The sequence below is a fragment of the Eubalaena glacialis genome, chromosome 19 (assembly GCF_028564815.1).
Source record: "Eubalaena glacialis isolate mEubGla1 chromosome 19, mEubGla1.1.hap2.+ XY, whole genome shotgun sequence".
NCBI classification, from domain to species: Eukaryota; Metazoa; Chordata; class Mammalia; order Artiodactyla; family Balaenidae; genus Eubalaena; species Eubalaena glacialis.
In genome coordinates, this window is record NC_083734.1 from 57,283,674 (window position 1) to 57,405,268 (window position 121,595).

Here is a 121,595-nt window from a genome sequence, read left to right on the forward strand (position 1 = left end):
TCTCCCTCCCCAGAGGGTTGAGTGCCCCTGGTCTTGGCGCCTGGCCCCCTGGCCCCCGTGGAGCAGGCGTAGTCCCTCGCTGAGCTGAGGGTGGGGCTCTTGGCCCCCTGACAGGTAGGCGCCTGGAATCTTGCACTAGGCAGCTGGGTGCCCCCAAACCAGCTGGTAAACAGATTTTGCATTTGACCTCTCCTTGCTCCCGGGCTCCGCATTAACTGGCTACTGCCCAGGCTGCGGTGTCTGGCTAAGTTTCCTCTTCTCTTCAGCTCCTAGGACTGCCTGCTTGGAGCAGCCTGGTACCAGCTGGCATTTTGAGAGGACCCAGGTACCAAGGTGGCCCCTTAAGAAGCAGGAAGCCAGGGGCCAGGGAGCAGGCGAGATAAACACCTATTCACCACAACCCGCTGCCCATGGATGATCCCTCTGGGAGGGTACCCGGAAGCGGGCCTAGGGCAGAACCTGCTGGAATGTCACCTGACGCTGGGCCCGTCCATGGCGGCCACAAAATCTGCCTCTCCCTCTCCCACCTTCCCTGCCCATGGCTCAGTGGCCACTAATCAACTCCCTGTGGAAGGAGAGAGCTGCATTTTCTGAGCTGCCCAGGTCTGGAGAACCTCCGTCAATAGACTGAGTGAATCTAGGAACCAGGGTCAAGGCCAAGGGTCCAGGGATTCAGGCCCCTCAACCCGCCCCTTCCAAAAACAGAAAAGAAATGTGTACACAGCAGTGTTTAGTCCCCCTTCCCTTCCTTGAGGAAGAGTCTCCCCTCACACCCCCCCGCGCCCCCCTTGTGAGAACATTTCAGGGCAAGCGCACCCTCCCACTGGGGTTACACACACCCAACCTAATCACCCTGCCTGCGGTCTTCCTTCCGTTCCCTGACACCTCCAGTCACCTGCAAACCCCCTCTGCTGTGGGGCATTCACTGACCTCCCCTTGGCATTCTCGGCTCCTAAGACCTTCAGTGGTTCCCACTGCCTCTAAGTAAAAGATCTAACTCCCTTGCCCAGCATTTGAGGCCCCTGCAGGCTGCATTCAACCTGGACTGGCCATCTCCTCTCCCTCCTCTTCCCCACAGGAAACGGCCACTCCAGCCTGAGAGGTCGGCTCTGGGTCTGGCCACCGGACTGACGGTCACTTCCTGTGGTTTCACTCACAAAGTCCCCCACTCTCAATCCAGGACGCCCCTTCCCGGCCTCTCTGAACCGTTCCCCCTTTAAAGACTTCTGCTTCTCCCAGAAGCTTTTGCTGGTGACCCCGCCCCATAGACCTCCTCCCTCTGTTCTCCCAAAGCTTCCCCTCTAGCATGAATTTGCCAATCTTGCGCTGCTTTGCACGGTTAATTATATTTTATACATAGATATCTGGCCTCCGTAATTCCATGATAGGCTCAGTGGGGAACAGATTTCACGCCTAGCCTTCCCTGCAGCCCCCAGGATAGTGATCTGTATGTATAATAAAATGGGTGGAATGATGGGCCAGACCTGAGGGATGCCGTCAGCCTTTTCTCGGGGGAAGGGGTGGGCTCCGGGTCTAGGCTTGGCCTTGCTGCTGTCCTGAGCTCCACACTCAGATCCCTGGCTCCCAGAATCCCAGGCCGAGAAGCTCAGAGAAACACAAACACTGGCTGATCTAATAATGCAACAACACCCATAATAGTTTACCTCTGTGTAGCACTGTACAATTTTCCGTGTCTTTTATATATATTTGATCTTGACAACCCTAGGAGTTCAATTTAAAACTGAGGTTCCTAAAGGCTAAGGGACTAGCCCTGGATTAGAACCCATTGGTTTTAACTCTGCAGGACTGGTTTTAACTTCGCTGTTCTATGTCCCAAAGCGCTTTCGTATCTCTTATGTAGCTCATTTTCTGCTCTACGAATGTTTGTTTATGTACGTGTCTTGTCTTCAACCAGGGTGTAAGCTCTTCGAGGGAAAGATGTGTGCCCGATCCATCCTTGCCTGTGGCAGGGGCTCGATCAGTTGCCGGGGGACTTCCTTGGTGGTCCGCACTTCCACTGCAGGGGTCACAGTTTCGATCCCTGGTCAGGGAAGATCCCGCATGGAGTGCAGTGCAGCCAAAAAAAAAATTTGCGAGGGAATAAATAGATGAAAGATCTACGTGGGTCAGTACAGGAGAAGGACACTGGAAACAGAGCTGACCAGCTGTCTAGTCTGCAGCCTTCCTTCTCAGCCACTCTCCCTTCTCCCAACAATCCCATCACCTTCAGAAGCCAGCCTCACGACAGCGCTGCACTGGGCAACTGCCTGGCCTGTGGCAGGGCTGTGTGTCTCCCTCTCTGCCCTTTCTCCCTTCTTCAACCCTGTTCTCCTGGTGGCCACCAGCCCGCTGTGGTCATGTCCTCTCTGTGCACACCGCAGCCTGCCCACCTTCAGGAACTCTCAGCCCTTCATCAGCCTCGCCAGCCACCAGCCTAGATCACCCAAAGCCTTCAAAAGACCTGGCCTCTGCCCCCACCCCTTCGCCTGGGATTTGAGGGCACCCTGAGGGTCCTTCCTCTCAAACTCAGCCAGGACCCCAAGGGGACGGGGGGAGAGTCAGGGTGCCACAGGAGAGCCAGACTTGCCTGCACTCACCAGAGATGGCACCTCCAGCAGGGCAGGGCCAGCCAGCTGGCATCTGGGTGGAGTTCAGTCCCAGCTGTTCCGGCCGCTGCTTGAGGCTTGACTCCAGCTCCGTTGCCGGAAGCCCAGCTGCGGTGCAGCCCGAGGCTGCTGGGAACCGAGCTGCGCTATTCTGGGACTGTGATGGAGCTCCGGGACGCCTGGCAGCAGCTGAAATTTCAGCCCCTTTGGTAGACGTGCTGTTTGCCTTCCCTCTGATGATAAGGCAGAGTTCAAATCATCATCCAAAGTTCAGAACCACTGATGGTGCATTTGAGTGTCTTAATAGCACTTGTGGTTTTGCTAAAGTGGGGACTGGCCATAAACAATCTATACTTCAGCCCTTGGATACAAGAGCCTTTATTCTTGCTGTCACTCACATCACACAACCTGTAGTCATTTTCCTTTAGTTTTAGAGTTTGTCCTCATACCCACTCTGCCACATTAACCCATCCACTGGCATTCTGGTGCAGTCCCTCAAATTTAAATCCAATGATGGATTTCCTCTGAGAGCCTTCTCCCTCCCTCCCTCCCTCCCTCCCTCCCTCCCTTCCTTCCTTCCTAAATTGAGACTGGAAGATTTGATTCTGCAGTGCAAACAATCAAGTATGAAGACTGAGTTTGGGTGACAAAAGATTAGGGTCATAGTCAAACCCAATTTACAACAAAGTTAAACCCCCGTGATTAACCTGTTTTTGGAGAGCCCTCAGAGAAGCCCCCTGAGATCATGCCTGGTTTTATTATCCTCATGTGGGAACTGGAGGCCAAGTTGGGAAGAGAGCCTACCTAAGGTCACAAGTGATGGACGTAAAGCTTAAACCTGGTGTTTTGATCTCCTGCCATGAAATCATCGAGTTTTAGAGCTGGAAAGGGCAACAGAGTTGTCCAAAGAGCACAGAACTTGCTCCTCTGTAAAATGAGGTGATAATCCCTGCCCCTCTTCCCCTGCTGATTGCTGTAGAGATTACGTGAAACCACAGATCTGAGAACCCTTGGCCGGAGTGACCAGTGATTTGGGACCTTCCGGTCCCAGGCTTGTCTTCCTCCACTGCCGGTCTGTGTAGGGAGAAAGCAACTCACAAAAATGGAAACAAGCTGGTCCTTAGGCTTTCCCAAACTTCAGCGCACAGCTTCAGGGTCAGTTGTTGTGTTTGTTTAAAAAGCAGATTTCTCAGTTCCATTCTGGACTATGGAATTTGAGTCTCTAGCCAAGAAGAAGCCTAAGTGCCTGTTTTTAAAAATCCCCTCTCCCCACTGCCAAATATGATTAATTATGCACACTGCCCTTGAGAACCAAGGTTAAACCAAGAATTGTTCAAGTCACCTATGAGGAGAGGAAAGTGGAATAGAGGCAAAACACAACTGGCACGGATGGCCTGTGAAGGATTCTGTGTCGTCGCAGCCAGGCGGGCAGGTTCCCTGCTTTTTGGGGAATGAGGGCCATCGGAGGATGAACGCGTTAGGGGAACCACTGGCCGAAGCCACCTGCCCTGACCAGGCAAGATAGTAATCACTTGCATGAGTTCTCTTAACAGGAGGTCCTAGTAAGGAACGTGGAACTAACAAGCTACCACCAACCGGAAGGATTTGGGAAAGGTCAAAAGGAGAGAGGAGACACCAGTCCATATGTCCTACCAACCTCCCAGAATCCTTCTTGCCATAATTCATCTTGGCTGAGCCATGCGCAAGCCACCAGGAAGGATCCTGCGTCAGAGTGATTGGCCAGAGCCAACCCGGAAACGAACCCCATCACCATAAAACCCGAGACCGCGAGCCATGTGGCAGAGAAGTTCTCCCGGGTTCCCTTACCCCACTGGCTCTCCACCCGGGTGCCCCTTCCCATTAAAGTCTCTTGATTTGGGCTTCCCTGATGGCACAGTGGTTAAGAATCTGCCTGCCAGTGTAGGGGACATGGGTTCGATCCCTGGTCCGGGAAGATCCCACATGCCATGGAGCAACTAAGCCCGTGCACCACAACTACTGAGCCTGCGCTCTAGAGCCCGCGAGCCACAACTACTGAGCCCGCATGCCACAACTACTGAAGCCCGCACGCCTAGAGCCCGTGCTCCGCAGCAAGAGAAGCCACCGCAATGAGAAGCCCACACACTGCAACGAAGAGTAGCCCCCGCTCGCCGCAACTAAAGAAAGCCCGCTCGCAGCAATGAAGACCCAACACAGCCAAAAATAAATAAATAAAATAAATAAATTTATTAAAAAAAAATAGGTTTAAAAAAAAAAAGTCTCTTGCTTTGTCAGCATGTGTGTCTCCTCAGACAAATCATTTCCAAGTGTTAGACAAGAGCCCACTCTTGGGCCCTGGAAGGGGTCCCCCTTCTTGCAACATAAGGGTGGAGCCAGGGTGGGAAGCACAGAACAGATCCACAAGGGATGCGTTCCAGGAAATGAGAGCCTTGCAGTTTTCTGTTCCTTCGCACATCCACTCTTTGGCCCTCCGGTGTTGAAGGCACGACTAAGGATCAGGAAGTCACTATTAGGCTTCTCTTCCTTTGTCTTGTGCTCCTGTCTCAAATCTTTTCCAGTCTGGTCTGAAATCATCCCAGTTAGGGCATGGTTCCTCAGAGTTCAAGTCTCATCATAACCTAGAGCTTATTATCAAGACTATAGATTTTCTGTAGCACAGGGAACTCTGCTCAATATTCTGTAATAACCTAAATGGGAAAAGAATTTGAAAAAGAATAGATACATGTATATGTATAACTGAATCACTTTGCTGTACACCTGAAACTAACACAAGATTGTTAATCAACTATATTCCAATATAAAATAAAAATTAATGGACTTCCCTGGTGGTCCAGTGGTTAAGAATCTGCCTTCCAATGAAGGGGACACAAGTTCAATCGCTGGTCAGGGAACTAAGATCCCACATGCCACGGGGCAACTAAACCTGCGCTGCAACTACTGAGCCCGCACGTCCTGGAGCCCCTGTGCCGCAACTGAGACCCAAGGCAGCCAAATAAATAAATAAATAAATAAAATTAAAATGTAAAAAAGACTATAGATTTTCTGAATCCACCCCAGATTCTGTATTTTACCAAGTTCTCCAAGCGATGCTTGTGTCTAATAGAATTTGAGAGTCACCGAAATACAAATCTATCTTGAAGACAAGCAGACGCTTCCCAGGAACGTAAAGTGATGAACAGAACTGGGGCTGAGGAGCGGCAGCCAGCTGGAGGGTGAGTGGTTGGAAAGAAGCATGATTAAATGAACACACTCCTGGGAGCGGGGTTTTCATGGAGAGAGAAGTAACGAGAGTGCATTAGAGTGTGGAGTCCTTAGGGGGGGCAATGCTGCAGTGAGAGGCATTGGCCAGACCCATAATCTGAAGCCCCCAGACTCTTGTCTGTTGGAAGATGAGGATCCCAGAGGTGGGAGGGGGACCAGAGAGCAAGAAGAAAGTGTGAGCCAGCCCCCAAAGACCAGCCCTCAGAAACATTTTTCAGGAGCTGACCCCTTGTAGGTTTCCTCTCCCTGGAGGTCAGAGGCAGTTATCTTGAATTATTTTCTGTTGATGTCTGTTCTTGCCCCTTCTCACCCAGACTCCTCTTTGTGGACACGGTAGAGCTCCAGAGAAAATGCAAGTCAGATGAAGTGAGGGCCTTGGATGCTGTTATGGGCCATTTTAGGTCTTGGTGATGTAGAGCAGGGAAGAGTAATTTTCCCTCTACTCTTCTAAGTTCTCTGCTGGGAACTCTGTAGCAGAAGACACATTAACAAGAGAAAAACAAACAGATGTTTATTAACATGTTTACCTCATGTATACCTGGGGAATAACCAGGGGAAAAGTGAGTAACTCAAAGAGGTGGCTTAGAATTCAGACTTAGATACCATCTTCAGCTTAAGACAAAAGAGAGGTGTGGGGACTTCCCCAGTGGTCCAGTGGTTAAGACTCCACGCTGCCAATGCAGGGGTCACGGGTTCAGGGGTGCGGGTTCAGTCCCTGATCAGAGAACTAAGATCCCACTTGCCACGTGCCATGGCCAAAAGATTTAAAAAAAAAAAAAAAAAAAGGAGAAAGGAAAAGCATCGTGGTAAACAAGAGTAAGGTTATGCAGATTTCTGTCAACACCTTCTCCATTGATAAGATTGTCAGGATTTAGAGCCACCCTTCTTTTCCTGGCACAGAGAGGGAGACACCACTACAAATGGAGATTTCCTCTATAAATGTAAATTTCTCTTGCCAAAGGGTAATTGTGGCTCTGCTTCTAGAGTTTCTCCTCTGTGTGCTGTTTCTCAAAATAATCCTTGTGCCTAAGAGGCATATTTTGGGGTGGCATATTCTAACACTCTTCAGTGACAGTTTTGGAAAAACCACACCCAGTAACCTCACTTGATGTTTTCCAAAAGGCTACGCTTGCCACGAGGAGTCTTTGGAAAGCTACAAGCACACCTGGAAATTCTTTGCATCCAATTTTCATAGGTGACACTGCTCATTCAAAGGTAAATTTCAAATGCCACTGCTTTTTCTTATTTCTGATTTTTTTCCCCATTGCCTCATTTACTACAGGCATTCACTGTTTCCTATTATCAGATGTGGGGCAGGAGCCACAGACTTAAGAGGAAAAAAGGGGAGTGGGTACTTCTTCTAGGGGGAGCCTTTGGCTCCTTGGCCTCTGCTTGTCTGAGGTCATTTTGATCTGCTTAAACGAAAGCAGCCGTGCAGAGAGATTTACTCCTGACAACACTTTCGCCCTAATAACCGTGCAGAGAGATTTACTCCTGACAACACTTTCGCCCTAATAACCGTATTGCATTTCAAAACGGTTGTCCCACTCTCCTGGCCATTCCTAACCAAGGCTCATTCCTGTTCTTGGACCCACCCTGGCAACGAAATGTGATCCAGAGCAGCCCCCTCAGATGCTACCCAGCCTGCTGCTGCCTGCTCTTGCATGCCTTTCTTTCTTTAAAATTAATTAATTAATTATTTTTGCCGCGCAGCACATGGGATCTTAGTTTCCCGACCAGGGATTGAACCCGTGCCCCCTGCACTGGAAGCGTGGAGTCTTAACCACTGGACCACCAGGGATGCCTCTTGCATGCCTTTTTAACACTACTCCTGCAAAGGCTGAGAAGTTCTCCCCGGGGCTGGACCACAGTCTGACCCCTACTGGCTGTCTCCCCACGACCAGCACAATGTGTGCAGTCAGCTGTTGACAGGGCTTTGCAACTAAAACAGCCAACTGCAGTGGGAGAGAATGATAGAAATCATAGACTCACGGGGCACCTATCCCCAGACATTCAATTAAACTATGAGCACTGGGCAGGAAGTCAGGAGACCTGGGTCCAGGACTCAGCCCAACCGCTGAGCAGCTCTTTTCTCACCCATATAATAACAATAGCTAACGTTTACTATGTGCCAGGGACTGTTATAAGTTATGTATTAACTCCTTTGTTCCTCCCAACAGTCTCTAAAGTGGATACAATTGTTCTACATGCTTATAAAATGAGGAAACTCAAAGAAGCCAAAGTAACTTGTTCAGAGTCAGTAACTAGTGAGTGATAGTTGACTCCAGAACTTGTACTCTTAACTACCATGCACACTGCCTTGGTTGAGATAGGAAAACACATATTTGCTACCTAGTGCTACAAATTACCGTGAAATTTAGTGGCACAAAAGCAATAAGCATTTATTATGACACAGTTTCCGGGAGTCAGGAATCAGGGAGTGGATTATCTGGGAGGTCCGGTTTGAAGTGTCTCATGAGGCTGCAGCCAAGATGTCTGCTGGGAGACTTCCCTGGCGGTCCAGTGGTTAAGAATCCGCCTTCCGAGGCGGGAACCCAGGTCCAGTGGTTAAGAATCCGCCTTCCGAGGGAACCCAGGTTTGATCCCTGGCTGGGGTACTAAGCCCATGCGCCACAGCTAGAGAAGCCCATGCGCCTCAACAAAAGATCCCGAGTGCTAAGAGCCAAAGCAGCCAAATGAATAAATAACTGGACTGGGGCTGGGGGATTTGCTTCCAAGATGGCGCCCTCACATGGAGCTGGTTGTTGGCTGGAGGCCTCAGTTCCTCATCACAAGAACTCTCCACCGACTGTTTGAGTGGCCTCAGGCTGTGGGCTTTTCCCAGTGCAAGTGTTCCGAGAGAGGGCAAGGCAGAAACTGAACACAGTGACTGAATCATGGAAGGCACACACTGTTATTTGCACGAGATCTTATTGGTTATGTTACCCCAAAACTGGGTTCGCCTCTTGGTGGATGTTCAAGCCGAAAGACGCAACCAAGCCAAAGATCAGGAGAAGAAAGGATTTATTACCTGCAGCAAGTAAAGAGAACACCAAGGATCTTTCCCAAAGCAGTGTCTCTCCGAACAGCAAAATTGCGGAAGGTTTAAGCTAAGGGTACGTGCATTTTCATGAAGGGCTTGGGCAGCGGACAGAGTCCAAGCTTTAGTGGACTGAAGTCACAAAAGGTCATCGTCACCCCTCAGGCTAATCTTTACCATTGAAACAGAACTGGCCGTCTTTACAACTGATATATTATCTTTACTATTGTTACTTCTCTTGCCCGATAACAGTCCTTTGTCTCTGCATTCTTTTGTTCCCTTAAGACCATTAATTACTGTGACCTGTTCAAGGGCAAGCACTGTGGCCAGGCTTAGATCACGAAATGGCTTTGACCAAAAATGGCTTCTCGGACTTCCCTGGTGGTGCAGTGGTTAGGAATCTGCCTACCAATGCAGGAGACACGGGTTCGAGCCCTGGTCTGGGAAGATCCCACATGCTGCAGAGCAGCTAAGCCCGTGTGCCACAACTACTGAGCCCGTGTGCCACAACTACTGAAGCCCGCGTGCCTAGAGCCCGTGCTCCGCAAGAAGAGAAGCCACCGCAGTGAGAAGCCTGCGCACCGCAATGAAGAGTAGCCCCCGCTCACCGCAACTAGAGAAAGCCCGCGCAGCAACGAAGATCCAACGCAGCCAAAAATAAAAATAAATTAATTAAAAAAATTTTTTTTAAAATAGCTTCTCTTCTGTCAAGAAAGCCATGCCTGGTTCTCTTTCTCCAGGGACCCCCTACCCTATCTGCTTATAGTGACACAGGTCAGCCCTATTCAGTGTGGAAAAGAACTACACAGAGAAGTGAATGCCAGGAGGTGGGACCGCTGGGGCCATCATGGAAGCTGACTATCACAGATAGTAACATGCAGTTGGGAGGATCAAATCAAAGAATAGATGTAAACATGCTGTATGAGTTTGCCAGGGCAGCCGTACCACGAAGTGGGTGGCTTCAAACAACAGAAATGTATCCTCTCACAGTTCTGGAGGCTAGAGGTCCAAAACCAAGTTGTCAGCCAGGTCATGTGCCCTCTGAAGGCTGTAGGGAAGAAGGCTTCCTTGTCTCTTCCAGCATCTGGTGGCTGCTGGCAATCTTTGGCATTTTTTGTTTTTTTGTTTTTTTTGGCTTGCAGCTGCATCACCCCAACGTCTGCTTTGTATCACATGGTCTTCTTATAAGGACACCAGTCATACTGGATTGAGGGCCCACCCTAATCCAGTATGACCTCATTTAACTTGATAACATCTACAGAGCCCTGTTTCCAAATAAGGCTACGCTCACAGGTACCGGGGGTTAGGACCTCAGTGTACCTTTTCCGGGGAGTGGGGGACTTAATTCAACCCACAGCACGTGCTATGTAATGTATAAAACCCTGTGTACATATGAGTTGGTATCGTCTTTGATTACAGTCCTATAGCAATAATGGGTGTCGATGGTTAGAATGGCCAGCCTAGTCGATGGCATTGTCATTGTGATGGCAGCACAGGGAGACAGTTCTTTAGGTCACTTTATTTATTTATTATTATTTTTTTTAATTTATTTTTTTGGCCTTGCCGCCCAGCATGTGGGATCTTAGTTCCCTGACCAGGGATCGAAACTGCATCCCCTGCATTGGAAGTGCAGTCTTAACCACTGGACCGCCAGGGAAGTCCCAAGGTCACTTTAAAAGTCCTTGATGTCTCAGTCATTTTCCCAAGCCCTCTCATTGGAACTTTCTCATGGGTTCCAGTGGGTTCTAGATTCTGGTCACAAAATTTGTCTATCAAATTCTTCCTTGGCTGTGCCAGGGGCATGGGGTACAAAGGAAACTGAGTCAGTCTCTGCCTCCAGACATGTGTAATCTAATCAGCAAGGTCAATATCAACCAGTCGCTGAGATACGGGGTGATATCAGTCACAGACGTACATTAAGTCCACGGGAATGAAGATGGGGGACTCCATGGACGCCAGGAATGAGGGTGGGAGAATAAGAAAAGAGGTGAGATTTGAGCTGGGCCAGGAACTCTGAGAGGAATTCAAAGGCGGGAGGGAAAGGAATTCTAAGCAGAGAGAACGGCATGAAAGGAGACTTGCAGGCCATGGGGTCCTGGTGGGTTCAGAAAGCAATGAGTAACCCAATGTGGCTCATGAAAGGGACCGTGGGACTTCCCTGGTGGTCCGGTGGTTAGGACTCCCGTGCTTCCACTGCAGGGGAACTAAGAGCCTTGGTCGGGGAACTAAGATCCCACATGCCAAGCAGTGCAGCCAAAAAAGAAAAGAAAAGGGACCATGGAGGGAGAGAGGAGGACTGAAGGCTGGTGATGAGGTTGGGGCAAGACCACCGAGGCCTGACCTGGCCCCCAAAGGGGTGCCTCTTGGGATCCAGGGTTGGTGGTCCAGGTGGGAGAGGATGGGGAGCTGACGGCACTGGTGGTGGAGAGGAGATGTCAGAAGCACGCCCTGTTCCGTGGTGGGGTCAGAACTTCCAGAACTGATGACTGAACCACTGTGAGGAGGGTGAGGAGACTTGCAAGGCATCTATGGTGCCAGACTGGGTTAGATGGTCACAGATGCAGATGTCACAAACAGCAGCTCTCAGGCCCAATCCAGTCTACAGACACGGTTCATTTTTTAAATTATTATTATTATTAATATTTATTTATTTAGGCCATGCTGCGGGGCTTGTGGGATCTTAGTTCCCTGAGCAGGGATTGAACCTGGACCCTTGGCAGTGAAAGCACGGAGTCCTAACCACTGGACCACCAGGGAATTGCCAGACACATTTCATTTTATCCACCCAATGTTTAAAATTTGCACTGATCACTAGAACTTAAAAATCAGATTTTATATGGAAATCTAGATTTCCAGCTTCTCTTAGAAAACTGGAAGATGTGGCGGCTCTGCGTCCACGTTCCCACACAAGAGGCATCAGCTGGAGCCCTTCCGTTTGCCCCACTCTTCACCCCTCCCTATTGCCTCCCACACTCAGCCTTCTCTCATTTATGCTACCTGCCTGGCCCTGTCGGCACTGAAGTTTGCAGCCCCTTTTTCAAAACCCGTTGCCACTGCACATGTCCGTGCTTCTGTGAAGCATCGTATTTTAGTTACACCAACTCCAGCTGCATGACGATTTCATTCCAAATCCGCACAAGATTTTTTGGGGGAAGGATTTTTGGCCACCCTCTGTCAAAAAGTTGAATTATGAGGGTTAGAGGGAGGTAACCTGAACTCTAGGGTCAAGAGATTGAGACCCCCGCCACACACACACAGGTCATTCATACTTTTGCTTATTTTTGTTTTAGGTGAACTTTTCTGTAAGGAACTACGACAGATGGACAGCTTCTCTCTGCCTCCTGCCCTGATCTTTTGTCTGCTCTGGGTCTGGCCGTGACAAACAGGCATCATGCATCATCCAAGAGGTCCTGACCACACAGCTTCTGTCCTCTTGTTCCCACGAGCAGCAGAGGAGCACTTCTGTGTGTCAGTTCTGCGTCTGATTCAGGAGTCATAAAATACAGTTACTGTCATGATAACAGCAGGTCCTGAACTGCCTCTCACCTCTGTGTTAGTTTCCTAGGGCTGCCATGACAAACTACAACAAACTTCGTGGCTTAAAATGACAGAAATTTACTTTCTCACAGTTCAGGAGGCTAGAAGTCCAAATTCAAGGTGTCAGCAAGGCCATGCTCCCTTTGAAGGCTCTAGGGAGAGGATCCTTCCTTGCCTTTTTTAAAATTTATTTTTCTTTCTTTCCTTGCCTTTTATAGCTCTGGTGACTCCAGGCATTCCTTGGCTGGTGGCAGCCTCATTCCAATCTCTGCCTCTGGCTTCACAGCACCTGTGTCTCTGTGTCTTCTTTTCTGTCTCTCATAAGGACACCTGTCACTGGATGTAGGGCCCATCCCAATCCAGGATGATCTCATTTCAAGATCTTTGTCTTTTTTTTTGGCTGTGCCATGGGGCTTGCGGGATCTCAGTTCCCCAACCAGCGACTGAACCCAGGCCATGGCAGTGAAAGTGTTGAATCCTAACCAGTAGACCACCAGGGAACTCCCTCAAGATCTTTATCTTAATTATATCTGCAAAGACCCTTATTCCAAATAGGGTCACATTCTGAGGTTCCAGGGGAATGTATCTTTTCTTGTTTGTTTGTTTGTTTGTTTTTTGGCTGGGGAGAAGGGGAGGTAGAGACACCATTCAACCCACTAACCGCCCCCTGCCAACCCAGTCTCTTCCAGTTATCTATTGCTGTGCAGCAAATAACCCCCAAACTTAGTGACTTCAAGCAACAGCCGCCATCTTCTTATCTTTCATGGTTTCTTTGGATTAGGAATTCGGGAAAGGCTTGGCTGGGCGGTTCTCCCCATGTGGGCTGATTTGGGCTTCCTCACAGCATGGCTGCCAGGGGAGGTCACGCTACTCATGCAGAGCAAGGCGGAGAACTTGCATTTGGTGACCTAGCTTCCAGAATCCCCGAGGGCCACTTCCACGTGCTCTGTCCTTGGAGACAGTCGCAAGAGCCCGCCCTCCCCCTGGGTTCACAGCAGCTCTCTGCAGAAGTGCATCTCCCTTTACAGGGGCAGAGACAGGCTCAGCAAGGTAAATAACTGCCAAGTTATTACAACTAAGGGCAGAACTCAGGAAAGTAAATTTATGGCCCATAATTATAACACATATGTTGCACCTGTGGTAACTTTCTCTTCCCCAGCTTTCTGTTCCTTTGACCTGGGAAAATGGACCTGACCGAGACCCAAACTGCTATCTGGATGGTTTGGGGACAATCAGGGTACAGCGCAAAGGAGGGCTGCGGACAGGTAGCCAGATGACTTGGCTCTCAGCCCTGGCTCTGCTGCTTCTATTTGTGTGGTCTTGTGTACTTTCCTGTTCAGGAACAAAAGGAATGATGCCTGCCTTGCTCTTTCATGGTTGTCACGGGTAAAATGATGTTCAATAAGTTAGCATGCTTGCTAAGCTATTTAATGCTCTTCAAACAAAAAGTGTTGTATGTCTCTTTGAGCTCCTCAGAGTGCCACAGACCTCCTAGCTGCTTTACAAATATTTGTTGATTTTAATGTAAAGATTTCCTACCAATCCTAGGAGGAGCAGCACCACCCAACAACTCAGCCTCGTAACCAGGGCCGGTTACCAGGGAGACCACTGGGCCAAATCATCAATGAGGGATCATGGACTTGGAGTATGGGGTGGGGGGGTTCAGTTGCCCCAAAGTAGCCAGTGAATAAGACTGGGGTTACTCTTTCAGAGTATTCCCACCACTGAGAGCTGCGCAAACAAACTACCGCCAAATGTAGAGGCTTAAAACAATATTTTTATCTCTCATGGTTGTGTGGGTTGATGGGGTTCAATTGGCCCATTCTTCCTCGGCCATGGGAGTGGGGCCTCTGTGCAGCTGTATCAGAGAGCACCTGGGGCTGTGGTCATCTGAAGGCCCAACTGAGCTGGATGTCCGAGGTGGAAGCTCAGGGCTCCCCCACGTGGCCTCTCTGTCCAGCGGTATGTCCCTGGCTTCCTTTTTTTTTTTTTAATTAATTAATTAATTTATTTTTGGCTGTGTTGGGTCTTCATTGCTGCGAGTGGGCTTTCTCTAGTTGAGGCGAGCAGGGGCTACACTTCGATGTGGGGTACGGGCTTCTCATTGCGATGGCTTCTCTTGTTGTGGAATGCGGGCTCTAGGTGTGCGGTCTTCAGTAGTTTTGGCACACGGGCTTAGTTGCTCCGTGGCATGTGGGATCTTCCCGGACCAGGAATCGAACCCGTGTCCCCTGCATTGGCAGGCAGATTCTTAACGTCCCTGGCTTCTTTTTCTTTTTCTTTTTCAATTTTTGAATTTTATTTTATTTATTTTTTATATAGCAGGTTCTTATTAGTTATCCATTTTACACATATTAGTGTATATATGTCAATCCCAATCTCCCAATTCATCCCACCACCACCCCCACCACCACTTTCCCCCCTTGGTGTACATGCATTTGTCCTCTACGTCTGTGTCTCTATTTCTGCCTTGCAAACTGGTTCATCTGAACCAGTTTTCTAGGTTCCACACATACGCGTTAATATACGATATTTGTTTTTCTCTTTCTGACTTACTTCACTCTGTATGACAGTCTCTAGATCCATCCACGTCTCTACAAATGACCCAATTTCATTCCTTTTTATGGCTGAGTAATATTCCTTTGTATATATGTACCACATCTTCTTTATCCATTCATCTGTCAATGGGCATTTGGGTTGCTTCCATGACCTGGCTATTGTAAGTAGTGCTGCAATGAACATTGGGGTGCATGTGTCTTTTTGAATTATGGTTTTCTCTGGGTATATGTCCAGTAGTGGGATTGCTGGGTCATTCTATTTTTAGTTTTTTAATGAACCTCCATACTGTTCTCCATAGTGGCTGTATCAGTTTACATTCCCACCAACAGTGCAAGAGGGTTCCCTTTTCTCCACACCCTCTCCAGCATTTGTTGTTTGTAGATTTTCTGATTATGCCCATTCTAAGTGGTGTGAGGTGATACCTCATTGTAGTTTTGATTTGCATTTCTTTAATAGTTAGTGATGTTGAGCAGCTTTTCATGTGCTTCTCGGCCATCTGTATGTCCTCTTTGAAGAAATGTCTATTTAGGTCTTCTGCCTAAAAGCTTTGCAAAAGCTTTTAAGTTTCATTAGGTCCCATTTGTTTATTTTTGTTTTTATTTCCATTACTCTAGGAGGTGGATCAAAAAAGATCTTGCTGTGGTTTATGTCAAAGAGTGTTCTTCATATGTTTTCCTCTAAGAGTTTTATAGTGTCTGGACTTACATTTAGGTCTCTAATCCATTTTGAGTTTATTTTTGTGTATGGTGTTAGGGAGCGTTCTAATTTCATTCTTTTACATGTAGCTGGCCAGTTTTCCCAGCACCACTTACTGAAGAGACTGTCTTTTCTCCATTGTATATCCTTGCCTCCTTTGTCATAGATGAGTTGACCACAGGTGCGTGGGTTTACCTCTGGGCTTTCTATCTTGTTCCATTGATCTATAGTTCTGTTTTTGTGCCAGTACCATATTGTCTTGATTACTGTAGCTTTGTAGTATAGTCTGAAGTCAGGGAGTATGATTCCTCCAGCTCCATTTTTCCCCCTCAATACTGCTTTGGCTATTCGGGGTCTTTTGTGTCTCCATACAAATTTTAAGATTTTTTGTTCTACCTCTGTAAAAAATGCCATTGGTAATTTGATAGGGATTGCATTGAATCTGTAGATTGCTTTGGGTAGTATAGTCATTTTCACAATATTGATTCTTCCAATCCAAGAACATGGTATATCTTTCCATCTGTTTGTATCATCTTTAATTTCGTTCAACAGTGTCTTATAGTTTACGGCATACAGGTCTTTTGTCTCCCTAGGTAGATTTATTCCTAGGCATTTTATTCTTTCTGTTGCAATGGTAAATGAGAGTGTTTCCTTAATTTCTCTTTCAGATTTTTCATCATTAGTGTATAGGAATGCAAGAGATTTCTGTGCATTAATTTTGTATCCTGCAACTTTACCAAATTCATTGATTAGCTCTAGTAGTTTTCTGGTGGCATCTTTAGGATTCTCTATGTATAGTATCATGTCATCTGCAAACAGTGACAGTTTTACTTCTTCTTTTCCAGTCTGTATTCCTTTTATTTCTTTTTCTTCTCTGATTGCCATGGCTAGGACTTCCAAAACTATGTTGAATAATAGTGGCGAGAGTGGACATCCTTGTCTTCTTCCTGATCTCAGAAGAAATGCTTTCAGTTTTTTGCCATTAAGAATGATGTTTCCTGTGGGTTTGTCATGTATGGCCTTTATTATGTTGAGGTAGGTTCCCTCTATGCCCACTTTCTGGAGAGTTTTTATCATAAATGGGTGTTGAATTTTGTCAAAAGCTTTTTCTGCATCTACTGAGATGATCATATGGTTTTTATTCTTCAGTTTGTTAATATGGTGTATCACATTGATTGATTTGTGTATATTGAAGAATCCTTGCATGCCTGGGATAAATCCCACTTGATCATGGTGTATGATCTCTTTAGTGTGTTGTTGGATTCTGTTTGCTAGTATTTTGATGAGGATTTTTGCATCTATATTCATCAATGATATTGGTCTGTAATTTTCTTTTTTTTGTAGTATCTTTGTCTGGTTTTGGTATCAGGGTGATGGTTGCCTCATAGAATGAGTTTGGGAGTGTTCCTTCCTCTGCAATTTTTTGGAAGAGTTTGAAAAGGATGGGTGTTAGTTCTTCTCTAAATGTTTGATAGAATTCACCTGTGAAGCCATCTGGTCCTGGACTTTTGTTTGTTGGAAGATTTTTAATCACAGTTTCAATTTCATTACTTGTGATTGGTCTGTTCATATTTTCTATTTCTTCCTGGTTCAGTCTTGGAGTTATACCTTTCTAAGAATTTGTCCATTTTTTCCAGGTTGTCCGTTTTATTGGCATAGAGTTTCTTGTAGTAGTCTCTTAGGATGCTTTGTATTTCTGCGGTGTCTGTTGTAACTTCTCCTTTTTCATTTCTAATTTTATTGATTTCAGTCCTCTCCCTCTTTTTCTTCCTTCCTTCCTTTCTTTCCTTTTTCTTTCTTTCTTTCATTTATTTATTTTTGGCTGTGTTGGGTCTTCGTTGCTGCGTGAGGGCTTTCTCTAGTTGCGGCGAGTGGGAGCTACTCTTCGTTGCGGTGCGCAGGCTTCTCATTGCGGTGGCTTCTCTCGTTATGGATCACGGGCTCTAGGCACGCGGGCTTCAGTAGTTGCAGCACGCGGGCTCAGTAGTTGTGGCTCATGGGCTCTAGAGCACAGGCTCAGTACTTGTGGCGCACGGACTTAGTTGCTCCGCGGCATGTGGGATCTTCCCGGACCAGGGCTCAAACCTGTGTCCCCCGAATTGGCAGGCGGATTCTTAACCACTGAGCCACCAGGGAAGTCCTCCCTCTTTTTCTTGATGAGTCTGGCTAATGGTTTATCAATCTTTTTTATCTTCTCAAAGAACCAGATTTAGTTTTATTGATCTTTGCTATTGTTTTCTTTGTTTCTATTTCATTAACTTCTGCTCTGATCTTTATGATTTCTTTTCTTCTACTAACTTTGGGTTTTGTTTGTTCTTCTTTCTCTAGTTCCTTTAGGTGTAAGGTTAGATTGTTTATTTGAGATTTTTCTGGTTTCTTGAGGTAGGCTTGTATAGCTATAAACTTCCTGCTTAGAACTGCTTTTGCTGCACCCCATAGGTTTTGGATCGTAGTGTTTTCATTATCATTTGTCTCTAGGTATTTTTTTATTTCCTCTTTGATTTCTTCAGTGACCTCTTGGTTATTTAGTAAAGTATTGTTTAACCTCCATGTGTTTGTGTTTTTTACTTTTTTCCCCCTGTAATTGATTTCTAATCTCATAGCGTTGTGGTCAGAAAAGATGCTTGATATGATTTCACTTTTCTTAAATTTACTGAGGCTTGATTTGTGACCCAAGATGTGTTGTATCCTGGAGAATGTTCTGTGTGCACTTGAGAAGAAAGTGTTATCTGTTGTTTTTGGATGGAATGTCCTATAAATATCAATTAAATCTATCTGGTCTCTTGTGTCATTTAAAGCTTGTGTTTCCTTATTAATTTTTTGTTTGGATGATCTGTCCATTGGTGTAAGTGAGGTGTTAAAGTTGCCCACTATTTTTTTTTTAATTAAATTTTTATTTATTTATTTATTCATTTTGGGCTGCATTGGGTCTTTTTTCTTTTTATCTTATTTTATTTTATTTTTAAGTTCCCCACTATTATTGTGTTACTGTCAGTTTCCTCTTTTATAGCTGTTAGCAGTTGCCTTATGTAATGAGGTGCTCCTCTGTTGGGTGCATATATATTTATAATTGTTATATCTTCTTGGATTGATCCCTTGATCATTATGTAGTGTCCTTCCTTGTCTCTTGTAACATTCTTTATTTTAAAGTCTATTTTATCTGATATGAGTATTGCTACTCCAGCCTTCTTTCGATTTCCATTTGCATGGAATATCTTTTTCCATCCCCTCACTTTCAGTCTGAATGTGTCCCTAGGTCTGAAATGGGTCTCTTGTAGACAGCATATATATGGGTCTTATTTTTGTATCCATTCAGCAAGCCTGTGTCTTTTGGTTGGAGCATTTAATCCATTCATGTTTAAGGTAATTATCGATATGTACCTATTACCATTTTCTTAATTGTTATGGGTTTGTTTTTGTAGGTCCTTTTCTTCTCTTGTGTTTCCCACTTAGAGAAGTTCCTTTAGCATTTGTTGTAGAGCTTTTTTGGTGGTGCTGAATTCTCTTAGCTTTTGCCTGTCTGTAAAGCTTTTGATTTCTCCGTCGTATCTGAATGAGATCCTTGCTGGGTAGAATAATCTTGGTTGTAGATTCTTCCCTGTCATCACTTTAAGTATATCATGCCACTCCCTTCTGGCTTGTAGAGTTTCTGCTGAGAAATCAGCTGTTAACTTTATGGGAGTTCCTGTGTATGATATTTGTCATTTTTCCCTTGCTGCTTTCAATAATTTTTCTTTGTCTTTAATTTTTGCCAGTTTGATTACTATGTGTCTCGGCGTGTTTCTCCTTAGGTTTATCCTCTATGGGACTCTCTGCACTTCCTGGACTTGGGTGGCTATTTCCTTTCCCATGTTAGGGAAGTTTTCGACTATAATCTCTTCAAATATTTTCTCGGGTCCTTTCTCTCTCTCCTCCTTCTGGGACCCTTATAATGCGAATGTTGTTGCGTTTAATGTTGTCCCAGAGGTCTCTTAGGCTGTCTTCATTTTTTTTCATTCTTTTTTCTTTATTCTGTTCCAAAGCAGTGAATTTCACCATTCTGTCTTCCAGGTCACTTATCCGTTCTTCTGCCTCAGTTATTCTGCTATTGATTCCTTCTAGTGTAGTTTTCATTTCAGTTATTGTGTTGTTCATCTCTGTTTGTTTGTTCTTTAATTCTTCTAGGTCTTTGTTAAACATTTCTTGCATCTTCTCGATCTTTGCCTCCATTCTTTTTCCGAGGTCCTGGATCATCTTCACTATCATTATTCTGAGTTCTTTTTCTGGAAGGTTGCCTATCTCCAATTCATTTAGTTGTTTTTATGGGGTTTTATCTTGTTCCTTCATCTGGTACAAAGTCCTCTGCCTTTTCATTTTGTCTATCTTTCTGTGAATATGGTCTTCCCTCCACAGGCTGCAGAATTGTAGTTCTTCTTGCTTCTGCTGTCTGCCCTCTGGTGGATGAGGCTATCTAAGAGGGCTGTGCAAGCTTCCTGATGGTGGGTAGAGCTGGGTGTTGCTCTGTTGGGCAGAGCTCAGTAAAACTTTAATCCACTTGTCTGCTGATGGGTGGGGCTGGGTTCCCTCCCTGTTGGTTGTTTGGCCTGAGGCGACCCTGCAATGGAGTCTACCTGGCTCTTTGGTGGGGCTAATGGCGGACTCTGGGAGGGCTCACGCCAAGGAGTACTTCCCAGAACTTCTGTTGCCAGTGTCCTTGTCCTCATGGTGAGACACAGCCACCACCTGCCTCTACAGGAGACCCTCCAACACTAGCAGGTCGGTCTGGTTCAGTGTCCTATGGGGTCACTGCTCCTTCCCCTGGGTCCCGATACACACACTACTTTGTGTGTGCCCTCCAAGAGTGGAGTCTCTGTTCCCCCAGTCCTGTCGAAGTCCTGCAATCAAATCCTGCTAGCCTTCAAAGTCTGATTCTCTAGGAATTCCTCTTCCCGTTGCCAGACCCCCAGGTTGGGAAACCTGATGTGGGGCTCCTTCACTCCAGTGGGTGGACTTCTGTGGTATAAGTGTTCTCCAGTTTGTGAGTCACCCATCCAGCTGTTATGGGATTTGATTTTATTGTGATTGTGCCCCTCCTACCATCTCATTGTGGCTTCTCCTTTGTCTTTGGATGTGGGGTATCTTTTTTGGTGAGTTTCAGTGTCTTCCTGTCAATGATTATTCAGCAGTTAGTTGTGATTCCGGTGCTCTCTCAAGAGGGAGTGAGTGCACGTCCTTCTACTCCTACATCTTGAACTAATCTCCTGTCCCTGGCTTCTTAAGTGGCAGCTCACAACTCCAAGAGCAGGTAGAAATGGCCACTCCTCTCAAGAGTTGGGTGTGGATATGGCTCAGCATCCCTTCTGCCATATTCTCTTGGTCAAAGCAGCCACAGGGCAGTGTGGCTACAAGGGAGTGGAGAAATGAACTCTACCTCCCAATGGGGCAGTGGTATGAACATAGGAGGGCAGGAATTGATGGCCACCATCTTTTTTTTTTTAGTTAATTAATTAATTTATTTTTGGCTACACTCGGTCTTTGTTGCTGCACGCGGGCTTCCTCTAGTTACATCTAGCGGGGGCTACTCTTTGTTGTGGTGCGTGGGCTTCTCAATGCGGTAGCTTCTCTTGCTGTGGAGCATGGGCTCTCGGCTCGTGGGCTTCAATAGTTGTGGCACGCGGGCTCAGTAGTTGTGGCTTGAGGTCTCTAGAGTGCAGGCTCAGTAGTTGTGGCACATGGGCTCAGTTGCCCTGTGGCATGTGGGATCTTCCTGGACCAGGGCTCGAACCTGTGTCCCCTGCATTGACAGGCGGATTCTTAACCACTGTGCCACCAGGGAAGTCCCTGGTCACCATCTTTGAGACAAGCTACCACTCAGATTAAGGGACAGTCCCACTACTCAGGCTCCTGAGCTCTCCAGCTTAGAAGGGCTGTTGCTATGACAACAGCCTTTGGTGAAGTGTGGGGACAGGAAGAAACCTCTCAATCGAAAAGCTACTGGGAAACCTTAGTCCCCTCCCTTGTCACCCAGGTGCTGCTGGTTTGCCCCGGACAACGGGAATCCTGGTAGAGCACAGACCCTGGGACACCAAGATCAGAGCCACAACATAGAGGCCTATACATGGCCACCATCTAGCCTGGTTTTACTCCCACATCCTGACCACAGCTCTGACCTAGAAGTTGAATGGCTTCGTGGGAGTGGTTTCAGATTGTCTGCTGGACAGCTGTGCAGGCACAGGTCCTGATGTGGGGGTGGTGAGGGCAGCTTGAAGTGGAAGAGGGAAGCCGACCAAACAATGCATTCATTGAATGCGCCATCTTTCTTTAATAAAGAACTTGTCACCAGCCCCGTTTATTTGCAGTTCTCAGGCAGAGAGGAGATGGATCCTTGCTTGGCCAGCCTCACCTCCCATTTATTTCCTGACTTCACCCCTATTCCTGGCTCCTAGCAGTGGCTTCCCTTAAACTTGCATTACACTCCCTGGCTTTCCAAACCCACGCTGGCCCACCGGTGGATTTCTCCTTTCTTGTGTCCTTTCCCTGTCCCTTCTCCTATCCTACTAACATCATTGTGGACCTCAGAGTGTGCCGGGCACCTGGACACCAGGAACCACCCTCAAAAGTTCACACATGGTGTGTTAATTTCCTGCAGCTGCTGTAACAAATTATCACAAACTGGGAGCCTTCAAAGAACAGAAATTTAATCTCTCACAGTTCTGGAGGCCAGAAGTCTGAAATCCAGGTGTCGTCAGAGCCACACTCTTTCTGAAGACTCTAGAGAAGGATCCTCCCAGCCTCTCCCAGCTTCTGGAGGCTGCCGGCAATCCTTGGCTTGTAGGCGCATCACTCCAGTCTCTGCCTCCATCTCCACATCACCATTGTTCCTAAGTCGCCTGCCATGTTTCCTTTTCTGGTTCTTACAAGGACACTCTCATTTGATTTAGGGCCCATCTTAATCCAGTCTGATCCCATGTCAATCCTGACTGTGATTTTGTCTGTGAAGACCTTATTTCCAAATAAGGTCATGACCTGGGTTTCCAGGTGAGTGGATGTGAATTTTTGAGAGATACCATCCAACCCAGTACACGGGGGCACTGAGATATACACCCAACAACCCCCAAAGAATCTGTCCTTTCCTGGGAAAGACTGGCAGGTGTACAAGAGACAGGCTCAGAGGCAACTCCCTCTTCCTCCCCAGAAAGTGAAAACGCAGTTATTCCAATGGAGCTGCTTCCCTGCCCACTGCCTGCAGACGTTCCGCAGCTCCCTTGCCCACTCCCATCCTTTTCTTCTTGTACATTTCTTCTTGTATATCATGCTTCCCTTTTAAAAAAAACCTTTATTTGTTTTTATTGAACTATAGTTGATTTACAGTGTTGTGTTAGTTTCAGGTATACAGCAAAGTGATTCAGTTATACATACATATATAGCTATTTTTTTTTCAGATTCTTCTTTCACACTTCCCTTTTGACTATAACTAACTCTGTGTGCCCTGGGGCAAATTATTACTTCTCTGAGACTCAGTTTCCTTACCTGTAACATGGAGATAATAAGAGCTACCTCATAGGGTTGCTATGAGCATTAAATAAGATTTAACCTAGCAGTTCCTAGCACAGGTCTGACACATGGAAGATGCCCATTGCGTAAGTTAACAGCCATAGCTGCAGGTACGGCCCTGCCCCCAAAATGTTAGTTGTTAAATGCTTTGCATGTATTATCTGATCTAAACCTCAGGGCTCCAGGAACCAAGGATTGTTTTTATCTCCATTTTATAAATCAAGGAAAGTATAAAGCTTAGAGAGATTAAGTAACTTGCCCAAGGTCATTTGGTTAGTAAGTGAAAGCAGCTCTGAGACTTGAACCCATTTTTTCCCACAGCAGCCTGATTCTAAGCCCCATGGTCCCTCCTCAGGCTTCCAGCTTTTTCTCTAGACTCACATACCCCCTGCAGAAGGGTCACTCCTTGTTCATCTCTGTAAGTAAGGGGCCTACCTTGGTGATTTATGGAGCCACAAACACTTGTGCACTGGGGAGGTATCTGATCAGGTTTAATTAAATTGGGCAAAGGTGAAGTGATTTCCGGGGTCGGGGTGGAGGGCTCTCAGTCCAGCAAACATCTGCTTCCTCTCCCCCCATACAAACTCTCCTCTCTGCAGTGATGGACATCCGAGCTCTTGGGGAATACTGAAGGTCCAGAGTTCAGGGAGGATGGCCAGTCTTAAAGGCTGCTCAGACCTGCCCGAGCAGGGGTCTGGTGAATTACAGCAGGGGTCAGCAAACTATACTCCACAGACCAAATCCGGCCCTTGGCCCATTTTTATAAATAAAGTTTTATTGGAACACAGCCACAGCCATTTGTTGATGTATCGTCTGTCTGTGTTCATGCCGCAATGGCAGAGTTGAGTAGCTGTGATGGAGACCACGTGGCCACAAAGTCAAAAATCTTTGCTCTCTGGTCCTTTACAAAAACTGTTGGCTGGCTTCCCTGGTGGCGCAGTGGTTAGGAATCCGCCTGCCAATGCAGGGGACACGGGTTTGAGCCCTGGTCGGGGAAGATCCCACATGCTGCGGAGCAACAAAGCCCAAGTGCCACAACTATTGAGCCTGCACTCTAGAGCCCGCGAGCCACAACTACTGAGCCCGCGTGCCACAACTACTGAAGCCTGTGCGCCTAGAGCCCGTGCTCCGCAACAAGAGAAGCCACTGCAATGAGAAGCCTGCACACCACAACGAAGAGTGGCCCCTGCCCTCTGCAACCAGAGCAAAGCCCACGTGCAGCAACGAAGACCCAATGCAGCCAAAAAAAATAAAATAAAATAAATAAATTTATAAAAAACAAACTGTTGGCTCCTGAATTAGGGAAGCCCTCAAGCTGCCCTCTGCATGATGATTTCTGTTTGGGCTGATAGAGCAGATTTGCGTTTTGAGTAAGCGACAGTCTGTTGAAGGAGATGTTTGGGTGTCTCTCCCAAGCTGATGGGCTGGACTTGTTCAGAATGAGGGCGGGTTGAGGTCTTAAGTGGTGCTGACTCAGGACCTGAGTTGTTTCTTACTCCTGCCCCGAGCCATTGGTCACCGGGCAGCTGCAGTCCCCAGCAGAGAACCACCGGTTCCCTCTGTCCAGCAGGTCCTGGGCAGCCCAGGAGGAATGGATAGAACTTGTTCCCAGCGCATGAAGAATTTCCGGCCCCCATGCCCCCAAATGACTGCAGAGCCTGAGGGACAGGAGGTAAATTCCGGAGGGGTGAGAGCCACTGTTACTTGAGCTCAGCGTGACGTGGTGTACTCAGCTCGCTGGAGGGCCCTGGGCTCCCTGCCATCCCTGCCTCTCTCCCACTTCTTCGGAGTCATCCTGGGGACCTGCCCTCCTATCATGGGCAGAGTGACAGTGGGTGGGGACCGCCCCTGTTAGGAACAACAGTAGTCTCCTTATCAGGTCCCTTTTCTTGCTCCTGTGGTCTCCTGGGTTCTCCATGGACCGTGCCCCCAGCCACTTTCCCAGACCTGGGAGGGGCTGTGAGCAAGCAAGTGCTTGTCCTGGGTGGACTCCAGCCACATGGGGAAATTCGCACCCACACCCGCGTGCGAGGAGCTTCAAACAGCAAATAAACAAGTACAAATGCACACGGCTCCATTCCTCCTCACTTCCTGGTGAAGGTGTGCCAGCCCCCGGCTGTGCCCTTGGGCACTGAATACAGTTGGCCAAGGCTGGCCCCAGTGTCTGCTGAGCCATCAGTATGCCCAGAACCCGCAGCTGCAAGCTGGCTTCTTGGGACGATGGCCTTGGCGCCCAGCTCCCTTACTCTGGTGGGCTGCTGTCTCGGCGATTGATTTTTTTAAAATGTGTTCTGTGCTGACTCCATTCTGTTCTGTAGCATCCTTCTCTCTGGCGCCACAGCTCCTGCCTGCAAGCTGGTCTGGCCAGACAGCCAGGGGGAAGCACATGTCCCATACCTGGGAGCTCAGAGGGAGGAAGGAGGAGCCATCCTCACAGCCACATGGAACACACCTCTAGCCCCCACCTCGCCTGGAACCCAGGTTCCACCCCAGCTGATCTCATTGGCATCCGCCGCTGGGCCAACCGACCCACACACAGGCATAGAAGAGCAGCTGGCAGCTTAACAAGGCTGGAAACTTTTTGAAGACCACAAAATACGTTACTACAGTAGCATATTTAGTCACTGTAAACATTTCTAAACTCTTTTTTTAATCACAGAAGGAATTCATAATTGTTAAAAGAAATTTGAAACAAGATCAGAGTCGTTTGAAGATGAGGCATGTCCCTGATCTCTCTTCTCCACTTCCCCCTTCCATTCCCTACAGGAGCCAGTTTGGGCTGTAGCTTTCCAGATGTTTTCTGTGCTTGATCATTTGAACCTCACCACAATTCCACGAGACGGGCAGGGCCGATAGCAAAGTGGACAGGTTACAGGGGAGCAACATGGGCCCCAGGTCTAGCGGCAAGAGCAGAGGTCTTGGGAGTGGAGGGGCTGAGGGACAGCGAGGGCTCCAGTCCCAGGAAGGAGGCCATGGGGAGAGGGTGGTCCCGACGCCGGGCTCCAGAGGGACCAGTGGAGCAGGCGGGACCTACTCCCGCTTCAACTCCGCCCTCAGCTTCCGTGTTGAGCTGCAGCCTTGTCTATTCTAGAAACCAGAGAATTGGAACCTACTCCCACTTCAGCTCTGCTCTTAGCTTCCGTGTTGAGCTGCAGCCTTGTCTATTCTAGAAATCAGAGGATTGGAGGGCAGTATATTCAGACCTGACAATCACAGAAGAAGACCACACAGATTCCCTCTCCACCTTAGTTCTTTGACCTTGATGAAAAACATGTTTCCAATGGATAAGTAATATCTTGCAGGTTAAGTCAGAAGTGTTGTGATCATTTTGCTGTCAAAGAGTAAATAGACTTGGCCTTGCAGCCTAGAGGGGAGCATTCAGCAGTCTGTGAATCTTTTTGTAACCACTTACCAACTCAATGAGTAAAAGAAAGCAAATTTGCATTCTTTGTGTTCCTCAGGTAAAATATAATCTGTTCTCCCAGGAAGCAGGTGAATGTCCAGTTTTGAGTTTTTCTATAAATTTCGCATTTCTCCCACCCTTAGAACCCCCTCAAAGTCTGATCTGAGTGTCAAAGTCCTACCTAGAACAAAGGGAGTTGGGGTATCACAAGTCTATACCTGGTGGTATAATAAGAAATATATTTGGTCTTTGTCTTCTGTTCTAGACACAGAGCTCCTGAAACACTTTTAATTTCCTAAGTGATAGGAGTATCTTTTGTGATTCATAACAAGCCCTTTGGAACACAACTGAGTTGGTGCTGATGAGGTGACCTAGGGTGGGATCCCTACATAGCCTCTGGATGGGGCTGGTCACCAGGAAGACCGAATAGAATAGAAGGTTGCAGCTTTCAGCTCCATCTATCACTGGGGAGCAGAGCTGGAGATAAGCTGCAGAAAAACTCTTGAACAATAAACTTGATGAGCTTCTGGAGTGGTGCCTTCACGTGCCAGGAGGATGGTGCACCCCAGGTCCACAGGGACAGAAGCTCCTGAGCTTGGCGCCCTTCGGGACTTCACCTTATGTACTTCTTCACCTAGTGGTTCATTTGTATCCTTTGTAATGTCTTTTGTAATAAACCAGTATTCTACTAAGTAAACTGTTTTCCTGAGCTCTGTGAAGTGCTTTAGCCAAACCCAAAAAGGGAGTCATGGGAACCTCGGATGCATAGCTGGATGGTCGGAAGTACATGTAATAACATGGACTTGCAATTGGTGTCTAAAGGGGGGGTGGGGATGGCGGGGTGGGAGTTGGGTGGGACTGAACCCTTACACTGTGGGATCTGATGCTATCTTCCGGTGGATAATGTCAGAACTGAGTTAAAGTTGTAGGACACTCTGTTGGTGTCCTCTGGGGACTGGAGAATTGCTTGGTGTGTTGGAAACACTCTAGATCTATAAAAACAAGGAAAGATTGTATAGAGACAAGATGTTTGTAAAATTTATATGGACAGGCAAAGGAATCGGAATAGCCAAAACAATTTTGAAAAAGAAGAATAAAGTGGTAGGACTTAAAATCATTCTACCCAACTTTATTTTTTTTTAAAATAGATTATTCAGTTTTTAAAAAATCTATTTATTTATTTGGCTGTGGTGGATCTTCGTTGCTGCGCGCGGGCTTTCTCTAGTTGCAGCGAGCGGGGGCTACTCTTCGTTGCGGTGCGCAGGCTTCTCATTGCGGTGGCTTCTTGTTGCAGAGCACGGGCTCTAGGCGCGCGGGCTTCAGTAGTTGTGGCTCGCAGGCTCTAGAGCGCAGGCTCAGTAGTTGTGGCGCATGGGCTTAGTTGCTCCGCGGCATGTGGGATCTTCCCCGCCCACGGCTCGAACCCGTGTCCCCTGCATTAGCAGGCGGATTCTTAAACACTGCACCACCAGGGAAGTCCCTACCCAAATTTAAGACATTATAAAACCACAGTTATGAAGAAAATGTGGTGTAAGCGAACAGGCAGACATCATCAGTCAATGAGACAGAACAGAGAACCCAGAAACAGACAAAAACCCAAGGGGCAAAAGTAATATCTTGGAAGAGGATGGTCTTTTCAACACTTGGTGCTGGAATAATTGGACATTTGTAGGCAAAAAAAGGGGGGACCTAAAATTCACACCTTGTGCACAAATTAACTCAAAATGGATCATAGATCTAAATGTAAAACTATAAAATTTTAGAAGAAAACAGGAGAAAATCTTCATGACCTGGAGTTAGGCAAAAGAGTTCTCACACATGGCGCCAATTGCACAATACAGAGAAAGAAAAACATCACAAATTAGACTTCATCAAAATTAGAATATAACACACCATGTGAATATAAGACAGAATGACCTCCACCACCTCATGCTGTCCTGGAACTAGTAGCTGCCTCTCAAGTACTGGAGTTATTCCTTTCCATTATGGAGGTGGGGAGCACACACTTTAAACTGTATTTTCTTTTTCAATAGGTCATATATTCACACAGTTCAAAAGTTTAAAGTTACAAAGAGGTATATAATGAAAATGTTTGCTTCTAGAAAACTGATGAAACCAGTTTCTTGGGTATCCATCCAGAGAGATTCTTCGGTACATACAACCAGACAAGCATATATACTGTTTTTCTTACCCTTTTTTACCCAAATTGTAGCATGCCATTTCATTCACTCATCGAGAATTGAAACCAGATAGCCTCATAACCTGTTTTTCTCCTGCTTTGCTTTTCTTGCATTTTCCCACATTACAATGCATCTGGGTGTGTTTCCATATCCATACATCCATGGTTCTAATTCTTTGTTCTGGCTGCTGTATTCCATCACCTGGGCATACCATGAGTGTGGACCTATGGAGGATACCTCCAATCTCTTGTCATTCTTACAAAAATTGCCACTTGTCATTTCACCAATGCACAGGCACAGCTAGATGCCACATTTCTAGAAGTGGAATTGCTGGGTCAAAGAATTTGTGCATTACATAAAGATTGCCAAATTACCCTCCATGGAGGTTGTATGGTTTTCCAATCCCGCTAGCAAAGCATGAGAAATCCTTTCTCCACCCTTGCCAACTCAGTGCGTGATCAAACCTTTGATGTTTGCCAATCTGCTTTGTGGAAAACTGGACCTGGGTATAGTTTTCATTTGACTGCTCTTAATCTAAGTGAGATTGAGCATCTTTTCAGCATCCAGCTCTGCCGCTAGCCTCAGTACCTCTCCCTACATAGCCTAAGGCCATGGCCTTGCCTGCTACCCCTTCTGCAAGATCCAGGACTAGATTTGTTTTCGTCTGCCAGCTTCTTGCTGAGTCACTCACAAGAAGGAAAGGGCAGCCGGCTCAGGTTATTCTGCCCCGGGAGCCATCTGAGCTGTCAGTCCTGGGAAGACCTTGGTCTCTGGCATTCCCTGTGGGCACCCAGCACCCGTGCACTGGATCATTGCACCTGTCAAACCCCGGCCCCCTGGTACCTTTGGGAGAGATGGGGCTTGCAGGTTAGGATCAGGTCAGACATGTTTGCAAACTAGGCATGGAAAGGACCCAGCTAGATTCGGAGACGGGACATTTGGAAGGAACTAATGAGAGCAGAGTCCAAAGTTATAAGTGACAGAATGAGGGGAACCAAGCTGGGTGTAGAGAAGGCAGGATTTAAATTGTTGGAAAGGACTTTGGGCAGAAAGGGTGGTGAGCCACGATGAAGGAATCAGGGGAAGTTGGGAAAAGATTCTCACTTGAAATCTCTAAATGGGGACTTCCCTGGTAGTCCAGGGGTTAAGACTGCATGCTTCCATGGCAGGGGGTGCGGGTTCGATCCCTGGTCAGGGAACTAAGAGCCTGCATGCCGCGCAGTGCAGCCAAAAAAAAAAAAAAAAAAAAAAATCTCTAAATGTATCTCGCATGAGGTGCGCCCAGCCCTGTTTCCTCAGTTCATCGCCACTTCAGGGTTAGTGCCAAGAGTTGCCTGGGATGGGAAGCAGGGGCGCCCCTTTGGCTGCACATGGAGGATTCAGGGCTCTTGTGTGACCACCTAGAGGTATGGGGAGGCCAAGGGACCCTCGCTGACCCTCTCTGAGTGGGTTCTGGGTATCTGTGGGGCAGCCCAGGTTGGGTTGTTGTCATTAACCTCTGTGCCAGGCTATGCATCTGGTTGCATCTTGCTCACGGACTGGAAAAGCCAGGAGGAGCCAGTGGCTAGATTCCCGCGCCCCGGGGATTCTGCCATTGTTATTTCCAGACTCAAGTCAAAAGCAAATTTGCCCTGGATATTGCTGAGGCAGTCATCCTGGAGTCCTTTGAAGCATGGGCTGCTGTGTAAGTTTATGACCTCCAGGGCATCTAGATCCCATACGGGAGCTGGGCTGTGGCATCCATGAGCTACCACAGAGCCCCACTCCTGTTGGACCTGTTCTAGGCTGCGTGACTGTTCACGGTCAAGCCTGTCCTCTCTACTGGGGCTGGGGATCCAGAACTGTACTCAAGGTATGGACAGTGGGGTGGCGCCCTCTTGCATCTCGGTCCCCACTGCAGTCCCTTCCAGGGCTCCCCGCGCTGCTGCTTCAGGCAGAGGATGGGATCTTTATACCGGAGACCCGCGGCTGGTGGGGGAGCGGGCATCCCCAGGCAGAGGGCAGGGTGGGGCTGCCTTTCTGCGGAGAGCTTCTCGGAGTCTTCTCAATGCCACATCACAAAGCAGAGTTTTCAAGAGCTGCAGCTACAGAGGCTCTCCTCCCCCACGCCTCCGCCTCCCAGGGGGAAAAGTACAAAAAGTTGAGGTTGTCCCTGAGGCTACCGAGAAATGCTTAATTGCTTTCTGAGAGAGTAGTCACCTCATTCTGGTTTCCTCCCTCCCTCCATTACCCTGGTCCACCTCTTCTCCAAGCGCTGGCACCTTTCGCTTAGAGAGCTGGGTCTGAAGATGTCTGCTCCCTGGCTGCATCCCAAAGTACCAGGGGCCCGGGTGCTGAATAGTAGCTCGCTTCTCCAAATATATTGCTACACCACCTTTGCTGAAAAAGGAACCCTGTTTTGGGGGAATAAATGTGCATTTTTCTGTGAGCCAGGCACTCACCGACAGCAGATGGATGGTGGCCCAGGCCAGCTGAGTCAGCCAGACTTTGGAGCAGACAGTGTGAACCAGGACGGGGATGGGAGCCAGCCAAAGGCAGTGAAATACAGGGATATTTGGAGGTTTTCATCCCAGGAGTTTAGTCAGCACCTTGTGCACTTTGATTCAGGTCGCGGGCCTAGTAGAGGGGTGTGTATCGTAAAGGTAGGCTAAAAAGCAGTAATAAATAGATCCCCAAATGTATAATGGTCTAAATATCTTAGAAATTTATTTCTTACTCATATATCTCATATAACACACCGAGGCAGGCATTCCTTTTTTTTTTTAAATTAATTATTTATTTATTTTAGGCTGCGTTGTGTCTTCGTTGCTGCACGCGGGCTTTCTCTAGTTGTGGCGAGCGGGGGCTACTCTTTGTTGCGGCGCGCAGGCTTCAGTAGTTGTGGCACGTGGGCTTAGTTGCTCCGTGGCATGTGAGACCTTTCCGGACCAGGGCTGGAGCCCGTGTCCCCTGCATTGGCAGGTGGATTCTTAACCACTGCGCCACCAGGGAAGTCGGAGGCAGGCATTATTTATTGGCCAGTGGCTTTCCTCCACATGGTGATCCAGGGACTCAGGCTCTCTCCATCTCGGGGCTCTGCCATTCTCCAGGGTCTCATTGTCATCTACATCCAGCTGGCAGAAGAGGAAGGGGTGTACGGGGGAGGCACACCTGCTTCTTACCCTGCTTCTTACGGGGTTGGCATACATTTCTTCTGCTCACATTCTATTGGTGGGAACCAGTCACATGACCACCCCTAGTTGCAAGGGCAGCTGGGAAATGTAGTCTCAGCTCCTTAGTGAAAACTCTATACTATGGAAGGGGAGCAGAGATTTGGATGGACAGCTAACCATCTTTGCCACAGGATGAATCAAGTCATTTAGGTCATGGGACCAAGAGAGAGACAACAATTCATTCTGAGTTTTAAGGGACTCTCTGGAAGAATAGTCTGGGTCCTGACAGGGAGTCCTAGATAACTTGCTGGAAGGGATTTTGCTTTTGTCAAGGACTGAGAGATCCAACAGTTTCAGAAATGGGCAGAAATATAGGAAAAGTTAGCAGAGAAGCAAACGTATAAGAAACATGGATAATTAGGCCTAAGAAGCTGTGCCCTTCACCTGTAATTGGTCTATTGATAAATAGTTTGTTCCCAAACTTCCTAGCCCAGTGATTGGAGCTTGGGCCTCTGGCAGAGGCTACATGGACAAAGATTTCGATGCCTCTGTGTGGAGGAGGGGCACAGCCGGAGTGCAGGAGGAGTCTGCAACCCCAAGGTTGTGGGTGAAATCAGAATCATGCCTTTTCCTTCTCACTTGGGTCAACATGCATGACCTGGAACCTTCACCATGTAGGCACTTATATTGCCAAGTAACAAGTCACCACAAGCTTAGAGGCTTAACAAGCCCCATTTGTTAGCTCCCAGTTTTGTAAGTCAGAGGTCTGGGGTGGGCTTGACTGGGTCTCTGCTTAAGACTGAAGGCCAAAATCAAGGAGTTGGCCAGGCTGAGCTCTTACTGGAGGTTCTGGGAAAGAATTCACTCCCAAGTTTATTTAGGTTATTGGCAGGACCAGTTCCCTGTGGTTGTAGGACTGAGGTCCCTGTGCTTTTGCTGGCTGAGACAGAGTCTCAGTTTCTAGAGTCGGCTCTCAAGTCCTTTCCTTGCAGCCCTCCATCTTCAAAGCCACTGACTGTGCATCAAATCCTTCTTTTGCTTAGAGTCTCTGACTCTCCCTTTGCCATCAGACAAACTCTACTTTTTTTTTTTTTTGGCCGCACTTCGCGGCATGAGGAACTTCCCTGACTAGGGATTGAACCTGCGCCCCCTGCAGTGGAAGAGTAGAGTCTTAACCACTGCACCACCAGGGAAGTCCCAAAACTCTCTGCTTTTAAAGGGCTCTTTCCCTGGTGGCGCAGTGGTTAAGAATCCGCCTGCCAATGCAGGGGACACAGGTTCGATCCCTGGTCCGGAAAGATCCCACATGTCACAGAGCAACTAAGCCCGTGCGCCACAACTACTGAGCCTGCGCTCTAGAGCCCCCGAGCGAGCCACAACTACTGAAGCCCACTCCCCTAGAGCCCGTGCTCCACAACAAGAGAAGCCACAGCAATGAGAAGCCTGTGCACCGAAGAGTAGCCCCCACTCCCTGCAACTAGAGAAAGCCCGCGCACAGCAACGAAGACCCAACACAGGCAAAAAAAAAAAAAAAAAAAAAAATATATATATATATATATATATATATGTATGTATGTATGTATGTATGTATAAAGGACTCTTTCAATTTAGGTCAGACCCACCCGGGTAACCACTCTATTTGAAGGTCAACTGATTAGTAATCTTAATTCCACTGAAAATCCCTTTTGCCATTTAATGAAAAATAATCTCAAGGGCAACACCCAGGGGACATCTTAGAATTCTGCCTTCCACAATGCCTGTTGCTTTGGGTCTGGGATCCAGAGTGGTGTCCTTTGGAGCTAAAGAGACTCTCATCTCTTAAGCAAAGAGCTGCGGCACTTGGTTCCACCCAGCCATGGTCGGGCGACCAACGTGCCTGGCCCCAGCTCTTTCCAGATACACTCTGGAATCTAGGAATAGAGAGGAAAGGCACTCCTCTCCCTCTGCTGCAAATTCCTTTCTCTGAAAGCCTCGTGGAGACGGGACCGCCCCCCACCCCCCAAGCAGAAGCTCAACGTTGCACATAGCTCTCTGCCCCCCAAGAGAAAGCTGGGCCCTGTCTGTCGGCTCCAGGCTTCCTTGAAGGTCTGCCCTTAACTTGCTCCCATTTCTAGCTCCTTTCAATGCCTGTTCCTTGTAGCAAGGCCAGGTGAGGTGCCTCTCCCTGCCCCCAACTGGGGCCTGCTCCCCTTTAGCTATTCAGGAATGTAGGTGCCTGCAGCAAAAACCACTAAAAATGTTTTCTTAGCTGCAGGCCTCCCCGCTGGGGCCCCTCGTTGCAGAAGGACGCTTTGTGCAGATTTCTCCTCCTTCCCGCCCAGGAGCTGGCATCTCAGACCCATCTCAGATTCGACCTTGCTCTCTACTCCTGTTGGTGAGTTTCAGGGCCTGGAGGACTCAAAGGGGCCCCTGTCCAGGTAGTCAAACAATGTAATCCAGAGCTCCCATCAAAAGCCATCTGTTGGGCCTGCAGCCCTTCCTTTCCTCTGGGACCCCATGGAGGGCAGCCAGTGACAGACAGGCAGCAAGGGATGGGGTGGTTGAGGCCCAGGCGGCCGCCCAGTTCCCTGGGGCCCAGACAGTCTCTGCAGCGTCACTGGACAGAGTAACACAGCAAAGGCACTCGGGCTGGTGTGCATGCAGGTGCCGCCTGCCCTGCCCGGAATTCCAAAATGAAAAGGAAACTCTCCAATTGGCCGGATTTCCTGTTATCATTTGTGCACTTGGTACGAATTTAATGGATAGTAACATCCATTTGTCAGGCACTGAAGAGGTGTTGGGAATCTGACAGCTTGGCTGGAGTGTGGTTGGGAGGGAGTATGCGGGGAGAGATGGGCTGAGAGGCTGGGTGCCAGGCCCCGGAAAGGGCAGGACTTCACCCGAGGCAATAGGAAGCCAGCAGAGGGCTTTGTGCAGTGACTATATGCAGGGTCAGGACTGCGTCGAGAAAGATGCCTCTGGTGGGACTTCCCTGGCGGTCCAGTGGTTAGGACTCCACGCTTCCACTGCAGGAGGCACGGGTTCGATCCCTGGTCGGGGAACTAAGATCCCACAAGCTGTGCAGCGTGGCCAAAAAATTTTTTAAAAAATAAATAAATAAAATAAAATAAATAGGTGACTCTGGCTGCAGAGAGAGGAGGGGACAAGCCTGGAGGAGAGAGGTCAGGGGACCCACTGCTGGAAGCCTGGAGAGGTGACAGAGGACTGTGGACCACGGCTCCCTTCTCTCCATCAGCACCAGTAATCCACAACTGAGTCTGTAATGAAAACTACGTGCCCTTTGCCAGATCTGATGTGGCACCAAGCAGCTCCTCTGCCGAAGGAGAGGTTTGTCTCCCAAGTCCAGTTTCTTTTTGCATCTTCTCATCCTGTCTCCTCTTAGCCTCTCTGGCTGCTAAACGGGTTACGACTTCCTTTTCTCCCCGAACTCCACCCTCTGCATCCTCAGCTTGTTTTCTGTGTCTCTCCTCCATCTGCCCAGCCTACATGACGCTTTTTCTTTTTCTTTTCCAAAAAGAAAAATTTCTTTTATTGAAGTATAGTTGATTTACAATGTTGTGTTGATTTCTGCTATACAGCAAAGTGACTCACTTATACATATACGTACATTCTTTCTTATATTCTTTTCCGTTATGGTTTCTCCCAGGATGTTGAATATACTTCCCTACGCTATACAGTAGGACCTTGTTGTTTATCCATTCTATATGTAATAGTTTGCGTCTACTAACCCCAACCTCCCAATCCTTCCCTCCCTCCCCCTTCCCCCCCTTGGCAACCACAAGTCTGTTCTCTATGTCTGTTTCATAGATACTTTCATTTGTGTCATGTTTTAGATTCCACATATAAGCGATATCACATGGTATTGGTTTTTCTCTTTCTGACTTACTTCACCTAGTATGATCATCTCTAGCTGCATGCTTTTTTCTTTCCTTAGCTTTTCAGGGACCAAGCCCTCTGTGGGATGCCTTTCTGGAGACAAGAAAGAAGAGAGAAAGCTGAAGGTGGCAGAGCCACTGAGATGTCTAAAGGCGGCTGCTTGGAGGGCCCCGCCCACTCGCTTTCTCCTGCAGCGAGTTGTGTCCACCCTGAAGTCAGAAGGGCCGTGATTTGGGGTCACGAGGGGTCAGTCACCTCCCCGGCCTGGGCTCAGACTCCCCATACACAACCTTGTGTGCAGTGAGCCAGGTTCCTGGATGCTCCCCAGGCTGTGGGATTCAGAAGGTCTTTATCAGGGCACCTCCCTGATGGTCCAGTGGTTAAGACTCCGCGCTGCCAACGCAGGGTAAACGGGTTCTATCCCTGGTCAGAGAACTAAGATCCCCCATGCCGAAAGGCGTGGCCAAAAAAAAAAGTCTTTATCAATTGTGACCACACCCCTCCTCCTGTAGGGCCCAGGAAGAAAGCAGAGCCAAGCCCTGGGAAATATCAATGGCCACACATCTTTTTGCTTCCTAGGTGTGGCCCTTCTACCCTGAGGCTGTAGAGGAACTGAGGCTGCGGAGGGCGGGGTGGGGGGCTGGGGTGAGGGGGTGAGGGGCCCTGAGGGAATCACACGGGCCTGCGGACACCACACCCACATCCGGAAATGATTTCTTCTGCTTGTCTCTTTCCCGGGGACCAAGGAGCCACCTACACCCACCTGACCAGCGTAATGCAGGGGAGCTGGCCTTAATCCTGGCCTCAAGGGAAACTGGATCATAATTGGTAGGGTTAGATTACTCAGGCCAACGCCTCCCTTCACAGATACAGAAACCAGGGCTCGTGGAGTCTCAGGGCAAGTACAGAACCCACTGGCAGCCAGGTCACCTGACCCCCCCCATGTGTCTGAGCACCCCCATCACCTGACCCATCAGGCCACCTGCCCTCAGGCCACTGCCCTTGCCCTGCGGTGTGGTTCTCTCCACACTAGGAATCTCTCTGACTGTGTAACATGATATAATTATGGAATAACTCTTGAGGCCACCTTAGAATTCTGCCTCCAGCGGGGCCCCAGGCTCCCATCCGCACCACCTGGCCATGCCCCCAGGCCAGCTCCTGGGAGGAAGTGTCCTTCTCAGCTCTTGGCTGTCCCTTTCACTCAGCGAGGTTGGACCAGACCCCACAGTACGCTGATAATAACAGAGGGGTGGACAGGCCCGTGGGCAGACAGCGCTTGTCTCCCAGAGGCCGGTTCCCTCCCAGTCCAACTGGCCCAGACTCGCAAGTCTCAGCCTGTGGTTTCAGCTTCCAAGCCGGGAGTGCAGAGATGCTTGCGGGATGCCAGAGGGGAAGGTGGCCAAGAGCTCGGCAGTTCTAACTGCAGGTGCCTCGTCAGCCAGGATCCCCCACTCTTTACTGTTTTATTGTATTATTTTATTTATTTTTTTGGCCATGCCACATGGCTTGCGGAATCTCAGTTCCCCAACCAGGGATTGAACCCGGGCCATGAGAGTTAAAGCCTGGAATCCTAACCACTGGACCGCCAGGGAACTCCCCGCCCCCGACTCTCTCTTTGCATTTCTACTTGGTTGCCTCAAACATTAGTATGAGTTCCTTTAATAAATATTTATTGCTCAAAGTACTGGCATAGGAGCTGGAGGCTAGGGGGCAGGACCCTTGCCTTCAGAAGACTGAAGGGGAAAAACATCAGCACAAAACCAGTGGGCTCCTGTCCAAGTTCTGAAACTTACTGGCTCTGGGACTTCGGCAGGTCAGTTAGCCTTTTCGATTCCTAGTTTGTTTGCCTGAAAAACCAGAGTGATATTCACGGGTTGTTGTTGAGAGACTGACTATGCAGATGGATAATGGCCAGAGCATCTATAAAAATAGAACTCTGACCCACAATTTGCAGCAACCAAGCCAGGAAGCCGGCCTGCTAGCTGTAAGTCGGACTTGCAGGAAATCAGACCGCCATCTCGAACAACCGGTCCAGGAAGCTAAACAATAACCCCGGTAGCAATCGCCCCAAATGGCCAGAACTGATTAATGATTGACAGCTTCCCTAACTCTCATCCCTGCTTCCAACTTAGGACCAACCAGAGAAAACCAGGTATGCACCTCTACCCAGTCACATAGGACACCCCGTTTCTATTATTCTTATTCTTATTCTTTTCGCCCGGCCGTGCAACTTGCAGGATCTTAGTTCCCTGACCAGGGATTGAACCTGAGTCCCAGCAGTGAAAGCGCCAGGTCCTAACCACTGGACCTCCAGGGAAGTCCCAAGGACACCCCACTTCTAGTGAGCCCCCCTAAGCTTCCCTGTGCCCATAGCCTCCAATCAGGGCACACCTGACACCTTCCCTTTGCCCCACTAGGACACCTTTCCCCTCCCTGTCCCGTGCAGGTGATGGTGGCTGACTTCTTGTGTAGCACCCTCTGGATAAATAGCCTCTGCTTGCTCTCATTTGAGTGGCCTTCGTTTTTTCCCATATTGGGGTCAAAGGAGCTAGGGAATGCGGCTGAGCTGGGGAATTCTGGGCTTCTGAAGAGCCCAGAATTCTAGGCACGTAAGGTAGGAAGATTCAAGGTGGAGAGGGTCATGGCTAGGAGAGGTGCTCAGAGAAGGGAAGAGCCTCCAGCCTCTTGATCTCAGCGGCCGGCCCTGCTCTGGGCCACTGTTCTGAGCTCCGAAGGGGGCCGTGTTTGGGTCAGCCTCCCCCAGGCCTGTGGCTCCTTACGTGTAGCCATCACATGAGCCCTATAAGGACAGGCCCCAGCGCCCCTGGCACTAGAAATGCCAGCTGTGGCAAAGTGAGCAAAGGGAGGTGAGTGGGGGGAGGCCAGGCCACCAGGGCTGCCGGGGGGGTGGATCTCTGCTCACCCCTAACCATACCTTCCCTTCAGATCACCTCTAGGTACCTGTTCAGAGTCTGGAGGGACACCTCTGAATGCCTGGACTCAGGGCTAAGCCCTGACAGGCACAGGCTGATCAGTGGGGCGGGGAGAGAGCTGAACCCCCCAACTTATGTAGTGGTGGAAACCCAGGGTGTAATATAGGGACCGTCTCATGGGGGATTATGTCACAACACAGGCAAAATATCCTCCTCTGTCTCCATGTCCAGCCTCTTCCACAACCTTCCTTCTCCCCAGAAGTGTTCCAGGGGCCACAGAGGGGGTGAGCTTTCCCTCCCTCTGTCCCTGGGTCTCCTCCAAACTCAGAATACGCTGCAGGAGCATCTGGGCCTCTGTCCTGGACTCACACGTTCTAGCCTGGACCATCCCAGTGGTCTCCTAAGGGGCATCCAGCCTCCTAACTCATCGATCCCTTGTCTAGAATGCCGTCGGTGGGATCTTTCTAGAACTTGATCCTAAGAACCTTCAGAAGCTCAGCCTGCATACAAAGAGCGGCCTCCATGCCGGCACCAACCCACCTTTCCAGCTTCATCTCCCACTGCCGACAGCCCCCTTCCCCCACACCAGTCTCCGGCTGCACCAAACTATTAATACTCCCTGTTCTTACCTGACTCCAAGAGTGAGAGTAAAGAGATGTGTGCTCGTGTGTGTCTGGACGTGCAGACTATGCGCTGTACCTCCCTTCTGGACCTGGGCTCCATGCTAACTCAAGTGTCTCCCTGAGCCTTGCACAATGGTTAGATGCACAGAACGCAGAGGTAAACGGGCCTTGATCCGAGTCCTGCCTCCCCCACTAACCAGGTATGTTCTTTAGGCCAGTTGCTTTAACTCTTTGACCCTCAGTATGTCCACCTAGAAAATGGATGCAATAATTCCTGCCTCTGAAACAGGAGGGAAGGGGGCAGGGTATAACCTTTGAAAGAATGACAGAGTCTGAGGACACGACATAAACTGATTAGAACCAAATAGGTCCAAGATGGCAGAGGAGTCGTCTTCCACTAGACCTTGAGCCTCAGTATACACTCATTGTAACACTTCAGCTAAATGACACACCCGTAGGTGCCATGACAGTTCCAAGGCCAACCATCAAGGTCAAAAAGTGAGTGGTGGCCCAATTCCTGGAAATCCCACCCCTTCCCCAAAATAGCTGGAATATTCCTTCCACTCATTAGCCTATGAAATTACCCACCCCTAAAAAAACTGACAACCCCATACCCTGGGGCCGCTCTCACCTTCTGAGATGGCCCACACTGTCTGTGGAATGTGTATCTTTCTAAATAAATCTACATCTTACCTATCACTTTGTCTCTCACTGAATTCTTTCTGCGGTGAGACATCAAGAACCTGAGCTTCATTAAATCCTGAGACCAGGTGTGCGATCTCAGTTAAAAGAACACGGGTTCAAGTCCTAATCTGAGTTACACGGTTTCACCTCCTGCAGGTTATTGTGAGTAGTCTATGAGATGGTGCAAATAAAATGTTAAGTCTAGTGCCTGGTCCATGGAAGATGCTCAGAAGATGCTGCCTATTCTGTGAGATGCCTCCCATCCAGCAGGCTCTTCTACTCTGAACTAAGGTTCATGGAAGACTCAGGAGTTTGCCAATGGACTTGACCGTTGGTCTCATCTGGTCCAACCTCCACATTTTACAGACAAAGTAACTGAGACCCCCGGGATTGGAAATGACTTTCCCAAAGTCACACAGTGCGTTGGTGTCAGAGAAGGGCCTGGAACCCAGGTGCCCCGGTGCCAGCCCAGTGGCTTCCCCACCGTGTCCCACCGCAACACTTGTGTGCTCTTTGCATCAAACAGCAGACCAGCTCACTTGCATCCATCTCCCTACTTTTACAGTCTCCCCCAGAAAGAATTATCAGGTCAAACTGCGTCCTCATAGTTTGTAGAGAGGGCACTCTGGGGAAGGGGTTTGGGTTAGTTACCTCCACGAGGGTTCATGACACAGAAAGTTCTAGAAGGGTGGTGACCCCTGGTCAGGGGAATGCAAACAGACTAAGACCTGTAACCACTGGCATGTCTTGATGGCAGGCGACCCCTGGATCTTTTCTGGAAGGGCCCATTTCTCTGCTGGCTGAGGGGGCCCCACCTGGAGATGCGCATACCCCAGGCCTCAGTGGGTGTCAGTGGGTCAGGGAACTGAGTTCTAGGACAAGTGGGAGGCTCTCTGGGATCTGGCTGGACTGCTCCATTGACCCGGGGAAGAAAGGATGGCCCCTGGTGACAAGCCCTGGGGGTGAGAGGTAAAGATCTGCAGAATTCTCCCTGGGTCTCTGGGAAGGGTACAGACACTCCAATTAAAAAAAAACAAACATGCAAACAAAGCATAGTCCCCAAGAACAGAACGTCCCAGAGGTTCTTGGAGGAATTGGATTACTTGCTTCACAGTTTCCACCCTCTCAAAGTCAAAATACTCTTCAATCAGCCCACCTCCAGTTATTTCTCAACATCACGCTCTCCAGGGCAGGGCCCTTGGAAGTGCTCTCCGTGGAGAACTTAGAAAAACTCTTCTGCTCTAGCCCCACCCCATGCAATGTCTGGTGGCAATGTCCGCTATCCCAAAGGGGACAGGCAGCTCCCGGCACAGTGCTCCCCAGCCATCTCACCTCTCGCCACATCCAGCCAGCCGGGTGGGTGCCTGGACCAGAAGGGGCACCCTGCCAGAGACCCTCAGTTCCCACGGCCCCCTGGCCGGGGCCAGCACTGGGGCTCAGTAGGCGGAAGGAACTCTCCCAGCGAGCCCTGCCCCAGTGCCCCTCCACAGTGAGCGCTCTGATTCCAGCCCTCTTTTCCACAATCCTCCCGTGTCCCTGGGAGACCTGGTCACTCAGTCCTTCTCCCTGGAAAAAGAGCAATGTCCTGCCCTCTCCTACTGGGGCCTCGAAGTCCTCTCTGAGACCACAGCCTTCCATTTAAAGCCAACTCACACATCCCTGCCCCCTTCCCCTCCATCGCCCCTCCTCCCCCCCCAGGAGTGGTGTGGCAGATCAGGGGCTACAGTGCCAGGGCATCTGGGCATTCTTCTCCCTGGGCCTTGCCCTGTCTGCTAAATATACATCCAGGAGGAGCCCGGGAAGGAAATGCCACAGACCTCATTGACTCTTTCACCTCCAGCAGCTGTGGAGGGGGCGGGGGACTGGCAATCCGGTGGGAGGGGCGCCCAAGGCCAGACTGGGGCGGGGGGAGGACCCAGCCCCTCACACCCAGCCATGGGGATGGGGACCTGGGCTCAGAGGTCAGGGGTGACCTGTGGGAAGGAGACCAACTGTGTCCTCACCACCTCCTCCCCACTTCTGCCCAGAGGAAGAAACGGAGGTAAAGGAGGGCAGGTGGGGGGGGACTCTGGGCAGCCCTGAGGCTGAGTCAGGCCCTCAGCCATTTTCTCCAGGAGGACCTGGAGGATGGCCTGAGCTCTCCTTTCAAGGAGAAGGTGAGGGAGTGCCAGGTGGGCAGGCCCCCTTCTCCCCAGGGTGGGTCCCCTTTCCAGGCTCCTTGAGTAGAGGTGTGAAGGCCTCAGACGGGAGGATGCTCTGGATTCGCCCCCCCACCTTCCCTTCTTCCCTTCCGCTCAGCGTGGCGCCCCTCAGCCCAGGCCTGGCTTCCTGCCCCCAAAGGTGCTCCCAGAGCCTCCCCAGGTCCTCCTGGCTAGAGGACAGGAGCCCCACCCTGGTTCCCTCCGCCCTGGGTCCCAGCTCTGCTCATGACTCACTGTGGGGTTTGGCAGGCTCCCTCCCTCCTCACCTTCCCAGCCCCTTTCCCTCCATCCTTGTCGTGTTCGGCTGGTGGCAAGACTCAAACTCCCTTAGGGGGCAGGATGCCCAAGTGGTTGCCATGGTCAGGAATCGCTGGTGGAACTTGGGACCCCGGAGGACTGACTGGAGCCCTGGGCTCTGAACCCAGGCGGGCTGAGCTCTGCACAGTGGGGAAGGCAGGCAGCTGAATCTGAGAGCGGGGGGAGGGGCTGGCCGGACCCTGCCCCTGGAGAGGGGAGGGACAAGGGTGATGAAAGGGCCCTTCATAGAGTGCCTCGCGCAGGAAGCCTTTCCAACCACCAGAAGGATCTGAGAAAACTGCAGTGACCTGCCGCCCGCCTCCACCCCCAACCCCAGCTGGAGGAAGCACGTGGCTTCGTGGCTTCAGGGTGGAGGGGTGTGACCAGGGGAACAGCGGAGTCCTCCCACCCAACTGCGCCCCGCTGGCTGCGGCTCGCGGGGCTGACACAGTTTCTTTGCAATAACTCGGATCTGCCTAGAAATCTGGCTTAAAGCCCCGCCCCCAGGCTCCCAGGCCAGTCTGTCCGTCCCTCCAGTCCTGCAGCGCCCTCTGCTGTCTGAGCCCATAGCGACAGGCCAAAGGGGGAAGTTGGGCCGTAAGACCCTCTAAGGAGCCCAAGCTTCCCCACTGACAAAGGTGCCAGGGCTTTGGGGCTGGGGGAGCCAAGATCCCCAAGACACCCCCATGTCAAAGACTGTCCCATTGTCCCTGCCGGCACATCTATAACCTGGCCGACCAAGACGCTCAACGTTTAATTCAGTGGAAAAGTATAGTTTTGCTCTCTGAGGGGGGGGGGGACCCCCTCCCCTGGGCCAGGTTGCTGAAAACAGCAGATACTCCAGAAGCCTGGCGATTGGTCCCCTCCCACCTTTCCCCATCCCAGGAGGACGTGGACAGCTGTGGGGCGCTTTACCCAACTAGCCCGAAGCGGGCTGGACGGGAATGTAAATGGGGCGGGGTGGGGGTGGCGCTGGGGGAGTGAGATTGCGCCCCAGAAGCCCCTGGGAGCACTGGTATCACGTGAGGAAGCAGAGGAAGGAAGCGCAGGTAACAGGGAACCTTTGGCGATGCCCGCAGGTCGTGCAAACTTGAAGCTGAACGCAGAATGGAAAAAACGCTATTGGAGGTGAGAGCACTAAAGGGAACCCAGGAAATGTGGCAAACGATGCATTTATTCTTCTGCCTGGGGACAAATAAAAGCGGTAGAGGGAAAAGGGGGCCAGCAACCCAATCACGATGAAGAAAATTCTTCTGGACGGAAAGATACCCTCAGTGTGGAATTTAAAAGCTCTGTAGCAGACTCCGGGAAAGCTTCTTGAAGGAAGACACTTGTGCTCAGATACATCTTCATTACGGTTTAATCAAGATCTTCCAAGAATCCAGGGAGAAAGGAGAGGTCGTGTTGAAAGGTACAAGACTGAGGCTGAATCCTGCTACACCAACCAGAAGGAAAAGTGGAGGGACATTTCCTATAAAGCTAAGAGAAAAATTCCTTTCATCAAGAGCTGGGTATGCAACCAAACTAACATTTTTCTTTAAATTAACCATAGTGGTGAGTTCCCTGGTGGCCTAGCAGTTAGGATTCAGAGGTTTCACTGTGGAGGCCCAGGTTCAATCCCTGGTCCGGGAACTGAGATCCCACAAACTCTGTGACAGGGACCAAAAACAAACAACAACAACAACAACAACAAAAACAGAAGAAGAAGAAGAAGAAAAGAGAAGAAAAATAACCTTAGTGTATGGGCCGGATTGTGTCTCCCTAAATTCACAGATTGAAGCCCTAACCCCCCTGTACCACAGAATGTGAATTTAAAGAGATGATTAAGTTAAAATGAGGCTATTAGGGTGGCCACTCATCCAATATGACTGGTGTCCTTAAAAGAAGAGGAGTGACACCAGGAATGTGCCCGCAAGGAGGAAAGAGCTTTTTAAGACACAGATAGGAGGCAGCTATCTGCCAGCCAAGGGAAAAGGTTTCAGAAGACACCAAACCTGCCGACACCTTGATCTTGGACTTCCAGCATCCAGAACCTTAAGAAAATGAATTTCTGTTGTTTAAGCCACTCAGGCTATGGCTTTTTTTGTTATGGCAGCCCTAGAAAACAAATACACATGGATGTAGAGACCAGAAAACAGCAAAAATCATATATAGACTTGGAAAGATGTGAAAGACGCTAGAAAAATAATTGTCTTTAAATATTAACAAAGGGTTAAAAATAGAACATAAGATCAACTGACAAATTGTGTGTGGGGCGGGGCTTGGGGGGGGACCTGTAAGGAAAAAACTTAGAATTCCAAAAAGAATTTCCGTTAGCCAAGCTATTTCAGCAGATGGGATGGAGGCGAGAAGGGTAACCCACACCCCTGCTGTCTTGTTCTCCAGAAGCCACTGAGAGTTTAACAATAGAAATGCATAAAGGAAACATGAGCAGTCTTTTTTTTTTTAAAGATTTATTGATTGATTGATTGACTAATTGATTGCTATGTTGGGTCTTCGTTTCTGTGCTAGGGCTTTCTCTAGTAGTGGCAAGCGGGGGCAACTCTTCATCGCGGTGCGCGGGCCTCTCACTATCGTGGCCTCTCTTGTTGCGGAGCATGGGCTCCAGACGCGCAGGCTCAGTAGTTGTGGCTCACGGGCCCAGTTGCTCCGCGGCATGTGGGATCTTCCCAGACCAGGGCTCGAACCCGTGTCCCCTGCATTGGCAGGCAGATTCTCAACCACTGCGCCACCAGGGAAGCCCATGAGCAGTCTTAAGAATACTTTTCATTCCCATTTCAGTGACATGCTTATCACAGTGATGATCTCGTCCTTTTATTAAAAGTTACAAAATATTAAAAAGGAACTGCTACCTAATGCATCTTATTAGAGAAATATGATAATGGTTCCTGAATCTGTTAAGTCCAGAACCAAAAAGTTATAAGTGATGCAAACAGCCCTGAAGCTGCCCTTCCTCTAATCTTCTGCACCTGAGACCACCTGCAAGGTGATGGGTGGACTGAGAACGAAACAGTAGACATGAATTTGAGTCTCACTGTTGCTCTTGACCAGCTTAGGGCCACGTGCATATCATTGAACCTCTCTGTGCCTCCGTTTCCTCTGTCTGTAAAATGGTTGCAATACTCAGGATACTGGATTATTTGAAAACACTGATGTCGCTCCAGCCTGTGGGTACAAGTGAGGTCACATTAATAGGGACACCCACATTCCCGTGGCTTGAATCCCCCACCAGTGCAAAATGCTACCCGCCTCAATAGAGCCTCCTCACCTGTTTCTGGAGCTACCTGGTTTCCCTGGTGTTTGGGGACAGGTGAGTGAATCTTTCTGTCTCCTTGAAGGCAGCCCACCAACCAGTTGAAAGAGGCTTCCCATCTTCATTTTTTTTTCTTGGCTGCGCTACATAGCATGCGGAATCCTAGTTCCCTGACCAGGGATTGAACCCATGCCCCCCACAGTGGCAGCACGCAGTCCCAACCACTGGACCACCAGGAAAGTCCCAGGCTTCCAGTCTTGCCCCACCGCAGTTGCCTTCCATGCCAAGGGTCTCCCCTGGTACTGGGCAGCTCTCCTGCAGGGCCCCACAGGTTTCATATAGAGGGGGAGGGGGGTCTCTCCCTCAAGACATTCCATTTGATTCTGCATCAAAAGCACCTTTCCTCTGTAGGGTGGATTTGGCCCCTGGGGCTGGGCTGGGGAAGGCATCATCTCATCTTCTTGTGCCCCTTCTTGGGGTACCTGGACTCGCACCCCCTCCCCCTTAAGCAAGGAACGAAGCTCTGGTGCATCAGCTCTACCCATGGACACGTCTGTTTGCACATAGTGTTACCGAACCAAACTTGATTCCACTTGCCTGCTCACAGTAAAGCCAATCTACTGACACTGGTTGTGGTGAAGGAAAGTGCAACGTTTATTGCAGGGCACCAAGCAAGGAGTCCAGGCAGCTAGGGCTTAAAAGGCCTGAACTCCTTATTTGGTATGTTAAATTACATGGAAATACATTTGTTGGAAAAAAGGAAAACAGTCAAACAAGACAAAATGATAACAGTTTAGTCGTTAAACAAAGTCAAGGACCTTTAGTTCCTCCTCAAGGGCTATAGATAATATTCTGTGCCAAGTCCTTTAAGCTGTTTTGCAGATACTGAAACCCCTACCAGGTGGAAGAAATTGTATGCTGCCCACAAGCATGTAGACTCCAGACCAATTGGAAACAGAAGGTTGATGATGTTGACTTCTGATTACCTCACAACCCACCAATCAGAAGAGTGTCCACGAGCTGATCACTCACCCTGCAACCCTCTCCCTCACCCTGTCTAAAAACCGTTCCCTAAAAGCCATTGGGGAGTTGCAGCCTTTTGAGCATTAGCTGCCTGAACTCCTTGCTTGGCGCCCTGTGATCAATGTTGCCCTTTCCGTCACCACAACTGGGTGTCAGTAGATTGGCTTTACTGTGAGCAGGCAAGCGGACCTAAGTTTGGTTCGGTAACAATGGGGGAATCTGCCATGCCCCAGACCCACTCAGGGCCAGCTGAGACCTTGCTGTGGCAAAAGTGATGGGATTTACAGGTCCTCAATCCTCTCTCTGAACTCTTGGGACCAGAGGTGTCTCAGAATTCAGAATTTTTAGGAATAGAGGAAGGTAATGTGTGGTTTAGATAAAGTAACAGATCTCTATTCTGGCAGGGTGTAGGGAGTTGTTGCAAAATCACACCCACTGAGAGTCTGCAGCGGAACCTATGCAGCGGGACGGCACCAAGACATACGTGGTCTTGTATCTATTCTGGTGTGTTTGTGGCAAACTCAGGAAAACTGTCTTGGTTTTCAGAGTTTTTGGAGTTTAGAATTGTGGATAAAGGATTGGGGACCTGCCTTTTTCTCCTTCTGGGTGTGGCCAAAAATCCCTTGCTGGACATTCCTGCTGTGGGGAGAAGTAGAGAGGAAAGGGGGAAAGCCAAGTGCCTTTATTTTGCACCGACTGTTTGCCTGGCACACAACTGGCTCTTTCCTTTCTGTGATCCCATTAAGGGGTTGGGTGCCGGTGGGGGCCCGCCTGGACCTCACATTCAGGGGAAAGGTCATCTCAGTCTGATCTAAAAGCAGAAAGCAGACTGCTAATGTGTTTACCCAGTGCCTGGAGCAGGTGGGAGGTTTGTCTGTTAATCTCTCCTAGCTGCCTCTCCCAGCTGGCATGGCTGAAAGGAGAGAGGCTGGGAGGGGCCGAGCAGAGCCCCTCATAGTCTCAGATCGGCTGAGACATCTCCCTTCCTCCCTTTGGTGGAGAAAGAGGCTTCTTCTCCAAGAGGAGTGAACTCAGGGGTGTGGCCGGGATCCCCCTTCCCGCTCTCCTGGCCCCTGAGCTAAGAAGCCATTTTCTTTCTTAGTCCTGGCCCTCAGCAACCATGAAAAGTGCAGCCCCAGGGCTGTTCTGGGCCCCTGAACCTGTTCTGGTTCCAGGGCAGGGATTTAATCAGTCCAGGATGCTAGAGACCCCAGAGGTTATGTCGCCCCAGGGCTGGGGCATTGAATCTGCTTAAGACCACTCCCTTTCAAAAAAAAAAAAAAAAGACCACTCCCTTTCCCAGGCAGCCCCTCTCCCATTGTTCAGCCCCCTGCATTTGGTTCCCGCAGCCCAGGAAAGGCCTGGAATCCTGCGGACATCTCCCTTTCTCCCTGGCATTGCCACTAGAAGCCAGAGAAGTAATCAACTCAGGGAATGAGAGGTGGGCTCCAGGAAGGGGTGGCCTGGAAACAACTCATATTCATCCATCCATCTATTCATTCACTCATTCATTCATTCATTCATTCAACCAACATTAATTTAGCTTCCTGGGAAGCCACCCCTGAAGGAAGGAGCCTCTCCTTCCATCCCCAGATTGCAAAGTAGGGTGTTGATAAAATTTTGTGGGAGCAACCACAAAGACCCCAGTAATCTGGCTGTGAGCCACCCCAAGCTCCCTGCATGGGCTCCTCCTCTACACTTCTGCCCCTCTGGGGAGTCCTGCAGGCTTCAGCACAGGTTCCGCCACCATGCCCGCTGGCTGTGACCCCAGGGTGCAGGGCAGGCGGGCGTCATGGATGACCTCTTGGACAGTAGCCCGGAAAGTCTTGCTCACAAAGGAGTAGAGCCCAAAGTTGACTGCTGTGTTGAGCATGGCCGCCATGTTGGCCACATCCAAGGCCAGGTGGATCTTCCAGTCCCTGTAGACGGGGGCCACGTACAGGTGGTAGAGCATGACAAAGATCCGGGGTGCCCAAAGGAGGGCGAAGAGCGTGGTGACACCCAGGAGGATGGCGGTGCTCTTGCCCACCCGGGGCCGAGGCCCACTCTGGCCCCTTCTCTGTAGCTGGCAGACAATGGCCGAGTTGGCGACCAGGAAAACGCCACAAGGGATGAAATAGACGATGAGGCAGTGAGCCCACTTGAGGACCTCGTCCAGTGTGCTGGGGGGGTCCTCGTCCCTCCACACGTCCGTCCACCAGTAGAAGGGGATGCCAGTCAGCAGGGCAGCACCAAGGACAGCAGCGATGGCCCGACAGGTCCGGCCTGGGGACGACGTGGCCCGATGGTGCAGGGGGTGGCACAGGGCGCCGTACCGGTCGACTGTGAGCAGGACGGCGATCCAGACTGAGGCGTGGTTGGCAGCAAACTCCAGGATGTTAGCCGCGCGCACCACAGCCTGGGGCACCTTTCGGGCCAGCACGGCTCCCTGCAGGAGGAAGCCCACGAACACGATGACTACCTGGGTGATGATATCCGAGGCCGTGAGCGCCAGAAGGTAGTAGTAGGAGGGCTTCCTGGTCCTGGCGGCGAGGCGGGCCAGGGCCACTGTGGTCAGGAGGTTGACTGATGGCAACCGAGGTCAGGGAGGGGAGAGGTCAGAGGCGTTAGAAGGGCTCCTTGGATTTGCTTTCTCATCGTCCCTCCCCACCTGCTGGTTCTGGCTTCTCTTTTCCTCTTTGCAGACCCTTCTTAAACCTCGCTTTGTCTGGAAGGTGAACCAGATCAGCCCTGCCTTGTCCAGTCATTCACCGTAGGCCACTGCCTTACACACCAGCTTCCCTGGCAACGGGCAGGGATGGGCAATTCCCTAATTCCACCCGTCCTTTCCTGCCTCCACACCCCACCCGACCCCCAGCTCTGCTCTCTGAACGCAGTGGATGGTACAGGAAGCTTTTGATGGAGCTGGGGGCGGTCCTGCACGAGCTTAGTCATCCTAGGAGGTGCCCATTCCTGGGGGTAGACGGGGACTGTCTGCGGTGGTGAAAACTTGGGTTTAGCTATAGAGCACCCCAGCTCCTGGCCCCTCACTTTTACTCCCCACTATGCTTGGCTTTCCAGTGACCCAGATCACCCCCCCAAAGGCAAGGAGAGCCCTGGGGTCTATGATCCTGGGTTTCAGGGGTCAGCCCAGAGGATTGGCACCCATTGAAGGAGGACCCCAATTTCTGGGCAAACCCAGGACCCCAGACCCAGCTCCCCACTCACCAGGCAGCCCCAGGCCCAGCAGGACGCTGTAGTAGATGACAGGGATGACCCCGGCCACACATGGGGACCTCTCTGGGATCTCCGGCCAATCGCCTTCAAACTCCTGGCTCAGCCCACTGCCATTGGGTGTGAACAGCAGAGTCACCTGTAGCTGGCCAGCTAGGAAGCGCAGAGGGTGGGTTGGAGCATTTGGTTCCTTTCCAGCCTGGCCGGGCAGCAGCCCTACCCTGACCCTGACCCTGAGGGCTTTACTCACCCCCACTCTGTGCAGACCCTCTGGTCAGGCCCAGCCAAACGGTAATCCCTCTTGCCAAGCCCACTCCAGCCCAGCCCACCCCCGTAGTGGCCCGGCTCCCCCACTGATGGGAAGAAGCGCTCGGTGGCGTTTCTTGCTGACACAGAGATTATTTCTCGATCTTATTGCTCCTGGAGGATCTTCAGCCTGGAAAGCAGGGCCCTAAACAGGCTGCTAGGCACAGTCAGGAGGGGGTTTGGGGGTGGGGCGCTTGTGAAATACCGGGGCCCTGGGCCTTGCTCCAGGCAGCCTGAGCCAGAGGGTCTGCACCGGCGCTTGGGCAGCTGTGTTTTTAAAGCATCCCGGGTGATCCTGACCCACAGTAACTCACGGCAGCTGCACTGCTCTACCCAACAGCCACCCCCCTCTTTAAGGAGAGATGTTACTAAGCTCCGCTCCTTTCTACGCTAGAGAGCACCCTCTTCCAGTGCTATTGGAGCTGGAATGGACCCGGTTTTCAGATGGGGAAACTGAGTCCAGAGGGGGTAAGGTGACCTGCCTGCCATCACACACAGCCAGCAGGTGGCCGGTCCGGGATGAGGACCAACCTCACGCTCTGGCCCCTGCCCCTCTTAGCCCACACTTTAGGATTTTAGGTTTCACCTTCCAGCTTTTGATGTTTCCATATCTGCTTCAAGCTCCCCACTCCCGGACTCCAGATTCCTTACTGGCCCTGCCACCTTACTCCCCCCGCCCACCCTGGCCCCAGGCGCTTTACCTGTCTCTTGTCCTGCAAGCCTCATGCTCCTGGGTCCTGAGTCCTGGGTCACCCTGTGGCTTTTTCTGGTGGTCCCAGCAGCTCCCTCTCATCATCGCCAGCTCTCCGAGCGGTTGTTTGCCCCAGGATTATTCCAGCGGTCCTGAGCCTGCCGTGCAGAGCGGTGGGGTGGAGGGAGGAGGGAGGAGGAGGAAGGGGAGGGCGGGGCAGAGGCTGAGGGGAATGAGTCTGTAAAGTAGTCGCTGCCTGGAGCAAAGCAGGATTGGGAGGGTGCACAGGCAGGGGAGGGGCGAGGCTGGGAGGGAGACCTTGGGGAGGGGGTAGCATCAGGGCTCTGGTTGGGCTGCCTCGTGCTCCAGGGCACTCTGGGAACCGGCCTGGGCTCAGTCTGGCGGTCAAACCCTGGGCGTGAGGCCTTTGGGGAAAGGCAGACAGATTCCAGGAGCTGACTCAGAGGGGGCTGTGGGGAGGGAACCAGTGCTGGGGAGGGAGAGCTGAGGCTGCCCTGGGCAGGACCCAGATCTGGTTAGAAGCCTCACGGGCCAGGTTTGAAAGATTCAGTGCCGCAGTGGCTGTGGGTGGTAGGACGAGAAGGAGACTACCCAGGGGGGCCGATGGCCTGGAAGGATGGCAGGAAGCCATGCCCAGTGCCGGCCGTGATGGCCAGGCCAGCAGAAGCCTGACCAGGCTGCCAGCAGCGCTGGGAAACCCAGACCCAGCGGCTCCTCGCAAGCTGTTGTTTTCCTGGCCCTGGTGAAATGGACCATCCTTTAAGGAAAATTAGTCACTGGCAAATCAACACCATCCGGCGTGGCTTGCACTCTGGAGAGGCTGGAACCTGCGCCCGGCCAGCTCCCCAACCCCATGCGGGGAAGAGCGACCGGTGCAGCCCACAGTGGGCACCCAGGACAACGTGTGGAGTGACTCGGAGGAGAGCTGAGGCCCAGCCAGCACTCCCTTCCCACGCTCACCCTCTGGGAATGTCCCGGAGCTGGTTTCCCTAAGTTAGATCCCAATTCTGGGGCTGGAGCTACCTGGACGCCCACCCCCAGCCTCACCTCCACGCACAGCCCTGGAACTCACAGAGGCCTTGCTGCCCCCTGGTGGCTGGGGCCTGACCCTGCAGTCCTCCGAGAGTCCTCTGGCTTTGGCCAGGTCCCCTGGGTGGCACAGTGGGACCAGAGTAGGCACTACCCACTCAGGTCCCCAGGCAGAGTGTCCAGGACTCCAGCCCCAGAGGGTGCAAGTAGCACAGATAATTCCTCAGGCCACCACCTCCCTGCGCCAGGAGGCTGTGGATGAGCAGGGGGCCGTTTACAGCCGGGTGTGAGGGTCTCTGCTGACATTTCCTGAGGACCTACCCTGTCCTACACGTGTCACCCTCCCGGCAGCCCCTCAAGCTAACTCAGGTTACCTCCGTTTCACACAAGAGGGGACCGAGGCTCAGAGAAGTCCAGCAACTATGCTAAGGCCACAGAGCTAGTAAGTGGAGGTTGGAAATTGAAGTGGGTTTGTCCCTCCCCCAGAGCTGTTCGCTGGTCACTCCCTCCCACCACCTTCTCCGGAAGAGGAGGGGCTCAGGCAGCATGAGGCCACTGTGAGCTCGGGCTTTACGGGGAGGGGAAGTGGGCCAGGCGGACAGCACTCGGATGTGGAAGGCCCTCCAGTCGGGGGACAGCAGGATGGAGGCAGGAAGGCAGGTGTGCAACCGTGGGACAGCCCGGCTTCAGGGGAAGCTTTCAATGTCATGTCAGTTACTTCAGGGAGCAATTCCTTCTTGTTTAGCAATGCTCTGCCCCCCTGAATCCATGTGGCCTGGAACCTAAGCTCAGGATTCCCTCTTCCCCAATCTAAGCGTTTTGGGGCACCCTAGCTCAGGAAGGGAGACGTCACAGGTGCAAGGGAGGCTTCAGCTGGGGTGGGGCTGGGCCTGGGAGCCCACCCCTCCGCCGTCCCGTGTCTGATCACTCACGCCACAGATCCAGAAACTCTACATCCTGCCCCAAGCTTGCTTTTCCAGCACTAGAGATTCCTTGCCCCACGGGGATCGTCTATGGCTGCTGAAACATTGGGTTGGCCAAAAAGTTCGTTCAGGTTTTTCCGTAAGATGTTACCCAAAGGGCCGAATGAACTTTTTGGCCAACACAGTAGCTTCCCAGAAAAGACAGTATGGGGCTGTGGAAAGAAAGGTCATCAGCAAAGCAGCACTTGAATCCTGGCTCTGCCCACTCTGAGCCGTGAAACCTCAGACAAGTCACTTGAGTTATAGATACCCTCGCCTCGGGTGGGAAGTAACACCTCTCTGTTCTAGCTCAGACTTGCTCTCAAGGAATTATGGAGCTGCCAGATCGACAGGGCAAAATAAAACAGATTGTCTCAGATCTTCCATCTCCAAGATTGGGCAGGGCGAACGCCCTCCTTCTTCTCTCCAGCTCCAAGACTCTCACGCACGCCACACACACAAACACATGCATGCAGGGAATTCCCTGGCGGTCCAGTGGTTAGGACTCCGCGCTTCCACTATAGGGGGCACGGGTTCGATCCCTGGTCAGGGAACTAAGATTCTGTATGCTGTGCGGTGTGGCCAAAACAAAACAAAACACGTACATGCACACCTACACACCACACATACATACACATGTGTGCTCACATACATAGCACTCACACACACACACACACACTCCAGAAAAGCTCAGACTAAGAAAATGAGAACAGAGAATGCGTATTCCTGGAAAGCCAGTTTCTAAATCAGTAGAGGGGTTTCAGGGATAACAGAAGTTAGAGCTAGTCAGAGGTGGAGCCTCTCAGAGATGGGGAGTCAGAGGTGACCCTCCTGAGTCTTCTTGGTAACCTGGGGCCTCCCCGATCCCTGCACACTTGAAATGCCATCCATGTAATTCTAGCAGGTAGACCTTAGCTTGGGGTGTACATGACGATCGCCGAGATGCTGAGAAGACACAGGTGCCCTGGCTCCTAGGTGGAGTGTGGGAGAGTCCAGTGCAGGCAGCCACACCTCTAGGGGCTGATGCAGAGCCTCAGGAGGCTGGAGTTAAGACCATTTTCTGAGTAGTGGGTTCTCTTAGCGTCATCTTTTTACCATCAACATTCCTATCGGAAAGCATTGCACATGGAAGCCGGGATGCCCTCAGAGGCCCAGACCCCCGTCACACTGAGGCTCTGTTTTGCTGAGCGGGGCCAGGGAGGTGGTGCAGCCCACGGGAAGGGCAGGCGGGCAGCCAGTGGGCAAGGGATGGTGGATCTGGACAAGGGGAACCAGGCGTGAAGGTCAGGACAGCCGGGAGGGGTTTCCGCTGGGCTGGACAGCTACAGCTCTGCCAACCCGGACGAGGCAGGTGCCAGACCCAATTCCTGCTCTCTCTGTGGCTCCAGAGATGGGGGTGGAGCTGTTGGGTCCCTCCGTGCCAGCCTGGGGCAGAAATCAATGCATGGAGCTGGTCCCTGGCATCCAGAGAGCAAGGGAGGGCGGGCTCCCACCCATCCCCAGTTAAAGACCCAGCCTCGGGAGAAACTCTGAGCTGGATCTCTCAGGAGCACACCCCACCTCCACCATTTCAATTCATCAACTTGGAAGGACTCCCTCCCATGAAGATCGGGGCCAGGCCCTACTTGCTTCTGGAAAAGGTGAGGCCTCCCCAGCACCTGCCCACCCATAACACACACCCCTTGGGCTCTAGACGCCACCCTCCTCTCTCTGTTCCTTTGTCCTTAGAAGAGCTCTCCTCTGTACTAACCCAGCTGAAACGGCCACCTAGCTCTCTGCCTGTTTCTCCAGCTGTCAGGGTGGGGTACTGTGTCTGCTGTGTGTCTCCTTGGAACTCTGAGATGTGAAAAATTACACTAGGACGTTGGACAGAAGCTGGTAAAAGAAGCCTTCCGACAAGGTGAACCATTCACCTCTTGGGAAGGTGAATTAAAGGAAGGAAGTGACCAGGCATCTCCAGTCCCCATGCCTGGATTTGGGCTGCTTGGGCAGGGGGGTGGGATGCCTGCCGAGGACCAGCCTCCAGCGAGGCGGCCAGCTCTGTTCTGGGCAGGGGTGCTCCGTCCAGGGGTGCACAGGGTCGGGTGCAGCTCCTCTGCACCCAGCCCTGCCATCTTAGCTCACCTTGACCCTGGGTGAGGGGAGTGATGGTCACAGTCCCCATCTCCCTAAAGGCCCATCACCCTCCCAGGAACATTCTTCAACGAAGAACATGAAAATGATATCAGTTACCCCGTGGGCCCCTATTTGAGACCCTTGCCCTCCTTTCTGGAGAGCTATCCCACCCCAAAATGGGAGAGGGGGAGGGGTGGGAGCCTGAGCTGCCGCCGTGTTCCTCTTCCAGGCCCTTCCTTTGCAGCCGGCTCACCATGGCTCCCCAGCCCTGACGCTGGCAAGCTCGTGCTCTGTGCCAGAGTGGAGGCTGCGCCTGGGATCTGGCGACCCTCTGGGCTGGTGGCGGCCACTGGTTTTGGAGACCTCTGCCTGCCCTTTGGAGAGCCTTAAACTTCCCAGGAGAGGAATGACTAGCTGTGCCAGGTGGTAGGAGCTATGGGGGAGGGTGCCGGATCTGTCCCCCTCAGGGGCCCACGGGCAGCACAATAGCCCCTGGGGCTGCTGCTCTCTGGCTTAACTCGTTGCCTGGGCAACAGCTGGGGCCCGTTTCCACCAATCCACGGCAGAGGCTGGGCGGTGGGAGGGAAGCCAGCCGGGGAAGGGAGGGCACCATCCCCTTGGGCGGGACCCTATATAAGGAGGAGGAATGTGAGTGGAGAGGTCTGGGCTCCGCTCTTCCTCCAGTTGGCTTGGGGGCCGGGCACAAAGATGCTTAGGCTGGGCTACACCAAACCTGGGTCCTGGGCCAGCTTCTGGGCCATCCTGACCTTAGTGGGCCTGGTCACTCGTGCAGGTGAGTGGGCAGGGGGCAGGGAGAAGGGGCAGGACCTTCCGGCTTTAGTCACACACGGCCAGGAGGGGGCGGTGTCCAGCCAGCCAGGACGGGCGCAGAGTGGATTTGATCACACAGCTCCGTGGAGGAGGGCAGCCTGCCTCCGAGGGGCCGAGGGCTGGGCAGGCAGGCAGGGGTCTCAACGACAAGAAGACCCTTCCACTGTCCATTGTCCCAGGCAGCTGGGCCCAGGTAGAGGGGAGTGGGGTGCCATCAGCATTCAGGGCCTTCAGTGTGACAGCTTGGAGAGGCGGGGCTGGGAAATAACCTCGGGCGCCTCTCTCACCCTTTCTTCCTCCCTCTGTCTCCCTCTTGCTTACACAAAGATGCTCTGCTCTCCTGTGAGTCTCCTCTCCAAGAGCGCACGTGGGCCTCGGGACTGTGAGTGAGTGTGTGTGTGTGTGTGTGTGAGTGTGTGCGTGTGTGTGCGCTCTGGGGGGTGGGTGCGCCCATCTGCTGCTGTCAGCTCCTCACGCTGTGCTCCGCTAGGAGAAGCTGCCGGCAGTGTTCTCTGTCACTGAGTTTTCTGTCACCGAGGGCATGTCCCCAGCTGACCCTCACGGTATCCCTGGAAACATGAGAGAAGGGCCCAGCGCGCCCAGCCTGGAAGGGGGGAACACCAGCCTCAAGGCACAGGTACCCCGAGAGTCCTGTCCAGGGCAAGCTGGCCCTCTGTGCTTTCTCTGGTCTCCCGCAGGCCAGTGTAGACGGGACCCAGGAGGGCTGCTGGGCCTGGAGACAGCTTCCCCTCCAGGCTGCAGCCTCCTCTCCCACTCAGCCCCTCCCCGCCCACCCAGGGCTAGGGCAGGTCCTCGCTCCCCTCCCAGCCTGCCGAGCCCATCCTCTTCCAGGGCCTCTGGCTGGCTCCTTCTCATCACTTCCTCAGGGAGCCTGTCTCTGATTCCTGCACCTAAAGCAGCTGCCACCCCACTTCTATCACCTCCCTTATTTATCACAATCTAAAACTAGAGTGCTTATTTGTGTATTTATCGCCTGTCTAAGGAGCTAACTTGTGCTTTTATGAGTGTAAGGACCCGGCTTGTTTGTTCACTGTGCTGTTCTGAGCGCCCAGGAGCGTGTCTGGCTTGTAGTAAGTGCTCAGCGTGTGAGTCACTGCTCTCCTTTGGACAACTCTTCCGAGGGGTGAGGCGCACAGTTCTTCAGGAGGCGAGAAGGGCGGGAACCAAGAGGTTCCTCGACCCTCGCCTAGGGGTCTGGCATCATGGAGACCAGCTCTGGACATTTTGTCCCATGCTGGGTCACGAGCTCTCCCCGCCAGGAATCTGCCCACCTTCCAACAGCATCCATCCTCTCAGGCTCTGCTCAGGGTCAGCCTTACAAGCTTCCCCACCCAGGATGTGCCTGTGTGCACACACATGCATCCACGCACTTCACGGGCACAAACAGGTGAGCATACAGCCGCCCCAGGCTCATCTGCTCTCTGCCCACATCCAACCACATGCATCTCCAGCTGGTCCCTCTGCAACCCCAGCATGCTGCCGGGGGCCCTTCTCAGGCTGTGCCGTGTTCCTTCCTGCTGCAGCCCAGAAAACCGATGTCGGCGGGGAGTCAACGGGCACCTCCATCAACCACTCCCAGACGCTGCTCCAACGCCTGCAGGAGCTGCTGCGGCAGGGCAATGCCAGCGACGTGGTGCTGCGGGTCCAGGCTGCGGGCACCGACGAGGTCCGGGTCTTCCACGCCCACCGGCTGCTGCTGGGACTGCACAGCGAGCTGTTCCGGGAGCTGTTGAGTAACCAGAGCGAGGTGGTGCTGCAGGAGCCCCGGGACGGCGCTGCGGTCTTTGACAAGTTCATCAGGTGGGGAAAGACTTCAGGACTTTCCAGGTCCCTGGCTTCTCCACTCACAGGGCGATGGAAGCCCTGGCTCCTAGCAGACATCATGCCCATTCCCTGGATGTCATTAGGATGACCGTGCGACCACCTCCTTCTTCCCTCCTTCCACTGCACTCCTGCAAAGTGCAGCGTGACTCCCCCGCCCTTGCCTGGAAGCTCTGTGTGGTTTCATGTCACTTACCAGTTACCCTCAGAGCTGTTTCCAAATCTGGCCATGAGAGCTTTAAAAAACTGTAGATTCCCGGGCCCCACCCTGGATCCTGGGCTTCCCGTCTAGGGTTGGGCCAAGCAGTCGTTTCTTTCCTTTTTTAAAAAATATTTATTTGGCTGCGCCGGGTCTTAGTTGTGGCACGTGGGATCTTTAGCTGCGGCATGCGGGATCCAGCTCCCTGACCAGGGATCGAACCCACCCCCCGCATCGGGAGCGCAGAGTCTTAGCCACTGGACCACCAGAGAAGTCCCCCAAGCAGTCGTTTCTTATTTTAATGTCTCCGGGTGGCTTTGGTGTCTGGCCACGTTTTGAACCAGAGGGCTAGGGAGCTAAAAAGGTTAGCCATCTCTCTGCCCCATCTCCTGCCTCCTGCTAGTGGGGCACCATTCACACTCTAGTCTGAGAAAGTGACCCTGATTTAACGGCTTAGACAAGATGGCTGCAGAATTCGGGTCATTGCTTCCAACTTCCAGGCAACGGGAAGAGGGATAACACAGAAGGGCCAAAGGGTCTGCCCGCCACCCCAGTCAGTTCTATTTAACCAGCCTTCCCCCGATCCCACTCTGTGCCTCTGCGGACATCTCATTGGCTAGAATTTAGTCACATGACCGCACTCGCTCTAAGGGAGCCTGGGAAACATCTTTTAGTCCCAGAGGCAAAGAGCGAAGTTAAATGGCTTGCCCACTCTCATAGCAAGCAGCTGGCGGCACATGAGTCCAGACAGTAAACCCCGCAATGGCAGGAGCTACGTCTGTCTTGTTCTAGCACAGAGCTCGGCACCTAGTAGGTGCTCAGTACATGCATGCTATTTCCATGTCCCCACGAGAAACGGAAAGAAGAGGCGGTGAGGTCGGATGGGCGTGGGAGGGCCCTTCTGTTGGCGCCCTTGGCCATGATGCTCTCTGACCAAGGCCGGGGCCCTCTGGACCCAGAAAGCGGCTCGGGGTGGGGTCGGGGTGGGGTCGGGGTGGGGTCGGGGTGAGCCCGCCCGCCCTGACCGCGCCCCATCTCTGCGCCTCTCCGGCAGGTACCTCTACTGCGGCGAACTGATCGTGCTGCTGGCGCAGGCCATCCCGCTGCACAGGCTGGCCGCCAAGTACGGCGTGTCCTCCCTGCAGCGGGGCGTGGCCGACTACATGCGCGCGCACCTGGCGGGCGGCGCGGGCCCGGCGGTGGGCTGGTACCACTACGCCGTGAGCACCGGGGACGAGGCCCTGCGCCAGAGCTGCCTGCAGTTCCTGGCCTGGAACCTGTCGGCCGTGGCGGGGAGCGCCGAGTGGGGCGCCGTGAGCCCCGAGCTGCTGGCGCAGCTGCTGCCGCGCTCGGACCTGGTGCTGCAGGACGAGCTGGAGCTGTTCCACGCGCTGGAGGCGTGGCTGGGCCGCGCGCGGCCGCCCCCGGCCGTGGCCGAGCGGGCGCTGCGCTCCATCCGCTACCCCATGATCCCGCCGGCGCAGCTCTTCCAGCTGCAGGCGCGCTCGGCGGCCCTGGCGCGCCACGGCCCGGCGGTGGCCGACCTCCTGCTGCAGGCCTACCAGTTCCACGCCGCCTCGCCGCTGCACTACGCCAAGTTCTTCGACGTCAACGGCAGCTCCTTCCTGCCCCGCAACTACCTCGCGCCCGCGTGGGGCGCCCCGTGGGTCATCAACAACCCGGCCCGCGACGATCGCAGCACCAGCTTCCAGACGCAGCTGGGCCCCAGCGGCCACGACTCGGGCCGCCGGGTCACGTGGAACGTGCTCTTCTCGCCGCGCTGGCTGCCCGTCAGCCTGCGGCCCGTCTACGCGGATGCCGCGGGCACCGCGCTGCCCCTCGCGCGCCCCGAGGACGGCCGGCCGCGGCTCGTGGTCACGCCGGCCAGCAGCGGCGGCGACGCGGCGGGCGTGAGCTTCCAGAAGACCGTGCTGGTGGGGACGCGCCAGCACGGCCGCCTGCTGGTCCGCCACGCCTACAGCTTTCACCAGAGCAGCGAGGAGGCCGGCGACTTCCTGGCGCACGCCGACCTGCAGCGGCGCAACTCCGAGTACCTGGTGGAGAACGCCCTGCACCTGCACCTCATCGTGAAGCCCGTCTACCACCCCCTCATCCGGATCCCCAAGTAGCCAAGCGGGGCCCGGGGCGGGAAGCTCGGCGTCCCTGAGGCCTCTGGATCGGGAAATACAGGCCCGGCAGAGATGGGCCAGAGGGACTAGGAGTGGCATGGCCAGCGGAGGTGCCTACCGTGGCCCCCTGGGTGGCCAGGCGCTGGCGGCCTTGGAGCTGGGTGGAATCCAGGCGAGGGGTGGTAGACCAGATGCCTGGTTTCAGGAGCTGATTTCACGCTGACTTGAAGGTAACGCTCTTGGTAGAATAAACCGATGCTCAGAGAGGCGAGGGGATGATTAAACCACGCAGTTCATGGGTAAAAACAGTCCAAGGAGGGCTGCACAGGTCAGGGGCTCCCCATCTTTCTTTAGCTTTTCCCTGAGGGCCCCACCTCCACAGGGAACAGGGCAGGTAAAAGCATCCAGATGGTCAAGGCACTAGGTACCCCTGTGGGAGCTTTCTCACCTTGAAGCTGGGGGGCTTAGCTGAGCAACTTCTGAGTCCCGACTTGCAGGGGGTAACCACCTCATTTGGGTTGTGGACCACCCCAAGTCTCTGACCTCTCCTGGGCGGGGGTCTGGGCAGGTGGGAAGGCTGGTGGGAGGGGACGTGAATGGGCCTTATAGCCCCACCCTTCCTGGGGAAAGACCTCAGGGTCTAGAGAAAAACTGCTTTCCCCCAGGTGTTTGTAGGTTGGTGCTGTACAACCTGCCAGAGGGCACTGGGGTGGGGGTGGGGGGGCGTGGTGGTGGTGGGGAGTTGGGTTGAATCTTAATCAGTCATGGCCACCCCACATTTCAGACAAGGTCTAGTTTCCAACACAACCATCAAAACTCAAATGGGATTTTATTGTTAAAAAGGGGGCTTGGCGGGGGCGGAAGCCACTGCTAAGTAACAAAACCAGATTCCCTCCCCGACCCCAACCACAGTATGTGAATGCTCCTGCCCCAGATGTGGGCCCAGGAGCCCTGTCCCATTAACAGTTCCCTCCCCCCCATTTCTGAGGCCAAGTCGGGCCACAGGTCTCAGAACAGGGTTTTGGCAGCAGGGTTTTCTGTCCAGGGCTGGGAGGCCAGGGAGCCCTGCCATCCCGGCCATGCCTCCTGGGCTCACCTCCCTTTCCCAGTGGCACCGAAAGCACGGAAGTGCTGGGCAGGCACCCTCACAGTTCCTGGGTCTCAGGAGCCCCAGCCTTCTGAGATGCTGAGCTCCTGCTCCCAGGTCACCCCCATCTGCCCAGCCTCCATCTCCCATTTCCTGCTACACCCCATTCAGTCTTGCGGGCAGCAGGGCCGGTTCCAGGCAGGGCCCCTCAGTTATGTCGGAAGCGTCCATCTTTGCCATGGGTGCTTGTGCCATGGGGTGGGCGGGGCTCCCGGGTAGCCCGTTGGGAAACACCAGCTGGGTTGGAGGGGACAGTGAGGGGTGAGGAGTCCCCAGGGCCTGCAACAGGGGAAGGGCCACGAGCAGTGCTTTAGGAATGCCTCTCCATCCCCTCTGATCACCCAGTGGCTTTGAACTCCCTAGGGGCACAACGCCAAGGTACCAGTCCCACAGATATTCTTCAAGAACCCTGTTTCCAGCAGGCGGCAGCCATAGGGCAGGGAGTCAACATGCTTCCTCCCTGGGCTGCCCAAGCGCTCCCCTCCCATTCCCTCCTTTGCTGGTACTGACCTGTGTTCTGGCTTGGAGGGAGTTTGACCTTGGCCACAGGCAGGGTGACCTTTCCCACATGCCGGGTACCGGGGGCTGGGTGCCCGCACACTCTCACCCTGTGGTCCGAGATGCTCTGCACGGGACGGGGCCCCAGGAGGTGTGTCTTGGGGCGGGAGAGCTGTGTTGGTTGGAGAGCAGTGAGGTGAGGTGAGGTGGGAGCTGCGTGGGGATCTGATACAGGGGTCTGCCCCAGCTGCTATGCCAGCTTGGGGGATACGGCATGGAGGGTGGTGCACAGCTAGGGGTAAGGTACCCTGGGGCCGCTGGAGCAATCCAGCCCTCAGAGCCCCACCAGCAAGGCGGGGGCCCAGACCCCCCAGTCCTTGCCCCTGGACTCACCCCTTGCCCTGTGACCTCAAAGGACTGGGACCTCCGCTTCCTCCTTTTTGCCTCCAGCAACTCCTCCCGTTTCTTGCCCTGGCTTTTCTTCTGGCCACGCAGCCAGGGCCCAGGGCCATCGCCACGATGCTCGACTGCCCGGGATGGGGCCTCACCCGTGCTGCTGGACAGGTTGTCCTCACTGGCAGCGTGCTGCAGCATGGGGCTGGGTGGCCGCTTGCAGGCCAGCAGGCCGGGTGGCCGCACATCATCAGCCTCGCTCAGCGAGTGCAGGGACAGGCTGCTGCGCTCCATGCTGGGTGCCAGCAGGTGGCGCCCCTCGGCGCCCAGGGCCCGAGAGCGCCGCCGGGCAGCCTTCACCGAGATGCACTTGGTGCCCGTCAGGATCTCCTTCCTCTCTGCGGCGGGACAAAGGAGCACCCAACCCGGGATCAAGGCCACATATTCCTCCCCCTCCTGCACCTCCAACACCCCTTCTCTGCCAAAGCATCCCCCCTTGCTTGCTGTTCAAGAAACTTTGGGCAAGTTTCTGAGCCTTACTTTCATCTGTAAACTGGGGGTGGTAAAACTAACCCCATTGGGTTGTGAGGATTTTTTTTTTTTTTGGCCGAGCCTTAGTTCCCCGACCAGGGATCGAACCCATGCCCCCTGCAGTGGAAGCACAGAGTCTTAACCACTAGACCGCCAGGGAGGTCCCAGGTTATGAGGAGTAACTGAGATAATGGGCATAGCCTATGGCCAGGGGGTAGGGATTCGGTCTATATTTGCTATTACAATTATTTCTGAGTGGGAAAGTGGGGCATGATCCTAAGTGCCATGTGTTCCCCATTCTGGTTTCTGATTGTGCCCCCAGCTTTGTGTGGACAGAGCAGGTCGTTAATCCTCTCTGGGACTGGTGCCTCTCTTTCTAGAATGGTCAGCACCCGACGCATGGGTGTATTTAGCAGTGCAGAGGGAAGGAAGGGGCTCTGGGCTGGGTGATCTGAGCAGTTTAGACGATGCCAGGCTCAGGCTGACAGGGTGAGCAGGGGGCACACCTTTGCAGGACAAAGGGATCTCTGACAGGTTCTCACTGCTGTCAGGGGAGGAGTTGATCCGGCCGCTCAGGCTGCCCAGGCTGTCCTGAGTGGGGGCCTGTGAGACGAATTGGTTGGGAAGAGAAGCCACTGGACACAGCAGGGACCCTATGTCCCCAGGGGGCTGTTTTGGAAAGGCTCCATCCCAACCACTGGGTGTCCACCCTGGTACTCCCACCTGCAGCAGAGGAGCCCATCGGGCCAGCGGTGCCCAGTGCTCACCTCCTGCGTCACCAGGCTGCCAATCGGGATGGGGGGTGGGGTGGGCACAGAGGAGCTCTTCACCTGCCAGGCCCCAGAACTGGCCTTGAGCACGTGGTTGGCTTCACTGAGGTTGGCGGAGGAGGATGGGCATCTGTTCACCAGGCTGGTCCCACTGCGGTGCCACCCCCACCCTAGGGGGGAGCTGTTATGTAAAGGGCGAGAGGACCCAAAGGTCCTGGCTCCAGACCTGTGCCACCTCCCCCCTGTCGTTCCCGCTCCATCCTCCCCAGGAAGCCCTAATCTGGGCTGGCATCTCTGGGACACAGCCTGTGGTGGCTCAGGCAGGAAGGACTGGCAGGAAGTGGTCCCTGGTCTCACCTCTCTGTGCTGATCGGAGGCAGGAAGCTGCTCTGCAGGAGCTGGGCTTCGGAGCTCAGCGTCTTCGCGCTCTCTGGGTCAGACTCCGGGGTCAGCACGGTTCCTGCTCTGCGAATTTTGGGCAAGGAGCTGTCCTGGGGAGGGGGAGGGGAGGGGAGAAGGGGCAGTCAGAAGGCTTGGTCCTGGGCCAGGTAACAGCACAGGGTGACAAAGGCACACAGGGTGTCTGGGGCTGCAATATGGGCTGGGAGCCCCAGAGGGCAGTGGGCTTGTTCTGGGTCCCGAGGGACAAGCTGTGGTATGCTAGGCATCCCCCGTGGCACTGCCTGGTGGCCTGGTCTCCTGGGAGGGCGTCTGGGGCCGTTTGTCATATCTCAGATAGCCAAACCTGACCCTCAGACCCTGGGCGGGGACAAGTGCCAGAGAAGAATACGCCGAGAAAGGAAGCTTATACTCAGGCTTGGCAAACCTTTGGGTGGGATAAGAAGGAAGGAGTCAACTGCCTGGGGAGCAGCCAGCCTGGTCCCACCGCCATGCCGACGACCTGCACGCCCTGCCCTGGGCATCGGCCCCTCCCTTAGCACATGTGCGCATGCTCAGGCCCGAGGCGCCCACCTGCAGGGCCCTAGAGGCCACGCGGTCCATGATGGTGGCCCGCTCCAGGCTGCCCTCCTCCTGCTCGCGCAGGTACACTTCGTACAGCTCCTCCAGGTGCTGCGGGACGGCCAAGTTGTAGTCTGCCGGGGGAGGGGCAGGGCTCAGCGCGTGCCCTCGGGCCCTCCGCGGGTCGATGGGGCCCGTGGGTGGCTCGGACGCGCGGGCCGCGGGCCCTACCGTCGATGATCTGCCGCTGGCCCTGGATGATCTCGTCGCAGAGGCTGCGGTGCTGCTCCAGGCGGCGCAGGGCCTCGCGGCGGTGGCGGAGCGCGCCGTCGCGGAGCAGCGCGTGCGACTGCATCTCGGTGTTCTCCACCTCGAGCTCGTGCACGCGGCACAGCAGGCTGAGCACCTCGCGCTGCTCCTCGGAGCCGATGCGCCGCGGCAGCGTCTCCTCTAGGCGCCGGCCGCGCGCGCGCAGCTCTCCGCAGCGCTGCTCTAGCGTCAGCTGGGGACCAGGCGGGGTCAGCGCCAGGCGGGCTCTCGCCCGCCGCTGAGCCTGTCCCCGCCCCTCCAGCCCCCGGACTCTGGGCTCCCGGCCGAAGCCCCATTCCGAGGCCCACCCTCGAAGCTGCATCTCGGGCCTTGCAACCAGGGGCTGCTCCTGAGTGGCCCCTCTGCGCCTACCTTCTTGCCGTCCTGACCACAACCCATCCCGGGAACCAGCTCCGTGGATCTGCTGAGCCCCAGCCCAGCTGATGCCCTCAGGGCTCATGGTACCCTGAAACCCCCTGGCGAGGATATGCTCCAGAACAGAGGGCAGAGATCTGGAAAATCCTAATTATGATATTGGCTACCATTTTTTGAGTCCTTGGCATGTGAAAGGCATTTGTTTAATCTTCCCAACGACCCTACTAGGGCTGACTACTCCCATTTTACAGATGGGTAAGAGAGGCACAAAGAGGTGAAGGAGTTTAGTAAGGTCACAGGGGATTTGTGGCCTGAGCTCCCAGCTCTCACTCCTCCCACAAGCCTCCCCCAGCCCCTTCCTGCTGGGGCCTCTCAAACCCACTCCCCCAGACCCCCAGACCCCCAGACCCCCAGACCCCAGACACCTTCTGCTCTCGCAGCTTCTTCTGCTCTCCCATCAGGGCAGCGATGCTCTCCCGGGCGGAGGCCACCTCGGGGGGCTCCAGGATGTCTGGCTGGTCATCACCTGTGTCCGAGTCCTTCTCACTGTCGTCCTTGGTGTAGGACTCCTTGCGCCGCTCCTCCCTCCACTTGAGTGCCCTGCGCGACTTCTCGTGCTCCCAGCTGCCGCAGCCCCACCCCCGAGGGAGACCCGGGATTCAGGCCACGGTGGGAGGCACAGCATGCATCTCCAGCTCCCAGCCCCTGTCCCAGGCCGGGGGGGGGTGCTTACCCTGCAATGGTGAGCAGGTGGCGGGAGGTGTCGATCTGCACCTCCATGGCGTGGTTCTCCAGCTCCAGCAGGTGTCTCCGCACGTCCATCTGCGCCTGGAAGGCGCTGATAAGCTGCTCCCGCAGCTGTCCCATCTCAGCCTGCTCACCCTTCTCGCTGTGCAGTTGGACCTTGGCTGGCCGTTGAACGGCAGGTGGGGGAGGTCAGTGGAGGAGGAAGGGTCAGGCCAGGAAAGTCTGGGCTACCCGGGGCCCTCCCCTCTCTTTCTTCCCAAATGACTTCCTGTGCAAGCACCTCCTCCAGAAAGACCTCCTAGATTACCACACCCCTCCCACATCCCACTTCCGCACTGAGTCTTCAGGCTATGACCCAAAGGTGATTCCCAGCTTCTCTGTATGAACTGGGCTTCCGCCGCCAGCCTTTAGAGCACCGTTCCGTCAACTAATAAAAGGTGCCCTTTAGACACTTTACTGCCATCTGTTGGAAAATCATCATAGCAAATACAGAAAATGTATGAGCACCGTATCCCTTCTGGTGATGCCAGGCACGGTCTCGGAGCCCTGCACTGCGGCCCCGAGAGTGACGCCCCACACAGCTAACTGCCCACGTGCCACTCACTCGTGTGATACCACCTAATCCTCAGGTCGAGTCTCTGAAGCAGAGATCATGATTCCATTTGACAATTGAAGGACTGAAGGCTCAGAGTGGTTGATGACTAGCCCAAGGCTACTCAGCCAGAAAGAATCTGCGTCTAGCTTTGAACCCAGCCCTGCCTGACCCCTGAGCAATTTGAGACGGCCTGGACGGGCTTCGGGAGACGGGCTCCCACTAACACAGACCCCCACACACACCTTGGATGTGACAGATGTCGCCCCGCTCCAGCCGGCCGTGGGCCTGGCCCCGCCCACCCTGCTCGTCGATCTTGCACTTGAGCCTCTGGATCTCGCCCCGCAGGTCGGCAATGATGCTGGTGTACTGCGCAATGTGGTAGGAGACGTTGAGCAGGTTCTGCTTCACCTGTGGGGATGCGAGGGGAGCAGGTACAGTCACCTGGACGCCGGGGCCTGCCTGCGGGTTCCTCTTTTCTCTTTCTTACCCCTAATCTTTGACAGTAATGGCCTCCTGGCCTCTGACCCTACAACCTCGCAACAGTACGTGCCTCCGCCAGAGGCATACTCCTAAAATGCTGCCTTCCCTGCTCAACCTTCAGTGGCTCCCTACTGCTTGGGGGAATGCCCTGATTCCCCCACCACTCTCTAGATTTTCTTGTGACTCACTGCTCCATCAGGAACTTTCTGCTCCAGCCGAGGAACCATCCTACTTGCCCCGCTCCCACCACCGACACCATCTCCTTCCTGCCTTTGGAACCTCTACCCTAACTGCTCCCTCTCTTCCTCAATTTCCTCCCCATCCTTGTTTCCCTCTCACAGTCTCCAAAGAGCTACATGGGATCCCACCAGCACCCGCATCCCCGATCGCTGGCATCATTTCCTGCTGTTAATAATATTCTGAACTATCAATTCAGAGTATTATTATTACCTGTCTCCTCCCATCATTAAGTTCCTTGAGGGTTGGGATAAAACATAAAGTGCCTGGAACAATGGCTGGCGAATTGTAGTGTTGGGAGAACGTTCATGAAATTCTGTCTTAGAATTCCCACCCCTCGACCCACACGGGTGGAAACAAACGTCCTAACAGATAGCGAGGATTCTCACACGTTCACCAGAGAGGGTGAGAACGTGGGCTTGGAAAACAGGCAGACACTGCTCTAGTCTCAGCGTCACCACTGCCCTGGGACTGGGAGGTCACTTAACTCCCTTCAGCCTCATTTTCCTCAGCTGTGAAATGGGGACAGAAATAATGCCTGCCTCATTGGAGGATCAGATGAGTTGATTTGATAAAGGGCCCAACATAAGTGTGTAGTAACGGTCACCTCTATTATGACTATTCTGATTAGGGGCTTTGGAAAGGTAAACATCTGAATGAGTATCTGAAGATGAAAACGGGAAGATGGAAGGGGATGACGGGGCTGGGGGAGCACAGACCTTGAACAAGAAGAAGGGGACTCTCAGGGGCTGTGGGCTTCCCGGCAGGCAACAGGGGAGGGCACAGGGGTGACATTGGACTGAGGAATGGGGCCGGCGCAATGGTGGCTGGTTCCAGAGAATGTGGGGTGGGGTGGCAGGGCCTGGAATCAGTCCAGGGGCTCGAATCTTGGCCCAGGAAGGCGGGCCCTGGGGGACAGACCAGGGGTCCCTCACCCTGGTCTTGATGTTCTTGGCCCGGCCAGCGTAGGTCAGGGTGTTCCGGGATTCCTCAAAGGCACTGCTCGCTGGGCTGATGTGGGCGATCATCACCGTGCGGCTGTTTCCCCCCAGGGAATCCTGGATGGGGACGAGGGCGGGCTGCGGTCAGCAGGGCCCTGCCTTCCTGCACGCTGCTCCTGCCAGGCTGTTCGTGATGCCCTCGTGGTGTGTGTGTGTGTGTGTGTGTATGTGTTTCCCTCTCTCTATCTCTCTCACACTCACACACACACACACACACACACACACACACACACACACTCTCACAGGTGCTGGTGCCGAGCATCACAGGACTCTCCCCTCCTCCTCTGCCGTCCCCCCTTCTTCCCTCTTCCAGCTTCTTCGCCAAAGTTCATATTTGAAAATTTCGAGTATCCAGGTCAGGGTCTCCCGGCTTCCCTTCTCCTCCCCTCATACGTGAGAACGAGGAAAGGCAGCGGCCCTGGTTGACTGGGAACCAGAGGGGGAAGAGCCCTGTGGGGCCCTGAGCCCCTCCCCCATCCCCTCTGGCTTCCCAGGTCCCCCTTTATCCGACTGCTGGTGGCACTGTTGTCTTGGCTGGAGTGAGGGGGGTGATGGGGACCTCTGTATGAAGGTTGAATTTGGCCTGTGGCTACCACCTCCCTTGCCCTGGGCTTGCCATGCCCTCCTGGACAGAGAGAGAGTGCACAGCGGGGCTGCGGGCTTGGGGGGAGACAAAGCCCTTGGTTGCAGCAGTTACCAGCTGGGCGACTTCAAGCAAGCTCCATCACCTCTCTAATCCTCGGCTTCCTTGGGTTTCGAGGGTGGCAGTAATTAACTGTCCTACCTCCCAGGCTGTAAGTGCTGTGATGCTGGCAGGCCGATGGCCAGCGAGCATTAAGTCACCTGCAGCTCTGCTATCAGCCCAGACAGACCTCTGCTGGGACCCTACGTCTAGCACTTACTAGTGTGAGGCCTTGGGAAGGTTACTTAGCTTCTTAGTGCCTCGGTTTCCTCATCTGCAAATGGAAATAGTAATCCCCTAACTCAGACTCGCTGACAAGATGAAAGGAACTGGGAAGGGGGTGCTGAGGCACCGAACACAGAGCCCAGCCAGGAGCGGGGCCTCCCAACAGCAGCCTCTGGGAGCCATGATGCTGACTGACCACCTGAACCCCCAAATCCAGACGACCCCCAGTTCCCCTAGACCCACAGCCCTGGGGTGGGGGGTCAGATGCAGCCCTTTTCCCTCCCTGCTGCCCAGTCTTTGGTGAGAGTCACCAGATAACATACAAGACACCCAGTGAAATCTGAATTTTGGATAAATAACAAGTGAGTTTTTGTTTTTTGTTTTTTTAGTATAAGTATGTCCCAAAGATGGCATGGGACATACTTATACCCAAACAGGTTTTGTTTATTTGAAATTCACATGCAGCTGGGCGTCCTGTATCTTTCTTTGTGACACTGGCAGCCCCACCCTGGGTGCCCAGGCACTGGGCCCACGGCAGTTGGTACCTTCAGGAGCCGGGTGAGCTTGCTGTCACGATAGTTGATGTACTTGTTGCTGTTCTTGTCGCTCAGCGCGTTGATGCAGTTGCCCAGGGCCAGCAGCGAGCGATTGATGTGGGCCCCCTCTTTCATGCGCTGCCCACGGTTCTGTGTCTGGGGGGCGAGCAGTGGGCGTGACTCCCTGCCCCGGGCCATCCTGAGTTGTAAACCCCTCCCTCTCCCCCGGGGCCCTGCAAGGGAGAGATGCTGGGGCCTGGTCCCACCCTCTGTCCGGGGGTCACGGAGGGCATTCGAGAAGGTCAGAGAACCGGAAGACCTCTGAACAAGAGTGGGGGACAAGAGGCTTCTGAGGAGGGCTGAGACCCTGGCACTTCGTCCCCCCCGGGGCTAGCCCCGCGGCACAGCTAAGGCAGCGCCGAGAATGCGATGGAGGTGGGTCGTGGCTTCCCAGGCAGCTCAGCTGAGAGCCGGCCCGGCCACGGGCATGGCAACAGGCGTGGCCACGGGCACACGGCTCTAGAGGGTGCGCCAGACTTCAGGGAGGGAAGAGGGAAGTTTGTGTGTGTGTGGAGGGGGGGAGTGAGTGTGTGTGAATTGCATGTGTATATGTGACAGCATGTATATGTGTATAAGAAAGTCTGTGAGTGAGGAAATGGGTTGAGGTGTATGTGAGTGGGTGTGAGAGCAGGACAGTGTCAAGTCCCAGGAGGCTCTGCCTACAGCCGCCCTCGGGAGACGTCTTTGCCCAGCCTGGTGAAGCTGGGAGCCACTTACTCCAGTGGACGCGGGGCACACCCTCTCCCCCCACAGGGGGCTGGCTGCTCCCCTGTACTCCTCCTCCAGGAAGCCCTCAGGCCTTTACTGGAAGAGAGGGGTGTGTTTCTCCAACCCCACCCCATTTAAACCAACCCCACACGTTCCAACACGAAGCCCTGTTACATCTCCCTGGCACTGTCCTGTCCCTTGCATTTGCTTCAGTGCTAACGGTGACATCACCCAGCCCCAGCACTCACGTGACCGTGAAACCTCCAAGTTTGCCTGCAGGAGGGGGCCCGGGCCCAGGCACAGGGCCAGGCGGACAGGGCTTAGTGATGGGGGACAAATGCTGAGAAATGGGTGATGGACCTTTTTCTCTCCCTGATGTGGTTGGCAAGGGCCCCTCCCAGGCTCTGCCCACGATGCCCCCAGTCGGGGACGTTGTTTCCCCCCTGCCCCAGCTCCTCATTGGGCCCATTCATTCTCTTGCCTGTTCCCCCTCCTCCTCCGGGGCAGCCACTGTCTCCTTCCCTGGAGAAATCCCCACACTCCCAGGCCCCTTCCCACAAACAGTGCTTCCCCACGGTCCCCCCCCCACCTCATCCTTCTTGCTCATCGGAGACATTCCTCAGTCCCTTCCCCTCGGGATCCCTCTCATCCCCGCCCTCCCTGGGACAGTCCCCACCCCCACCCCTTGGGGAGCTGGGAGGCCAGCATCCCTGCCCTGCCCCCCAAGCTTTCTCCCCAGCCCCACGGGGAGCTAACCTCACCTGGGAGGCCCGCTCAGAGCCAGCCAGGTCAATCATGAACAGGCGGCCCTGCCGCACCTCCTGCAGGATGCTCTTGACCCGGCTGCGCTGGCGCACGGCCACCTGGAGCACGGCGTGGGAGCGGGAGGACGTCTGGTTGGCGGCCGTGGGCTCCTGGGTCCTCTGCCGGTTCCCCTTCATCAGCAGCTGCATGATCTGGGTGGGTGGGACGGGGGAGGGAGGCCACTCCTGGGGACCCGTGGGGATGCTCCCACGTCCTGCATCTGAGAGGTTGGGAAGGGGCCCAGGCAGGGGTGGGTCGGCCCCCTGTGTGCTGCGGGGCCTGGGAGGTCAGGGTCTGTCTGTAAACTGGGAGGCTGGTTGCCTGGTCAGCCCCCAGGGTCTGCGTGGCCGGGGGCGTGTCATCCAGGATTCTCTGTGTCTGCCCCAGCCCCAGCCCAGCTGAGTGGGCAGCTGCTCCCTGGCTGCAGGGCCCAGCCCCCTCCTGCCCAGCCCCCCAGGAGGTTAGTGGCCCTCCCTACTGCCCAGCTGGCTACACACGACTCGCCTCTTTGGCATTGACGGTGGAGACCTCGGTGATCCCGGCCACCTGGATCACCCCTTTGGAGTCCTCCCTCAGCTCCAGGTACCCCAGGGCAGGGTTCAGCAGGTCCCGGATCATCTCATTGTAGATCTGATGGGCCAGGTTGGGAAGGGCAGGGGACAGATGTTAATGGGAGACCAAGGGCAGGAGGTTCAGGCAATGGCCAGGTTCTCTGTCCCTCCCCGAGAGCTCCAGGCTCCTCTCAGGGAAACCCTGGCTAAGGAGAAAGATCCCTTCCTTTCTATGGGGTGGGCATAGGGGGCTTCAGCATCCAGAGGGAAACATCGGGCTGCCAGAGCCAAGGGTACAGAAGGCATCAGAACCAAGTGGAACTCCCTCTGCAGGCTGGCCAGGCACGGGACAGGGGATGGGACCTGACCCATGGCCGAGCCCTGTTTGTTGCTAGGCAACCCATACTCTACCTTCACCTGCTCCCACCTCGCAGGCCCCCAAAGTGCATCTTGCTGGCTGAGTCAACACCACGCTGGCTGGAGCAGCTGCTGGCAGCAATGTCTCGCTGCCCTTCCTGAGCTGTCACCCAGGAGATTATCAGCTCCCGGAGGGAGCCGGAGAGGCCAGGAGCCAGATGGCGTCTAGCCCACTGGCTCTCCTGCCTCTTCTGGCCTCTGTGTGCCTCCCCTGGCCCCCCCCCAACCACTGACCCATAATTGCCTGGTGGTAGCACTCATACAGGTGGGCCTCAGAGGCTGTGGCAAGATAGCGAAGGCTGGCAGGTCCCAGCCTGTCCATGTACGTGCAGTTCCCACCTGTACCTATATACACCGAGTGCCTGCACGTAGCCTGGCAGGGCAGACAGGGTTGGCCTTCAGGAGTGTGCCCAGGAGGATGGCGTCTGGGAGGATGGCTGAGGTCTGTGCTCAGAGACAAGGCTACTTTGGAGTGTGGCACAATGGGCACGGCTCGGCTTTAAAGCCCTGGGGTCCTGAGTTTGAATCCCTGCTCCCTCACTTACTGTGTGACCTCGATCTAGTTGCCTAACCTCTCTGAGCCTCAGTTTTTATAAAGTGAGGCCAACCATATGCACATGGGAGAGCAGCAGTGATGAGCACCCCAGGAAACTGCCCCGTGACCTGGCCCCAGGGAGGTGGGCCAGCCCGGTCCTATGGACCTCTTGTCCTAGCCCACGCGACAGGGTGGAGGGAGCACCCACCTCCAGGTAGGACATGGACACCTCATATTCCATGTCGTTGCTGGTCTCCTCAATGGCACAGAAGAGGTCATTGAGGGTCCGAACGTAGATGCCGGGCTCATGGTCTGTGCCCAGCATGGTGTAGGTTTTCCCGCAGCCTGGGGCAGAGCAGTGGGGCGGGTGAGCAGGGCAGCGGCCGGGAGCGCAGGGGCTCCTGGCAAACCTGGGTCTGTCCTCAAGGCTGGACCCTCCCAGATGGCCAGGGAGGTGGGGGGAAGGGGAGAAGATGGCATCCTTGGCTGGGGATGGGGCTCTGGGTCCAAAGGGCCCTGGGGGAGGGTGGTTTTAATCAGCCACATCCTCGGATCCTGCTCCAGTTGGGGCCAGACTAGCTCGGCGGTGGAGGGCAAGGGGGCTTGATTCTCAGAGGGGACAACCAGGGCATACAGTCCTCTCCGTGGGCTGGGCTCCCCCTCACCTGTGGGCCCATAGGCAAAGACAGTGGCATTGTAGCCTGAGATGACGCCTTCAATGAGGCTCTTGGTGGTGGCCTGATACACCATCTCCTGCAGGAAAGAGGAGACCCATCAGGGGCCCGGGCACAGGCAGGGCAGAGCACACAGGCCCAAGGGCACATCCTGGCTCCCAACAGAAGCAGCTTCTGTCCCTGGAGCCCTCGGCCCCAGAGAAGTGGGGGTGGGAAGTGGGGGGTGGATGTCTCTGCTTTCACCCCATGGGGGGATGCCAGCCTGAAAGAGAGCTCAGGACACCTGAGACGCCTCCCCCCACAGCTGGCTCCCAGCCCCCAGCCCCGAGGACGCATTACACCTGCCACTGGGAGCATCCCGCAGATGGGCAAGACGGGGGTCCCTGGGAGGGTGTCAGCTTCCCGAAGCTCCCCGCCCAGCACCAGATGGGCTTCAAGCACTCTCCTCCAGCTCCCATAGGGGCCACCTGTGGGGTGTGTAGGGTGGCATCTGCGCATGCTGACCGGGGTGTGTCCACGCAGGAGGCTCTGAATGCACCACGCAGGCACACGCACACTTGCATGTGTGGGGAGAGAGCAAGTGATAGAAGGAAGGCTGAGGGTCGGTGGCAGGGTCCTCCAAGGACTCCCTCCCGAGGGGGTCAAAGGGCAGAGAGAGGATCTTGCGTGTCCCTGGGCCCAGGCCCCCCTCACCTGGGTGGCAGTGAAGTCAAAGGCCACGTCAAATAGGTAGGACTTCTCCCGGGAGCGATGCGCCCGCAGGATGTCGTCGGGGTCTTCCATTGGGTCCATAAGAACCACCATCTGCAAAGGTACCCGAGGGGAGGCTGGTGGTCACCCGGGAGCCCCAGGCCCATACCAATGTCAACACTGACCACTGACCTCATCCCTCCTCACTCAAGACATGGGAAGGAGTGGGGATGATGCTCTGTGTCCAGGAACGCCGGGGCCAAGGAGGTAAACTGAGTCCTGACAAAGGACAAGGCACTGAGGGGGATGGGCTGTCCAAGAGCCACCCAAGGTCGCAGAGACAGTGATGGATCTCCTTTCCTGGGTCAGCAGGGGAGCCAGGGCCAGTGACAGCCCAAAGAGGACTTGAGAGCAGACAAGGCATGAGGGGCAGCCGCTTGGAGGGGCAGGGGGAGCTGATTGACAGAGGAGGCTGACTTGGGAGCCCGGTCCAGCTCCGTGGACCTGGGAGATCCACATGGGTCCCTGTGGGTGCACCCCCGTCCAGCACCAGGATTCAGGAGGCCCAGTGCCGGGAGGACCACAGCCTTGGAGCTCCCACCAGACTCCTCCCAGTAGCTACACACCTGTGCTCACTGCATCTAAACTGGCCTAAGACCCCTGGGGTCCCAGCAGGGCCCCCTTCTGGGATTCTCAATGGAGGAGGGAAGAAGGAGGAGGTAAGACAGCTCCCTAGGAGGTCCAACCCGGGACCCTCACCCAGAGGTCTTATCCAATCAGATGGGATTCCAGGTAAGCCAGTTAGAGGGGATGCTCCAGACAGGTGGGGCTGGGGCTTTGTGCAGGGAAAGAATGAGGCCACTGACTGAGGCCCCCTCACAGCCTGCCAGAGGCTGGGTGGCCATGGTGAGCTGAGTGCAGGGTGTCGGGGCCTGCGGCTGTACCTGGGGTGCCCACCTGTCCCCAGCCACCACCTCAGGGCTTCAGCCCCAGTGCCCTGTAAGCTTGTCCCAGGATCCAGTTCCTCGCTTGGGCCCTAACGCCAGCAGCAGGAGCCCTGATCAAGTTTCAGACCCAAATGAAGATACACCCGGCCACAAGTCCCCAGGTGTGGGTCCCAGTGGAACGTGATGGAACTTGACCAGATGTACAGCTCTCACCCTCGGTGCCAGAACTCCTGTGCATACCGGCAGCGCCAGCGGCCTGAGGGGCACCCTCTAGGGACCTTTGATGCAGGAGAGGGTGAGCTGCGTGCACTGATGCCCGTCACCCACTGATCACCTTCAAATGACCTCTGGGCACTGCCAAGTTCATGGCACCATCGGCATTTGGTTCTTTTGACATCCAGGCTCCTGAATCAGGACATTGTCAGCACGGCTGCTACGATCCCCTCTTAAAGAGGGCTTTGTCTGGGCCTCCATCTGTCTGGGCCCCAGCCCGCGCCCCACCCTTCAGAGCATCACCCCCATCCTGGTCCACTCTGGCATACAATGGAGCCCTTGTGCCCCTCAGCCAGGTGAATGGAGCTGAGCCGCGGAGGGCTGGGGTGGGGTGGGGCGCTGTGGGCCCACGGGGAGCAGCACAGGGAGTTCAGGCCGGGTGACCACGACTGCTGGGCACCTTCTCTATACCAGGCATTAAGCGGGGCCCCCGAGGGGAGAGAGAAAATGAAATGTGGTTTCCTGCCTCTGACATCACAGTGGAGTGGGGAACAGATCATTGTAATAACAAGCGCCGGGCTCCAGGAGGCAATCAGAGCATAGAGGAGGGGCATGTGATCCGTGATCCAGGTTTTCCCCTGCAGGAGGGCTTCCTGGAAGAGGTGGCGCCAGCACTGAGTCTCCGGGGAAGGAGATGTGCAAATTGGGTTCAGGCTCCATACTGCTGTGTGACCTCGGGAAAACTGCACCACCTCTCTGGGCCTCAAGTGCTTCCCAGTTGGAAGTCTGGGAGGACCAACAAGGCCGTAGCCTTGAGAGAAGAAATCGTGCCAGCACTCCTCGCCTACTAGGAAGCCCCAGCAGAGAACGGGCATCTGGGAAGGCCCCAGCCTAGGAGACATCATTTCCAGTCCTGGGAGCTGAGCCCATAGCTCCTTTATTCTCAGGGTGTAAACAGGACACAGCAAAACAAAAGCCTGATTCCAGATGGCTATCACCCCTGTAAGGCTGTTTCTAGATTTTTGTTTGCTTTTTCTTTAAGAAGGAAAATTCATGGCTGGTCATAGTTCTAGTTGTAAGAGTACCATCCTGTGAGTACTCAGGAAAGGAGATTTTGATCTCAGGAAGGGTGTCCTTGGGCCCTGACAGCCTTCAGGCTAGATGGAAAAGACCAGAACGCTGAGCTCATAAAGCCACCAAGGCCCAGCTGACTGCTCAGGACAGAATCACACCTGGCTGATGTCCTGGCCAGGTCCCCACCTGCCTACAGGACTCTGAGGACCCTGAGGCCTCGGGTGAGAGGAGGTGTGACCAAGATCGTCTAGGGCTGCATCTCTCATGGGTCTACAGATGCCTTCATCAGTGTCACCCTGGGAGCTCGTAAAATACAGATTCCCAGGCACTACCCAGATTCACTGAATGAAAATCTCTGGGGAACTGGGCCCACAGATCTGCCTTTTTAACCTGCACTCTTGCCTTGTACCCATTCAGGCACTCAGTATAAGAATCCTTGCATCCTGGCAGCATTATTCATAATAGCCAAAAGGTAGGAAACAACCCAAATGCCCATCAACTGATGAATGGGTCAACTAAATGCAGAGTAACCATAGCATGGAATAGTATCCAGCCACGAAAAGGAATAAAGTTCGAACCCAGGCTACAAGGTGGATGCAGCCTTTTTTTTTTTTTACTTTTTGGCTGCACCCCGTGGCTTGTGGGATCTTAGTGCCCCAGCCAGGGATCAAAGCCCCACCCCCTGCACTGGAAGCGTGGAGTCCTAACCACTGGACCGCCGGGGAAGGTCTTACGACGTGGATGAACCTCGAAAACATTATGCTCAGTGACACAAGCCAGACATGAAGGACCACAGATTGTATGATTCCATTTCCACAAACTGTCCAGAACAGGCGAATCTATAGAGACGGAAAGTGGTTTCCTGGGGCCGGGACGAGGCTGGGGAGATGGGCGGGGTGGTGGCTAAGGGTGGAGGGAAAGACTTCTCGAATCCTCCCCCAGTCACCCTCCTGTGGGGCCACAGAACCAAGAAGCATCCATGTGGTGGGTGTGCAGGGAGGGCTCCGCCCCCGGGCAGGTGAGTGGGGCTGAAAGCGCCAGGGCTGCTCCCACAACGCTCACGGTCTCTGACTCTCGGCATCTGTCACCTTATACTTTATTCATCTTTCACAATAGCCTGCACTTGCGTGGCACAGCTCTCCCTTACAGGGTTGCTCTAATCCTCTCAACAGCTCTTGGGCTGGGCCGAGCAAGTTCTTTTTTTCTTTTTTAATTAATTAATTAATTAATTAATTATTTTTGGCTGCGTTGGGTCCTCGTTGCTGCGCACGGGCTTTCTCTAGTTGTGGCGAGTGGGGGCTACTCTTCGTTGCGGTGCGCGGGCTTCTCATTGCGGTGGCTTCTCTTGTTGCGGAGCACGGGCTCTAGGTGCGCGGGCTTCAGTAGTTGTGGCACATGGGCTCAGTAGTTGCGGCTCGCGGGCTCTAGAGCGCAGGCTCAGTAGTTGTGGAGCACGGGCTTAGTTGCTCCGCGGCGTGTGGGATCTTCCCGGACCAGGGCTCGAACCTGTGTCCCCTGCATTGGCAGGTGGATTCTTAACCACTGTGTCACCAGGGAAGTCCAACAGCGGAGCAGGTTCTTAATATACTGTCTTCTGATGAGGAAATGGAGACCAGGGCCCGGAAGCCCCTTGGTGGCTCTTCCGACAGGACCCCAGGGGCACAGGGCGGGGGGGGTGACAGTTGGGCTTTGAACAGATAAAGGCTAATTGCGGGATTATGCATATGGTCAGGTGACTTAAATCCTGTCGACAAACATGGTCTGGAAGGCTGGGGGGAGGATCAGCAGGCCGTGGGCTCTGTGGGGTGAAGGGAGCTGCTTGTTCTGGAACTTCTGGGCCCCAGCGACCTCTCAGGCCGCCCCTACACCTTGTGGTCATCAGTGGCATCCCTGAGGGGTCTGGCGTCAGGGTCTATTCCCGCCCCAGATGCTAGGAGACCAAGCTCCTATCTGACTCTTCCATGAACACAAAGGTGTGGCCGTGACAGATTGGGGACCACCAGACAGGGAGCCCTGAAGCCAGAAGGGGGCGGGCAGGAGGTGGGCCAGGGTTTCACTTACCTCTGGGGCCTGAAACCATCCCGTGTGTCAGCCCTAGAGATAAACTAACATCTATTAAACCCTGACTGTCGCCAGCTGCTGGGTAAGCACTGGGCAGGCGTTAGCCCATGAAGACTTCGAAGACGGCGCCGTGACAATGATCCCGAATCAAATGGGGCGATGGGGGTGGGTAAGACCACAGGCACCCGGACCACCTCGTTACAAATCCAAACCCTAACTCCAGCTTCCCCAGAATCCGGCACACCGGCCTCTTGCCCCCAGAGGACACTCTGCCGAGTGAGCGTCCACCTGTGCAAAGCTAGGGGGCAGTGTCTCCCTCATCTGCAGGAGAATGACGCCCAGCTCTAAGCAAGGCGGTCCTAGGGCCCCTCACGGTGGCCCAAGCCAGTGGGTGGCTGAGGCCTCGGTCCACCCCTGCCCGCTCAGAACCCACCGGCTGGTGGGCTTTGGCAGCATCGCCTCCCTGCTGACCACCAGGGGCCGGGCTTCAGTAGTGACCTCTGGGCTGCTCTGCTCGGCGGCTCCCCACCCGCTAGCCCGAGACAGCACGAGCAGGGGTGAAGTAAGCCCTGCATCACAGAGGAGGCAGAGCCCAGAACCCCAGGCCAGCAGAGGCTGGGTTGGGGAGCCCTTCTGCGGGGCTGGGCCGTGAGGGAGGGCCACAACCAAGGGAGCAACGGAGGCAGCCGGGTAAAGGGCAGATCCGCTTCCCAAGCAGACGCCTCTTTAGCGGAGGCCGGGTGCTGTGTAGGATGCTTGGGCCCAGCTGCACCTTTGCTGGGAAAAGACTCGAAAGCCGTGTTGTCCTGGGAATGCTCCCAAACTCACCCTGCCAGCCCACTGGCTAGCTGGCCCATCAGTGAGGCTGGCCAAGCCTGCAGCCCCCAGCCTCCCTCGGGGCCAGTGATGCAAGCCCGGGAGGCCTGGGCCACAGAGAAGCCATGGGGGTCACCGGAGAAGGATGGAGGTCAGGGGGCAGGGCCTAGCCAGAGGGCGAGGCTATCCATTTTACTTTTTGGACTTCACCTTACTGGTCAGAGGGACGGAGCACTTGAGCGGCGGCTGGTTTTTCGGAGGTTCCCAGCCTGCCATTTGCTGTGGTTTCTCCCAAACTGCAGCCCAGGCAAACGTATCTTTGGGGTTTTTTTTTTTGTTTTCTTTGGCCACACCATGCAGAATCCCACGCGGGATCTTAGTTCCCCGACCAGGGATCGAACCTGGGCCCCCTGCCGTGGAAGTGCAGAGTCTTAACCACTGGACCAAGGAAGTCCCAGGCAAGTGCATCTTTGAATCCAGCAGGGAGAGAAGATGCTGGGGGCCAGAAGCTTAGCATTCTCCCTGCAGGGCCTGGAGTCTGTGTTGAGAGCCCTGAGCCCACGCTGCTCAGACCACCCTCTCCATGTCTAAGCTGACAAAGGAGCAGCCCCGTTGGGACTGCCCAGCCCTTGGGACCTTCTTGGAGGCGCAGCTCGGCCTCCCTCTCCACTGGCAGGGACAGAAAGGAGCCCAGTGTTTGCTGTGCGTGGGCACACAATGGGCTGTGCCCTGGGCCAGAGCGTTTCCATCAGCATCAGTTAATATCTATCAGCCCCCACTCTGGCTGGGAGCCAGGAGCAGCCCAGAGAGAGATCATCATTGTCCCACCTCTGAGGACCTGATATCCTTGGGGACAAGTTGGAAAAACAGGGAGTGGCCTTGCCTGGAAGGAGGTTTCTCCTCTCGAGTTCTCTGGCTGTTCATGGCTGGCCCCTCTCATCAGCCAATCCAGCAGCCCTGGGCACTCTCAGTCACTTACAGATGATAACTCACAGCTATTAAATGCCTACTGGGTACCAGGCCCTGGGGAAGCACCGTGCACACATTTGCGGCTGAAGATCCTCCAGAGGAGGCATAATGATTACCGTCCCCACTTACAGAGGGGGCAACTGGGGCTTCTGGAAGCAACGTGGCCCAGGCCACACAGCGGGTAGATGATGGAACCTACGCTACGCGGCTGTTGTGTGCATTCATTCTGCTCCCACCGGGCCTTTAGATGGGCTCTTCCCAGCCCTCCCCTGCCTTCCTTCAGGTCTTTGAGGAAGGCTACCCTTTTCCAAGAGGGCACAGAGGAAGAGAAATCAGGAGGCTGGTGCCACCCAGCTCTGCTGTGGCCACAGCTCACTGGGGCTGAAGGAGGAGGCTGGGAGGGGTGAGCACTTGCCCGCAGGGACCCCGAGGCAGGCAGGCATTGCAGGCTTTGTCCACCTACGGTCTTCTTACCATGGCCCTTGGGCTTCGTGAGTCCAGCCTGCCAGGCTCAAGGCCAGCAGGTGCCCACTTTACGCCTCTCTCTGCAATGCACTGGGCCACCCCGACTCCTCTGACCCCCTAGCACATCCTGCCACCTTGATGAGCCTGGGCACTCAGGAGAAGCTAGCAGCAGCCACACAGCAGAGGCAAGGGGTTGCTCTCGGGGTCCCCAGAGGCCATATCACCATGATGCTTCTACCCAGGCACCAAGCCTGCCCCCACCACTGTGCCCATCCCCACCCCAAACCTGAGTCCTCAACTGCCTACCCCAAAAACCATCCTGGCCGTGGTCTACAGAGTGTGCGGCCTGGCTCCTGCCCACGCCACCAAGCTTATCTCACTCCTCTCGCCCCTTCTCTCCCTGGCTTGAACCACGCTGGCCTTTTCTCAGTTACCCAAGTGTATCACAATCCCTCTCACCACAGGGCCTTTGCACGTGCACGTCCCTCTGGTTGAAATTTCTCCCTTCAGCACACTCCTAATGACCTCTTCTTCATCCTTCCTGTTTCAGCTCAAGCACCTTTTCTCAAGGAAGCCCTCCCTGACCTCTGGGACTAAGTCAAGTTCCCTCTTATTCTCATATCTCCACGCATTTCTTTGCAGCCCTTGTTGGCTACAAACTCATATGTTCATGATTCAATTCTTTCATTTAAGTCTCGTCTCCCTGCACTGGCAACGGAGGGAGGACAGGGTCTCTTCTGTTCACCGTGGTTTCCCGGCTCCTGGCATTGTCCCCAGCGTGTTGTGGGTACTTGATAAATATTTCTTGTCTCCTGTGTAAACGGAGGTGGGGCTTGCCCTGCCCACCTCATCATGTTGACAGGAGAACCAAGAGAGCAAATAGACATCCAAAGACTTTGCAAAACATGAACAGTCTGGAGGTGAGCATTAGCTCTAGACCCTATGAACGCGTGCTCTACGGGTAGCAGACCCATTAAGGTGGGGAAGTCAAGTCATGGGTACACGGAAGGTGTGTGAATTTTTTCAGGGCTGGATGGAGGGGCTCAAGCTCCCCCTTCCCCCCAGACCAGGGAAGCTTTTAGCGCTCCTTGGATCAATCTAGGGAGGCTTCCTGGAAGAAGGACTGTGGTTTCCTTGATGATGTAGTCAATAGTACAGCCAAGAGTTCAGAGGGTAGAGGAAGGGCCCTTCCTGCCCCCACCAGGTGAGTAGGTGCCTGCCCGCACCAGGTGTGAGCAGACCTCTGCCCTGCCCTACAGCTCCCAGCCACAGCCCCATGTACCTGCTCGTCTACTTTATGGGCGATGAGGGTGGCTCCTTCTTCCAGCTCTGCCACGCTGATGGGCCGGACCCGGAGCGCCACCTGGGAGGGAAGGCCAGACCCCTGGGATTAGATGGAGAGGGCTGTGCCAGGCCGCAGAGAGAAGGATGAGAGGACCCCAGGAATCCTCCCCTGGACCAGCCCCATGGGTTCCTCTCTGTTCAGCCATCCAAGCCTGGTTTATCTTAAGGAAAACTCAGTGGTTCAAGGCTACCATCTAGGTCGAGGGTACCAGGTCCACAGAGTGTGGGCTCTGTCTGAGTCTATGAACTTCCCAGGAGCCCGTGCCCCAGGGAGAGAGCTGTCTGCTCCTCCAGGCTGCATCAGTCACACCCCAGATTAAGCACCTGCAGCTCCCCTGGGCTTTGAACTTGGAGCCCTTGGCAGTGGCGCAGCCTGTCTGTGCGTCTGTGAATGATGTGGGCGGGAGGTGGGACGGGGGGCCCAGGGGACATCCCCTCCTCATGCGGACAACCTGTGACCGCATTCCCACCTGAGGACAGTGCCATCGGAGGCTCCCACCTCCCTCTATCCTCCCGCCAGAGAGAGATGGTGGGTCTTCATCCTGGGCCTGGGTCTCCCCCCAGACGGGGAGTTGCTTCTTCTACTGATCAAGGGGAAATAGTTGCCCTTGGGGAGCACCAAGGGGGGTGTGTGGGTATAACTAACGGGCCCTCATGCCAGGTAAGAACGCTTCACTCTCAGAGGCACTTCACTGCCTGTCAGGCCGCCCACACCGGCCTCCTCAGCCAAACTCCACGGGTGGCAGGGAAGACCCCTCCATCCCTGCCCCAGGGGCGCGTGCCACACAAGCCAAGGCGAGCCATTTTCAAAGAGACAATTCTAAACTGCCAGAGAGGATGTTCCAGAGCCCCGGGCTTGCTTGGGGGTCTGGGGCTGAGGTTCGTCTTAGGAGCAGTGAGCTCACGCTACAGAGGCGGGAGTCTCTGGGGGCTGCATTATCCTCCAGTTACATTACCACCCACCTGCTGGTGATGGCGGCCCTTTCCCAGATCTCAGAAGTTAGGGGATGGGGAGGGGGCTGGGAGAAAGTAGTGGCCTTGGGGTCACTGAGTCTTCCCCCCATCACTCAGTCTGGCCCCACTGATAATCAGAAACCTGTCTTTGTCTCCACCTGTCTCCCGTGCCCCCCACTCACACCTCTTCCTCTGCCCTAGTCCCCAGGGCTATGAGGGGCCATCTTGGTTGCTTCCAGCACTTCTCTGAAATGTTTAGAGTCCTTACTTGGGCAGCATCTGTGTTGCAACCCAATAACCAGCCACCTTCAACCCTGTACTACCAGCTCCTCTGGTACCTGGGGGCTCTTGTCTACCTACCTATGATCCCCAAACCCTTTAAACTCCTGACGCCACCGGGCGTTCCTGGTTCACCAGGAAACTCCCACCTTCCTTCCCCGGGCAGGTAGGTCAAGCCCTCCCTGCCCCTGGCTTTTCTGGATCAGAGAGCAGTCTTGTTCCAGAGCCCCATCTGCACAGGTGGCGGGGTGGGGGGGTCCCTGGTGGGAAGGTGTAAAGGGGGAGTGGGACTGAAGCCAGGCTAACTTTCCAGGCCTTAGCAGGGTGGCCACGATGCCTTCCTTCCTGACATGCACGACTCGGGGAAAGTTGCTCTGGACACTCCCAGCTGCTGACCCTGTGTCCTGTTAGCGGGGGCACACAGTACGGTCCGGAGGCCGCCCGAGAGTGTGGGATCGGGGGACCAGGGATGGGGTCGAGGAGGGGGAGGTTGACGGGGTCTCACCATGAGCTGCTGGTCCTTGGAGTCCCCGCTGTCCTTCATGCTTGCGGCGGGTGGAAGGGCTCAGGCCGCGACAGCGGTCATGGCCGAGCCGCAGCCCCACCGCCGCCGGCTCCCTCGCAGCCTCGCCTGCGCCGCTGCTGCCTGACAACCCGAAACCAACGACGCGCCCGCGGCCGAGGGCGCTGACAGGGAGGCGGGGCCGGGGGAGGGCCCCGACGGCGCCTCCCGCCTCCCGCGCCCCCGCCCCTCCGCGCTGCTGCCGAGGGGTGGCCGCCTCCGCCGGGGAGGCGCCCTAGCCTGCTCCGCTTTCCCGGCGAGTGTCCGCCTGTGCGACCCTCCGGCCTTCGGCGCGGCCCTGCGTCCGTCCGTTTGGTAGCTCTCGGCGCCCCCTCCCCGCGCCCCGGGGCTCGCGGCCCGGGCTCCTCTTCCACGGCCCTCCAGGGGGCGCCCGTCCGGCCGCGTGGCTCGAGAGACAGACACGCTGCCTCCCGCTCGGGCCGCGAGCATCCTCTGCCGGTCTGTCTGCCCGTCTGTCTGACTCAGCGTCTCCAGGGCGGCGGCTGGCAGCCTTGTGTTTCCATGGGCGCTGCGTGCATCGTGGCTGTGGGCTCGTGTCGCTGGCGTGGTGTCTCCACCGCGTGTCCAATGACAGAGCGGGCAAAGAGTTGGCCCTTTGCCCAGGCTGCCCACCCGAGTGTGCAGGGGAGCACCTATGTCACTTGGGTTGTGTCACAAAAGAACCCGCCTCTCAATGTACCTCACTAGCAAACCAGACCTGATCTGTAAACCCAGAATCTAGGTCAAGATGGTTGGGTCTGTGTGCCTTCTGGCTCCCTGCCTGCTGTAACAGCCACGATACTGTTCAAGAAAGTATAGGTCAGACGCTGCAGTCTCCATTCTCGGTGAGAACGACAGCAATTACACACTCAGGGAGCACAGTGGAAAGATTCCTGGCCTCAGGGGCCCCAGGAAAACAGGATTCTGGTCCCAGCTCTGAATCCAACTTGTTGAACCACCTGGAGTCAGTGTTTCCTGTACTCTCTGGGCCTCAGTTTCCTGGGTGATCGTGGAGATCGACCTGCTTCTGATGGAAGAAGCTGTCATCTTTCTTGTCTTCTCCTGCCCCCACTGAAGCTGAGCCAGGCAGCCCCCCTGCAAAGACTGGGCAAGGGGAGTCCAGTGGGATTCACTTCCCTTTTAAGGAGCTGGGTAAGGAAGAGCCGCTTATCCCCTGGGGCTGTCTCAGACGGCCTGGCACACATCCAGAACATGATGCCAGCCTGTGTCCTGGGACTGGCTTCCCCGGCTGACCCCAAGGAGCTCGTGTCAGGTATAGTTATTAATAAACAGTGGCAGAAAGCTGCCGGTGGCTTTGGATTTGATAAATAGATAAACCCAGTAAAGCTTGGTGGAAACCAAACACTCCAGCATGGGGTCCCAAGGTTTTGTCCCGTTCTCTTGCCCAGGCTGCTCCCGGGGCTGTGCACGGAGGCTGGACAGTTTGCAAATGGGCGAGCTGCATGGAGAAGCAGGTAAGTTTGAAGATGTGTCATTTGGATTGAAAACACCCTCCAGGGAATTGCCTGGAGGTCCTGTGGTTAGGACTCTGTGTTTTCATTGCCGAGGGCCTGGTTGGATCCCTGGTCGGGGAACTAAGATCCCGCAAGCCTTGCGGTGAGGCAAAAAAAAAAAAAGAAGAAAGAAAATCCAAAATTGTTAAGAAACAAAGGAAGGAAGGAAGGAAAGAAAACACCCTCCAGCCTTGCATTTCAGACCCCCGAGTCTAATCCATTTGGCTCAGCACACGAGGCCTCTAATCAATTACACTATAGCTATCTTTCTCTCTCTTTTCTGTTCCTCCTCATGCATAAATCCCACTCAGGATGGCCCATGGTGGTAAAAAGAAGAGGAGCTTCTAAGCAGGTGGTCCCAGCCCATATTACTTAGATTCTGACTCATCATAAAGTCATCTCTATTCTCAAACGTCCCCCGCTTGAATCCAGTGTTTCTGTCCATGACACCCCGGTCCTTAGAGCCCCACACCTCTAAGTCATCTTTGACTTCCCCTCTCCTCTCATCTCTATGTTCAGTCCTGGCGGTTCTACTTCTGCAAGTACGTCTCCTCTTCGATGTCTCCTGACCATCCCCCCACCCTCCCTCTCCGGACCAGCCCGGCCCCGGGCTCCAGCTTTTACCTCTTCTCACCCGGGCAACATCATGGCCCCTTGTGCCCCCTGCCTGCGGTCTCCTCCGCTTCTGAAAGCTGCAGCTCTGACCTGGAAGTAGAAGCCGGTACCTCGCTCACCACAACCTCCTTTTCAGTCCCCTGCCCAGCCTCACCGCCCCCCCCCGCACCACCCCCCCCCCCGCCCCCCGCCAACCCGCACACTGGTCTGCATCCACCCGTCCTGACTCCTTGTTTGCTCTCAAACACATGCTGGTGCTCGGTCCTACCTTGCTCATGCCGGTCTCTCTGCCTGCTACGCCCTTTCCAACTTCTGTTGAATTTGTTGGTCCTCCATATTAGACCCCTCCCCTCCTTCTCCACAAATCTCCTTTTTATGCCCTCAAAGAGCCATCAAAGTAGGCTCCATCAGGGCAGGGGCCCGGGCACTTGGGGAGCGCGTAGTACATACCCTCCTCTGCATCCTCACTGCCACTGCCCGCAGGCTGGGACCTCGGAGTGTCCCATCTGGGTGGCTGCAGCAACCTGCCTGCTCTACCTCCGGCTTTGCTCTCTTCCTATCCACTCCCACCATCATTGTTCTAAGAGACAGATCAGTGTCATCACCTCACTTGAGATCCTGCCATGGCTCCCTATTGACTTCCATACGGACTCGGCCCCTTAGCCTGGAGTCCCGGCCTTGCCCGCTTCACCTTTGGCCTGTCCCCTCCTCCTGCCCCTGCTCTGGCCATGCTAAACCAAGGGAAGTATTCTGGATGTGCCACGCTCTTCAATCACCCCTGGGCTTTGTTCCTGCCTTTCTGTCCTGGCTGTCCATCTTCCATTTATTTTTCTGGCTAACTCCGCCTTCAAAACTCATCTCACATGGCCCCTCCCCCCTTTCTGGCTTTTCTGAGCTCAGTGAGATCTTCAGTCATTCACCTGAAGTTTCCAGTGGGCAAAAGCTCCCTTACCTAATAAAAGGCCATCGCTGCCCTCCTGAGTGTTGATGTTGTCAATGACTATTATTTGCATGGAGCAACGGTATTTTCTTTCTTTCTTTCTTTCTTTTTTGTTTTTTTGGCTTGCAGATCTTAGTTCCCCGACCGGGGATCAAACCCGTGCCCTGGGCAGTGAAAGAGCCAAGTCCTAACCACTGGGCCGCCAGGGAATTCGCACAATGGTATTTTCAATCAGAGGTATGTGACGTTCTCCGCTGTCCTCCAAACCCACCCCCGTTGGAACCCACTGGTTTCAATGAGCCCTGAGCACTTTCTAAAGCCCTGTCACCCTCGAGGGCCCAAGGGATCAAAGTCCCCCCTACCTGTGAGCTGGACAAGGGTACTTATAGCTTGGGAGGGGACATGAAGGAGAGTCATTGGGAAACAAAGCACCCATTGAGGATTTGTCTCTTAGGAAGAAGTCCCAGCATCCCCTCCCAGGTTCGGGGTTCAGCTGCTGAAGGGATCCCGAGAAACCATTTCACATATCATCCTAGTAAGTTCTCTTATTAACCTAGAACCTGTTGCCCATGGTGAAGGCTGCCACCAGAGTCTTCTAAATGAGAGAGGTAATAGACACTAATTGAGCATTCACATTGAACCCAACTGTGGTGTTATGTTGACGTGTTATTTCATTGACTCCCCCAAATAATCAGGTAGGTAACAGAGATACAGAGAGGTAAGTCTATAGCCATCGCCTCGCTCCAAGCTGCCATCTTCTCTCACCCGACACCTTGATATCCTCCAACCAGGGTCCAGGCCACCTCCCTCCCGGCATCATCCGTGAGCAGCCCAGTGATTTTGTAAAAATACAAATCCGATCACACCACTCCCCCGCTTCTCAGTGATACTAGGAGAAAGGTCAAAATCCTTCCCGGGACCGTCAAGGTCCTGGCCGCCTGCGCGTCCTCCAGGCTCTCTCCCCGTCTCTCCAGCCCTTGCTCACCGCACTTCCCCAATAGCGACTTCTGCCTGCTGGCCAGACAGCAGCTCCAGCATCTTCTCTCCTCTGCCCGACTGCCCCCTCCATTGTACACCTCCACAATCACGCGTGTGCGTGACAGATGCACCCGCACCTGCGCACACACCGCCTGGCTGCCTCACGCTCGTCCTGGGTCTCGGCTTCACTGTCACTTTCTCACGGAGGCTTTGCTGACAGTCCCATTTCCCCCCCCCGCCCCCAGAGTCTAGGTTAGTTCCTGCTGTTATCCCTCTCATAGGGTCCTGTCACTTTGCACAACTGTCATTCTACATTTATCTGTGTATTTGTCAGGGCTCCATTTCTCCCACTGGTGTACCAGCTCCAGGAGAGCAGGGCCTGCATCTGGCTTATTTGCTTGCTGCTCCGTGGCCGGGGCCTGGCACGATGCTGAGCAAAGTCGGCGTTACCCAGACAGCAAGCACCTGAGCTGGAGGCAGACTCCAAAGCCCAGACCCTTTCGCCTGCCTCTGAGCCCCATACAGCGCTGCTCCTGTCTGCCATTCTCATGCCTGTCCTGAGGGTAACCATCAGGGCCTTAGCACCCCGGTGCTGGGCCTCTGGGCCTCTGGTTCTGGGAGACAGAGAAGAGCCAAAAGGGGGTGCTGATCTGACCCTGGTGGGTTACCAGCTGCCACCTTTGCCTCCCCCGGGGGGCAGTGCCATCCCAGGGGCCTCTGGACCCCAGGGAGCACTTTATTTTGTTTCTAATGAAGGGCAAAGGGGGTTCCTTCTTCAGAGTCCTGCCCTGGGGCCCACGGTATCTGGTTGCCACACAGAAGGGAACGCGGGACGGTGATTCCCCTGCAGCGCACGGGGCTGTCGCAGCTGCAACTGAAGCGGCATCGATAAGTGGCATCGTAGCCAGTCACGGCAGCCGAGTGGAACAGGTCCGAGAGGAGGGGCACACTCTCCCCTGGGTGTGCGTGGACTGGGGGGGGGCCTTAACTGTGCTGTGGAGGCTTGGGTCCGGCCACCGCTTCAGCCACTTTCCGACCCTGCTTGGATGTGTCCCCGCATCCAGGCCCTGTCCTCCATGTTCCACATTCCACGCCCACGTGCTGGGTCTTTCCAGCAGCGCCTGTGTCTCCAGCGATGCATCATGGTTTTGTTTTGTTCCTTGTTGGGAGAGACTAGGCAACAGGCTCCAGAGGAGGCTGGTGAACGAGGAGGGGACGGTCGTCGGTGAGGATGGGCAGCGATGGGCATCGCGTTCACAGAGCTCATGCCGCCCTTTGCCCCGCGACGTCCGAGGGGACCTCTTCGCCTCTCCCACGCCCATTCCTCAAATGCCATCCGGCACAGTGGCACCCTCTGTACTGCAGCGAAGGGTTTGAGGCCCCAGAGGTGGCCCACCCCTGCCAGCAGAAGCCAAAGGCCCAAATTCTAGTAAAGCAAAAGAATGTTCTCCCTTGGGGCTCATCAGCCCAGCATCTCACCCAGGGGTCCATCAGTGTGCCCGGGGCTAACGCAGGGAGCTCTGACTTTCTCCAGGACGTTTCATTTGGATAGACTTTTTTTCTCTAAGTCAGGGTTTCTTGACCTCTGCACTGTTGACCTCTTGGGCCGGATAATTCACTGTGGTGGGGACTGTCTTGTGCACCGTAGGATATTTAGCAGCATCCTTGGCTTCTACCCACGGGATGCCAGTAGCACCCTCCAACCAGTTTCATCAATCCAAAATGTCCCCAGACGTTGCCAAGTGTCCCGCTGGAGACAAAAACCCACCCCCAGTTGAAACCACTGTTCTTCAGGCAGGACTGGGGCTCCCTGTGTCCTCCCACAGTGAGGGGCCTTATCACAGGAGATCCTACAAAGCAGGATGCGGGATGTGCCGGCACCCTCTGCCTGGATGCAACCCCGGGCAGGGGGCGGAGCCGGACCGGCCCACTTCCCATCCTGGGGGACCTGAGGGTGGGGTGCAGATGGGCGTAAGCTCCGAGGCCAGATGGTGGGCTGAAGTCCCAGCTGTGCCACTTGCTCCCATGAGACTTGGCCAATTCCCTCCCTCTCTCTGTGCCTTGCTTGTCACATCGTGACTCAGGGATTGTAGGTGGTGATATCCCTCCCTCTGGGGTTAACGCAAAGATCAAGTGCTCAGTCAGTGTGCCCTGCGATGGTTGTTTTATCAAGGTCTAGCCACAGTGGCAACTGGATTTTTTTTTCCTTTGGGAACAAGGGGTGGCTGACCCTGTGTCCTTCCCCAGTAAGATTCTTAACACAGTCATTTTTTATTTTTTAAAGAGCGCTTTCAGGCCTTCCCTGGTGGTCCAGTGGGTAAGACTCCGCACTCCCAATGCAGGGGACCCGGGTTTGATCCCTGGTCAGGGGACTAGGTCCTGCATGTGTGCCGCAACTAAGAGTCCACATGCCGCAGCTGGGAAGTCTGCAAGCCACAACTAAGACCCTGAGCAGCCTGAATAAATACATAAATAAATAAATATTTAAAAATAAAGAGCACTTTCGGTCACAGTCGGGATCACCTGACACCCACAGAGTGAGTGGTGGTCCGGGATTTCTCCTGGTGCAAAGCTGCCTCTTAGGGAGGGGGACGCAAGAGGGAAGAGATATGGGAACATATGTATATGTATAACTGATTCACTGTGTTATACAGCAGAAACTAACTCCAATAAAGATGTTAAAAAAAAAAAAAGCTGCCTCTGAATTGCCCTCTTGCCCTACCAGTGTTTCTGGTCACCAAACACTCTGCTTTGCTGTGGTTTCAGGGCATCCCACTGCCCATGCTGGAGCCCCCTCGGGCCCTGTGCAGGATTGGGAGTGAGCTGCCTGGGCTCCCATCCCGTGCTGCCCCTCATGAGCCCGGTGACCCGGGCAAGTCCCCACATGTCTCCCAGAACCTGTTTCTTCCTCTACCGAAGAAGGATAATCAGAGCAGAAACCTTCCAGGGACTTTATCAAAAGAGTGACACGAGATAACATGAAAAGCTCTTAGTGCGGGAGGTATAATAAGCACTAACCATTAGCACTATTATTATTAATTTAATTTTACAAGAATGAAGACAGCAGAGAGCTCGCCGTCTGCGAGAGACACCCAGCTCATTTCATCCACTGACTCTCACCCTCTTGGAGGTCAACATTCCCCAGAGGAGTTGCTTGGAAAGACGTCTTAGAAGTGGACAGACTTTCTGTTCCCCAGTCATATATGGGTGCGGAGGGTCAGTAAGAGAGAAGGAGAGAATGCTTCCCGCACCCACAGGACTTCCCGAGGCCCGGCCATGGCCATGGCCAGCCCAGTGGAGGCTTTGCAAGCTTGTGAAGGAAGATGCTTGTCGGGAAAACCCTTGCAAAGCTCAATCCAAGGGAACAGGGAGGGCCAGGGGACCTGGGTGAGGTTGGCTGGGGTGTGGCTGAGACCAGGGGACCAGCTCGGGGATGAACCCTGCCCCTTCCCTCCCTCCGAGGGGTCTCTTGGGACTGGGCTCAGGGAGTCACCGAGGACCGGGGATCTGTGGGGCAGGGGGGCTGGGTTGGGGCCCCTTTGCTCCTCCAGCCCTCCCTTACCCCGGAGACCCTTTAAGGGAGGGGGTCAGCACCCTGACTTGTAAAACCAGGGCAGTGCCGAGAGGTGGGAAGCAGGCGCGTGCGTGAGCAGGGCTCCGGTCAAGGTTGACCTTCCAAGGTTGGACTCTCTTCACCGTCTCTTTCTTCCTCCTCTTCTTCCTTTCCCTCCACCTCCTCTTCTGTCTCCAGACTTGGTTGTTTCAGCTACGGAAAGACAGCATAGACTTGGTGGGGGGCAGGCCTCCCTGCACCCGGGAGGTTAACCCCTGAGCCTAGGTTGCTGGGCACCCAGGAGACCGCGCTGCCAGCACCACGGCCGTGAGGGCCTAGCGGGCGCTCAACACCTGCGGGTATGGACGGTGGGCACGGCCTCGGGCACCTGCCGCTTGCTGCCTGGACCACCTCGAGCTAGTTCCTCCTGAGTTTCCTTGGTCCCCTCCCCTGTAAAGGGGACATGATTCCCTGCAGGGCTGTGGCTGGGATTAGAGATAATGCATGTGAGGACCCAGCAGTGCTTTCTCAGCTCTGACCCCAGAATGTCTGGCCAACTGCAGAGACTCAGAGATGGGCAGGAAGCGTGTGGTGGGCAGAAGAAGGAGGGGGCCAGGTTCTGTGTAGCTTAACCCCTTCTGAGAATCAGCTTCTCCATCCAGAGTGTTCACGCTGCTGTGGGGAGCACATCTGGGGAGGTCCAGCACCAGACACGGAGTCGGTGGCCGCATTGCACGGTGTCAGCATCACCTGCTGGAGGGCTGGAGGGCCCGGGGGGATGGGTGGGAGGAGCCCGGGCTGTGGGTCAGAAAGGCAGGACTCCAGCCTCGCCTCAGCCCCACCGGTACCACCAGATGGTGTGAGAATAAAGCCGCTCTGATCCGAGTACTTCCAAATGCAAAATGCGCCCACAGAAATCACAGCCTGTCTCTAGACCCAGTGCGAGAGAGGCAGAAATGGTGAGTAGTCACGGGATGGAACCGGTGAGCTCCTCCGTGTGCTTACCCACCTTCCATGCCCCTGGCACTCCATCAGTGCCCGAGAACTGGACACACAGCCCCTCTTGCTGCCAGGGCCGGCTTCATGGGCCGGTGCCCAGTGCGGCCACGCGGCCTGCACTGACCAGGGCTCCACGCCTGCTTTAGTGTCTGCTGCCACTGTCTTGAACGTCTCAACACTTTTTTTTTTTTTTTTTGGCTGCGAGGCATGAGGGATCTTAGTTCCGTGACCAGGGATTGAACCCGCACCCCCTGCAGTGGAAGCGTGGAGTCTTAACCACTGGACCGCCAGGGAAGTCCCTTGAACTTCTCAATACTTTTGAACGAGGGGCCCCATGTTTTCCTTCCTTCCCTAACTAGGTAGCCGATCTTGCTTACAAGGGCAGACGCTGGCCCACACTCGCTTGTTCTTTTCCCTTCTGTGTTGTGCTTTCACTCTTTCACATCTTAGCATCTTATCTGTGGGCCCCTAAAGGCAATGGCCCAGACAGGCCATGTCTTTTTCTTCGTCCCCTGGTACCGAAGAGGGCCTGGAAGGTGACACTACCTTTATCACTCCATCTCCTCAGTTTCCAGATGAAAATTAAGGAACCAAGAAGTGAAGTGACCAGCCCAGGTGATGCAGCTAGAAGGTGCTTTGGAGCCGGGGCCATGGATGGCTGAGCTCAGGAAAAATTTCACCCCCTGATGCCAGGAGGGGTCATCACAGATCTCACAGCCCCCTCCCTCCCAGGGCCTCCAGGCTCCCTCTTCTCTGATGGCTCATGTAGCCCGGGTCACATGCATGTTCAAGGTCCCCATCGCGGTGGGGAGAGGAGGATTCCAAGAAGCACAGGGTACGGCTCCTGCACTCAGGGAGCCTGAAGTCTGTTTGGAGACTTAGGATTCCTCTGGAGGAAGGGAGTAATTCCTCCCATTTGCCAGATGGACAAATGAAGGTCCACCTGGTGAGGCCACTTGCTCGCGGTTGCCCGAGGTCAGCAAGCAGGCAGCCAGGGCGCCATGGCTCCCTCCCGGCCACCCCACCCCAAGCCCGCTCGAGGCCCCTACAGGCTTGGGCTTCTTCTTCATGGCTTCCGCCTCCCTCTTCTTCAGCTCCGTGAAGATAACATCAAAGAACTCCTCCTCGGCCTTGGTGACCAGCTCCTCCAGGTTCAAGGCGGGCTCCCCCTCCCTCAGGTCGTCATCCTTGCCCTCCGCCTTGCCCTTCTCCTTCAGCCGCATCTCGCGGTGCCTGGCCTCCAGGATCTTCTCCCGCCGGGTCTCACGCTCAAATATCTGTGCACAGGGACAAAGAGGCCGTGGGAGAGGCGGGCAGGCAGCACTGGCTCCCAGCACAGGGGCCGGGCGGGTTCTCCTTGTTTGACTCCAAGCAGCCCACCCAGAGGCCTATACTCCGGGCTAATGGCAAGAAAGGGGGGCTAAATATTGGGGTTGGGAGGCGGGAACAGGGGTGCCAAGTTACTCAGTTCCAAGGAATTCCAAGAACACGGATGCAGGCGTGAAGAACACCCTCTGGGGCTGTGCAACATGGCGGCCTGGGCCCACAGAGGATGAGCTCATTGGTGGGACCACAATCTCAGGCAGAGCCAAGAGGGTCTCCCAGGGTCTCGGCATCAGGGGTTTTCAATTTCTCTGCGTGCCCCACGGTTCTGGGGAGGCGCCTCCGGGGTGATGGATCTCAGCCCCCAGGGCCCCTTCCCCAGGACGGTCCCCTTCCAGCTGTCTTCTCTACAGGCATTCTGCTAAGCCTTCCTTGGACAGGTTCTGCTGGCCCAAAAGTATGTTGTTTGAAACTAGACAAACTGACCGAGTCAAACCACTTGGATTTGCAGCTGAAAAAAACTGAAGCTTGGAGAGGTAAAGTGACTTGCCCAGGGCCACTTGGCTACTGAGTGGTGAAGCCAGGGTGGATTCAGACATTCCCAACACCCATTTCTCGGGCTCATTTCCTGATCTACCCCCAAATATCCATCCGTTTCCCAGGAGGTGACAGAAAAGGGCATCTGTTCTTCCCTGACTGGCCCGCTTGGCCTGGGGGCCAGGTCAGGACAGGAGCTGGTGCGCACCTCGCCCGGGACCCGCACCTACCGAGGAAACCATGTTCTTCTCATTCTTCTGGAGGGTGCACAGCCCACTCGAGACCTCCAGCAGCGTGGTTGTCCCCAGCTGGGAGCCACAGGCAATGAAACATCCATTGTCCTGTAGCCGGAGGCAGAAGAGGGCCTCGTCACACACCTGTTGGAGGGTCAGGCAGACCCGGGTGAGGGAGGAGAGAGGAGCAATGTCACCCTTTGTTGGTCTGATTATCTGGCTCTTGGGGAGACTTAGCCAAGCAGCCCCATTCAGACACCCTTGGTGACTCCCCCGACTGAGGGGGACCCCAGCCTCAACCCACAAGATGAAGTTCACACTCTACGACTGGCTGTAAAGCCCTTCACCCCCAGCCGCATCTTCTGCCTCAGCCTGCCCCCCACACCCACCTCTTCAGTCCAGCCCCACTTTCTTTCTTTCTTTCTTTTTTCTTTTTTTTTTTTGCTGCACTGTTGGGCATGTGGGATCTTAGTTCCCCGAACAGGGATCGAACCCGCGCCCCCTGCATTGGGAGCGTGGAGCCCTAACCACTGGACCGCCGGGGAAGTCCCTTCAGCCCCACTTTCATTCTGCAGTTTCCCCAACCCCGCGCTTTTCCACGGCCCTAGCCTGCAGGTCTCTGCTCTGGCTTTGCTGATAGGATAACGTTAGCTCAGGCTGGAAGGGGTCAGCTGCCAGGAGCCTGCGCCCAGGCTTCTGAAGGAACAGGCCTGGTGGGAGGAAAGGCCGGGCATCTGCTTTTTTCCTTTTTTAATTCCCCTCAGGTGATTCTGCTGTGCCACCAGAGTCTGAGGGCCTGGGTGCATGGGGAGGCAGGTGCACGTGACCTTCAGGCTGAGGGCGGGGTCACATTGCTTGAACACAAAGTCCCAGATGTCCAAGGTCCCGTCCATCTTGGTGGTGAAGAAAACCGCTGGCCTCACCGGGCTCCAGGCACCATCAGTGAGATAAGCCATGTGGTACCTGTTGGGAGCCAGGTGCCACCGGTCAGGGACTCCTGTGGTTGGGAGGGATGGAGAGCCTGCTGAGCCGCAGCCCTACTCATCCAGCCCCGCCCCGGCTCCAGGGTTTCATTGCTGGGCAGGAAGTTCTTTCTTGTGTCTGACTTGTAGCCACGCCAGCCTCGCCACGCACAGCTCACAGTTTGCACTATAAAGGGTTTTGGGTGGGGTCCTTCCCAGGGGCTGGTCACTGGCATTTTCCACAGCCAACTCCAGGGCACAGGCTTGGGCCCAGTCCCCCAGCTGTGAGACTCACTTGAAAGGAGTTGGAGGAAGGAAAAGTTGCCCAGAAAAGTTCATGCTACTGAGATGAAGAGAGTGTTATACTTCCTACTTGGTTTAACCTAGATTTTCAACGATTTCTGCAGTGAAGAATGAAATTGGGGGCTTCCCTGGTGGCGCAGTGGTTAAGAATCCGCCTGCCAATGCAGGAGACACGGGTTCGAGCCCTGGTCCGGGAAGATCCCACATGCAACTAAGCCCGTGTGCCACAACTACTGAAGCCCAGGCGCCTAGAGCCCCTGCTCCGCAACAAGAGAAGCCACCGCAGTGAGAAGCCCATGCACCACAACGAAGAGTAGCCCCCGCTCGCTGCAACTAGAGAAAAAGCCCGCACGCAGCAACGAAGACCCAATGCAGCCAAAAATAAAATTAAATAAATAAATTAAAAAAAAAAAAGAATGAAATTGGACCCTTATCTTATACTGCATACAAAAATCAACTCAAAATGAATTAAAGGCTAAAACGTATGACCTGAAACCATAAAACTTCTAGAAGGAAATGTAGTGGAAAAGTTCCTTGACATTGGCCTTGGCAATGACCTTTTGGATATGGCACCAAAAGCACAAGCAACAAAAGCAAAAATAAACACGTGGGATTACATCAACCTAAAAAGCTTCTGCACAGCAAAGGAAACAGTCAACGAAGTGAAAAGGCAACTAACACAACATTGTCAATCAACTATACGCCATTAAAAATTTTTAAATAAATAAATAGATGAATTAAAAAATAAATTAAAAAAATGCACAGGCAACCTAAGGAAAATACTTGCAAGCCATATATCCGATAAGGGGTTAATAGCCCAAATATATAAGGAACTCATACAACTCAATAGCAAAAAACCAAATAACCCGATTAAAAAATGGGTGAAGGACCCAGACAGACATTTCTTCCAAGAAGACATACAGATGGCTAACAGGTATGTGAAAATTTGCTCAACATCACTAACATCAGAGGAATGCAATCAAAACCACAGTGAGATATCACCTCACAACTGTGAGGATGGCTAAATTATTAGAAAAACAAAAGAGGAGTGCTGGAGAGGGTGTGGAGAAAAGGGAACCCTTGTGCACTGTTAGTGGGAATGTAAATTGGTGCAGCCGCTGTGGAGAACAGTGTGGAGGGTCCTCGATCCCATTTCTGGGTCTTTATCCGAAGGAATTGAAATCCGGACCTCGAAGAGACACCTGCCTTCCCATGTCTACTGCGGCACTATTCACAGTAGCCAAACATGGAAACAACCTAAATGTCCATCGACAGATGAATGTGCGGTTTGAAGCATCTTCCTTTGTGAAGTGGCCGAATCAAGCCACCTCCCAGCGTAAGCTTGGCTGTTTGTGGAGAAGTGTTTTCTCCATTTTATGGGTGGACACAGAGAGGCTCAGAGCACTCCTGGGTTGGGCTGGGCCCCCTCGGTCCCCTCCACCCCCTGCATCCCTCTCCCGCCCCAACTTCCCCCCTTACTTGGTCCACATGATGGACGACTCCCGGCTGTCTTCTGACCAGATGCGGGCGGTCCAGTCACCGACGGTCAGAAAGTTCTTCGGGTAAAACGGGTTTCGCTGCAGGGCATAGATGGGGCCGTGGTGGCCTGAGAAGGTGCACACGATCTTCTCGGCCGATGTCTTGGCCTTGCGGTTGCAGGAGATGACGATGCCTTGCTCCGTGCCCACCATGAACTTGGTCGGCTGTGGAGGGGGTGACACGTGAGCGAAAGGCTCCATGGAACATCAGCTCAGGGTTTAGCTGGCAAGGCGAGCGGTTTTCTGGAGTCAGGGCGGTGGAGCGGCAGGGCGGCTGCGGGTCCAAAGGTACTGAAAGTGCCTTCGGTTTAAGCCTCTGCTCGGGCTGTGCCCCGCCCCCTTCTAGGTAGCTGCGCCCACTCTTGCGCTTGATCAGGTCCCACACTTCTTTAAACCTGCCCAAGGGCCCCACAAATAATGAAGCCCCCCCTGACTCTTCTGGTCCCTGGAGAATCTCATCACCAGCCCTCTTCATGTAGCCTCACTGTGTCCACTAAGCATTTTGCCATAAAGATCCTGAATGTTTACACATAAAGTAAATGATTGAATCAATAATGTAAATCATGGATCTAGAAGAGCTCCCTCCAGCCTCCAACTACTACTCCCGGCAAAACTGGTCTACATTGTACACCCGTGTCCATAGCATCTTTATTCACAACACCCAAGTGTCATCGACATGTGAACGACATGTGGTCTGCCCATACAATGCAATATTATTTGGCCTCAGAAAGGAAGGAAATTCTGCCATGTGCTACAATGTTGATAAATCTTGAGGACATTGTACTAAGTGAAAAAAGCTCATCACAAAAAGACAAACGCAGGAGGTGTTCACTAAAATGAGGTACACGGAGGAGGTAAATTCGTAGACACAGAAAGTTGAAGGGGCTGAAGGGAGGGGAAAATGGGGAGTTTGTTGATTAAAAGGTACAGAGTGTCAGTTTTGTAAGATGAAAAAGCTCCGGAGAGCCCACAATGTAAATATATTTAACAATGGTTAAGATGGTACATTTTACATTATGTGTGTTTTTTTGTTTTTGTTTTTACTACAATTAAAAAGAACAACTGGGCTACAAATTGGAGGGTCAAAGGAAAGTGAAGACCCTTCTACACTGTTGGTGGGAATGTAAATTGGTACAATCATTGTGGAGAACAGTATGGAGGTTCCTTAAAAAACCAAATATAGAACTACCATATGATCCAGCAATCCCACTTCTGGGCATATATTCAAAAAGATACATGCACCCCAATGTTTACTACAGCACTATTTACAATAGCAAAGACATGGAAGCAACCTAAATGCCCATCAACAGAGGAATGGATAAAGAAGATGTGATACATATATACGACGGAATATTACTCAGCCATTAAAAAGAATGTAATAATACCATTTGCAGCAACATGGATGGACCCAGAGATGATCATACTAAGTGAAGTAAGTCAGACAAAGACAAATATTCTATGATATCACTTATATGTGGAATCTAATTTAAAAATGATACAAATGAACCTATTTAGGGAGACAGCACGCTCACAATGCAGGGGACCCAGGTTTGATCCCTGGTCAGGAACTAGATCCCACGTGCATGCCGCAACTAAGAGTCCTCACGCCGCAACTAAGAAGCCCACATGCTGCAACTATGAAGCTCGCATGCCGCAACTAAAGATCCCGCCTGCCGCAACTAAGACCCAGTGTAGCCTAAATAAATAAATATTTAAAGAACAAAACAAAACAAAAAACCCCCAAATGAATCTATTTATAAACAGAAACAGACTCACAGATATTGAAATGAAACTTACGGTTACCAAGGAGGAAAGGTGCAGGGAAATGATAAATTAGGAGATTGGGATTAACATATACACACTACTATATACAAAATAGATAACAAGGACCTACTGTGTAGCACGGGGAGCTCTACTCAATACTCTGTAATGACCTACATGGGAAAAGAATCTAAAAAAGAGTAGACATATGTATTATGTATAACTGATTCACTTTGCTGTAGAGCAGAAACTAACACAACATTGCAAATCAACTATACTCCAATAAAAGTTAAAAAAAAAAAAAAAAGGAAAGGAAAGAGACACAGCTTGAGAGTCCCAGAAAAGTAAGGAATAAAGTCAACTCCAGGGCTTCTGCAAGCTAGTAAGGGAGATAAACTGCCCAGGTCCCCGTGGCCCATCATGCCTCAGACTCCTTGGTGGGACATGGGGTGGAGAGCCTGGGCCTTGGGGTCAGAGCCCTGGGTTTGAGCCCCGGCGTCCCCGTGTTCTAGAGCATGTGACTTACCTCCCTAAGATGAAGTTGTTTATCTGCAAAGTAGGGATAATCACATCACCTCACAAGACGGTCATGGGTGATCACACAACGTAAGGCAGTTACGAGGGTCCAGCACACAGTGTGGGAGAGGTGAGGGCTAGTGGCAGTGAGGTCACTGCATCTAGCACTTGGCCTAGAAATCTCTGATTCGGGGACAGAACGTTTTTCTGAGTCTTCCCCACTGTGACTCCACGCCCAGGGCTGAGGGGGTCAGTAAAACTGTCTTCCACCTCATCCACCACATTGATCCCCCAGCCTGGGGGGTGGGAGGGGGGGACTCCCAGGGCAGGGGTGAGGCCAGAGCACCTCCACCTCCTAAGGGCCTGGGAATGATGTCACACGGCCTGGAAGCAAACCAGTGACAATCCCAAGGGGAGCCAGGCCAAGAGCCATCTGGAAAGGTCGTTTTCTTGCTTTGGAGGGAGTCTTCATTTGCAGCTTCTAGAAGCTTCCCTCCTCGGACACAACCACATTACCACTTTGATATTTCTTTACTGTTCCTTCTCAGTTACTAAATGCCATCACAGGCCCGTGCTCTGGTTTGCCAAGGAGCCTCCTCTGATCTCATTTTCCTCTCCAACACCTCTTCTTTCCCCACGGAAGTGAAGCCACCAGCCCAGGGTCCCACGTGAGGCAGGGACAGAGCTGGAGCCTGGCCTCTGAACGCTGGTTGTGGACAGGGCTCTTCTCATAGAATGGGGCCTCTCTGGAATCCTGTCCTTTCAGAAAGCTTGCCTTCTAATCAGCCTGGACACTAGCCAAATGGCGACTCTTGAGGGAATTAGAATGGCATCCTTCCTCTGCTCTGCTGCCCCCTGCTGGAAAGTGGTTGTAAAGACCACACAGGTCTCGGAGGACCACAGGAGGATGGTCCAGTGCACAAGGTAAGAAGCAGCCTCAGGGTCCATCTGACACAGTAGCCACGGGTCTGCCCTTGGCTTTGGCTGCCCTGGCAATGGAAGTCAGGGAAGGGAGAGGAAGGGACACCCACCATAGTAGACTCGAACTCCAGGGAGATGGCCCCCAAGGCATGCTCCAATTGTTCCTTTCTGGTGATGTCCATGATGACGACCTCGGTGGGCTCGCTCATCTTCCGGATGTCCCACCACATGACCTGATGGGAGGAGGGGCCAACTTTGAGACCTGAGGTCCCGCAATTCTCCTGACTTTTGCCTTCTTTACCCCCTCCACCTTTTTGGGGCCAGTCACTGGGGCCAAAGGGGTGTCTGACAGAGACTACGGCAACCCGAGGGAACAAACATGCTTTGAGAATCACTCCTTTGGTCCACAGTCCCAAGCCTGGCTGATCATCAGAGTCATGAGCAAGCTTCCTAAAATCCAGATGCCAGGGCCTCACCCCAGACCTACTGAAGGAAAATTGCCAGATGTGGGCCCTGGAGTCTGTATTCTTAAAGGCTCCTCACAGTATGGCAATATATAGAAACATTCAAAATGCACACATGCTTTGACCCAGAAATCCCACCGCCAGGAACGTATACTTCACATGTGTGCAATAATCTATATACAAACACACCCTTTGCCACATTTTTTGGTAACTACAAAATATTAAAATCCACTTCAACAAATTACAGCATACCCATAATTTATTAAGTCCTTAGCAGGCATGGGGCAGCGCTTTACGATATATGAAATCATCTTCAAGACATGCTAAATGAAAAACGTCAAGTGCAGATCAACGTGCCAGGTGTACAGAAAGAGAGCAAAGACAGACACGTTGGCTTCTGTATGCAGACACGGACCCTGGAGGCTGATGTGGGTGGGCGCCTACAGGGAGGGGTACTGGGAGGCTTGAAGGCAGAGGTGAGAGGAAGGCGTTTCACTGTCTGCCCTTTTGTACCTTTGGGATCTTGTTCCATGTGCATGGATTACCTGTTATTCAATTTAAAAATGGAATGAAAAGGAAACGTTCTTAGGTAATTCAGTGGGAGGCCGGGAGACTGCCACTGAGCCCCACCCCCTCGCCCCCTACAGCGCCTGGCTGGTCGGTACCTGCCCGTCCGTGGATGCCGAGAAGCACTCGGTGCCCGTCTTCGACTGCAGCCAGATGGTGCCGTAAACAGGGTCTCGGTGGCTGAACTCAATGGTGGATAGCTCTGCCACCAGGCTGCCCTTCCGGGTGTCCCAACAGGCTGGCGGGGAAGAAAATGAAGGGGACGTGATGGGGGCACAGGCTTCCTTTCTTAGTGCAGGGAGTACGGGATAGAGGGATGCTGCTTGTCTTGGTTTGGCAGGTATGTGGTGTTTTAGAAGCGGGGCTAAGTTCAAACCCGCCTGAGTTTCCTACCAGCCCCCAAAGCATGCTTCGTTCATTCCACTGAGCCCCTTACACGTGTTGAGCATCACATTGGGCACTGGGGAAGCCACTGGGATTCAGACAGCCACAGTCCCTGGGAGACGGGAAGGGAAATCTGCAAGTACAGCCCGTGCTGTGATTGCTCCAGAGGGAGACACATGGAGGCAGTCAGGGAAGGCTTCCTGGAGGAAGTGAGAAGGAACGAAGACTGAGGAGGAGCCTCGGGATGGAGTGAGCCAGGCAAAGAGAGAGGAGCACCTCCACCCCAGGGAAAGGCTCTGGGAAGTAAAAACATCTATGCAAATCTCTCCTCCTTCATCCACTCATTCCCTTTTCGCCTCTGTACCTTTGCTGCATTTGATCGGAAAGAAACACACAGAGTGAGATTTGTCCTTTCTTCTGATTCATTATTAGTACGTCGCTTCTTCTGTTTTACCAAGAAAGACTCGAAGCTTACTTATTTTTTTGTCCCAGTGGATTCTGTTTTCATTTTCCCACGAGTGTATAGTGAGGACCCACCCTATTACTCAGAGCTGTTTCTAGGAAAGCTGGTTTTGCAAAACAACAACAGAAGTCCATGATCCATAAGTCTTGATTTATGGAATCCAAGTCCAAGGCATTTGGCCCTGGACCAGTCTGGCCCAGAAACAGGTTTTCTTAGCTAAGCTCACTCTTCTTGGGCAAAGCAGTACTCCAGGGTGGGTCCCACCATGTCTGTCTTACAGACAGCAGAGCCCCAGAGTCTGGGCTGGTCCGAGCTGGCATGAAAAACCACTGAAAGGAGTTACGAATGATGAGCGAGGCAGGGCTCCTGAATAAATCGTGGCCAAGTGGCTTTGCTTCAGTCTTTTAGAGCCTGGGCACCCAGATAAATTTGCAGGAGGTTTATAGGAGCCCACGTCTATTTCATAACCCAGGAGCTCCCCTGGAGAGGAGGCAGCAGGTCTAAGAGGGAGATCAGAGGCCTCAGGAGGCCAGGAGGCCAGGAGGCAGCCTGGCCACAGAGAGTTGCTGAGAAGTGTCCCAGCCATTCCGGCCCCTACTCCTGGAGCAAGAGGGGAACATAAGAGAGCTCGTGAAGACAGGAGGGAAGGGGAACCCTTTTCATGTCTGGTTGAGTCTGGCCTGGGATGCAGACAGGAGGATTAATTGTTTGGTTACTTCAAGGCCAGAGGTGAAGGGCAGGCAGGAACCTTCAAGGCCCACGTGGGCAGGTTTCTTCTAAGCTCACCAGGGATACCAACATCAGTTTTCTGGGTGTCCCACCAGCAAAAATGGCAGAGTAAAGACCTCTGAGAATTCTCTCCTCCATAAAGGCCAAGAGAACATTGGCAAAAATGGTCAGAATCAACTTTTCCAGAACTCTGGAAATTAGCCGAAGGCTGGCAGCAAATCAGAGTGTTTATTTGAGAAAAACGGCTGAATCTTGGTAAGAACAGTAAGTTCTGTTGCATTTTGACTTGCCCTAGTTAGGATCCTATACTCTCCGGTTCTATGGCAGCCTTGAAAAATAACATTCTGCGTTCCTGGTAAAAAACCAATACCCTGGCAGCCGAGGGATGGAGCAGAATGGAGCTGGAGCTCTTTCAAAGTCTCCTATTCAAAGAATTGTCATTATTTGACCTGTCTGTCTGGTGGTTCCCTGGAAGACCCCCCACTTGCAAGGTTGTCTATATTCACCTTGACTTGGAGCTTGCCCAGTGAAAAAGGTCTTTTTAAGAAGGCAATTTTGAAAATAATTATAATTACAGACAACTGATTAACTTTGCGGTGTCCCACAGTGGTGGATAACAAGTGGGGCAAACAATAGGCTAACCAAAAAGCTTGAGAGGAAAAGCTGGAGAATGTCCATAGGGGTTTTGAAAAGCTTCTGGAACCTAGAAGGTCACATGCATGGGTATGGCTGTGTGTATTCCCAGGGCTGCACACATACTTAGGAAAGAACTGAGAAGGCCCTAAGCTTTCACCTCTGGCTGACTGTAAGGCTCGGTGCAGCGGCTAAGGCAGAGTTGACGACTGCCTGGCTGAGTGTTGAAGGTATGCTCAAGTACGCACACAGAGCCTCCCGGCAAAGTCTGCGAGATTTACTGGCTCCAGAAGACAACAAGTAGAAAACATTCATATCAAGCGCACAGGGAACATTCTCCAAGATAGACCACATGTTAGGCCATAAAACAGGTCTCAATAGATTTTAAAGATTGAAATCATGCAAGGTATCTTTTCTTACCATAATAGAATAAACCTAGAAACCAATAACCGAAGGAAAACCGGAAAATTCACAAACAGAGAGAAATTAAACAACATACATCTAAATAATCCATGGGTCAAAGAAGAAGTCAAAGGGAAATTAGAAAATACCTTGAAATGAATGAACATGAGAAGACAACATACCAAAACTTAGGTGTAGCTAAAGCCGTGTTTAGAGGTAAATGTATAACTGTAAATATCTGTATTTTTAAAAACCTCAAATCAATAATCGAACCTTCCACTTTAAGAAATTTAGAAAAAGAAGAGCAAAATAAACCCAAAGCAAGCAGAAGGAAGGAAATAATAAGGATTAGAGTGGAAATAAATGAAATGGAGAGTTTAAAAACTGAGAAAAATCAATGAATAAAAAGTTGGTTCTTTGAAAATAAAACAAAATTTACCAACCTCTAGCTAGACTGACCAAGTGAAAAGGAGAGAACGCTCAAATTACTAAAACCAGGAAAGACATAGGAGATGTTACTACCAACCTTACAGAAATGAAATGATTGTAAGAGAATGAACAATTGTGTCAACAAATTAGATTACCTAGATGAAAAGGAAAAATTCTAGAAAAACACAAACTATCAAAACTGATTCAAGAAGAAATAGAAAACGTGAGAAGACCTGTAACAAATAAAGAGGTTGAATTTTCAACTTTAAAACTACCAATAAGAAAAATCCCCGGACCAGATGGCTTCATTGGTGAATGCTACCAAATATTTAAAGAAGAATGGCTATCAACTGTTCACAAACTCTTCCAAAAAAACAAAAAAAACAAAAAAACAGAAGAGGAGTAACAGTTCCCCATTCATTCTTTTTTTTTTTTTTTAAATGTATGAAGTTTTATTTAACTCACTAATGAAAGAACAAGCAAGATGGTAAGCTGGTTTTAAACAAGTTTTGATAGAATCAGTTTCTAAACTGAATGAATCCCCCTGTAAATGGTCTTCATACCTCTTGTTTTAGCCAGTTCTATAATTCTTTTTTTTTTTTTCCTTTTTTTCCCCCCATTCACTCTATGTGGCTGGTATTACTCACACCCATTACCATAAAGGTTGCCCCGACTGCATCTCCTGAGTTGGAGCTCCCCAGTGGTCTCATAACCCCTTTGCCTCTAGCTAACCTAGCCTAGCTCAGGGTAGCTGTACAGTAAATGTTTCTTGACTTTACTTGGCCCATAATTTTCTTAACTTTTTATTTTGAACTCATTTTAGACTCACTTGAACTTCTACAACTGAAGACACGGCTGAGGTATCAGCAAAACCTGTCTCACCTTGACATCTGGAAGCTGCAGGAAGTCCCCACCCCACTTTGTCCTCCGTGGCAAGCCTGGCCTGGCAGGTGGGCCCTGGCCAGACAGCATCAGGGGCCAAGCTGCCTGAGAGCCTGCAGGGGACTCAGGCTGACTCCTGGTTAAGTGCCGGGGTGGGGGTGGGGGTCCCTCCTTACCGATCTGCCCATTGTAGCAGCCTGCCAGGAGCACGTGGGAATCTTTGGGGTTGTATTCCAAGGTGACAAGAGGAGAAGACGGCTTTAGGGCAATTTCTGGCCTGTTGGGGTTTTCTACAAAGCAGAACAACAGCAACCACTATATATATATATATTCTACCAGACCTGGAAAAAAAAGGACAGGGTCAAACACTTTAACCCCTTCCACAGGTGGGGGGTGGCAGGGGGAAGCCTGGAAGCCCCTCTCCAGGCTGCAAGCTCTGGTCCTCCGTGGGCAGCATCTAGCCCTGGAGGCTCTTCTGCTGGTTTTGTTTTTGGGAATCAGGATTGCGTGTGTGTGACTGTCATTCCAATCCATTTTCCAGGTTTGGTGTTAAATGAGGTTCAAGGCTTTTACAAGAAGTCAGCTCTCCCCTGACTTGTGTGAACCAGCTGCGCTGTCTGTACAGCGGGGGTAGTGATGGAGTCCGGCCCACGGGGCAGCGCTAAGAGTTCATCGAGCTGCTCACGAGTGTGAAGCGCTCAGTCCCGTGCGTGGCACCTGCACCTGCTAATAAAGGCTAACGTTTATTTTCACAACGACAGCAATGAGGGACGCCTGAGAGCATGGATGGAGCCCACGATCACCTGCTACCTGCCAGACTCTGCCCTCGGAGTGAGCCCTTCTGTCAACAGTGGTCCGTGCTCCCGAGTAGACACACTGCCCCTACTGGCCATGAATTAGGGGAAAGTGCCAGGACAGGTGGGACAGAGGTGAGTCCATGCGTCCCTGTGAGGACCCCTCGGGTCCCTTCTCAGTCTGCTGGGGACTCTTTCTGATATGCTCTTCAGGGACCCAGAGTTGGGTCTCCATGTGGTCTGGTCTTGAATGCCCTGGGATCTGGAAGTGAAGGGAGTTCCTGCTTCTGATTTGGCTTCGCTTGGCTGCACCTGAACCCAGACAGCAAAGGGACGAGACAGTGGCTTCCTCCTGGGTCCCTGGGCATCCCAGTGAGGGACCAGCCCCACGAGAGTCCCGCTGCTTCTACCTTCCTCCCCCCGAGTTTTCACTGGCCTCTGCGGCACTCCCTCATCCTTCCCTGGCTACCGGACCACTCTGCTCCTCACCCAGGTCCCAGATGTACGATTCGTTGCTCATGCCTGCAGGTGCCCGTTGAAAATTCAAGCAAGAGTACGCCACCGCCAACTTCCTGTTGCCATCGGGGTGCCAGGAGATGTGTGTGGCTGGCCGCTTAATTTCCTGGGGATCCCTTTAGGGGAGGGCAAGAGGGCAGAAGACTGAAATCCCAGGCTCCCTAAATTTCGTATTTGCCTAATTCTTTCTTAAAAGAATTCATACATATCTAAACATTCGCTCAGATAAATTTATTTTAAAAACAAAGCTGACAGGACTCCCTTAATTGGAAAACTGATCTCACCAGCCATAAATAAAAACTAATAAAAATTAAGACAATGGAAATAAAATATTAAATTTCAGCCTGATGTCTTCGGTGGCTGAAAGTTCCGAGCCTGAGGCTTGATTTCTCATTAATATTAAACTACGAGGGAGGGTGAAGAATTCAGCCATTATGCTTCTTGGTATTTGCCCAATTGAGTTGAAAACATATGTCCACACAAAAACCTGCACACAGAGGTTTACAGCAGTTTTATTCATAATTCCCAAAACTTGGAACCAACCAAGACGCCCTTCGGTAGATGAATGGATAAACTGTGGTACATCCAGACATCATTATTATTCAGCATTAAAAAGAAATGAGCTATCAAGCCACGAAGAGACATGGTGGAAACTTAATGCACATTGCTAAGTGAAAGAAACCAATCTGAAAAGGCTACATGTTGTATGATTCCAACTATATGACATTCTGGGAAAGGCAAAACCATGGAGACAGTACAAAGATCAGTCATTGACAAGGGTTTGGGGGCAGGGAGGGATACACAGGTAAAATACAGGCGATTTTTGGACAGTGAAAGTATTCTGTATAATACATTTGGAATGTATGACACCAAGAGTGAAACCTAATGTAAACTATAAACTTTGGGTGTGCTGTAGGCATCCCCCCAAATTTCATATGTTGAAGCCTAATCTCCAATGGGCTGGTATTAGGAGGTGGGGCCTTTGGGAGGTGATTAGGTCATGAGGGTAGAGCCCTAACGAATGGGATTAGTGCCCTTATAAAAGAGGGTCCACAGACATCCCTCACCCCTTCTGCCTTGTGAGTTCACAGCAAGAAGACGGCTGTCTCTGAGTTAGAAAGTGAGTCCTGGGAATTCCCTGGAGGTCCAGTGGTTAGGACTCAGCACTTTCACTGCAGGGGGCCGGTGAGTCCTCACCAGACACAGAACTTGACCTTGCTGGCACCCTGATCTCAGACTTTCAGCCTCCAGAGTGGTAAGGGATAAATTTCTGTTGTTTATAAGCCACCCGACTTACGGTACTTCGATACAGCAGCCTGAACAGACCAAGGGCAGGGTGTAATGATGCCAGTGTTGTTCTCTGACTGTGACAAATGTTCCACCTGCGGGGAGGGAGGAGGGGAGGGACGCTGATGGTGGGAGAGGCTGTGTGGGATGGGGGAGGATGGGGCATGTGGGAACTCTCTGTACTTTCTGATCAGTTTTGCCGGGGACTTAAAACTGCTCGAGAGACACTGCTTCGGGAAAGATCTGAGGTGTTCTCTTTACTTGTTGCAAGTAATAAATCCTCCCTTCTCTGGGAAAAAAAAAACAACTGCTAGAAAAAAATTAACTCTTAATAGAAAAAATGAAAGGGGAGGGAGAATGTGTAAGAGTTAGAAAAGGATTAAAGACTTAATGGCCCCAAACTGACACTTTGTCATTGAAGTCACCGGAAGGAATGAACGAAAGTGGGAAATGAAATAACTTTCTGGCCATGTGACTCATCCACATCACTCCTCCCTGGGAGCACTGCTATAGTAGAAAGAGCACAGGCTGAGGCCCATCCCTGGTTGGGTCACCCACCCACTGTGAGCCCTGAGCACATCCCCTCCCTAAGGTCAGTTTCCTCATCTGTCAGACGCGGAGGTTGGATGGCATGACTTCTAATGCATCAGCCCTCTCGGATATCCACATGGAAGGTCAGACCGCAGCAGGGCTGGAGCAGCAGGGCAGACAGCCCCCGCCCCACCCTGGCCCTTCTCTTGCACGCCCATTGCTAGAAGCCTGCTTGGCACACCATGACTCAGCCCCGGATCAGAAAAGAGTCCTTACTGGTCGCGCTGGGGCTGGGTGAAACACTTCCCAGGACCCTCGGTGGGTCATGGTAGCAAAACGAATCCCCCAGAGTTGGCATTTGAGGCTAGTCACGTCTGAAATCACAGGTATTCTCTGCATATATGAGCATACACACACACACACACACGCACACATGCATGTATACATGCACACACACATGCATATATATACATACACATGTATACACATATGCATACATACATGCACACATGCATATAGGTGTATTTTAAACAAAAAGTAGTGCTCTCTACGCACTCTTCTGCCCCTTGTTTTGCTTTGGTTTCACATAGTAAATCTTGGCAACTCTCTATAGGCACATAAGGAGCTGCCTCATTCATTCTGATGGCTGCGTGGTATTCAACAGTGTGGGCATACCAGAATTGCTGGAACCAGCCCCCTACCGATGGGTTTCGCTTGCTTCCAGTCTTTGGCTAGCACACACCCTGCCGCAGTGAATATCCAGTGACTTCACACATGTGTCTGTGGGATAAATTTCTTTTGTCAAATTTCTGCTGTCCTTGGAGGTTATTCCAGGCACAGTCCTGAGAGTTTGGGATGAGGGTCTTATTTACTTACACTGCAGCCGGATCACTGATGTTTGGTACTTGATACATTCTCTACACCGTATGAATCAACCACACTTGTACACAGCTTTGCAAATTTGCTTTAGTCTTTCCCCAGACTCTGTCCTCCCTTTCCACCAACCAGGCCTGCCCTCAGGGTAGGCACCACTTGTCTGCTGGGCGTTTTATTGCTCTGTCCCTTATTAAGCTTGGATCACAGATGGCATCGTACCCATGGCATGGAGTGACTGGCAAGGGGTCACCTTTGGAAGCACCCACGCATAGGGCTGAAAGAAATTGGCCAGACACCTGCCTGGCTATAGAGGTACCTGAAAACATTGATGGTTTTAGCTGAAGGGGCCTCTTCCATCACCTCCACCGCATCCTCGTCATCAAAATACTCCTGGTAGATGTCAATGGCATTATTCTGCTTGACGCAATGCTCCATGATCTGAGGAGGACACATCGGGAGTTCTTAGCAGTAAAGGGAGGTCCTTTCAGCCTGACCAGGGCTGAGATGGAGTCTGGGAGGGACGAGAAATATCTAGTAGTCTTTTCCCATCCTTCCAGCCCATGCATTTTCAATGGGGGCGACATCTACCCCCCAAAAGGGTGGAAATTGGTTCTTGGGGGTAAAATATTATTACTTTTTTATACAAAGCACAGATATACATACAGTACCTAAATATACAGTACACCTAGGGTATTACATTTTCATTGGGGTGGGGCGATGTCTAAAAAGGCTTGTTGGGGGACAACAGTGAAAAAAAGGTGAAGAAACACTGCTCCAGGCAAACAGAATTAGTAACCACTCCATATATGGCATCCATCTCCTGTTTCCTCCACCCAGAAGGCCATTCCCCGTTATTCCAAATGTCCAACAAGGAAAAGCTCAAGATCAAGTGCCACCTCTTCCAGGAAGACTCCCCTGATTCCTTCAGCAGGAAATCAACTCTCCCTCCTTATGGGGCAAATGGCAGAGCATCTTTTCTCTTACAGCCTTTCTTTCTACATTATACAGTGATACCTCTGTATTTGTTTTTGGCCTCCAATGGATTATAAACTCTTTGGGGCAGAATATATGTGAATTTCATGTTTGCAATCTCTACTGCACCTGGCAGAGACTAGAAGCTCCATCCAAATGTGTCGAATGAAAGAATGATCCCTATTGGCAGGTAGCTGCTGGGTGGGGTTCCTTGGGGTTCTCTTTGCCCAGAGGATTTCCCACTTTTCAGATTCCTCTTAAAGCCCGTTCAGTCCTTGGACCTTCTGGTCTGCTGTGTGGACCTGCCTGCCTACTCCCAGACAGAAGGTTCCATAACGTAGCTGGTGCCCTTCCCCGAGGAGCCACAGTTGCCGAGCTTGACATGCAGCTGGGGAAGCAGAGTGATGGCTGAGGCCCTGACCACTGGCGCTGAAGGAAGCCTTACCGAGCCCAGCTGCATGATGGTGTTGATATAGTTCTCATCTTTCTCCACCTTCTTCCGGAAGCGGATCGTCTGCTCCAGCTCCAGGGGGTTCACATCCTTGGGCCAGCCCCCCTCGATGTGATTAACCCCCCGGGTCTCCATTTCAAACCGCTCTGTGTTGGCCTAAACAGAGAGCCACAGGTGAGAAGACGCCTGGCCCTGGTGGAAGCATCCAACCACTTCTGCAAACCAGTGTCCCAGGGCTCCCGGGTCCCTGGGCTCTGAGCGCTCACGGATGGACCCGTGAGGTGCCCCCGGCCAAAGCCACTGTATTTTCAGGTCCAGCAAGGAACTTTCTGGTCCTCAGGTGGTCACAGGCAGCCACAAGAGTGCCACCCCTGTGGAGTTAGCAGCTTTGCAGATGCTGCCAGTGGCTATGGAAAATCCAGTTCTGACCTGATCTCCACCCTAAAGGCCCAGAGGAGCCCACCCATCGGTTCTGTGAGATCCCAAAGGAAAACGTGACTAAGCTTTCTCCACCCTACCATTTACAACGTCACAGGAATCGAAGCATAAAAACAATTAAGAGTGTGGACTTGCTTTGCCCATTCTCTGTTGTAGGGAGGATGGCATAGATGTAGTTTTACCCCTTAAACTTACCTCTTTTCCTCCTTCCCAGTTTTCCCCCATCTTTTAAATTGTGGTAAAATACACATAACATAAAATCTACCATTTTGACTAAAATGTACAAGTTAGTAGCATTAAGAACAGTCACAATGTTGCACAATCATGATCACTATCTAATTCCAGAACTTTCTCATCACCCCGAATGGAGACTCCATACCCATTGAGCGGTCACTCCCCTTCTCCTTTTCCTTTTTAAGCCAGTTCTCACAAGAGCTAAAAGTTTCAACAGGGTGGAGCTGCTGACAGAGGAGACCCCGATGTGGTGTGGCCTTCATGGCCGCCATCTTGTTTAGGTGGCTACACCATGAACAAAACCACCCTGGTCCCCATGACAGCAGCTTGCCCTGGGGAAGCAAGAAACTCAGTTTGTTTGAACTGTGAGTTATTGGAGCCACCCACAAAGTGTTTTGGCCAAATCAGTGTGATTTTCACTCTGTTGATTTGGGAACATGAGAGTTGCGTTAAGCCCTTCAGTCTAATCTTCTCCCAGCAGTTCTTGACATAATCAGGAGCTGATCACTTGGTTCAGACAGACCAGGAGAAATCTGGGAGTTTGGACAGCAACATGACCCTCAGTTCCTTTATCTTGGAGGCACCTCTGACCAGCACTTTCTATGTGACCCTTTCCTTTTCCCAAGCTAGGCAGGTCCTGTAGATGTGAATCCCTGGTCCCCTCAGATACCTCTCCCAGATGTACTCAATGCCTAAAACAACTCTAGTAAGAGTCTTAGAGGTGAGGCCAGAGCCCCTGGGAGAGAGAACATCTTGGTTTACATTCACCCGGCCCAGGGAGTGGTTGGTGCTGGGCCTTGTCCTGACCCTGGGCACCGAGGTGGGTCTGGGAGCGATTCTGCCCTCATACTTCCAGCATCTTCACTGGTCCACTCTAACTGGCTTCCAGGGGGATGGAGTCACCCAGTCCCACTTGCCTGCCTCTTCCAGCCACCCTGCCGGACCACACCTCCACTGGCCCGGCCCCTGGGGCAGGGACCCACCTCGTGTTCCGACATGCTGGTGGAGCACTGGATGCCCGTGTCCACGGGGTTCCGCTCCACGAATTGCTTGGCCAGCTCAGGGTCGGGCGGTATGTCGATGTTCAGCTCTGCCTGGCGGTCGGAGAAGTTGCATTGCTTCCCGAACTCGCTGCGCTTCTTGACATACACATACACAATCTCCATGGTACCAGCTGCTGCAGGAACAGAGGGAGGGTGTGTGGTGAGGGGCCCCAGCTGGCTGCTTCCCAGTCCCCACGGACCCCACCACCGGGGGCAGCCCCAGGTTCCCAATCTGGTTGGGGGGAGGGTTCCTAACGGATTTATCCAGATGCTGCATCTGCATTTGAAAAAATAATTTATGGAGGGATGACTACAGGCTAAGCATCATCTTGTTCAGTTCTTACCTTTGCCCTCTGAAGTGGACAATAAAATCACCATTTTACTTTGGAGGAATCCGATATTTGGAGATACCCAAAAATGCCTTGCTCAGGATCACATAGCTCACATGTAGTACAGCTGGTCTACCTGACTCCAAAGCTCTTACTCACCAAATGATACAGTTTTTGCTGAGCTAGTATGTTTATTGCGAGGCAGGAAGAAATACTGATGGCGATTATGTTGAACTAAATTCCCTGCCACACACTGGACCTGATCATACAGCATACAGATCTGAGCCCCAGGCCTCTCTGGAAACCCTTCCATCCAACCACGTGATTGCCAGAAAGGCTCACCCACTAGGTTACTGGACTCCACCCTCCATCACCCTGTGGGAGCCCCACTGAAACCTCTTCCCTCCACGTCACTCCAATGGGGACAGGGCTGGGAGTCCAGCTGAGAAGGAGAGAGGGTCAGACCATTTCCCCAGCAGGCAGAATAGTTAGGCCTTTGGGAAACCCTCTGACTTGTGCTACTGGTTATGAAAGGCACAGTGGGAAATTGAAAAGCAGGCTGGGTTGGACCCTGACTTCAAGTTCTGGCCCTGCCACTCGCCAGCTGCTTGACCTTGGCTGGGCCACTCAGTCATTCCAAGACTTGACACACTCAGGATGCCGAGAAGGTGAAATGCAAGATCTCAGGCAGCAGCAGAGCCAGGGTTCAAATGCAACGCTAGGAAATGCTTTCTCACTCATGCAAACTGGAACTCTCAGTAAGGCCGTGGGTCATTCCCACGAATTGCTCTCGACTTGCCCCAAAAGGCAAGATTAAGAAAATAAAGAGAGGGCTTCCCTGGTGGCGCAGTGGTTAGGAATCCTCCTGCCCATGCAGGGGACATGGGTTCGAGCCCTGGTCCGGGAAGATCCCACATGCCGCGGAGCAACTAAGCCCGTGAGCCACAACTACTGAGCCTGCGCTCTAGAGCCCGCGAGCCACAACTACTGAGCCCGCGTGCCACAACTACTGAAGCCCGTGCGCCTAGAGCCCGTGCTCCGCAACAAGAGAAGCCACCGCAGTGAGAAGTCCGCGCACTGCAACGAAGAGTAGCCCCTGCTCGCTGCAACTAGAGAAAGCCCGCGTGCAGCAATGAAGACCCAATGCAGCCAAAAATTAAAAAATAATAATAAAATAAAATAAATAAACTTATTTTTAAAAAAAAGAAAATAAAGAGATAAGCTATAGACTTGGAGAAAATATTTGCAAATCATATATCTGATGAAGGACTGTGTCCAGAATATCTAAAGACCTACCAGGTCCCAGGTGCTGTGAACAGTACTTACAGGCAGTCTCATTGCATGCCCACTACAACGCCCCAAATAGGTATCACAATTCTCATTCTACAGGTAAGGAAAATGATGTTCAGAAAGTAGCTGGTCAAAGGTCAAAGTTCTTAAGTCTAAACAGAGCCAAGACCCACACACATCCGGCTCCAAAGCAATGATTCTCAACCCTGGCTACCCACTTAGAAACACCTGGAGGGCTTTGTAAAAATCACAATGCTTCGGTTGAACTGCAGATTAACTAAATCATAATCTCTCAGCAGTATTTTTACAAATGCCCCACGTAATTCCAGCATTCAGCCAAGGGTGAGAACCACCGATTTAAAGCGAGGGCTCTTAACTCAGTGAGAAGCCCGCGCACCACAGCAAAGAGTAGCCCCCGCTCGCCGCAAGTAAAGAAAGCCCGCGCGCAGCAATGCAGACCCAATGCAGCCAAAAATAAACAAATAAATTAATTAAAAAAATAAAAAATAAATAAAGTGAGGGCTCTTAATCTCTCAACCAACGTTTCTCGCATCTGGGACGTCCATTCAAAACATAGAGATTCCCAGGCCCCCTCCTGCAAACACGGATTTACATGCGTGGGATGAGGCCTAGCAACGTGTGTTTTACACAATCACCCCAGATGACTGTTAGGACCAGATATGTGTCTGACCCCACCTCCAGGGCTTCAAAGGACCAGACAGGTGGGTCCCGGCTGCCCCCTGAGATGCAGGGCCAAGAGCTGTGTGACAGCCTAGAAGCACGTGCCTGGGTGCTCTTGGGCCCTGGAGCAGCTGGGACCAGGGGTCAGGGCGACGAGGGTGCGAGGTTAACTCCTAGGTCCCTTTGCATCCACCTATATTGTTCCTTGAAGACAATACCACCCTCCCAACCGCCCAGCTCCAGCCCCAGAACAACTCAAACTGTACCAGACTCACAGAGAGCAGTATTTTCCTGCTGTTTCTTGTGGTTTGGAAACTCTTCTGCCCAGGAAGGGTAAAAGCAATGGCTTGGAGAACAGAGGGTGGGGACAGAAGCACAAATTACAGTAGGTTGCCCTCATGGGTTATTTGACATGGACAAGATAGAGCCTCGTGAAGAAGGATGCACATCCAATTAGCTTCTTCCTGTCCGCCAGCATACTGTTGAAGTACAACAGGGCTGCACCTGCGCCCCCTCCCCCTCCCCCTCCCCCTCCCCCTCCCCCAAGGACTGCCTGTCTCTCCCTCTGTTAAAAGATAATTGCTACGAGACAGCTAGCTCCTAGGGGACACGAGGGGTCCTAAGAGCATGAGGAAACCCCAGGAAGACAAAAATATCCTCTTTAGCCCAGGTCATATCTTTAAAAGCTTTGCTTTCCTTCTGGGTGCTTCCTAAGGCCAAGCTAGGAGCGAGAACAGAGGCATTGTTTTCTATCTGGAGGCAGACAGAGGGGACATTTAAAGGCTGGTTGGGTGATGGGAAGACAGCTCATTCAAGGACCCAGAGAGGGCTTTCTTGCAAGCTGGTAGAGCATGAAGATGAATGGTGAGGTCAGAGCTGGGGGGTCTCAGGAGGTCTCTTCCCGCCCTGGTGAGACAAGTCTCATAGGCTGGGCTGCCCCAAGCAGCGCCTGAACGGGGCTGTCTGCAGAGGGGGCTTCCAAGGAAGGCAGGACCAGCATCGCTGCCCTCTGGGAGTTCAGGGGGGTAGATCGCCCACCCGTGGGAACCTCAGACCCACAGGCATCTCAAACACAAGAACGCGCAGAATTGGAGACGTGCTGACCTGAATGTCAAATATGCAACCGCCTCCTGCATCCTGGGGCAGTCAGATCAGAACCTTAACCAAACATAAAAACAAAACTCGTCTTGTGCAGTGATAGCGAGCAAAGTAATTCTTGGAAAAGAACTTCCTCTGGCTTAAGAGAAAGTGTGTTTCCCAAGCAGGGAGACGAGGGAGCGGAGGGTAGCTCAGAAGTTCAGTGCAGGGTTTTCGCAGGCAGGCAGGTGGGGGGCGGCACCTTCCCTCACCACGGGACTCCCTGGTGGTACAAAGGACACAAGGTCTCCTCTTCCTTGCGTCCCTGGGGCAGCCCCCAGTCTTTGTGCTGTGTCTGGCTGGACAAAGGACTGCAGGGGGAGGGGCTTCCTGCCCTCTTTCTTCTGTCTGTTCACCTTCTGGAATTTGCAGTCCTAAGGGACTCACTCGCCTTCAAAAGAGGCTGATCTCCCTGAATCCCTTCCTCTGCTTCACACTGGGTCGACCAGCAGTGAGCTCCAAGAGGTGGAGGATGGGGCTTCCCGGGTGACGCAGTGGTTGAGAATCCATCTGCCAATGCAGGGGACACGGGTTCGAGCCCTGGTCCGGGAAGATCTCACATACATGCCGCGGAGCAACTAAGCCTGTGCACCACAACTACTGAGCCTGCGCTTTCGAGCCTGCGAGCCACAACTACTGAGCCCACGTGCCACAACTACTGAAGCCCATGTGGCTAGAGCCCGTGCTCTGCAACAAGAGAAGCCACGACAATGAGAAGCCCGCCCACCGCAACGTAGCGTAGTCCCCGCTCGCTGCAACTAGAGAAAGCCCGCGCACAGCAACGAAGACTGAACACAGCCAAAAATAAAAACAAACAAATAAATAAATTTATTAAAAAAAAAAAAAAAAAAGAGGTGGCGGATGAGGATAGCCAGAGGTGGGAGGAGGTCCCAGAACCGGAGGGTGAGGCGGGACCCTGTCTACATCCTCTGCCCACCACAGTGCTGGCCCCTTGAATGAAGACTGAGGTCTTTTATTCATCCCTATCCCCAGTGCCTGGCGCAGAGAGGGGCTCCCTACTCCCTTTGTCACGTGCTGAATGTGTGATGTGACCCCAATCCCCCAGGGCTCTCCCCTAGGGCTCTTCTCCCTCCACTCCTCTTCTGGCTTGAAAAACAAAGCACAGGGCTTCCCTGGTGGCACAATGGTTAAGAATCCGCCTGCCAATGCAGGGGACACGGGTTCGAGCCCCGGTCCGGGAAGATCCCACATGCCACGGAGCAGCTAAGCCCGTGCGCCACAACTACTGAGCCTGAGCTCTAGAGCCAGTGAGACACAACTACTGAGCCTGCGTGCCACAACTACTGAAGCCCGCGCGCCTAGAGCCCGTGCTCCGCAACAAGAGAAGCCACCGCAATGAGAAGCCCGCGCACCGCAACAAAGAGTAGCCCCCGCTCGCTGCAACTAGAGAGAGCCCGTGCGCAGCGACGAAGACCCAGCGCAGCCAAAATTAAATAAATAAAATAAATACAAAAAAAAAAAAAAAACAAAGCACAGCAAAGGTAACAATTTAAGAGAGAAAAGCATTGGGTCTGAAAGCTGGGAGAAGAGTGCACTTCTGTGGTTCAAGAGACCATCATAAAGTCTGAACTTGTTGCAGGAAGAAGGAACTAACGGTGTGACCTTGAGAGTGATACCCTAAGGGGCATAAGTATGCCCACTCCCGGGTTGAGGAATAAATGAACTGATGCAGACGGCCTGTCCCCTAGTAGGGGCTCAATCACTATAATTCCCTGCCCTCCGTTCTTACCAGAAAGCTCTCCTCTTCACGGGCTTATCCTCCCGGCACCCCAGCCCCAGGCTGTATTTTCTAACCATTCAGCTGTAAACCCTTCAGAGGTCTCCCGTCCCCTCCAGGAGACCGATCACATCAGGACCCGACTGGCAGCTAGGGGTGCAGGAGGCAGGGTGTTTAGAACTTGCTGGGTCCCGTGACTCGGGAAGCATCGAGGGCAGCGAGGACTGATGGGGCGGGGGACCCTAGGAGCGCTAGGCCAGGAATCCACCATCCGGCAGAGCTAGCCCCGAAGGACGCCCCTCGAGGAGTTTCTTGCACTAGCGGTGGTTCTCACACTTGGGGGCTCCCGCCCTTCACTCTCCACTCTCCTGTTCAGCCGCGGACGTCCTCCCCGCACCCACCCTTACCCTCGGTCCGTTCCTGTTGCCGCTGGGCCGCTGGGGAAGCACCCGAGCGGCGGTGCCGGCTCCCCGGCTTCTCAAACGGCTCGGAGCCTTGGAGTTTACCCGTTGCCTAGCAACCCTGGCTGGCCCCGGACGCGGGGCGGCGCTGCGCAGCGCTGCGCGGAAGGAGATCCGGAGCACGTGACCCCACCATCCCGCTACGTTGGAAGCGCTTCCGGGCTCTCCTAAGTTAGTCAAGCACGTTTAATGATAAACGTGTGTAGAGTCTTTGCCAAGGCGCTTATCCGAGTCTACAAATATGCATTTGGCGAGATCCTGAGAAAATGCAAATTGTTCTCAGCGCGCCTCCGGGTCCTGCGCCCTGGTTGGGGCTCTGCTATTTATTTGCTAGTGATCCGGCGGCTCGTTTTACCACCCCTTCCTTCAGCTTCCTCGTCTGCTACATGGGAATTATAACCCCCAGCCTCCTTTCTGCCACCATATTCCCTGCACGTTGTATAATAAGCTTAAGTCTGACTACAGCACCGGAATGGAAACTCCTGGAAAGTAGGGACTGGGTGTTTCCACAGCTTAGCTCTTGGTTGCCGCGTTGTAAACATGTGCTGTTTATTGAATGGATGAATGAATGAATGAATAAAATGAATTTCTCATGGGTTAAGGCAATGAGGGGAAATAATGTGAACTAAAAGAAGGGGATTTGGGGCTAGAAAACATGGGTTTGAATCCCAGTTTGGCCATTCACTAATCGCATGACCTTGGGCTAGTTGCTTTACTTTTCTGACTCAGCCATCCTCATTGGCAAAGGGAGGGGACAGTGGCAGTACTTAGCATAATTGGGAGGGCCAGCTGAGCTGACGCGGCAGGGTGCCCAGGCTGGAGCTGACCGCAGAGCCGGCATCTGAAGGGAGGCCAGCTCTGTACCTCCGATGGCAGGGAATCTAATCGGAGTTCAGGGATGGGCGCTGGAGATTTGGAGTGGGGCGGACCATGTGTCATCCAAGAAGTGGCATTTGAGGTTGGAACCAAGCCTTGAAAAACGGTTATGAGCTGCAGGGGGGAAGGAGTGGGGAGAGGATTCCAGATTGGGGGGAGGGTGGGGCTAGTGTGAGCAAAGGAGGGGCGGTTGTCATGGAAGAAAGGCATTTGGGGGGCTGGAGTCCCTGCAGGGGGACAATGAGAGATGAATTTGCAAAGGTCAGCTGGCGCCAGTTTGTGGGAGATCCGAGAGGCAGTCTAAGGCACCTGGCCAGCTTCCTGGGGGTTTTGTGAAAGTACAGGAAGAAAGCAAACATTCCCTCCCTCAGGCTCCCCATCTCCTCCATAAATGTGCTTTCACCACTACCGGGCAGGTGCAACAAAATTGCCATTGAGATGGCACTTTGCCCAACTGCACTAACCAAAGGCGAGCCCATAAGTGACTGCTGCCATCAACGACCCCCTCGACTCCCGCCACCAGTTTCTCTGAGTCAAGGAGTCCCTCAGGGTGGCTGCCGAGGGGGGTGATGGGGGCTGGGTGCAGGAGCGTCTGAAAGCCCCACTGAACCGGCTTTGTGTGGTCAGATGTGAATCAGACCTGGACAAAACGTCAAGAAGATCGGTTCCACCCTGGAGCCCTGGCTGGTTGGGGCTGCGATCACAGGTGCCCTCCTCACCCCACCCTCAGCTTTGGGAAGCTGAGGCTCCCGACACACACGTTATGCCCCGGGCAGGGAAGTGAGGCAGAGGAGGTGGAAAAGGGGGAAATGGGAAAAGTTGAAAGGAAAACTACCACCTCCTTTCTCCTATTATTGCAATGATTTAGTACAGGCTATGATGATGATTTAGAAAGCCTGCATGCTGCCAACCACCAACATGTGGCTGTATTCACTGGGAAGACAGGTGGCACACATGTGCAAGCCCGTCTCAGCCACCCTGGCAAGCCAGCAATAGAGCATATAATTAGAAGTAGGCACAAGGATCCAGTTTTAAAAATGCAGGGTCTCTCAGATCTCTGCTCAATCACAGCAGAATTGGCAACTGAAATTCTTTGCTGAGAGCGGCCCCTGGCCCTGGACATCCCTAAGGCCAGTCCGCAATCCACTGCACTGCTGTCCCCCCAATCTCTTCTTCCAATTCTTTATTGTGGTCAAGTACACATAAAATCTACCACCTTAACCATTTTTAAGTGCACAGTTCAGTGGTATTAAGTACATTCATATTGTTATGCAACTGTCACCACCATCCATCTCCAGAGCTGTTTTCATCATGCAAATCTGAGACTATGCTCCCGTTAATCAATAAGACCCCACGCCCCTCCTCCAGCTCCTGGCAAGCACAATCCTACTTTCTGTCTCTATGATTTCGACTACTCTAAGTACATCGTAGAAGTGGAATCACACAGTATTTGTTTCTTTTTTGTAATTGGCTTATTTCACTTGGGCATAATGTCTTCATGGTTCATTCATGTTGTAGCAAGTGTCAGGATTTCCTTCCTTTTTGAGACTGAGTGATATTCCGTTGTATGGATAGAGTGCATTTTGTTTACCCATTCATCTATTGATGGACTCTAGGGTTGCTTCCACTTTTTACTATTGTGACTAATGGTGCTATGAACATGGGGGTACAAATATTGAGACCATGCTTTCAATTCTTTTGGGAAATGGAATTGCTGGATCATATGGTAATTCTATTTACTTAATAGAATTTAACCATTTTTAATTTTTTAAAAAATTTATTATTTATTTATTTATTTTCATTTTTGGCTGCATTGGGTCTTCGTTGCTGCACGTGGGCCTTCTCTAGTTGCAGCGAGCGGGGGCTACTCTTCGTTGCGGTGCGCGGGCTTCTCATTGCGGTGGCTTCTCTTGTTGTGGAGCACGGGCTCTAGGTGCGTGGGCTTCAGTAGTTGTGGCACGTGGGCTCAATAGTTGTGGCTCACAGGCTCTAGAGCGCAGGCTCAGTAGTCGTGGCTCACGGGCTTAGCTGCTCCGCGGCATGTGGGATCTTCCCGGACCAGGGCTCGAACCCGTGTCCCCTGCCTTGGCAGGCGGATTCTTAACCACTGCGCTACCAGGGAAGTCCCAAGTTTTAATTTTTTTGAAGAACCTCCATACTGTTATCCACAGCAGCTGCGCCATTCCACATTCCTGCCAACAGTGCACAAGGGACCACTCCGTCTGCCGCTCCATAGGGATAAGCGTGAATGACAGCCTCAAACACACGCCTGTTCCCGGCAAAGGCTTGAAACGCGGTTGATTCTGGGAGCACAGCTGCTGCATGGAAGTCAACAGTAGCTGAGGCCCATGGGCGGGGAGCTGGGGTCGGCCTGTCCAGCCCTCCCAGGCTGGCCCGGGTGTTCAGCAGACAAATGAGATGCTGCAAAGAAAGCTGGAAAGGCGCCGTGCCTCCCAGGCGCCCAGGCCCAGAGAAGCACCCCGTGGAGGTG

At 53.1% G+C, this 121,595-nt stretch overlaps 4 protein-coding genes across 5 annotated transcripts; 1 reads left to right on the forward strand and 3 right to left on the reverse strand.

The window, feature by feature from the left end:
• Positions 1–48,550: 48,550 nt before the first annotated feature.
• Positions 48,551–51,172, reverse strand: GPR142 (G protein-coupled receptor 142). The gene is given in 4 exon segments (XM_061175188.1): positions 48,551–49,422; positions 50,065–50,223; positions 51,078–51,129; positions 51,131–51,172. Coding segments are annotated over 4 exon segments (1,125 nt in total).
• Positions 51,173–55,895: 4,723 nt separating this feature from the next.
• BTBD17 (BTB domain containing 17) lies at positions 55,896–60,729 on the forward strand. Its single transcript, XM_061175187.1, has 3 exons — positions 55,896–55,987; positions 57,570–57,846; positions 59,121–60,729. The coding sequence occupies exons 1-3, from the start codon at positions 55,903–55,905 to the stop codon at positions 60,193–60,195; spliced, it is 1,437 nt and encodes a 478-aa protein (XP_061031170.1). The 5' UTR covers positions 55,896–55,902; the 3' UTR covers positions 60,196–60,729.
• Positions 60,730–61,490: 761 nt separating this feature from the next.
• KIF19 (kinesin family member 19) lies at positions 61,491–83,786 on the reverse strand. The gene is made up of 20 exons (XM_061175186.1): positions 83,748–83,786; positions 81,948–82,028; positions 74,124–74,234; positions 73,422–73,509; positions 72,965–73,101; positions 71,758–71,883; positions 71,211–71,405; positions 69,691–69,837; positions 68,173–68,295; positions 66,763–66,928; positions 65,912–66,086; positions 65,604–65,802; positions 64,726–64,996; positions 64,507–64,628; positions 63,892–64,025; positions 63,532–63,637; positions 63,271–63,367; positions 62,234–62,631; positions 61,853–62,012; positions 61,491–61,621 (listed from the first exon to the last, which is right to left on the reverse strand). The coding sequence occupies exons 1-20, from the start codon at positions 83,784–83,786 to the stop codon at positions 61,491–61,493; spliced, it is 3,006 nt and encodes a 1,001-aa protein (XP_061031169.1).
• A 7,104-nt stretch (positions 83,787–90,890) lies between these two features.
• Positions 90,891–118,254, reverse strand: DNAI2 (dynein axonemal intermediate chain 2). 2 transcript variants are annotated; one of them, XM_061175391.1, is made up of 13 exons: positions 118,175–118,254; positions 112,533–112,726; positions 110,872–111,033; positions 109,771–109,892; positions 106,734–106,876; positions 105,627–105,740; positions 101,627–101,766; positions 100,608–100,730; positions 97,241–97,464; positions 95,324–95,459; positions 94,494–94,640; positions 93,453–93,680; positions 90,891–91,617 (listed from the first exon to the last, which is right to left on the reverse strand). In XM_061175391.1, the coding sequence occupies exons 2-13, from the start codon at positions 112,713–112,715 to the stop codon at positions 91,513–91,515; spliced, it is 1,827 nt and encodes a 608-aa protein (XP_061031374.1). In that variant the 5' UTR covers positions 112,716–112,726; positions 118,175–118,254; the 3' UTR covers positions 90,891–91,512. The 2 variants fall into 2 exon arrangements, with proteins under 2 accessions (XP_061031374.1, XP_061031373.1); XM_061175390.1 differs by lacking the exon at positions 118,175–118,254 and adding an exon at positions 117,780–117,814 and having other exon boundaries at positions 112,533–112,723.
• Positions 118,255–121,595: the final 3,341 nt, after the last annotated feature.

Excerpts from the sequence above, each read along its gene's own strand:
- BTBD17 (XM_061175187.1), top strand. The coding sequence starts at position 55,903 with ATGCTTAGGCTGGGCTACACCAAACCTGGGTCCTGGGCCAGCTTCTGG. Across the intron at positions 55,988-57,569 it reads GGGCCTGGTCACTCGTGCAG|CCCAGAAAACCGATGTCGGC; the intron begins GTGAGTGGGCAG and ends TTCCTGCTGCAG. Across the intron at positions 57,847-59,120 it reads GTCTTTGACAAGTTCATCAG|GTACCTCTACTGCGGCGAAC; the intron begins GTGGGGAAAGAC and ends CCTCTCCGGCAG.
- DNAI2 (XM_061175391.1), bottom strand. The coding sequence starts at position 112,715 with ATGGAGATTGTGTATGTGTATGTCAAGAAGCGCAGCGAGTTCGGGAAG. Across the intron at positions 111,034-112,532 it reads CCAGCATGTCGGAACACGAG|GCCAACACAGAGCGGTTTGA; the intron begins GTGGGTCCCTGC and ends CTCTCTGTTTAG. Across the intron at positions 101,767-105,626 it reads CTGCTACAATGGGCAGATCG|CCTGTTGGGACACCCGGAAG; the intron begins GTAAGGAGGGAC and ends CTTCCCCGCCAG.
- KIF19 (XM_061175186.1), bottom strand. The coding sequence starts at position 83,786 with ATGAAGGACAGCGGGGACTCCAAGGACCAGCAGCTCATG. Across the intron at positions 82,029-83,747 it reads CCAAGGACCAGCAGCTCATG|GTGGCGCTCCGGGTCCGGCC; the intron begins GTGAGACCCCGT and ends CTTCCCTCCCAG. Across the intron at positions 61,622-61,852 it reads CCCTCCAAGCCAGAACACAG|GCCCTGGGGACTCCTCACCC; the intron begins GTCAGTACCAGC and ends CCCCTGTTGCAG.